Raw genomic sequence first — 113,824 nt, 5'->3', positions numbered from 1 at the left:
GAATGCTTCCCTGGACTCCTCTTGGGTTCAGCATGTGTCTGGAGTAAAGTTGACCTGCCACAGAGAAGTTTATGAAACACTGTGTTCTCCCTACCCTCTGCACCCTGACACATTGCTTAATAATATTAGCTGATGTATGAGGTCAGGCATGGGTTTCCATTCACAGAGGTCAGAGTCAAAGTCTGCTCTGACTCTGGACCTTTGAAGAAACTTCTGACTCATGTGGGACTTAATATTGTTATGCAGATTAATCAAAAACTAGGACTCAGACAATTTGAGACAATAGTGAATACTTTTTCATCAGCACACACAATGAATGACAGCATTGACTTCTTTTGAAAATGCTTTATTTATCTACTTATCACTATAAATATAACAATACCGAACAAGATTCTTTTTTTTTTTTTAACAAACCTTCAGATAGAAAACAGTCTGCATCAGTCTACAAAGGAAAAGCAAAGGGCACATCTTGGCAATAAGGCACACTAGGAAGATTTTTAAAATGGTAACACCTATGTTAAACTAGGCATAAAGCGCCACACTACTGACACCAGGGGCTGTAGTGTGGGTGAAATGCAGGTAAGAGAAAGCAAAGCAGGTGTTTTGAGTGGGAGGCAGCAGAACTCAAATGTTTTCTGCCATAAAAATTAGATGACCATTTTTAATTGAGACTTTTAGCAATTTCAACAAACAGAAATGCAAAGATGCAGCTCTCACAGCTCAAAGTGTCAAATAAAAAAGGCTGTGAGAAAGGGCCAATTTCAGATTGTGTTGTTCAACCTGATAAGCCATTTTATTCCCCACTCATAACACCAAATCCAGTTCAAAAATTGCAAACCAAATATTACACATAACAAAAACACAATAACCTTGAATTTTTAAAAACTATTGGACACTTTGGCGCAAAAACATTTTTCTCTACTTTTGTTACTCTGACTGTTATCCCTAAACAAGGTGTAAATACAGAAAAGTAATATGTTTAAGAATATATTATACCTTTTCTTCTCACTTCATAGACAACACATGTAATGCATATATTAAATATATCCTCATTGTCATCATACAAGAAAATAATAAAAGCAGTTATCAGCAGTTTATTTTCTATCTCAAATCCAGTTTCAGAGAGGAGAAAAGCAGCTGAATGTAGAACAGAGTGAGATGAGACTCAAGCAAATAGTTCCGTTTTGGGGGGGAGTGGATTTTTTTGTTTGATTTCTTGGGGCCATGATGGAGACATGACCGCATCTGCAATCTCAAAGTGTTGGTTATCCTCACTGTTGAACTTGTGTAGTTTTATGGGCAGAATGTAGTCACATATATGAGGAGATAATAGAATATGAGCAAATAATATCCCCTTTAAACAGATAGAATTTTAAAAAATTGAAAAGTTCAAAACTGCAAGCCAGCAATACAAACATTTTGCCTGCACTCGTTTAAAGATGGCTGTTGCTGCATACACTCTGTTTGTGTGTTGTGTGACAAACATGCATGGCTACTTGTATATTTCAGCTTGAGGTATTTCTCAAGTTAATTCCAGTCCAACATTACACCTGTTTCTAACACACTGCAGAGTTTAAAAAGTGCCTTCCAAACATTCATCTGGATATTTGTATGTTTTTGCCTTATCCACAAAGAAAAACATATACAGACACTGAAAGTTCACACATGAATTCATACTCAGAATGTCATATCTCTTCTTCTGAAAGTCACAATCTCTTGCCTTTTATAAATACGTTTAAGTGCACCTCGGTCAAGCACAGTTTGAAGGACGAGAAATAAAGAGGAGTGTTTTACTGCAGGAGCATTCCAGAAGAGACTACAGGAGAGAGGTAGCCTTGAGACTGAAACCTGCTTGTCTCGATACAGTAATACCACAAATCCAGATCACTGGAAACATACATGGAGCAAACTTTGATGTGCCAACCGCAGGGGCTTCACTTGGTAAGAAAAGGCACAGTGTAGAGCAAAGTTTAGCACATACTGTTTGCAGATGTAAGGCACTGTATTCAGGCACAGAAAATGGAGTGTTTGTAGCCTTAAGGTCTTTTTGGTTGCCAATGGCAGAATAAGGAGCACTTTAGGAAGCGACAGAGAGCTCTAGTCCATTTAGAAAAATGTCTCTCATTTCTGTCCATGTTTGTTCACCTTAAACAATAAAAAAAGCAATAAAGAAATACACATATGAGAAAAAAAACTAACATCTGTTCAGTCTTAGTCCCCTGTTGGTGCAGTTTCTCAGGATGGGTAGCAACTCAGTGTACTTGATGTTGCTCTCCATCAGGTTTGTACATAAGACATGTTGCTCATCATCTAAAAAGCTTTCCAGTTTTCTTTCTCTGGTATTTGTTCCCCAAAGGAATCTGTCACAATATCATTTGGCCGAAAAGTTTTTTTCTTCAAGATAAAAGCCTCTTAAGTTTAAAGAGGAGACATAAAAAACAATGCAAACTAGTTACAGGCCAATGAAAAAACACTGAAAACCTTCATTTAAAACAACCAAATAAAAACTAAAAGAACCAAAAAGTACCAAAGAGGCGTGTTTGAAGCATACACATTTAACCAGCATGGACGGACAGCATCACCTACAGCACATCGGCTAAAATACTATTTATTATTGAAAAAAAACAACTAAAAAACATTAGTTAATCCAAAGACAGTTTCAGCTTCTTCTCTTGTCAGTAGATACTTCCAGTTGCAAGGTTACTTTCTTTCAATTAAATTTTCTCTTTTTACTTTGAAGTTTTGCACATTTTTAAGACATGGTGTAAAGATCTTTCATTTGTGCAGGAGTGAAACAATACCCTCCCCATGAGAGTCAAAACTACAGAGAATAAAACCTTAAATATCTATCCTCTCTTCATAAATACTTGAGTGTACCTTCAGTGTTACTGTAGCCAGAGAACCAAGGTGGCAGGGGTCAGAGACACATTGAAAGAAAAAGATAGAGATTGGAGTTGTGACTGTCATAAATGTAGGTTATGCTTGTTGTTTAGGCACTGTCCTCTGTGTGCAGCATCACTGTTTTCAGTAAACATACAGTGCTGCTGCATGATAAAGAATGTCTCATGGTCCCCTCAGGTCCATGATACCGTGAGGCCAGGAGGAGGGACAGGTATTTGATTCAAATGACATTCCTTCAGTCTTTTGGATGCTCGTAGTTCAAGTGATGCTTCTGCATGTTACAATAAACATATGTTGCTGTGGTGGTTCAGTCACATGCAAGGGGATTTTGTTGTTTTATGTGGTCTGACCCCCATGATCAATACGTCTGGTAGACGTCGTGGATGGGCAGCTGGAAGGCCGCGGCGGGGAAAGCCTGTGGTACTGCGTAGCCTGTGTATCCCCCATATGCTGCAGCCGCAACTGCTGCATTCTTCTGCAGAGCCGCTAGAGCTGCTGTGTTGGCAGCGTAGTTTGCGATGGGGACGTATCCAGCTCCATACAGTGCGCCGGCTGTGGGGATACGCTGTACATTATGGGCCATAGCATAGACTGGAGTAATTGGACGGCCCTGGGGAAAAGAAAAGAAAGGAGAACGAGGATTATAGTGAATAAGATTATTTCTAAAGCTTGTCCTCAATGACCAGCTCAGAGTACATTCAGAACATTCATTGTACATTCATTCAATGAAAGCTTTCAGCTGTGTGTTGCTCTTACCTTGAAGAATTCATAATACAGTCCCCAGTGTACAAATACAGAATGTTTCAGACAGTATAAACACTGTAGACCATAGTATATTTAACACAGACGATCATCCCTTCATTTACTTAAAAACAAGACACTTATTTTTGTATGCTGTTTTGACTCTTAATTCGGTGTTATCATTATTCTGAAGTATATAGATATTATGACAATGCCAGACACAACTTCACAAGCCATCAGTAATGATTGAGGATCAGTGTTTAAAGGACCATTATGTGGGTTGTGTTAGCAGAGATTAAATACATTAAAGGATGTTCAATTAGAATATTTTAACTTTAAGAAGGACAATTGAAGTATTTTTATTTCCATAGATGTATTGCTTTATTTCTACAGAGAGTGCAGCACAGTGTTTCTTCTGCAGCTTTGATTGGATAATGAGGGGAATAGGTATCTGTTAGATCCAATTTCCAGTCATTTGATAATCCTACACACTGTTTCTCAAACCCTGTTGTCAAGAAAACTTATTTTAAAAATTAAATGAAATCAGCATTAATGCAGTTTTTTGGTACGGAGTATCGCTTTTGATTATAATTAAGTAATCTTCGAGCTTTCACCCCAAAAGTAGTCCGTGTGATGTTGATCTGTCATTATATCCCTGAAAATGTAGTTGGCTAGTAAAATACGTCTTAAAAACTGTCCACTGTGTGTCAGAAAATGTTCAGTAACTTTTTTTCAGTAACTCTAGGATAAAATCTGGTCAAAAAATCGTTTGACACAGTGACCATCCAACCACATGTCATGATATGGAGATGGATCCTTCCCCTCTTCAACAGAGCTGATCATATTTAAACATGTTTATGTGTCTGTGTAACATACAACAGTGTCGTTATGCACACCTGGAACGGTGGAGGGGTGGAGACTGCAGGCAACACTGTAGCAGCAGCAGAAGCGGTGGTGTGTTCAGGGTGTTGCATGGCCAGAGGGTTGATTAGGTGCTCCACTGTGTGCACCTTCCCCTCCTCCATCAGTTTAGCTGTAGGAGCTGCACTGAACACTGGGTATTGCCCACCTAAGCCCGGCAACGCCACTGCACGCAAAAAGATACAAGAGTGAGAGCTTGGATAACAAAGGGGACATTAAAAGCATCAGAGTGAGTGAAGAGATTTTTAAAAGGATAGGAAATAATAGCAGGAGACACACACATGCATGAGCCCATGCTCAGAAAGAAGGAAGCATTTTTCAATCTGAAGGTGATCTATGAAAAGAGTGATTAATGTTATTGCAGCGAGGGATAAATAGGGCAGAAGAGGTTAAAAAAAACAATTGAGGAAAGAAGGAAAAGTAAATTACTGACAAAAGTTGGCGTTTGGGTGTGATTTGGATTATGATGGTGCTCAAAAGCGGATTAACCTCAATGCTCTGACACATAAACACACACATACACACACACACACACACACACACACACACACACACACACACACACACACACACACACACACACACACACACACACACTGAACACAACGTCAGTCATTGTTTCAGATGGACAAAAGTCTTTTCAATTTGGTGGTGATCCTGTGATTCCACACAGTGGGACTAAGACTGAGGTCCAGATTGGGGTCACTTGGCCAAAAACTAGACAACACAGATGTCTGATCACCAAACACATTTCTTTTGTATAGAGGAATGTAGTTCAAAATGAGATACAATTTTAAAAAGCAAGATTGGAAGGTTTAGTAGATTTTTGTTTTACAACTTGAAGATTAAAGAATAATACCAGTGTATGCATTTCTTTCTTGAACTTGTTATATTGTGATATTGAAACTTAGAATTTGGATGTTGCACTATAAATACAATTATTCTTTTCAAATCAAACATCTCTACAACTACTTTCAGAATGTCCCTTGCTGGAACAGTAGCAGAGATTCAGTCTGTCTTACACTACAGGCTACTTCTTGAATTGCACAATAAAAGATGTTTGGATCAATAGAAAGGACACAGACCTACCTTACACTGGTATTAAACTTGTGATCAGAGCAGAGTCACCAGAACACGTTAGAAAAAAGGAAATAAGACATCCAGCTTGTACATTTAGTTTCACATTCCAGCTTTCTTCTTGACCAAAACTTTCCTCACACCACAAAGGCTGAAGCAACTGTTCTACTAACAGAAGAATAATCAATGACTTTGCCAGCAGTTTCATTTGTTGAACGATAAAAAAAACGTCAAATCTTTTGTGAGATTCGTGTTTTCATTAATTTTTACAGCAATAATTCAAAGAAATGACAAGACAGGATCAAACATTTCAGAAAAAAATTGGTATTGCTTTGCTTTGAAAGGAGGAGATTGTGGAATTGTTGCAATGTTCAGACGGACAACATGAGCTCTCAGATGTTTAAAGCTCCTGTTCTGATTGTGCCTAATTTGGCGCCCCCTGTAGACAAAGTGATATCTCTTATATCCTTGCTGATCTTATCCTGTACATACATAATTAGTGTTTTCTTCATTCTAACAGACAAATGTATCATTTGATATGATTATTTGCTGTAAAAAAAAAAGGCATCTCGTCTGGCACCTCCCCGTCACAGGGATTACAGGCATTAAAAATATCTAAATTGTCAATCTTGCAGTTGATAGTTTCATTTGCTTTTGTAGGCCATAACGAGGAAATGTTCATTTTAATCTGTTTCATAGCTAGAGAATAACTCTTCACGGAGGCTTTAATTAATCTCACCCAAGCGAAGCAAATCCACTACGTGTAAAACGTAGTTTGATCTCACAAAAAAAATACTTTTCTGCTTGACCCAGCACTCTGATATCTGGTAAAATACTAAGATGGCAAATCTAATAATTTCCTTGCTACACAGCACTGTTGGGTCTGAACATCAGGTAAGTCAAATTTGGATGAGAGAAAGAATAAGGTAAAAACATGGCTGTTTCTTTCCGGTCATGCTAGAAAGGACAGGTTTGTCGTGTCATTATTCATCACTAAAAAGTCCTTTTGCACATGACCATCCAGCAACAACCACCTTCTTGAGGTCTTCAAACCAGAGAGGAAACAAGAGAAATTATGAGCTGGTAGGTTTAGTAAAGGCTTTGGAGATGGGCAAGGACACGGATGGATAAATCTATCTCACTGACTTGTGCCAGGTTTCATGCCAACGGAGTTGACGGAGGCAGCAAGCTCCAGACTGGGCATCAGCTCATATGGCTTGTCAAGCTGCTTGGTCTTGCCCTCATGGTAACGGCTGTAGATGCCACGACCAGCAGAATAACCCCCAAGGTATGACCCCCGTGGTCCAGGGGTACGGTTACCTGCAGCGGCACGACCACGGCCTCGCACAGTACCTGCTTAAAATACAATTAAAGTAATATGATGACTGGTGGTTGGGCCGAACTGGGGCTATTTGTACTGAAAGTTGACTAGGGTAACGCAGGGCGACATTTATGATGGGTTTAGAACTTTTTTGAAGGTATCAGGACAAGATAGACTTTGTTGTCCCTAAACCTGAATTAAGGCAAAATCTACTCCTACTGGAGATTATTTAAAAGTTTCAGGTAAAGTTCATGAGTTTTTAAGTTCTTTAAGCTTTTTTTTCTGAGCACATTTCTGATTCTCGGAGATCAAGGAGCTGTAACATGGTTTTCCTACAAGTTCTCAGCTTTGTCCTGATCTCCGCAATAACCCAGCATGAAATGGGAGTTGACAGCACAGCAGGAAAAGGATGGTGTTAGAAAACGTATAGTTTGTCACATGGCAAAGAAGCTCATTGTTTATTGAAAGAATAAGTAGGAATAAGGATGTGAGAGATTACCATTGTTCTGTATCATTGGGGATCCTTTGGAGAGAAAACCAAAACACAATGATTGTTGAAAGTCAAATAGATTCTCCTGCTACCACCCAGAGACCAAATGTAATCAATCATCAAAGGTAACAGGATTAGCATTCATTGGTCCATCACCTTGTTTTGTCTTTGGCTCTTTATATCTTACTGATTTCCATTCACAAAACCATCATCAGTTAAATAATTTCAAACTTTTCAAATGAAATTGCTGTCATAAGATTTGGTCATTATCATAGTCATCATGACCATTTAAAACAATCACAGATCCTTATATATGTAGCTTTAATGTCATTGTTCATATAATAACATTGTTTGGATGCACAAACAAGATCTTTAGCAGTGCATTGGTCAAAGAATTTTAACTGTGACTGACATTTACAGAAGTAGCTGGCTGTCAGAGGAATACTTTTGAAACTGACCATTTCTGGAACTAAATGAGAGAAAAAAAGTTCTTACCTTTGACGAAGTAATCCCTGTTGGGTCCAATGAGGGTGTTGTAGGGATAACCGTAGTAGGCCAATGTGTAAGGATCACACTGGTAAACGTAGTTCTGCGGAGTAGCCTCTGGGGTGGCAGAGGCCCCCTTGGAGGCCTTCTGGCGAGAGTACTGCTCTTTATCAACTGGCTTGGCGAGCGTCACTTCGATGCAGGATCCCTCCACCTCTGTTCCATTGAGGTGGTCCATGGCCAGGACAGCATCGTCCCGGGAGGTAAAGTGGACGAAGGCATAGTCACGGATTTTCTTCACACGTTCGACACATCCAGGGTTCCACTGGCTGAACACCTGGTTGACAGGGACAAGAATTGTTGGCTACAGTATCTCTTCAAGTCCAAGAACAATTTTCACAATAAAACCTTTGAACTGAAGGCTCAATCCTACCTGTCTGATCGTCTCCTCACTGGTCTCCATCATTAGATTCCTCACATACAGGATCTTTACTGTCTCCATAACATCTTCATCCACATCGATCTCTGGTTCTGCCCAGTCCACTGCGATCTGGTGGCCCCACAGCTGGATACGTCCAGGCATCAGCTTCCTGCGAGCCATGGCAGCAGCACGGTGTGACTCATACTCAACAAAGGCAAAGCCTCGGTTCTTCATTTTGTCTGCTGCGCTGGCATAAACTATGACGTCTAGTACCCCTTCTGTCACTTTGGAGACTTCCTCAAGGATCTCCTCACGTTTTTTGGTCTTGGGAATGCCACCAATGAAAAGACGACAGTTGTCTACAGAGGAGCAGACCCCCAAAAGCCTCCCAGGTCTCACCTCATAGTTGTTGAGCTCCCGTACAGCCCGCTTGGCCTCGTGTTTTTCTGTGTACATAACAAATGCGTACCCTCGATTCTTCCCATCAAAGTCCATCATGAGCCGCATCTCGTAAATGCGGCCTACGGACTCAAACACTGGGACCAGCTCATCCTCATAAACGTCCCGTGGGATCTTGCCCACAAAGATTTCACATCCCCGTGGTGGAGATGCAGCGTTCCATCCAGGAGGAGGGCCGTATTTACGCTGACCATTTTCCTGGACCATAGTGTAACCAGTGCGCTCCATAAGAGCCACAAGAGCAGCCTCGTTGTGAGCACCTACAACCCCCTCAGGGACGTTGATCTGTCCATGAAGAGAGTGGAGGGAGGCACCGGAGGGTTTGGAGGGGGCAGCGTTATTGCTCATGGTTGAGGAAGAAGCAGGATCTTCGGCAGTCATTCTGACAAAACCATCCAATCAGATCTGGGCCTGAAGAGGAAAACAAGAGACAAGTTTATGAAACATTGCAGCATTGCATAAATCACATTTTAACACAGATTATGAAACTCAAGAAGGAAGGGGGGAAATAAAAACAGTGCACTCCTGAGAAGTTGACAAATAAATCTCTATTGTGGTTGTTCACCTGTATACACGCAATTATCACCAATTAACTGGAACAATCCCATGCCAGATTATCTGCATGACAAACTAATCAAAGTGCATTGTGTGACCTGTACAGATAGAAAATACAGCATCTATAAATCCACAGGGCACCATTCCTTATCAGTGGTTTTACAACCTTGTTTTGTTGAGCTCTTCAGATCCTCTGCTGACCTCTGACCCCTATCAGGGAGAATGAAGGGCTGTAAACCCTGAAACCTCCAGCTCAAGGTTCACTGGGTATGACTTGGTCACATGCTCATGATAAAACCTGTGTGTGTGTGTGTGTGTGTGTGTGTGTGTGTGTGTGTGTGTGTGTGTGTGTGTGTGTGTGTGTGTGTGTGTGTGTGTGTGTGTGTGTGTGTGTGTGTGTGTGTGTGCGTGTGTCTGTGTGTGTGCGTGTGAGTGCGTGTGAGTGTGTGTGTGTGTGTGTATGTGTGTGTGTGTGTGTGTGTGTGTGTGTGTTTGTTAGTGTGTGAGGAGTAAGTTTGTGTTAAGCTATAAAAGGAATTTTGAGTAAAAAATGACCCCATTGACTCCATTCTGTAACAAAAAGCTGTTCTCTATAATCTATCATATGCATGAATCTGTTACACACACACACACGCCACAAGAGGGTGTTGGATTTAAACAGCAAGTGCATTAAGCTTCTTGTTTGTGTGTGTGTTTGTGTGTGCCACTTCATTAAGAGCTGCAGCCCTATAAAAGGAACAGAGAACAATCAGAAATCGGCTTCCTGAGCATAAACCTCTTACTTTGTTATTTTCCAACACTGCCTGCATTCAGAACGGAAAAATCCACAGCGATTTAAATCCCCAAATCTCCACGCAGTGTAAAAACACTGAGGCAACCAATCAAAGCACATCCAAAGCAAAACACTTGCCGTACTGAACATCATGTAAGCAAATAGGCCGAGTGAAAAACAGCCTCTGACTTATAAAGTAGTTAGGTATGCAGTGTGTGTGTGTGTGTTTGTGAGTCACAAGATTGCCTGGACTTTGATGGATATGGGTGAAGTAGTCAACAAAGGTAGAACACTACAAAGCTGAGCAACCATGGAAAAGCACGCACTCGTTTGACTTGACCCTATATCCTACTCTCCTTGGGGGTTAGAGTTATCTGAAATGTTCCTCATAATTTTGTCACATAGGAACAAAAATGATGCAAATGCCAACTACATAGTTATTTTGAGAAAGAGGTCAGCCAATATGCAAAGTAAACTCTGTGCTACATTCCTCCCACATTTCCTTATGACTTCATAAAACTATATTAAGGTCAAAATGAGGGCATTGGGTGAACAGAAAAACCCAAACTAAGAGTATCCAAAGATAGGATGTTGTTTCCTCCTTCTATCTTTAGTAAGAGGCTGCAGCATGCTGACACAGGTCAACATGACATTACGTTAAATGAAAATATCCATTTTTGGGACATTTATCAAGGATTCACTACTGCACAAAAATAACACACAACGTTTCCCTACTAGCCTGCTCAATTAGAAGAGCCTTTTAGTCACTTCTCTGTGTTGTTTTCCTCTGCCTCCACAGCTCAACGAGCTCTCCCTCTGTTCCTTCTATTGTGTGAAGTGCTAACATGACTCCATCTCTTATCTGGCCAGCCTTATCTGGCCAGGCTGATGACAAAGGGAGGACAATATTCACTTTGGGAGTTCTACTTGGTGATAAAAAAGAAGCTGTGTGACACTGTGGGGTCAACACTTTTGCTGGCAGAGTAAGACTCAATATTTTGTCGGTGTGTGTGTGTGTGTTGAAATATGAAAAATTCACTCTTCCTTCTCGGCATGGGGCAACGTATTTCCTGCTTTTGACCACTTGGAGACATTCCAAACTTCCTCAGTGCTGATCACGGTTGTGCTGAGGTCTCCCTTTTTTGAGGGGACACTCAGGAAATCACAGTACTTAGTGAGTTAGAAGTGAAACTCAATGTTATATTCTTTCTTCCTTTGTAAAAACAAGAAAATGATAATAGGCAGTGTGCAAGTGGGATATATTTGCAGTGTATTTATCTAAAAAAGTGTTTCACAAGAAAGAAATGTGTGCAAAGAAAAAAGAAGAAAAACAATGCATCATCAGAAAGAACTGGAACATAATGAGACGGAAAACTAATTTGCTTGAAAATTGGAACCTTTTAAGATCTAGCCCTGAACATAAGGGCATGCAATTGCATGCAGTGTGTATGCGTGCGTATGTGAGAGAGCAGTAAAACTGAGGCAGCAACAGGTTGATGATTAACCAGGATGAACACAAATCACAGCCTCTACTCACAGAGGGCATAAAGATTTACAGATACAAAAGACTTCATCAAATGTGACGCTTCATGCATGATTCTTCTATCCTGACTTTACCTCTCTCCAGCAGGGAAACAGGAACAGTGAGCAGCTATTAGGTAAAACATAATCTACGCCGACGTGCAGAGCTCAGACTGAGAGTTCACCTGGTCAAAGGTTGTGAACTAAGCAGAGGAGGGAAGAACTGGCTCACTTGCACACTACAAAGGAAGTACAAATTTTATTGGTAGTAGCAGCAACCTGCCAGGTTAAAGTGTTCCAGTTATAGCTGAGGAGATTACCCATTACATTGTGTTTATGATTGATAGAAGCACCTGATTCTCTACGTATTAACAGCAGCTTATTGGAGACTGCATTGCTTTATGATCAGACACAAAAGCTTTTACAGGCTTCCTCCGGTTTATATCATGACACAGATCAACCATTGCTAGCATATTCCACCTTTACCACAAAGCAAATGAAAAGCACTAAAAGTTCCTCACAGTGAGAAAGAGGAAGAACACTTAATGCCTTTTGTCACTGAAATGACATTAAACCAACATTACTCACTTGTTCTCTTCAGTGGTTTTATTCAACAGTTTGTAAGCTGACAAACCTCTCTTTGGCTCCTTATTTATTGCAGATTAAGAAACAAAGTAAACCAAGTGTGTAGGAAACAATGCACCCCTTAGTTTGGTGTTCTATCCTGAGTGACATTGATCCAGTGCTCTGAAGAAAACAGGCCTTAGGATGCCGCCATCTTAGCTGTGTACACATACACAAACACACACACACACACACACACACACACACACGTGGACACGTGGAGGCGATTGACTCACGACTTTTACCCAGCAGCCCCTAACGACAGGGTCACAAGGCAGCAGAAGAGGATCACTGAAACAACAGTGCTTACAAACACCCAAATCCTGCCGTTCTCACACACAACTCACACACAGTATGACATCAGCTGAGTCATGCGAAAAGTATTCAACCTTGGCTTTAAAAATTAGGCAAATTCTTTGATGTAAATACTGAAACATAAGTTATAAGTTATAAAACCTTTTCATTGGAAATGGAAGAAACAGGCAGTGAGAGGGAAGTGAGAGTGAGACAAAGCAGAAATCCTGAGCAGGATATCAGAGCAGATGGGATGTTGGTGAAGAGGAGAAGAGGAAGGAGAAGCAGAGATGGGAGGATAGCTACCCCTGTTGCTTCACAGCTCTCTGCTGCTTGGCCGCCTGCTCTGGGAGTGTTACTCCACCTCCATGAGAGACAGGTACAGCAGGGCACTGAGCACAGAGGCCGGCCTCCTCTGCACCACACACACACACACACACACACACACACACACACACACACACACACACACACACACACACACACACGAACACTGAGCACACACGCACACTGAGCACACACACACTGAGCCAAGGCAGCAAGCATGAGAGGTGAAGAGGGTGGAGCTAAAACAGGTACTTAAAGTTAATGTGTGTATGTGTCCTGGGTTTGATCCTTTAAGAATTTCAGCAGGAAATAAATAAATACTACTTGACTGCTTTTACTCAAACACTCTAATAAGTACTATAATACTTGATTCTGATTGGTCATTACTTTGTACCATTTAATAGCAGCAGCATTAGCAACAGCTACAAAGTTTTTAGCCTCTCAACATGGAGCGCTAGATTTAGCCACAAAGCTAAACTGCCCCCCCCAATCCCATACTCTTGAAGACTAACTGTAATCATATCAATGTGCAGAAAAAAGTACATTTTACTTTGACGCTGGGTCGTTTCTAGTGAGAAAACCAAGAAAAGAGCCAAAGACAAAGGACAGTAACTGAAAGACTGAAAAACACTTATCCTGTCAGGGTCCCATTCCACTACAGCAACCCACTCACTATACATTATCCCTCACTAAACAAGTGTTTCCACTCCTTTTGAACTTGTGTGACCCCTTACTGAAGAGTGTGTATTCATATCAGGTTTCAAATGTTGTCAGTGTCGTCTGCACTTCCAGGAAGAGCAATCTTCTGCTTCAAGTTACCTGGATGGTGCTATTTACATTTTTTTTTGCCCATGGCGGTACAACTCTCCAGAATTGGAAAGAAATAACACAGATTAGTAAAAATAAATAAGCCCCACCCTGTCTATAAAAATGTAACAAACACACTGATGCATCTGTTATACTGTCATACAAAATATAAGTCACAAGGGCCACACATTTTTCTGCAATTTGGATACTTTACTTTTAATAATTTGGGTAAATATGGCTATTAAACTTTTACTAATAAGTACTGTTAAATTAATGATCAGAGTACCTCTTGCATTGCTGATAAATACACACAAGAGCAGGTGTAGCACAAGCCTACAAACCTTCATCCCGTGACTAATGCAGACACAGTCAGTGGGAGGAGAGAGGGCTTATGGGAAGAGTAGTTTTGTGGTTGTATGGTTTTTGTGCTTAGAGATGCAGAAATCACAGAAAAAACAACAAGTCAAGAAACGTTCAAGCTGGGGTCTGAAAAACTTCCTCATGCTGTTGTCTTTAGGAAAATCTGCCTGGGAGCCACCACAAGATTGATTTATGTCATGTCAGCACAAGACTGCAAGTGTGTCTAAGTGTGGTGTGTGTGTGTGTGTGTGTGTGTGTGTGTGTGTGTGTGTGTGTGTGTGTGTGTGTGTGTGTGTGTGTGTGTGTGGTTGTGTGTGTGTGTGTGTGTGTGTGTGTGTGTGTGTGTGTAGGTGTGTGTGTGTGTGTGTGTGTGTGTGTGTGTGTGTGTGTGTGTGTGTGTGTGGCCGAGCATGTGCGCACATTTTTTTTTTTTGTACCTAACAACGGAGGACATGTTCCCCGCTCAGCTTAACTTAAGCAAACATCACACACCTTCCTGGGCAGTCAAGAGAGCAGATAGAGAGACGGCCGAGAGAAAATACAGACAGACAAGAGAACATTATTTCCCAAGAAAGTTTCAGTCTCAAAAAGGGCCCTCAGTGCTCTGAAAGGAGGGAGAGAAGAGGGAGTGAGGGACAGAGAGAGCAGATGGGGTGAAAGGGAGAGAGATGAAAGTCACAGTGTGTGGTCAACAGTGCGTTGAGTTTCAGCTGCTATTGAAACCAGCCCCACTCCTTAACGACTGAGTAAACAGCAGAGGGAAGAGTCTTTTTAGCATAAAGACCTGAGAATGATGGAAAAGAGAAGAAAGAAGAGATTAAGAAGTATCTGTAATAGGAAGACATACAATTGTGAGTGAATGAACTGTGGCAGATTTTATTTGCTTGCAAAATCAACCAGTAATTACAAAACTTGCTAAATAATTACCCTGAATTAAGACTGATTTAATCCAATTCTTAGAACTGCAGAAAGGTGTGTCTGTAATTTGTGGGTGTTGAAATATGTACATGAAGGTGTGTGTATTTTTGTGGAACTTTGCCTAATCAAAGGCGTTTGTTCCAACGCCATGAAATGCAGATTTTTGGAGAGCAGGCTCACAGATCAGTAACATCAGGGCCTTCCACTTAGCCAGAGGGTCAATCTTATACAAAGATTAACCATCAGTCATCAGTGAGAGCCAATCAGGATTCAGATAGTCCTCAGAAGGGTCAGACGGGTCAGGTGTTCTGGTGACCGCACAGCAGCACCATCAGGTCAACGGTTAATCGTTGAGCACATCACGAAAAAACAAGATGGTGGAAAAACATTTAATGTCCGTTACCTCTTAATCATTGAACACCTTCTTTAAATCATTTGTTAGGCACTTAAAAACTTCAAACTGGATACATCCACAGCTTCAGGTTTAACCTTGATTTGTTGAAAACGGTTGTTAAAAAATACATAGGATATTGCTGGTGTTACTCTACCCTACTATTTTTCATCTTGTCAACAAATACTGTAAAAAGACAAAACCAAGAATGTACTACCACTGTCTATCATCACAAATATGTCCATTTATAATGAAAGACCAATGAAACTCCTGAAACACTTTAATATTTGACTCCAGAGAGCATTATTCTAGTAGCTTGAAATTGTGTATTTGTCAGGGACTCTTTTTTATTCTGAAAAACAATGGAGGTCTGAGGTAAGAATATGTGGAAAACTTGGCCATAACATTATAAAGATATGATGTATACAGAGATAGTATGAGTTATGTGTGACTCAGGATTGATTTGCAAACATCAAATCATACTTTACGTAGTTCTACATCATAAGTATTCAAATTGGAGAGTTCTCATTAGTTGTTGTTATTAATAGAAAAACTGGTTCCCTTCAAGGCCAGGGTCTCACACAGCTCACACACCCATTGCAAACATACACATAGGAATCTACCACACAGCCAAAATATGTACATAAGCAGAAGAAAAGTCAGTTTATAAAGCCTTGCTGACTGCCATCTGTTATTACAAGTCATCCATGTAAGTCAATGAGTAGCATGTAAAAAGATGGCAGAACCTGCTGTTAATTTAAGCTTTGCAGTACGAACTTTAGAAGTACACACTGCAGTGCTTTCAAGGAAGATGTTCTTCTCAGACTAAACTAACAAACTGCTTAAATCATATCAGAATAAAGCTTCCAGCAGTGTTTTTTACTGCAGTGTCTCAGAATATTTGGTTATTTCAGGCAATATACACACCTTTATAGTATCAAAACAATTTAATGATCAATATATTTTCAGATTGAAAGCATTTAAAGTTAGAAGTGGAAGACCTTGACTGATAATAACCCTAACAGACACACGACAACACAGATAAAAGCTTATTTCAGTGTCTTTTTGCTCACATATGCGACCAGAACACAAAGTGAAACCTCAACCTGAGAGAGGAGAAGTGAGAACTTCAGCTGACCCCTCAGCACACATGATGTCCTCACACAGCGGTTCACACAGCTCGACTGTCAGCACGCTGACTGCAGCAGGATAAAACAGGATGAAGAGTTATGTCACAATTACAAGGAACTATGTTATCCTTGTGTCCTAAGATATCTTCTTCTTTCATTTGCCTTTTAAAGAAGTGACAGTACGCTCTAGTCCCCAACTCGCAGCTCAAGTTATTTGTGCAAGACTTAAAAAATAATGGGGGCTTTAATGAAATTATGATGTGATTTTACACAAGGGTTTGCTTGTGGTGATGGACCTGCAGAGAACAAGTATCTGCAGCCCTGTGTTTGAATTTTGGATCTAAAACTTCAGCTGCATTTTCAGTTATTTTGCACAGTTTGATATGAGTGGTAGCTTTTGCAGCTGTTTCAATAAGATAATCAAAACTGTAGTAGGATAATTTACAACCATACTCATGTTCAAAGAAAAAAAAAAACGATTCACATTATAAGGATCTAATCTATTTTTTCCAAAATCTGAGACCCTGTTTTTCGCTTCTGCTCCCTCCTGCCTCCTTCTAGTAGCCCTCCTTCCCCTCCACTCTCCTTCCATCCATGTACCTGTCACCCTCATTCCTCTGGTTCACTCAAGCTCAAAGGAGAGCAGCCGGCAGGGAGGAGAACAAGGAAGGTGTGGAGAGGAGGACAAGCTGGGGAGGGGACGGGGGGGATGAAGGGAGAAAGTGTGGCGGGAGGTTAGAGGAGGAAAAGACCAGATGTAGAGGAGCAAATGAGGCTAACAAATAGGCCTCCCACAGAGCTGAAAAGTCCTTCACTGTGAAACTGGCCTGGAGAATTTCAGGTCATGAAGAGCGCGCAAGTGACCGCCTTCAACTCCACAGCAAAGGGATGATTCCAGCTCATTTACTCTGAGAGCCCCCCTGCCATCAGGACCTTCACATTTGTTCACTCAAAACACTGGCATTGGACTTAAACACTCCTAAATTATAAGCAACAAGGAGCCTCTATCTTCACATTTTCGTTTTGACTCAATAACAGCACTGATACAAACTTTAGCTTGCACTCAGAGTCTTTGAACCAGCCTTAATACAAAGCATGACAGGATAGAAAGCTCAACTTGAACCTTGCCACACATGTCCCCTCACACAGCAACAGTCACTATAATCACAAGAGCTGCTTTAGCTTTAGCTTGCTTTAGCATTGGCCAAAAGGAACTTTTTTTCCTTTGGCAAACACATTCCTCAAGCTAATCAGCTAGCCTGTTCAAGGCCATGGCGGACATTATTTCAGACAATTACTACTGACGTTGACAGTGTCACACACTCGTGATAGAGGCTTTAGTGGCCCCCTGAGTGTGTGTGTGCGTATGTGTAAGGAGAAACCAAGCGTGCCGGATACAGCCCTGGTGGGGAGGCTTTCATCAGTGTGACTGCCCCCTGGTGGCTGGCTGCAGTATAGGTCAAAAAATCCGTCAAACTTTAAAAAATAAATACACGTCGTACGAATGTTTCTCACATCCGTATGCTGTGGTTATATGTAGTTAGTATTTGACTGTTTTGTGTTCAAGGCCTCTTTTTTCTGAAAAGTTTCTTTTTCGTTAGTTATAAGAGTTTAAAAAACGGGGTTTTACTTCCGGGTTTCCTTTGATTCACAGCCGCCGTAGAACGAAACTTCACAGGACACTCAGCGTCTTGTGACGTTACGCTGTAGGGCGGAGCTTATTACAAAGGCTTCACAGGCTCTGGCTGCACAATGGCTGCGCCCAGGAGAGGGATTTTTTGGCTTCAGAACTGTACAACGGGAAGAGGCGGAGCAACGCTGTCCATTTTTATTTACAGTCTATGGGAGAAACTAGCAAGATTTAAGGCTAAGGAGTAGGTGATATTTGATACATAGAGCGGTAATGACTCAAATGTTTGGAAAAAATCTCTTCTTTTTCCAGCATCCTATAAACTGCACAGGCTTACAAAGGAGTTAACCTTCATACACACTTTTATAATCAAACAACGGCCCTCCCTGTCGGCAAACACGGTCTAGAGAGCGTGTGTCAGACTCCTACAATGGAACAATTGCAGAAACTTGTAACTGAAATAACACTTCTGTCAACACAATAGCTTTGTTTGAGTAAAACCCAGAACTGTTCCTAAATAATAATCCTTAAAAATGTCAAATCAGACTTATTTTCACTACTTATTTAGCCTTTAAACTTATGATAGCAGCTCAAACATATGATAATTAGCTCCAGATCTGTCTCTGTCACACAGGAAAGTACACACAAACACACGCATGCACACACACACACACACACACACACACACACACACACACACACACACACACACACACACACACACACAACAAACAGCTCACCTAAGAGGGGTAAAAGTCCACAGATTATATGATGAACAACCCGGAAGTCTGTAGGTTATAACATCAGCCCTACCATTTAGTCACTGAAGCATTTTTATCCCCCACCCTTAACACACACACACACTCACACTCATATGCACATACAGTGTCAGGCCACTCCACTGGTTCCACTGGTTTCATTGTAAGGATATCTTGATCTCCCTTCCAATCACTGATTGGTTTAAGTGCCTTTTGTTGTCATTTTGTCTGTGATGAAACACTGAAACAGGGAAGTGTGATAAACTCAAATGCAAAGGACTAATTTACTAGTAGCAAGAGAGGTATTCAGTAGAAGACAAGTGCTGCTTTACTAAATACTGTCTTATGTTGAGCCAAAAGAGCTGGTAAAAACTTTAAGTCATTAACAAGTCATTAACAGTGCTGAGGCAAACTTAGTGTGTTAGTTTATTTTACATAAACAAGTCCAACAAATTAAAATCTGAGAGAATCTGAATTTACACGGCTACAAGATCAAGATTTTAGGGATGCAAAACGTGATACTTCAATGACAGAGTGAAACAACAACATGAAGATATGACATGTGTTTAAAGAGACCAAACCAAGACACGTCATTAGCACAGAGACATTAAAAAAAAAAAAATACACATGCAGGTCAACATCAACACTTTACCTGTATCCCAAAGCAAGGAGCGCAGACACTGACGAGCAGCTGAGAAGATGCAACTGGTGCTTTTCTGGCCTTCTCAAGTCACTTTGTACATTCACACCTGTCTGAAACTTCACCCTCCTCTAACTGTGACACGCTGAGGCTGAAAGAGAGTCTCCTTACCTACCTGCCTGTGTGTGACTGTTTGAGTGTGGAGGTAAGCAAAGGTGGTTTAGTGTTTACTCATTCTCAATTGCCAGAGAGAGAGAGAGAGAGAGAGAGAGAGAGAGAGAGAGAGAGAGAGAGAGAGAGAGAGAGAGAGAGAGAGAAAGAGAGGTGGGGCCACTAAGGAACAGGTAACCCCCCCACCGTCTTCTTCCTCTTTCAATCTCTTTCTCCTTCAGCTGATAAGCAGTAAGACAAAAGAGAGGGTAAAGGATAAAAGATCAGAGGGTGTGACAAAAGGTGATGATTGACCACATTGAGGAAAAAGTCATGAGTCTGTGTTGAAGAAGTACAGTATTTATGGATATATGTCATGTGCACACAAGCTCACTCCTCATTGTCATCCAACTCAAGTCTGGATAATTCAAAAGACTCTCTGTTATCTATCTGTTGTGTTCACTGACAAAGACTTAAGTGCGTTTTGAGCTGAATTTTAAAACAAGCGTTTTAGTATACACACAATGAGAATCATTTAATGCCATTTGGGGGGAGCCTAGCTGTTATTGGGGTTATTGGTTCTCATAAGGAGTAAAACAACAGCCATTGGGAAGCTGGCTGACTGAAGACGGAAGTGTCATGGTGACAGTATAGGGCATAAAGTTTGTTGGACGTCAGATATGCAGGACCAACTTGTTGATATGAGGCCACATCCTGAGTGTTCAAACAACTTCTCCTATAAAACACACCACAACTCAACTGATAAGGAGTCGAGTAGAAACTGCTACCTCAGTGGATGTACCAGGTATAAGCAGATAGCAACATTTAGCTTGATAAACGCCCTGCCAACCTCCATGTTTGTTTACTTTAAAGTTAACTTTGACTGCAAGATAATTGCAAGATTTTCAGTTTAGGGAGTGGGAAATCTGTCAGTATGGACAGATCATGTGTAGGTCAATTTAGACTTGTAATAACTCAAACAATGTTGAGTAAGAAACTGCAAATCAGAAGAGATCACTTTAAGGTCCAAAGCCTTTAAGAATAAACCTAAGCTATTCTGACTATGAAGGGTTAAATTGCAATCAAGTAGGATTTTTAGATAGCTGTAAAAATGAAGATAGTATTTCATCAGCCTGGTGACAAAGTTTACTTGGTTTCTGGCTCAAGTTCAGCTGAGTTTGCCCCAGTTAAAGAGCCTATTACACATTTATGGTGTCACAATGGTGCGCTAACAAACATCTTTTGATCAAGCCAGGTGTTAACGAGGACTGACACCAAAATGATCAACGATGATGTACTTTGAGCTAAAGTGAAACCTTTTTCTTTAGGTTTTCTTAGGTATGAGTTGTGAGTCGGTCAGTGGAGATAAAGAGAACACAATCAAGACTAAAGCTGTCACATTCCAGTCATATTTGTCAGAAACACAAAGGGAGAGGAAGGAGACCATACCACACACTAACCTGTGGTGTGGAAGTGTATATAACCTTAAACAACCCTAAAAGAGAACGGGCCTATGCTCTTATCTGACAAGGTGTCATTCTACTACAGCACAAGTGTGTGTGTTTGTGCACTTTTGCTATTGTCCAAGTGACACATTAACCAATGACTCTGTTAATGACGGACATGCAATCACTGATTCTTTCTTATTTGGTAACACACTCACACACACTCACTTAGATACACACACACCTACACACCCTCACACACACACACACACACACACACACACACACACACAGTATACGTAGATAGCTAGTTCAAAGTTTACAGATGGAGATATCTCTCTTAGCAGGGTGTAAGTAGGTTGGAGTGAAGGCCGAAACAGTCATATACTTATTTAAAAGTGGAGGAGAGCGTGATTCAGGGACCAAGATTACTTTATTACCAACACACTGCAACACACACACAAACTCTCCCACACACAGGTATCAAGACAAGTGAAGACAAGCTTATTTGTATAGCTTTAAATCAAATACAGTGTCTCTCACACTTGCATCAAAGGTTCCCATCTGATTAAAAACACAGGGGGAAAATGTTCTTCGGGAAAATTCATAAAACGCATATGGAGAAAAATGGGAAGATAAAGCTGTGAAGAATGGACTCAATAACCCTTGGGGACTTGGTAAGGGAAAATGTGCGGTGAGCAAGTCGCTATTTTACCATCCAGGCCACAACTCTAATCATTCTGTGTTATTATGGCGTTACAAGGGATAACAGCTGACGCTTTAACCCACACTCCTAGTACTAATGTGTAATTACCAATGGCTGGGGAAGATCATAAGATACGTTGCCTAACAGACTTCACCCTTTTAAAAAGTTGTAAAAAGTTGATGCCATACATACAGCTCACATCTTTATTGTTACAATGTAACTACAGGGTAATAATGGTGAAGTGGTTGATTCCTTATAATTCAGTCTGCACCTTAATGTAACTCTATACATTAATTGGTAACAACAGGAGTAAAGAGGGTGATATTACTGTGTTATTACAGGGTAACAAAATGAGAAAAGTCCATATTTTTAACAAAGCACAAACTACTTAAGTTACAGTGTAAAAGAGTTTCAGGAAAGAATGGTGCTTAATATGTCCTTATAGTGAAAATAAAGTATGTAAAACTAACTAACTCACTAACTAACTAACTAGTTTAACAATCTTGTTGAAATCTCCATTAGTTTCACTCTAGTCAGCAGCAGTCTTCACAGGTCCATATTTCAAAGTTGAAAGTTTAATTAACTTGCTTTCTACCATAGAATGTATAACACATAGACGTAACCTCAGTGACGTCACCCATTGGTTTCTAAACTCAAACTTACTTCTGCTCAACTTAGACACAGAGAAAGACATGGAATTGGGGGAAGGCCTTAAGCCTCCTGGCAAACAGCTACAACACACTTGCCTGTCAGTCAAATCAACCATGCCCCAGATTATGTGAATCTATGCATAACTCTAAAACAGGTGAATAAAATAAAGAATGTATAGCGGTGTAAAACAAAAAGATTCCTGGATAGCCTTGAGTGGGCACTCCAGGAACTGCAGCCTGTTGTTCATCTACATAGGCTTCACTTCTTAACATCTGAGGTTGCTTGTTACTAAACAAATACTTACACTGTAGATAGAAAGATGAACAATTCCTCTGTGATAAAGTCACAAGTCATGCACCTGGGACAGTAAAACCTGTTGAAGATGACCATCAGCTCAATGCTCCCTGAGACAGAGACACGTGGGAACTGGTTCGACAGGTCTGAGACGAACCCAAATATGAGGTTAAATTTCTGAACACAAACAACTTTTAAATGGTCACTGAGGCAGAGAGGGGGTGTTAAAGTCTGCCTTCTGTGTGTGTGTCTGTCTGTCTGTCTGTCTGTCTGTCTGTCTGTCTGTCTGTCTGTCTGTCTGTCTGTGTGTGTGTGTGTGTGTGTGTGTGTGTGTGTGTGTGTGTGTGTGTGTGTGTGTGTGTGTGTGCGTGTGTGTGTGTGTGCGTGTGTGTGTGTGTGTGTGTGTGTGTGTGTGTGTGTGTGTGTGTGTGTGTGCACGTGTGTGCGTGTATACTTGTTGCCAACCAGACTGAGAATAACACAGTCAAAGGTAAAAGACATGCTCAAATGTATCAATCTTGTATTGGCATTTTTCCACCACTAGTTTAATAAGAGATCACTGATGTTAATGCACTAAAAACAGCAATTATGTTTGCTCTTCAAGTTGTACTAAACCTTTTCTATTACAGTGATCTTCAAATTTTTTACCATTTTTCAAATATGCATCATAAAAACTTTAATTTAATAACTTACATAAAGCCATGTTGTGTTTTTTCTTTGGTTGTTTCCATAATGGTATCAGTCAGGTTGTAGCATTCATTCTCTCATGCACACTCTAAAGCGTCAAAATCAACGTATTCAAATACTACAGTCATGTTAGTTTTCCACTTTGTATCATTAGCAAGTAAAAAGTGTTTACATTGTAAAAAAAATGATTAAGATCTCTTTTAATTCGAAAAGTATGCAGTCGTCATCAAAACTATGTTTTTTGAACCTCTAAAATGCAGGAGTGATACAATTTTAAATCTGTTGTGTTGTATACAGTCTTATATACAGTATATATGTAGTCTTTATGAAGTGTCAACGGAAACATTAACATCACAGATATGATAACGTCCTGAGATGTGTTTCCATCCTGTTGGGTATGTGAGACAGCTGAAGCGCTAAAGCAGGAAAAAGTTCTATTTTAAAAAAGGAATGAAAAGTCCAGCAGGCAGCAGATACACACCATCTTGGTCAGAAACACTTTGAATTTCTGGGTCCTTGTGTGGTTTTGACTATGAATCTGTGTCTCTGTCTGTCATTCTTTTTTAAAAACCCAAATTACTTATGTACTGTATCTTGTTCCTAATTTGTGTACTCTTTAACAGAATGATGATTAGTAATGATGATCAGTAATAAACTAAGCTTTAGGACTTAAGGACTGAAACTGCTGTAATATTATAGAAACAGCTGTTTTAGAGGTTGATCTCTTAAAAGTATTGTGTGTAGAAATAAGAATATTAAGCAGAGTCAGTCTCCGTCCATGGAACATTCCATTCTGGCAGTGCGAGGAGGGGGAGCAGTGCATTTGCCTGGGTGTGTGTGTTTGTGTTTTCATGTGTGTTTAGGGTTGGTACTTAAGATGCAGCATAAAACTGTGTCCTTCCCTCAAAACCTTACACACCTCCATATACTTCCACAAACCACTCGACACCCCTTGCATTTATTTGCCTTCCCTGCCAGGATCAAATCACACACATGCCCACCACACACACACACACACACACACACACACACACACGCGCACACACACACACACACACACACACACACACACACACACACACACACACACACACACACACACACACCTTGCCTCTTGGCCTGCTGTCCAGACAACAAGCCCATTGTGTGCAGCAACAGGTATGCATAGAAGAGCCTGTTTGATAAAAAGCAAATGGATGCTCTGTATGAAAAGTCAAGTTCACATCTCTTTAGGTCTATTTTGAAATGTTGATGTTATAGCAACATTTGCATCCATAATATAAACTTTCACGAGTCACTGTCATAGTATCTCCTGTCCATTTTCACTACCTGAAGATCCCTCCTTTCAGTCATTTAAGAATAGTGTTGTCGTTTTTGGATTAAACCCTTTATCACTTATACAAGGATTAAATAAAACATGTATGCCCAAACAGCCAGTATGGAAAACAAAGTTAATCATAACACCAGCAGTGTTCTGATAGACATAAGGGCATAACAACAAGTAATAGACAAAGTGGTAAGTAGTATAAATAGTAAGAAGTGGGTTAATTCAAGAAAATCTTTCATTTACTCTGCCTGAGCACTTTGCACACACAAAAACTGTTACTGCAGGAGGAGGAAACTAGCAGTGAAATGAAGCATAATAACAGCATTAGTGTAAAGGCAGGTTGAAGGGGAGGAGGAGAGAAGAGAGGCAGGCTAGATACAGGGAGAGGGAAGAAGAGGTGGGGGGGAATAGAGGTTAACCAGGGGTCAAAGGTTGGGCAGCAGAAGGTTGGGGGGTGGGTGGGGGGGGGGTGGAGGGAATAAGGGGAGGAGGGGGGTCTGTTGATGCAGCCTTCACAGTGAGTGGACGTCGCCTGTTTACACACTCAACAGTGAGCAACGGTCTTGCCACGAGAGAGAGAATTGCACAATGTCTCATTTTGGCTTAAATATCAGGCTTTCTTGGTTCAGTTTGCTATAGATTTGATTTAATTTGTGTGTTTCTGTTTGTTGAGATCAGGGTATTACAAATAACATTCATATTTATAAGAATGTAAATACAAGTTATTTTAACTCTGTGTCATTTATTTACATTGAAAACACACTCAAAACTGTATAATATCTTAACTTTGTGACTTGGTTAGATGCAGTAGGAAACATTTTTCACTGGACTTGATGGAGATTGCCAATAATTAAGTTTAAGCTGTATATAGGTGCAATCTTAGGGTCAAATACAGTAACAATTAAAAAAGCCCTCTCTTGTCAGTGCCAGTACATTGGATGCATTCAACCTTTTAGCTATAAATATTGAAATATGTTTTTTTATATGTAATAAGTTCACCTTACACAACATGTTTTATGATATATGTCCATGAAGGGGAAATAGCTTTAATGGGACTTTTCAAATATTTAACTAAAACTAGAATCTTTTGTTTTAACCTTAACAAAGTGCAGAGAATGATGAAACAGAACAATACAATGTTGTTAGTGAACATTAAGAATGTCAGCCGCCAAATGTAAGAAACAATGTTTTCTTTTTGATACACATTTGCTTTATAAAACTGGATTTGTATAAGCATTACTTCCATAATCCAAAACAACTTCAAGATGTCTCAAAACCTGTAGAAATTAGATGCTCTCTTCACCAGAAAGCTGCAACAGTATCGCCATCATTTCAAAACGACATATGCTTAAGGACGTCTTGTGGTCTCGTGGTGTGTAAACGATGAGGGGTGTCAGTCATGAGTAAAGGCAGCAGCAGTGTGATGTTATTATACAGACACTTAAACCTCTGATGAAGAAGGTTGAGGTTGGTGGTTTGGTCAACAAAGTGTGTGACTTTGACATGACTTTGACGCAGTAGTTTTCATCGTCATCTTTAAGACAAGGAAGTATTATTTCCTCAACCAAATCTTCAAAACAAAAGTGATATAAATGTAAGGGGTGATGTATGCTCAGCAGGTTGATTTGATGGATTAGAACCCTGACAGGGTGAGTGAGACCCTGACTCTAAGCAGAGTCCGTCTCACCTTACAATTGTCCTTTCTCTCTAAAGATGAACAAACAAGTACGGTGCTATTGGAGCGAGGGGAGATTTGGATCCATTCTCTCCAAAGAATCAAAAAATAAGAATCAAGCAGATTTAATAAAATTCACCTCAGGCATTGCTGTGGTAAAAAGTCTACAAAAACTGGACTGCCATGACCCTGACCTTTGACCTTTGACAGCAGAGATCTAATCAACTTCAAGTCAAAGTTTTGGCCAAAATTAAGAACAAGCATTTATTTAAAGAAAGTGTTTTTGAAGGACATTACGATGTCGAAGTGAAGCTACCTTTGACATTTATGGTGAAAAATCACCTCTTCATCATTTCATTCTGTTAGGCTTTTGGGTGAAATTATGTCAGAATTATTATTTGAATTCTTAGGTTGTGGCAACATATGATTTAATCGATCACAGTGGTCTTGAGTGTTCACAGCCGTGTTCTTATCAGTTCATCCTTGAGTTTTTGCCAAGTATGGGAAGATTACCTTTAGATGTCTCTGAGATATTGCATCCACAAGAAAGCTGATGTGAGGTTAAAACAAACTTTGCTCTTTCACCACCAAGTATTAATCCCTATGTTTTTGGAAAATGGACATTTGTGCCAAATTTGAAGGCAGACATTTGTAAGAAACGTTATTAAAAATGGTCAGATAGATATAACTGTTTCCCTAATGTAAGCCAAAGCTGAATCATAAAGTTTTGATGTAATAAATGTGGCTCATTTTCCAAAATTGGTTTGGGTAAAAGATAATTTCATGTTTTTTTAAAGGACTTGAAAGATAAAAAACAAACAAACATTGGATTTGAACCTTTTTTTTTTCTTTTACTACAATCCTTTCCTCTCAGATCTTTTTCATAATTCCTTTCATTTAATTTCTGATATCTACGTCTTACTTTCTACCCAAGCTGAATGCATGTCAACTCAAATAACTGCTGGTCAGACTCTGTCAGTTTTCATGATGTTATTTGGTTCATTTATCATTTCATTAGATATTTTACTGAATGGCTCTCCTTTTGTCTACCTTTTTGCCGTACCCTAGATTCTACCTGTTTCAACATCCCCCTCGCCTTGCTGCCGGTCAGCGATTCGCTCGATCAGAAGGGAGCTACAGAGATGGGTGGAGGTGGGGGTTGATAGAGAAGGAAGAATGTGGCCATTGTGCTTTCCAGGTATGTGTGTTTGTGACAAACAGAAAGAAAGAGGGAGAGAGGAGAGAGAGGCTGATCAGATCTTGTTACAGGTGTTTTATAAACAACACAATAGTGCTAACAGGTCGCCTCCTCTCCCTCTCTCTGTCAGCTTTTTTGGTCTGCAGCTTTAGATTTCTGCTGCAGTGTTGCTGGATTAGGCTTGTGGCTTATTCTCTCACACACACACACACACACACTCACACACACACACACTCAAACTACACTAAATCTTAGCTTCCCCATCATGAGCATGAGATGATCATGTGACAGTCATGTGACACAACTGACTACTACGTGTGTATAATTCCTGCTGTTTAGGCTGTTTCTCTTCTCTTTGCTGTAAATTTGCTGAATGCTAAACTTCCCCTTGGCTTCCTGCTTTCAAAAACACTCTGACCTTCAGAGTGGAAAAAAAGATCTTTTATTTTTCTTCCTGTTGCTCTCTGTTTTTTTTTATTTTATGTTTTCCTGTAACTAGATATCACTAAGGTCACACTAGAGGAAAAGACTAGATTCAAATTCCCGTCTTTTGTGTCGTTTTCGCATTTGAGGAATGTGATACAGTGGGTAGAGAGATAAGTATCATTTCGAAAAATGTTTCACCTCTTGAACTGGTTTGCACAATCAGCAATGAAGCCACAGCTTCTGTCTGACAGACAGACAGACAGACAGACAGACAGGCAGGCAGGCAGGCAGGCAGGCAGGCAGGCAGGCAGGCAGGTCTATTTAAATAATTACTGTCTTATACTAACCTATTTTACAGGCATCTATTTTTGGTTTTGTTTCTGCTTGAGCAGCTATAAGAAACTGTGTGTCATCACCTCATCAGGTCTGACCAGCACATCAACACACGCACAAACACACATACACACACACGCCTTTAACTTCCAAAAGTATTTAGAGTATTCATGAGGAAGTCAGTCATCGACATCACATATCTCCAGCTCCACAGTTGATTATCTGGAAGCAGAAAGTTAAAATAAAGAGAAAGTAACTATCACATAAGTCTAAGCTTTTCAAATAATTTGACATCATCTGAAAGTAGTCCCTCTGTAAGCCTTACACTAATTTATAGGTAATGGTGTTTTATAATTTAAAAAAAAAGCGGTTACTTTGTTGTGATTTTTTTAGAAGATTACAAATAGTTTTTTACCCTAAGTCTCAGATTATTGTTGTATTTCATGAGTAATTTAAGATCTTGTCAAAAGGGATCATTTATCACAGCTGAATGTGTTTGTAGAGACACACATGAACCTCATGACACCATTAAAGGTTCAAAAAGAGTGACAGAAAGATAAAAGATCACCCGCTCATGACCTTGCACACACAGAATGATTGTAACTATACACACATACATTCAGACACGTGCACTCATATACATATACGCTCATTCAGCTTCACCTCCTTGTACAACAGGAAACCCGAGGCTAACTGGTGCCCTGCTCAACCAGTTTCTGAAAACACACACACAACAATGGCTCAATAAGACAGCAACTGATCTCACACACACACACATATAAACACACATCCTAACACAAATAAACACTGAGTCCCCGTCCCATAACCTTGTAGTGAAGGTTAAAGCAGTCAGCTGGGTCAGTGTGAACGCTGGACCAGCTGAAGAAATGTCCTTCCAGATACCCACTGTGTGCGTGTGTGTGTGTGTGTGTGTGTGTGTGTGTGTGTGTGTGTGTGTGTGTGTGTGTGTGTGTGTGTGTGTGTGTGTGTGTGTGTTTGTTCTTCGTTGGCCAGGTGAGAAAACACAAGTCCATGAACACCAGAACTGTTTTAAGTTGAGATCAAACTAATTAAAGGGAAAGAGAAGAAAAAGAGACAGATGATGAGTTTGAAGCCAACCTGTGGGATGATGGGACGTGTAGTCTCTGTGTCGCTATCAGTACTTCTGCCACCGTTCAAAAGCAAGAATCCAGCCTGTCACTTTCTCATCTTTTCGTCCTCTTCCTCTCCTCCTTTATGCTGTCCGTCAGGTTCTCACCGGCCTCTCCTTCGCTGTCAAGGCACCTCCTGTCTTCAATGACAGGTCCCCCACGAGAGCACAATCAGAAGAGATCTCAGATCACATCTAACAAACACACTACCCACACTGAGACAGAGAACAAGTCAGAGTTTCTCTTCTCCTTTTGTGTTTTTTTGGATTCTGACTCAGATCCTCTCTGGTTTTTTGTCCTCTCCTCTGCTCCAGTCACGACAGTGCTGGTAGACGCAACAGCAGGAGACAAGAGGGAGAGGAGGGGGAGTGCACAAGGTCTCCAAGTGGAGGAGAGAGAAGAGAGAGAGAGAAAGAGAGGGAGCGCTGAAGGTGGCGGAGTTGAAGGAAAGAGGGAGGTAGGAGGAGGGAGAGATGGAGGGAGGAATGGCAGTGGTAATTAGTGAGTCTGTACCTGACTCTCACTGACATAAGCCCCACATTCCTCAGAAGAAAGGAGGGAGGGAGGGAGGAGAAAAGAAAGGGAAAAAGTTGGGAACACACACACACACACATTAACACGCTAATGATCCCAGGAAAAACATTAGAGAACATACTCCTCACCAAGAAACAAACAGAAACCGCTCTTCCTCACAGAACACCATCCTCTGTTGGATCAAATCAAGGTTGCATGATGATGAATGAAGGTGTTGCAGTCTTCCGTCACCTAAACTCCAAAAATACTTCCTCAAAAAGTTTTATTCCTCTCCCTTTTTCATTGAGGAAACTCTCCCTTGTTCTTTCTCTCTTGCCGTCCTCTCTCTGTGTCTATCACTGTGTGTTTGGTGTACACACTGCCTGCTCCTGAAACTCACCAAACCAGAATCTGACTGCCCAAATCCCCAACACACCTCCTTCCTCCCTCCCTCCTATCATTCCGGATGGGAAATGCTATCCTCCTTTGGCCCTGTCCAACCTGTGTGTGCACACACCTGTGCGTGTGTGTGTTCACAAACGGCTCATCTTGAATCATTTCAGCCACAGCAGCATTCCTGTAAAGGAGTCTCCTGCACACCTAGTTCCAAAACTTTACATGACTGCTGTCATCAACTACATAAGGCACAAGCTCATTATTTTCTCTGCTCATTCACAAAAGTACTCACCCCTGATGTCATCATGACACGCTGTCTTTATGTTTCAGCGCCCAGCTCCCTTGACGTACACAGATCCCACTGTAATGACAACTTTCAGTAATAACAACTGGCTCACACCCTCTCCGATTTCTCATGTTTATCTGTCAGCATGAAGAGGACAGGAGTGAGTGCAGGGAGGGAAACCTGAAACGCTAAATGTCCAATACAAACACTTTCTCACCTTTGTGTAAGAGGCTCGACTCTTTCCATGAACTGAAAGTAAAACAGTGAAGATATATTCTGGCTCAACTGATGTTTCTTATTCTCCTACTTCATATTTTTCTCCCCACCCCCTTTTCATTCTCTTTCATTTTGACAAAAAAAAGGGTGCTTGTTTGATCATGTAGAGCAGTGTCAACACTCCAGACCTCCAGCATTCACCCCTCATTCAACATAGGTTTAGAGAAAGCGAGAGACAGAGATAGGGAAATGTGAGAGAAAGAGAGAGAGACAGAGAGAGAGAGAGAGAGAGACAGAGAGAGAGAGGATTTTTGCTACCTGAATTCCTTGCACTTCCTTCTTCCTGGTCTCAGGTGCCTGGTAAGTGCGACGTCTTCGTGACAACCAGTTGTCAAGGAAACCAAGAGAGAGACAGAAAGAAAGAGAGAGTAAGAGAAAGAGAGGGAGCAGTTGTGATCTGTAACAGCCACGGTCAGCCAACTGAGGACAGAAGAGAGAAGTGAGGAAGCTGGATTTCTGTTTAGTATAACAACATGCTCACTGACACACACACACACGCACACACACACACATACACACACACAAACACACACATGCATATATATTCAGATAAAGTCCACACACACACTGCTCACAGTGTAGGGAACTTGCCAATGAGTGTGAGTGTATGTGTGTGTGTGTGTGTGTGTGTGTGTGTGTGTGTGTGTGTGTGTGTGTGTGTGTGTGTGTGTGTGTGTGTGTGTGTGTGTGTGTGTAGGAAACTGAGATTGAGTCAGACGCACTCACACAGAGAATAACGTTTCAACACAGCAGCTAAGCTCTGGCAGGGAGGAGGCCTGAGGAGCCGTTGGATATATTGCCTAATACATTTTCACTTTAATGCTTACTTAACAGAACTTAAAAGAAGTATTTACAATAGTGAGAAAAGTTAACTGGATAGCTACAAGGAAGCGGCAGAGTTTTGCAGAGATTCATGGAAAATGATTCACAGATTAATGCATTTTTACAGTGCATGTTTTTGCCTGTTATCTACAAAAACAACTAAATCACCACTGAGATTATACGAACTGGAAGCGTCTTAAAGAGTATGTCATCCTGTAAATACAGGGGTGGCAAAAGCTACAGTAAATTATGACTTACAAAAATATCCTTTTTAAAAAACACTCTTTAGATTACAGGCCTGCTTTCAAAACATGCTCTTTGTCTAATAATACTGTGTGAGCATTACGTTATTCTTGCAGCTGATAATATTTATGGGTACTTTGAAATTTCCCTTTAGGATCAGAAATGTTCATCTTAAAAGTTGATGTGAAGAACTATCGGTGGGTGTGAATTTTGGTGCTCACTGTGGACAGAGGTAACTCATGGCTCTCTTTTTCTGTACAATGAAATCAAGCGGCAACCTCCGGTCTCGAACTATGAAGCCCATGTGGAAGTGTTATAAACTACAATTCATCGAGAATCTGTTTGAGGCTGGCTGCAGAAACATCGGAAACCACATAGACACCAATCCAAAAAGACGATCTTTGCAGCATTAATAAACATGTTGACAGCCTGGTTCAAAAAACAACTTGGCCCTATGAAGCTAATTTCTCTATCGGCACACACTGTATGGTGGGTGAATTTTTTTCTAACACGACGGTTCAGAAGATATTAAGATTACGAGTTTTTGCCCAAATAAGGACATGACTGATTTGACTCCCAGACGGGAACACATAGCTGTTGGCTAGGAGACTCAAACTCCGCCTCTTTACGTCACACTCTGCCCGGTTGAGTTCCACATTTCCAATATGTCTGCCGCCGTCGATTGGCTTCAAACAGTGCTCAGGAACAGATGGGTGATGTCACGGATACTACGTCTATATTTTATACAGTCTATGGTTGAAATACATACTCAAAAAAAATCATCCTGCTTTCTTATAACTGTTAAATGTACCACTCATTGTTAATCTTTTAGTTATTCCTGCAGCATGCTGTTAATCGCCTTGTCCGATACCTACCCTGTGGCATCAGTTTGAGGCATTAAATAGATTATATACATATATTATCAACCAATATGATGATGATGGGGTTTGCTTTTGCAGCTCATTCAAATTGATCAATATTGATTTAAAACTTTTTTTAAGACATACCAAAATATAACAAAAAATCCTCACAGGAGCTTTAACTTTAATTATACATCACATTTTAAAGGTCTTGTGCTCTATAGAAATTTGTTTTGACAGTTTGTGCCATTTACCATACCTTATGTTCTCTATTTTTTATTACTTAATCTTATGCAGTCACTTCAGGGTTAAAAATGATCTAAGAATTTTTTTAAATACTCCCTCTGATGTTATGTGGAGAGCTAAAAATCAAAAACAGATGATGTTACCAAAGAGTACATGTAACTGAAAAATTTACTCAAAAACAGATTAGAGTAAATAGGATTGGCTACTCTTTAGCACTGGTCCCCTGCAAGTGTTGTCCTTTATGATCTGATGCAATGGCTAAATAAAAACATATAACAGTGATGTGTTTGTTCTTGTGTGTTTAGTCTGTATTATTGGTTTAGTGTAATGTATTACACTGCAGTAACTGAACAGGCCTCGACACAATTCAGAGCTTGTTTGGACTGAAAACTTTAAGATCAGATGAGGGGTTTTGTGCACTTTATATCCCATTACGTCACCTAGTCAGAACTTAAGTCACTCTCAACTGAAATAATGTATAACCTCATGAGGTAATAAAGGCGGAGGAATCATTCACATACCAGTGGTGTTTCAGAAACAGATAGAGAAAAAAATGTTTTATATGAGGGGAGGGGCTGGTAGTTTAAAACTTGATGATGCTTTTATTGGTAAGCATTTCTCCATACACCCACTGACAAAGAATGAGTTCACCAATAAAGAAAGTTGATCAGGAGGTTAAAGTTTAAAGAGTTACTGAAGATACTTTTTTGACGCACAAATATTCAAAAACATTTTGTTTTATGTGGCAAGGTAATTTATACTCTTAAAAAGATTAAACAGTAACACTTTTAAAAGGAATAAATCAGTTCAGGTTTTACATTTTTACTAATTACTTTAGCTGCCAAAAACAGTGAAAGGTGCCCTAAACAAATAAGACATGGATTTGAGCTAACTTGCAGTTAAGCCTTATACTTACTCAAATAGGGTTTAAGTAGCTTCTCCTTTGGGCTCCTCTACACTTTGCAGACATTGATGGACCAAAATGATCAATCCTAAAACCGAAACTTGTCACCTCATGGATATATTTAAGCTGAAAACATTATTTTACAAATCTTACCACTTTATTTCTCCAAACTTTGTTAAAGTGGCCCAGGAGCCCTGTTAGTAAAAAAAAAAAAAAACATGTCCAGGCAGCTTTTAAAATCTTTAGAAACTTTAGAGCTGCACTGTTATTGTTGATCTTTTCAAAAACCATATACCCAGTAAAAATGTTGAACTTATTCTTCAATATTAAAGAAATGATGAAAAAAGGTAAATCAAAATAAGCAAATTACCCATAAACTATAACTATCCTTTAATGATAGCTGTGTCAACATTTAGTTTATATACACACAGAGAGAGACGTGAACGTGCAGCTTATTCACAGGGTGTAAACAAAAGCAAACTATTCCCACAATAAGCAGCACAGACCCTGCCCTCGTTCCTACACAATAGACACGGAGACCTGAGATACACAGAGCAAAGATTCCCAGGAAAAAAACACTACTCTATAATCCAAAGGGTTGACAAAGGAACACAAAGAGACGAGGTAGCGGATCCTTTCACCTGCAACAAGTGGGCTCAATCAAGCCATCACACAGTAGCCTATGAGGAAAACTGAGAAAGGAGGAAATTGTGGATCTTATTACGATTGTATCTGCCGGTGGACTGGATTTATTATGTTAAACTGTATCAAATGATTAGGCCTTGTTATGGACATTGTTGTTTTTATTATACTAGATTGTATCATTTCTTTCCCCTGCATTTCTTCTCTCCTACGTTACACAAATAAGATCAGTCACAAGTTTGGCTGACATGTAGCAACAACGTTTCTTGTTGAGTTCTGACCTTGTCCTTTACAAAAAAAACACTATTCTCCCTCATGCCACTAAAATTAGAGGCCAATACTTCAAAAAAGATATAACTATGGTTGTTCACTATCTGCAAAATAACTTATGCTCTATATGTAACCTGCTACAGAGGGGATTTTGTTCAAGTGAACTTCTACTACACACACACACAGAATAAATACATTTGTAGTCCAAAAGTGTCTGCGTTTTCAAGTTTGTTTATGATGGAAAGTTTTTTTTTTTTGCATTCATTGATTTTAAAGACAATGCCATTTAAAAGCAATCAGTCTATGACATAATGAAGGTACACATAACCTCGTTTCGAGCAGTGCTTTTTCTTTAAACAATAGTTCCAGGTCCCTTCAACCCATAGGTGTTCCACAAGGGTCCATATTTGGTCCCCTATTAGTCTGTTTGAAAATTAACAATATAACACCTGAAATTTTCCTGGTCATAGATGTGTACACAGCTTACTGCCAACTCATGTTCAGCCTGCAGTTTATGATATGGACAACGTGAATTTGATTAAAGTATCTACTCAGTTTTACAAGGCACGACCACCTGACAAAAGTCCTCAACTCTTGCCTCACCTCAATCTCTTTCCCTTTAAAGCCAATGGGAAATTGTTTTTCCAGTTTGGAATAGAAGAACATCACTTAAATCTGAAGGATGCATCCACCTCTATCCCTTTAAATACAATGAAGTTAAGTTGGAACTCTGACTGTTAGCGAGGCGGTCTTAAGTAGCATTTGTAATGGTCTTGTGACTGAATGGGAGTGAGTCTGCAACCAGAATTTTTGTGAAACAGCTCCCTAGATTACTCTAACCACTCATTGGAGCAGTTTTATGCTCATGAATTTGTAACATGACGTTCAACAATCATATACAGTTATAATGCTAGGTTGTTCCTATAATCCTGGCCGTTTCCCATGCAGTAAACTACCTCAACGTCACTCATGTAAACAACCAACACAACAAACACAAAAGCATAAACAGTGACTGTGATTGAGTCACATTGATGTGATTCATGTTAGTGTGAAGGTATAATGATTAAAGACAGAGGACATTTTTGGTCCAGCACTGTACAGCTTCCCGTAAAGATTAGGCCTTTATTGAGAAAATTCCAGGTCGGCTTATGGCCGCACGACCCGCCATCTCCAACAGGGCTGATTATTGAATACGCTGTAACACACACAAACACATACACACACAAACACGACACATGCAGAGAAACTAGAGGCCTGTTGTGAGGCGACATTGATGACGCGTGTTGGATGGGATAATCTCTCCAGCTGGACCCTCACACCCGCAGAGAAGTGAGGCTCATTTGGCTGCAAAAACCTGCTGACTTTTTTTGTGATACACCTCCTCCTGTGTTTTCTGGCGAGTTCTGAGGCCAAAAAAGCACAATTAATCAAAAAATAAATCTTTTCTTGTTATTCTGCTAAATCTGACACTTACTTAAGCTCTGCTTGCGCATACCAATTTAGTTTGCACCATGATCAAGCTGCGCTGAGACTGAGTTTAAGCATCAACTTCATACATTATTAATATTAAAGACCTAAAATAAGAAAGAGACGTAAAAATTGCTCTGACATGAGTCACACAACAGCAGGAATACAACCGTGCAATCCAGTAAAATGTCTCCCCCTGTTGGTCTGACACAGACATTACATATTTTCAATTTTGGCATCAGCATTTGAGAAAGGGCTTTCCGAGAGCAAAGAAAAAAATCCCCAACTATGACCCTGACAAATAAAATCTTTAATCAATTTATTATCTTAATGTTATTAAGCCTAGTTTATTACCAAATAATGGAGAAACACATTTAGGGAAACGTTTTGGGCTGAAGTCTTAAACAGTTAGTTCAATAATCCAGATACCAATGTACATTACCAGGGTAAACTGCAATGCTTTTAATAAAAATATTCAGACAAGAAATTATTTTGTATTTCTAAATATTTAGAGAAGATTGAGTAGGGACAAGGGTTTTTTGTAAAGAAGGGAAACAGTATAGAACAGTAGGTACTAATTAAGATAGGATTTAGCTCTGCTTTTGTACTGCAAAGAGTCATGGGAGGGACAACACTTCTTGTTTCTGATTGGACAGAACCCAACAACTCAACATAACTTCCTGTTTCTATTATTAAATTCTAAAATTAATTGTAAAGAATGGAAGAGGAGATGGAAATAATAAAGGAATATTTCAAGAAAGGACACACATTGAATGTAGCCTAATACTCCTATACATATTAGGTCATCCTCAGGTCTCGGAGTCAGGTGTCAGACCTCAGATGAGAAAGCATCAGGTCTTTTTCACTCCGGAAGAAACTTTTTTAAATTAAAAGACCTATAAGGGCTAGCCCTGCAAAGTTGCCCCGTGGTGTGGTAGACAGGGCTGCTGCCTCTCAATGTAATTGTCCTGGGTTTGAACCCTGGCAGGAACTGTCCATGGGAGATGGAACTGAAACTGGAGTTTGAACAGTGCTATGAAGTACAATATCCAAATTGTTGAATGTAAAGACTTCCAGAAGAAGCCCTGTGCATGGTGTTGAGGTTAGGCAACATGTTGTTAAGTTTTGTTAAATGTTGTTGTGTTTTCTGTAATGTCGTCATGTTATCTGAAATTTTGTTGTGTTTGCCCTTGACTGTCCTCGACTGCGAAGGGAAAGTTATATTCTGAACTGTACACTAAGCCATTACTTAGCCAGGCGAGGTCCTGAAACATTTCATAAAAAAAATAAATAAATATAAACTCATTCAGTTTAAACTGTCATGAACATGTGACAATTTACAAAGTGAGTTTTTCCCTAAAAGTTTTAAGTTGCATCTTAACCACTGCCTGAGGTGTGAGGGATCCCAGTGACCAGAAGGGGGCAGTCTCAATCTGAACTACCTGTCTAAAACCTACCTGCTGTCACTCTGGCAGTGGTAGTGTGAAAAAAGTTTACAGTGGAACCAGTTGTTTGTACCTGGCTCTGTGTTCTGGCTGCGTCACGCGCCTCTTTGCATATCTTGAAATATATACAAACACTGTGGAGTAGTTTTTCTTTACCCCATTGATCACTTTGATCCTTTCTGTATTTTGTCTTATAGGTGGATTCGAAACATGTTGCAGCATCAACAAAAAAAAGGTTTATTAAAGGAACATTTCTTACAAAAATGTGGTTACTGAAACTATATCATGATGAGTTCTAAATGCTAAACACTTACACAGGTATGTAATGTACTCATTGTATACCTGTCACAGAGACGTAAAGTCCTCCTTCATTATCATATTGTTGCCATGGTATTTCAAACTCACGAACAACTAAGAGGTGATGAGTGTATGATGTGCTCTAACTCGCATGGACACTAATGATACCTAATGCAGAGCAGAAAAAGGCTTTCAGAGCAGGACATTTGTGGTTAATCGTTGCTCAGGTTGCATTTCTTTAAGAAGATGAGCTGTGCTGCTCCCACAAGGATGATTCTGAATGACAAAGGTAAGACCTGCCATACAATTTTAAACAGCCCGTCATCTTCTATGCAGATTACACTAAGCTGCTGTAGTCTTTTCTCTCGGTCCTGCTCCTCCAAAGTGGACTTTCTCCTGTGGAGCAGAGGAAACTGCTTCACACTCATTAAATCACTGCTGTTTGATATTCATTAATTTATTCCATTTGCTCTAACATGGTCTTATTGGTCACGTTGCACATTTCTTGTCAATTCTAACTTTGTGCTTAAAGATTGATGAGTGCTGTAAAAGCCGATTACACCCTGTCAGTGTTTCTCTCTATTAATCTAGTTTAATTAGAGGTTACTGGTCCCTGCACTTTTGCATGTTAATCCTTATGGACCAATTCTTATTGTCAAGTAAAGTGATGTCATTCAAACGCTCACATCCTTGTGAGGGGTGTTCACTGTTACTTTATAATTGTGTGTGTATGTGTGTGTGAAGCATCTGCACAGAAATGAGTGGGGCAGGTCAGTGAGAGGTGGACCTTTGTCCGGGGTCAGACCGCTGCCCATTATTTATTCATGCCAATGTATCTGACCGGTCACCTAATTGTACCAGGAGGAGCCCAATTACCCTCCGCAGTCTCACATTCACAGTAAAAGGAAGCTGTATCACATGTCGGCCATGACTAACAGCACATGTCTTATTTACATTTGCACATCTCAGATGAAACTCTTCAAGCAAAGAGATGCGTGTCTGTTTAAGGCTGCCAGGTTAGTTAAACTGAAGCAAGCAGGAGTCAAAGAAAGATATAAAAGACATAAGATTTGACGAGTAGACTGAGAACTGCTGACAAAGTGCTGCACCATAGCAGTTTGGTTTTGTTGCTGTGAGCATGGCAGACAAAGGTAAGATGATGTCTGGATATTTTGTCTGTGTATGTGAGCGTGTGTGTAACATGAGCAAACACTGTGTCCCCTTCTCTTGCAGCCGACTCCAGTGAGGATGTAAATACGAACGCAGTGACAGAGGAGATCTCCATTTCAAATCAAGTTGACGACCAACAGAACAACAGGGAACCCCTCAAATTTCTGCTTCCTTTTTCTTGTCTTCCTTCATCTTTATCTACACATGGTAAGTTGCATTTCTCCCCCTTTTTAATAAATGTTCTCATATGCTGAGAAAATTTGATCATATTCAAAGTATTAACTTTATTTTCTTGTAGAGTGTAGTCTTCTTTATACAAATGTGCCGTACAATGATCGAAGGTAAACGATGACACTTGCTGCAGTAGAAGTCTGGACAGCAGCTTTTATTCACAGTAAGATAGACAGGGCTCACAAACACCTGATGCTATACCTGTGTGGTCTCAGGTTACAGTCACTTAAAGCTGAGCTAATGGACCTAAAAAACAACATGAAGCAGCCGTTCAAAATATGTATAAGTATAAGATAAAATGTATTAGTTCAATGACAAGTATTTTAATGTATGCTACTGCTGAAAGTATAACTTCATACTGTGTGTGGAGTAGCTTTGATACAATACTTGTGTCAGTAATAACCTGTGACACTGCCGAAAGGCATTGGGTTGGTCATTGAACCAACCTGATACGATGACAAATCGGCCCTCAGATCAAACTAGCTTCAAATAACTGATCTTCTGACACTTCTGCATAACAGTGTGGTGCCAGCAGAGAATGAAATGCTAGTCAAAGCTAACAAAATGTAATCAATCACCAGTGTTTTATGTAATACTTTTTGCAGTAGAATTGGAAGTCTATTTGGTATCAATTAACACTCAGGTCATGGCATTTGAGTGGGTATCAGTATGAGATCATATCTAACTTAAACACATCACTGATGCATCCATCCATTTTTATATTCCTTGTTCTTTCAACTTTTCAAAAACCTCCTCTCTCTTCCTGTAGTCTCCGCCCCATCAGACCAAGTCTACATGCAGGCAGCAGCCATTTTCCAGCGGCTGCGAACTGAGAAAACAGTCAAACAGCAACTCCTGCATTATGAAAAGAAGACTGGCACACCACTGCCAGAGATCGGAGACAAAACCACACAGAGACAGGCCTTCCAGCTCGCCTTCAACACACTCAAATGTATGACTCCCTGAAGAAACGTATACTGTTTACAGCTGCTTGGAAATATTGCATCTGTAAACTGAATTTAGTTTTTAGAAGTAGAAGTAGAAGCCCACACCTTGCTTTGAAAAGACAGACTGATGGTTGAATATAAAGTCAGAGAGAAATTAATTTGATCTAGTATACTTCAGCTACCTCTGCAGACCTCACACACCTCCTATAAGGAGGCCTTATCTCTATAATGAACAGGAGTGGAGCTGCAGCATGTGTCAACTCCAATATTCACTTTTGAATAGCAGCCTCGACTGAAAACTGTAGATTAAGTAGTGTATATATAGTCGTACATTTCATTTCCCCATGGGACTGCAAATTACTTCAGCTGGAGGGGCAGCAGATGTCTGTAAGGGAGGTGATAAGAGGGTGCATGCAATGGACACACACACACACACACACACACACACACACACACACACACACACACACACACACACACACACACACACACACATTCCTTCGCACACACAATGTATGCACTTATGCGGGAAGCACACACAAAAAATGATACACAGAATCGAACATGTCAGGGATGGCTGCTGTCCAGCCATGCAGATCGTTTGGATTTGACTTGGCCAGGTTTAGAGATTGCACTCTCCAGTAATTTTTTCATTGAGTTTTATGTTTAAAGCTACCCTGATAAAATATAGATATTACTCACACAAGCAAGTGCCGTTGTACTGAATATCATTGATTGGTGCCTCAGGGTGAGTGCCTAAGATAATACAGCCATGCTTGTATTCCAAAAAGCAGCATGGATCTCAGTGAAATATTGCTTTTAAAATTGTTTTAAAATTGTTAATCTACAACAGATTATTATTTTTGTGATTTGGCTCTGACAACACAACTAGTTCTACAACTTGACTGGAGCTGGACTGTTTCTAAGCTACAAAAACATATTCATGAACTTGTGGCTTTGTTTACTAATACTTTTTGTTTTGTACATTGGTTTCATGTTTCAACAACCCCAATCCCATTAGAGTTACGATTATTTGTAAATTGCAGAGGAAAAAAGAATTCAATGGTTTGCAAAAATTTAAAGCCTATTTTTAATTGAAAATAGTACACGTGTAAGCTCATCATGCCATGGGCACTAATGCATCTCCATGTTGTCACAGATGCTAGCTTTTCAACTGTACAGTATGTTGATGACGAGCCAGCATTCATGACTCCAAAAAGAGTGTTAAAGTTTGATTTGTTGGACAACAGGACATTTCCCACTTTCTGGATCTTTTTTTATATATGTATCCTCTTTGCATGGTACAATTTCAATCTAGATTTGTGGATGCAGCAACAAACTGTGTTCACAGAAAATGGTTTTTAGGTTTGATTTTGAGCCCAGAGACATATCTGTTTTAATGCAGTGCCTTCAGAGGGCCTGAAGATCACAGCCATTCAGTATTATTTTTAGGCCTTGTCCTTTTTGGGGGGGGGGGGACAAGGCTTGTTGCAAATTTATGTAATTAGTTGGGAAATGTTCCTCCAGGTGGTTTTTCTTTACTATTTGAATTCTTTTACATTCATTGGTTTGGTGTGGAAACCCACAAATTCACTGTTCTGAATTATTTAGCAGCTAAAAACCCACAAGTGATTCTCAGGGGCTAGTAATAAAAAATAGTTAAAAAAACAGTGAGAGAGTTTAAACTATACTCATGACAAGCAACATGACTTTGAAGCAATGATAATGTTGCTTCAGTGTTAAAATAGGGAGCTGCTGGCTAAACTGTTCACCAAAATAACTTTATGAGATGATCAATATTGTTGATTCTTTCTTCCCCAATGCCTACAAATGTCAAGTTCTGTTTTTATTTAGCCAAAATATCTGTACACAGGATGAAAGTCTCTTCTGGGCATAGTCTTTTTATTATTTGGCAACTTATTTTTCAAAGAAAGGAAATTGTTTAAACTTCAATGTTAGCTCTAAAATTATTGGTGGAAGAAGCTAGAAGTCACAGTTTCTCTGGGTTTTGACTTACATAGGCTTATTCATCCAAGTCTAGTTGCCTTTTTGGATTAAACTTTGAAATACAAAGACTTAGTTTAGTCTACAGAAATGATAAGCTATTCTTCTCTTGGGTTTTCTCCTTACCAGTTGAGTTAAGATGAATGCAATTTTGTTTGTGGTTTTGGCAGCAAAGAAATGCTAAAATACTCATTTGGAAAAGTTCTCAGTCAACTACTAATCAGAATTTGTGTCTGATGTAAGTGAACTGAACCTTAAATGTAGTGTCTCCTGTGTGATAGTAGCTGATGTTTTGTTTTGTGTCCATTAAAAACATTGTTCTTCTTGCAGATCAAGATTTATTGGAGGACATCATCACTGACAGCTGCTTCAACACTTCCCAGCATATTGTGAGTCCCAACAAATTTGATATAAGCAGTCACAAACCGAAAAACTGATTAAAAACACTTCAGCAGTTACTCACTGACTGTTAAACTGTCTGGAAGTTATCTGTCTTGAAATAAAGTATCCGTGCTCCCTCTGTCCATATGTGCTCCATCAGAATATGGAGAAATGGAGGAGAGGGAGCAGGGGAGGCAGTTAAAGGCCATTTGTATTCAGATCTGTGCGTAGTCTGGCTGGTTATAGGTGGCAAATGATGCATACAGCAGAAAGACAGACGCACTCTCTCACACTGGGAGACTGTAAATGGGGCCATAAAACACTGTGCAGTGACACATACATGGACAAAGACACACACCTATGTATGTGAATGTGTGTGTGTGTGTGTGTGTGTGTGTGTGTGTGTGTGTGTGTGTGTGTGTGTGTGTGTGTGTGTGTGTGTGTGTGTTTAAAGGATGACTTTATTGAGGGATGGGAGAAATAGAGGGTGTCTGACAGTATGACTATAAAAAGCGGCCACATGGCTTTTTGTAATTCAGCACACCTCTTTACTGCAACACACACACATTCTACCTCCCACACACACATGAACATACACCCACCCTGAGGAAAGGAGTAGAGGGAAGGGATGGCGTGAACATAGACACAAAGGGAAGACAGGGAATTGCACTTTTAGTTTCCGTAACGCAGTAATAATCAATACTGTTTAAATAAAATAGGGATCACATGACTTCACTTTATAGAAATGTGAAAGATGATGCTCGATTGAAAAGCCCACTGGGGAAGGTTTTCAAATACAGTCATTGAAAAATCCTCTGTGACAAACAGAAGACAGACAAGGTAGATAATTTAGCTGCTCAAGGTGCAAATACTTCCACCGGGAGGTGGTGGAGACCCAAACAAAACTAAAAGGAGAGTGGATATGAAAACAGCCAAAAATACAGAAACAAAACTCCATATAAACTACAGTATTGCTCTGTAAATGTTAGATGCGTACATTGGCCACTGCTTGGAAGTTTGCCATTTTAACTTAATGGTGAGATTAATGATTCTGGAGAGAATTTTTTATTATGATATAATGCTCCAGCTTTCAGCACTCTTTCAGATGCTGCGTTTGCTGCCTGAAAGTTAGTTAGCCTAAGTAAGGGAAGCAATATTTACTACTATTATGGTGTAACTCTAAAGAAATACATGGAGAAAATACTGCTAATAGATTAAAGAAATCTTAATTTAACCAAAAGTATAGCGGATTGGGGTCGAATGCTTCACTTTAAAAAAAAATTTGGAGGTGTCTACCTAATGTGGTTTGTGTTTATGGCTTGTTTCTGCAGCCCACATGCATTAAAAGTAGGAAGAGAACTGCCCTCTGACTTAAAAAATGACTGGCTTTCAATATCCATCCGTAACTGTGCTTTAAAAGGTGATTTATCTGTGTTTGTTTACTTTGACAAGTCACAGTGTCTTTTACAAAAAGGTGTATGTGATGATACAGAAGAGATCATGATAAGAATAACCAATGCAAAAATGTAACGACTAATGAAATTTGTTGTACTTTGCAGTCCAGGGACTTGTTACCATTGGCAATGGTGATGCTGTGTGACTTCCAAGACAGGAGGTTTTCGTTGCATGAACGATTGACTAAAGAAAGGGAGGAGCCTCTGCATGAAGTCAGGGACATGGAGAGCAGTCTGCTGAGGTTTGTGTGGGTTAGCATTAAATGTTAATGTCAGGTATTACAAGTCTTATTTCTCATGCAACTTTGATATGTTTTTACCTGTATCAAATCAGATAAGAATTGACACAATGGTGGCTGTTGTGTGATGTGTGTTTTTTTCGTACAGGTGTAAGACAAAGCTGGCTGCATCCCTGGCTCGCTGTAGAGTGAAACAAAGCCTGCAGAGCGTCTCCTGTTTTTTGTCGGATCCTGTGAGAACCAAACAGCACAGAGCCAAACGTTTGCCACTTTACGCATGGGTCAACACTTTAAAAACCAGGTACGCTCACACATGCGTTCACTCAAAGAGAGGGACATGCAATAGCTTTTTCATTTAAATCCAAAGGCACATAATGGCAAGATAGGGAGCAGAAAATATGTTTCTGCATCCAGTGGCTCCTTACACATAGCCTACTGTGTGTAAACCAGCTGGTGTGAGTCAAACACCAGAGAGCACATGATGCCAGAGTGAAAAAAGTGTTCAACTTTAACAGAGAGGCTGTGAGTGTAAATTGAATGCTTCTATTTGGGCTTGGAGATACTGTTTGGGATTAATGGTGAGTGAAGTTCATTGGAGCGTATCTGAGACACGAGGCTTCAGAATTTTCACAGCTTGAGGGTAAGAAGTGCTTCTGTGGTTGGTGATGTAAAGCTAAACACTGCAGCTCTGTTCTCTGCTCAGTTCAGCAGTCAGTCTTTGTTTTGGCCACTGATGCATTTGAGTCCCAAGTTTTGTCTGTAAATGCTATTCACTGCATGTTTGTGAGAACACTGCCTTCGATATATTTCTGCTTTGAATAAAAAATGTAGCCACTGAGTAATTTCATGCCCTCTCTTTTTTGTAGTGTCGAGGAGGTGTGTGAAGCCTTGAAAAACGCTGGATTGCGTGAAGTAAAAAACTTGTCTGAACTCGAGGAGTCAGCGTTTTGCAGAGACCCTCTCTGTCCTGACACACTGGTTTTCTCTCCGCAGCTTCATGCTCTGCTCCTGCACAGCACAGTTACACATGCACTTAACACACAGGCAAGTATCATTTTGTGTTTTGATGGAAGTGTGTGATTGGGCGACAAGGTATGTCAAGTTAAGGCAACATATTTGATAGTAGATGATTTCCAACTACTGAGAAACACTACTCTCAAAAACAAACAACCTCTCCATCCTCATCGAAAACTCCTCCGTCTCCCTCTCCCCCCATGTTAAGAGTCTGGGTGTCATCCTCAACAGCACACTGACATTCCAGTCCCAAATCACTAATGTCAGCTGGTCAGCATACTTCCATCTCCGTAACATCTCTCCCCTGCGTCCATCTCTCTCCCCCAACAGTACATCTATTCTGGTTCACACCCTGGTCACCTCCTGCCTAGATTACTGCAACTTCCTTCTTTTTGGTTAACCTGACAAATCCATCCATAAACTTCAACTGGTTCAAAACTCCCCTGCCGGCATCATCACCAGAACCCTTTCCACCAGCCACATCATATCTGTCCTGCAACAACTCCACTGGCTTCCCAATAAATACTGCATCACTGCAAGATTCTGTTCCTCACCTACAAGGCCATCAACAACTTAGCTCCTCAGTACCCTATTGACCTCCTACATACAAAAATACCCACCCATGGTCTCAGGTCCTCCTCTTCCCACCATGGGGTCGAGAGCCTTCAGCCGCTCAGCCCCCCGCCTCTTGAACTCTCTCCCCCTGGACGTACAAAATTCCACCTCTCCCACCACCTTCAAATCCTGCCAAAAAACTCATCTTCCATCAAGCATTACTCACTCTAATCCGTCTCTTGGGACTGGAATGACTTCCCCTCCCCATCATTTTTCTAGTTTTGTATCTTCATTCTAATGTATGTATTTATTTCCTGTTGAGTGTTGCTTTTATTATTGCTATGTTGTAAGGTAACCTTGGGTGTCCAGAAAGGCGCCTAAAAATAAAATGTATTATTATTATTATTATTATTATTATTATTATTATTATTATTATTATTAAACAGTCAATTTTGAAGAAATACAGCCGTTAGTTTACTAGCATGGCTGTAAGGTAGGAATTCAGGCCATGGCTTACTTGTCATGTAACAATATTCAGGTAGGAAGTGGTGGATCGCTCACATTAACTGTTGTCTAATTTGCTAACAATACTGTTCGCCAAAAATTGATGCCCTTCCTACTCTCATAACTTTTTCAAACTGTAACATTAGCTAGAAAGTTGTTGAATGCTACCACTAATTGTTGTCCTACAGTAGCAAGTAGCTCATGAAATGTATGGATTCACCTTGAAATTGTCCCAAACTTCCTCTGGTTCACCAGCATGTGTAATCTCTTTGCAGGACAGGAGTGTGTGTGTGGCTGTAAGCACATTACGCCCCCTGTTATTTGAAAACAGTGACGTGCTGGTAGTGGGGTCTTTCTCTGCTGTGACAGTAGCTCACATTGCAGTCGTGGCCGCTGCCCGCTCCGGACGGGTGTTGGTGTGTGGTGCTGATCACACACCTTCACACATAGAGGAGACACAAGGGCTGCTCACCCAAATGGACATAAAAAGTGAGAATACATTCAAAGATTTTTGTTCACACACACCTACTGGACAATTACAAAACTTCTTTGTTGTGAATCTATGGCTCGTGCAGATGTCAAAGTCCTGTCAGAAGTGTTCTGTAATCTAGATGAGTGGGACGCCCGCATCCAGCGTTTAAAGGTCATCATAGTGCTGCCTCAGTGCTCGTCCTCCGCCCTCAATGACCCCGTGCCCACCATGCACAGTGAACATGGAGGTACGTCACAACAGGGAGGAAGGTAAAGAACATGAAAGAGGGGAAATCACCCTTCAGCTTTCACTTTCAAAAACAAGGATAAAATGGTCATTAAAAAGGGGGACAGAGCAAACTGGGAGAGAATTGGATAGTTATGAGAGAGAAGAGGGAATTCAAAAATCAATTTACAGAAAATAAAATACAACAGCTATATTCATGGTACAATAAAAAGGCATTGTCTTTTCATTACCTCAGATAATAACAGTTTCATTCTGTTTACAGACTGGGATCTATTGCCAGACTTGTGTCGTAGTTCTGTGTCTCAGAACAAAAAACACGCCATGGCCACACAGCAGGCACGGCTGCTGGCACACGCTCTCTCCTGTAAGTACATTTAGAAATCATAGACAACACATTAAGAACTCGATAGAGAACTTTTCTCTGTACCTTGAATTCTCTCCTTTTCTCTTTCTGTCAGTCCCAAAGGTTCAGACAGTTGTCTACTGCACACGCTCAGTGTATCCAGAGGAAAATGAACAGCTGGTGAAGAGAGTGTTGGAGAAAACACACACTCCCTCCAAACTGCTACCTTTCAGGTAAGCAATAAAAGGATGAAAAATAATACCTACACAAAGAATGAGAAGGTATCATTTCTCCTTGTTAAGCTTTTAATTTGGCAATCAGAATTTTCATTACTTGTCCACAGGTTCAAAACAACAGAACATCGGAAACTCAAATCAGTCCTGATCCATTTCTGTTACAGGCCATACATACAAAGCAGTCATGTTTTCAAGAAAGATAGGCGCAGATAAATCAAATCAAGAACCTGAGGGCCTTTTATAGAGTGGATTTTTTTATATAAACTGGTCATTAATCTGCAAGTTTATTCATTGGCCTTTCTCCACTACTGAGATCCTGTGAGCTAATGGTACCCATAATCAGCCTATGCATGCCTCCAAGTAGAGTGTCTCCTGTAGGCCAAGCTTACAAGTTCCTGCTCGCTCATAGGCTTCATATTCCTTTGATAGATTTTGAAATCACTTTTTGGCCCCAAGAACAGTTTCAAGATATATGTATAGTTTTCCATGGAAAGAGGAGGCATCATTTACCTTGTGAACAGTTCAAGGTGTTCTTTTGATAGTTTTACAGACTTTTCTGTAATAATAGTAGCCTATAAAGCTTTGGCTGGGGAAAAGGCTATTTTGGCCACAGGGGATTTTATGCTGCCAGCGAGCACCAGGAAGAATTGAAGGAACCGAGAGAGACATCATAACCCCTCCACAGTAACACTTTTAACATGCTTATTTTAAGGAGGTATTGTTATTTACTGTGTTCACATTTTGCTATTACCAAGTATCACTGACAGGGCTGGCTCTTGTTGACATCCAGGAACAAAATTGATTTTGGTCTCATTTATTTTTTTCCTGACGACTGTATGTGAAAGTTGAATGTTTCTATGACTCATCTGTTTTGATTATAGTAAGGCACATAATTAGGCGTATTTGTAGTTGACGCTGCTTTCCAGGTGGCACAGTCATGGCCTCAGCTCCACCAAGTTCGGTTGAGTCAGCATTTCAAATACAGCGTCGCCGAGCTTCATAACACCTGTTTAGAAACTAATGTGTGATGTCACTGAGATCAGATCCCCAATTTCATGGCATTGCATCCATTCGTTCTTGAGTTATTTGACCAAAACCCAAATAAGGCAGCATTCTTATGGTGCAAGGGAAAATGTAGAGGGTCCCAAAGGCTTAGTGAGGTCTATCCTCTAGGGGCCATATGTTTTTACATGATAAACCACAAACTGACAAACTGATGTAAGTTGAAGGTAAAAAGAAACGCCCCTAGCATAGCTTGAAAACTCAGTGCAGCACTTATCACATATACACTGTATTAAGAATGGGTACCGTATTTTGGCAATTTGCCAAGGTCTCATAATGCATGCTGCTTAAATAAGTCTTCACACAGAAGTATAATATGGCTAAATTGACAATTAAAGATTAGCAGAGAGTATGTGAGCTCAGTTTACTGTCTCATAAACAAATAAGTCTGCTCAACAGCTGCTCATTCAACATCTGAATATGTTTCTGACTGCAGAATTGTTTATAGTGAGCACTGAGGTTCATCTGTGAGTTTCACAGACTGCTGGAGAGACTGTAAGAGAGAGAAAGGGAGAGAGAGACTGAGAGAGAGAGAGACTGTGAGAGAGAGAGAGAGAGAGAGAGAGAGAGAGAGAGAGAGAGAGAGGGAGAGGGAGAGAGAGAGAGAGAGAGAGAGAGAGAGAGAGAGAGAGAGAGAGAGAGAGTAATGTCTGTGTCTGCTTTTTCTATGACAGGGCATCTCTTATATCTCTACACTGAGTGTATAGATGTCAAGGGCTGGACTTTAAATCAACTTGGGCTGTGTTGGGACAGGATGCAAGTTCCTTTAATTTACCTTCTGTTTTGTTGAAACTTTAATTTAACTTTTGACTTTGTAACAAATCATTTTGAATTATTTTAGAACATTTTAAGCCTATAAGATCTATATGTTGTTATTTGGCTGTGTTTCTTTTTTAATCCAAAAATATGTAGAAGAGTGCAATTTTCAAATTCTTTCTTGTTTTTTTATCCAGCTGCAGTCGAATAGTCACCCTGCTTATAATGCGAGTGCAAATGAACACTCTTTCCAAGCTTCCTATTCAATTTTAATGGGAATGAAGGTCATCATATTCATGCTTAAATAGAATTTAGTCACTGTTTAGTCCACAGAGAATTGTAAATGAACGTTTACTAACTTCTCCATGGTTGTGGGCATTCACAGCAGATGTTCAATTAACAGCGACCAGCAGGGACAGCTGGCTGTGAAGGACCCATAAACATGCATGTCCTCAGGCTTTGAGCTGAACAATGTGTGACCAACTCCCCAAATCACTTACAATAACAGTAGTTTTGCATTTAAACCAAGGGTGTGTCCAGAGGGGCAGAAAGGAGTGACATGCCCCCCCCCCCCCGGAAATTTGATTGGCCTCCCTAGGTGAAACATAACAATTCCTTAACTATCATCGGCTATTTGACTGTTTTTTAAGGCAGAGCTGAACTGCAATAGACTATTGTGTGAGATTTGAGTGTTGCCGCTCTGTTGTATCACTATTTTAAAATAACATTTCTAATCAGGATTATAAAATCTAAGTTGTCAAGAAAGCATGAACACACCCCTGATTTACACCATTAAATTTGACTATTAGTTACATTGTACTGCTGCATATTAAAATATTGTTATAAATGAGAGATAAATGCTCTATCTTTACTGAGTAAAAATTATTTGTTTGTCTAATTTTTGAACAACTACGCATCAGTGAATTAGTCTAAAAAGTTCTCCTGCCTGCTAGATAAAAACCTGATTGAAATATATTAAAGGCACCACAAACAACAGCATAAAATAACGTTCCCTTTAATTGGTTGTCAAAGTTATTTATGGTGTCTTACCTGAAAGTGACAATTCTTGTGTGTTACATTTCCTTTGTTTACCGTGACTTCTCTGAATTAATGTGACAATGATGAATTTGTGTACCGTTTCACAACTCTTCCATCTGCTGCTGTGTCTTCTCTCGAAGGGTGAACGGTCCAATTTTCCCTGATGAGTTGAAATCAGTAGATGCAACAGACACCAAGTTCTTCAGGCTTGAATCATCTCAGTTCACAAATGGCTGCTTCATCGCTCGGCTGTCCAGACAGGTGAGAGAAAGAGGATGAAAATGTATGAGGAGACTGAAAGGGAAAAAAGTGAGGGACATTTGGAGGGCAGTGTTGTGTTTGGAGATTGAGGAGTAACAGAGATTGAATGGTATGTGTGTGTATGTTCGTGTGTGTGTTTGTGTTTGTGTGTGATTGCTCTGCGGCGAGACCTTCCAGTTGTGCTGAGGCTGCACTTTTTAACTGTCTGTCTGCAGGGAGGTCAGTTGGCACTGCTTGTCTGCACCATGCACACAAACACACACACACACACACACACACACACACACACACACACACACACACACACACACACACACACACACACACACACACACACACACTTAGACTATCACTCTGAAACACTGCAGCACTATTCCAAAACTCCATAAAAAACAGGCATGTTTTGGATGAAATACGTCTCGACTCGTGAAATATTTCTGTATTTTACAGCCAAGATGAATGGATAATTCTCTCTATCTTTTCCTCCTTCCCTTCAGTCTTATTGCATCACCTCCTTGCTCTATCTGCCCCCTCCTCTTTCTCCCTTGCTCCACTCATAAAAAGAAGAAAAATACATCATAAGGAAATGAGAAGCTGCTCCTTGATTCCCTGCAGCTCAAAAATGGTGCAGGGAGGGGACTGTGGCTAAATGTGTTTATTTCAATATACACACACACACACACACACACACACACACACATACACACTCACGGGCATTCACATTAATTAAAATCTAACGATCATCAAGTCTAATTAGATCAGCTTTCACTATTGCAGTGATTTAAGTCACATCAGGGCTGTGGCTGTAGATTTAGCTACACTGACATATTTGTGGACTCCACACCCGTCAAAACTGTGCTGGAGGACGATTGAAGCGATCTTAGATAGACACATGGCATCATAAGGTGACAGAGTGAAAGCAGAGGAAGACAGAGAGAAGAGATGGGGCAATAGGGAAACTCTTGGAAAATAACAGAGACTCAAAAAAACAGACATCTTTATGATGCAAGCGATGTTTCAAAAATCTGTTGTCTGTCAAGTGGAGAGCACATCTGAAAGACTGCACTTGTTCTTGATTCTGTTGAAAATAGTGTGGTCTCACCCATTTTATCACTTACCCAAACTTTTGCTGCTATATGTTTTCATCCTCACAAATGGCTCAAGTAAATAAGACTAAGAACCATGGTAGCAGCTCTGCAGTGCTAATAGTGTAAGCAAAATATCATTGCAAATATCAGAATGTTAGGGCCTGTGTCCACCGGCTGCATTTTTATTTTTGCTGACAGTTCCCTGGATGACACAGCTACTGTTGCTATGTTATAAAAGCTATCTCACAGCACTTCCTCCACCCATTAAACCTGTTTTCAGTTTGTCTGTATGCTTAATATTTGCTTCCACTCACTGAAATTTTACAAAGAAAACACAATGGAAAGCACCTCTCTAGCATTAGCAGCAGCTCTACACCTGAAAAAAACTATTCCTGTCAAAGTACAAGTCTGATTAGTTTCTCATCAGACATAGTTGTTGACAACCATGATATTAGTCCACCCCCTTCTTCATTTTGGTCATTGAGAGAGAAGTGGTATTGAAGAGTGCTGTGGTTTTCCAAAAGTGCACCATTGCATCAGTTTTGTATGGATAATGGGAGCTACAAGCCCCTCCCAAAATGCTGTTAGTGGTATTAACATGCTCACAAAACCTTTTATCCACTGCATGGCTCATGCTTCTCTCCCTAGTATACAGCAATCAACTCTATTTTATTACAAACTCTCTTCTGTGGCTGCATAATTAAAGTGTGGGAGCTTAAAATGACTGATAGCACATAGTTGAGAACGTGAAAAACAGTATAAAGGAAGATTAAACTTTGAGAGTGAATAAAAGATGCATGCAGTTTTTTGAGCTATGCACTGAACATCATTTAACTTTAATAGGAGAACAGATTATATAAAGTGTGAACATTCAGATAGAGAGGGAGGACAAAGAAGAAAAATACGTACTGGAGATTAAAAAGGATTTTTACTCTATTAAGATTTGGGTGGTTGTTCTGGTGTTAAAGAACCTGCTGGCTACATATCGCTTGGGTCCACTCATTGTCTGCAATGCTGAGGGAGACTCTTTGTTAAAACACATCAGCAAGTGGTCTGTATGCTACTCTGCCCAGATTAAGAAACATTAAAGAACATTTAGTGTACTGAGTATTCCACTTTATCGTCTTTGAGTGTTCATGCACCTGAAGGGAGTTAAATATGTAAGTGTGTTCCATTTTATAAAGACATCCTTGTGAAAAATGTAAGTATTTATTAACCATGCAAGCGTAGCTTTGTATGACACAAGCTCTGTTTTTCAGTCCACTGCTTCCATCCAGATGGAAATATTGAGGTTGTTCATGCATACATTAACTTATTAACAAGCCTATAAAGTAGCTACACAAGCTGCATGACTAAAAGGATGGCAGTGGTAGTCCATTGAAGGTTAGTTTGTCCATTACAATGGCTGGCCTACAGTTTCTTGAACTGCTATCAGATGTTTAACGTAAAAATTTTGGACAAATATGCATGATCCCCGCAGGATGAACCCTCGTATTTGGGTGATCCATTTACACCTCCATGAGGTAGACAATTTTTTATTTTACATAATGGTCTTAATGGATCAGTTTCCTTAAAATGTTGGCCCACATATCCAAGTTACCCTCAGAACAATTTGTAATGACTCAGGTTCCCCTGATGATTATTCCCTGATGATTATCTTGCACTGTCATTAGTTCAAGATATCAATGTCCAGTACTTTTAATGCCCAAATACAGGCAAATCCCCTCAGCCTTTGTTGCATTTAGTTCAATAGCGTAACAATAGCATGCTGACAATGCAATTGGAAATCTGGTAAAAGTGGTTTGTGCCTTTTCAAAATATTCCTCACATTGGATGAAAAGGCACCAAGCCCCCTGAAAACTCTTCTTCTCTCCTCATACTCTATTTTTCTCTGCAGTTCCCTTTATGGCTAGTGGCACATTTTTCCGGTTGTTGCATAGATCTCCTTGGTGCGATGATACCCTGGAGGCCTGTTGTTTTTAATGTGTTGTATCTTCACATCAAATCTCAAACTGTCCTTGCTTTTTTTTTTCTTTCAGGCAGATCCCACTAAAGTAGAAACAGTCCAGGACGTGCTGGCAAGGGCAGCAGCAAAGGGCCTCCTGGGTGGAATAATTCCTGAACAATCAAAAACTGGTAAAAAGGGGAAAAGCAAGAAGAATCGTGTAGCTTCAGCAGACAGCAGACCTCCTTCACCCCAGAGCCAGGGAAGGCAGACAGGAGGGGAGCTTGAGAGTGGAAAAGATCAAGTCGCATATTCAGAAGAGGAAGAGCAGAGAGGTGAATGTAACGAGGAAAAGGAGGTTAAGGGAGGGAAGAAGAAGAGAGGGCTAAAAGGGCATAAGAGAAAGGCCAAACAGCAATCAAAGCAAAACAGCAGGACTACAGCTGGCTCAAAAAATCCCTCTCAAAGTCACAAGAAGAAACCGAAAAAGAGAGAAACAAAGCGGCGTCTCACAAAAACTAAACCAAGGAGAATACCTCGTCTCACACTGACATTAATATCCTCCGCAAAACCTCCCAAACATTTGTCTCCCATCACAGCTCTTGCTCACAAGCTGATCGATGCTCCAGCAGTTAAACCACAGCTGACTGTGTTTAGCACCCCTACCCCTGCCAATCCTGTTCGTCCTGCTCCACCTGCGGCGTCCAAGCAGGTGCAGAGGAAAATCACAGAGACAGTTAAAGCGGAAAGAACAATAAAGGATGCAGCTAAACCAGACAGTCTGGGAAAGATGAGAGGAAAGACAGAAACACTGAAAACAGAGAAGGTTACACAGGTTATATCAAAGCTTTCAGATTTTGTCTTGCCGCCCATCTCCTTCCAATCTTCCAGCTCTCTGAGCGGCAAGAGTGTTAGTTCCCCCTCTCAGCGCCCATCTCGGGCCTCCCACTCTGAACTCACCCAAATATCTGCATCCTCCTCTTGCATCTCTCTGCCTGGGTTATAGACATGTGGGGATCAGACTCACTGATGGGGTAAATTAAATTATGAGCATGCTTTACCACTGCAGTGATAAGATCACAGAGGAGCAGACCTCCGAGTACCTTATTTTAAAGCATTAATTTTTAATTACACTGAGGAATGTTTTACCAATATGAACAGCTTTAGTTTGCTCTGTATTTTCACTGTTTTTATGTCCTAAAATGGCAGCTTTTCAAAACGACTGAATTAAATCTGAGTGAAAATAAAAATGTTTGAACTTGAATTACAATATTTAACTTGTATATTTAAATCAGGCCCCACAACCCAGAAGATTACCTCAGTATACACTTTGCACACGTGCACATACACATCTGAAAAATGTTTGATGACCAGTCATACTCTTTTTTTTTGGTAATTAAGTTAACATAGGAAGTCATGCCTTTAAACCACCATCACATATTTACTTCATAGGGACTGTATGTTAAAATTAGGGTAATATTATGATGGCAGGCTGAAAAAATAAAAGGATGATGACATTTGTATTTTTTTTTTTAAGAAGAGGGCTTGGGGCTTTTCCATTTCAGATTTTAACAGAAGGTCAGATTTGTAAGAATTACAATCTTTGACCTTCGAGCCACCAACAGCGAATAAAAATGTTTATCCATTCACTGATAGATGCATTATTGTGATATGTTTGGAGGAATAGTTTCTTCTTCCTTTAGCCCAAAGAACAATATATATTAGCTTCATCTAGGCATGGCTTTTAACAAATATATTTTCCTACTAGTTTTATTACAGTAGACCAGTAAACCAGAGCATTGAACTTGAATTGAATGATTTGTATCTTTGGAGGCCTGTGATAGGGATTTTTTGTTATATTATGTTATATTTTATGTAAAAAAAATATATATATATAGATAAAATTCAGTACTGTAAATTTCAGAAATTAAGTTATTTTAGGGTTTTTTTATATTATATTTTGCCTCTTTAGTTGAAAAACACACTTTCTTTTTTTTAGACATCTGAATACTGCTTCAAAACAAATTCTGGGCAGTCTGAGAGCTCATGGTCATAGGGAATAAAAAATAAAAAAATAAAAAAATAAAAAAATAAAAACTAGATTCAGCCTCGATGCGCACACACATGGGCGCACCCACACACACATATACATAAAAGCCAGATACATTATAATGCTGTTTATTCTCACAACTGGTTACATTGATAAAGTGTACAAATCAGTGAGCAGCAAACGGAAGCCAACACATCCACCTGTGGGAAATGTGTGTGTGTGTTTCGTTTAAGAGTGTTAGATTGACAGATATGCTGGGAGTCCACTGCTGTTACATCATCATCATCTTCTTCTTCCTCATCCCTCCTGAACCAGCAGTGGACTCTGAGCTCTTAGTGCACTGTACAGGGTGAAGATATAGTTCCTTTTTCTGACTGTTTCTGCGAAGCGGAGCGTGTTGTAGCATCGTGAGTTAACCAGAGGCTGAGACAATGACACCAAGTCCAGAGACTTTACTCGCCCCAACTAATAAAATCAGTATATACCTTTATAAAATAGAATAAATAAAATAAAAAATATTTCTGTTCAGTACATACAGTCGATCTTTCAACCATCCATGGGCATGCAAGGACTTTCACGACTTTCATCTCTGGAGATCAAAAGAATGCATAGATAATTGCTCAGTTAGATTCAGCATCAACTAAATTGACAACTGTGAGAATTTTCCAATCACTTCTCTTTTCATTATTTGCTCTTGCATTTTTCATATCTACAACAATGTATATCACTATTTTACACTTTGGCCATTTGGTGTGTTTTTAAAAAAAGGCATTTCTTACAAGAAAATAATGGAAAACTACAGACATTCAAAATGGGAAAAAAACAACATAGCTTATAACGATGATTAATGCCAAATGTTACATTAATATGGATAATATGTACACACAAATGTTGTTTTCATTCACATTTCATTGTGACAAAAGAAGGTGATGTGGCTTCTGTTCCTCATCTAAATCTCAATAACACTTATACTTCCTGAAACCTTTCTGGCTACCTGTGGCGATCAAACAACGGACATTGAGACATTTATCCGGAAAATTGTAAAAACATATCCATGTTTCAGTTTGCTAAGCTCCGCCCACTTTGGCAACTGTTGCTGCACCTGTCAGATTCTCACCTTCAACCTTCTCACACAGCACTAGGGTATTTTACAAACAGCAGCAGATTTACAGCTTGAAATTTGTAGCTATTCAAGTAGTTTTTTTTAATCTCATGCAGAAGTAAACAAAGCAGACTCTCAGTCAAGCAGGTATTATTAGCTTGCTAGCTAGCTGTTTCAGCTAATGTTCGCTACAGAAAGTGACAGTTTCTGGCTGACTCTTCTTATACAAAGGCAGCATCTTGCACAGCTAGTCTTGCTATCATTTTGGCAGACTAAGACTTCACATGCACCATCAATAAGTTGGCCTCTTCAAGTGTTGGTGATTATTGTTGATATTTGAAAGAGTTGGTGTCTTTTGGCTTTTTAGGCAGCCAATGTGAAGATCATAATGCTTGGCTGGGGATGTTGTGCTCAAACTTTCCCAAAACCTGTAAAAGGACAGTGCTGTTAATATTACCTTTTACTATGATATGCTATCAAAAAAGGTAGCCAGTTAGCTTGACATGCCATGTTTCAGAAAAACCCACAAGGTACATTATGTCCTTTCTGTTAGTTTTAGAACGACAGCAAAAAAAAACCAAATCCTCTTAACTTTTCACACACTGATAACTGGACTTCCTACAGTCACAGGATAAAACACTTGGAGCCAATTAACAGCTTGACAGGGCAGCAACGTCTGCTTACAGTTCTTTAACTGGGATGGAGGGATCTAGCAAACGGCTCACCAGAGAGGTTCAGCAGTAATCTGCTGTAATGTAGAGATAATTTTAAAGGACTTCATTAGATATGTGATAATAGAAGCTAGCAGTGCTGAATTGAGATTCATGTGATACAAACAGGAACAGACAAAAGCGAGTGATCTTGTGGCACTGATGAAAACAGTCATACAAAAAGGAAGTAGGCAATGAAAACACGGTGAAGGCGCATTCAAGTGAACAGAACCCTGGAGACAGATAACAGCCCAGGATCGTCCTGTTTGATTGAGTCAACATGTCTCTGTGTTGGCTTTCCTCTGGAAAAACAACTGAGGCTGGAGGTGAACCTGTCTCTCCACCTCTCACCTCCTTAAAGTTCAGCCCAGCTGTGGTCAAAACCAGCGCCACCACACCCAGAAACACAAACACATTCCTCCAGTCGTCTTCATTGCATGATTCCTCGAGCCTTTCCTGTTTCCAATCCTCTTATAAAGTCTCTGGTGAGGTGGGATCTAAAGGAATGAAATGTCAAATTTCCTCCAGCATGTGTACTAAACAGCAGCAGCAGCAGCATGCTGATGTCTCCTGTCTGTGGAGCAGCAGTCACATAATCTTTATAGCAGGTAGGAGCAAAACTCTTTCCATTACTGCATCTCTTCCCTCCGTTATGGCTATTGTCTGTTATCTTCCAAGGTGAAAGAAAGAACAACACTGCAAGAATAGGAGCGATGTATTCTGGTGAAAGGTCACCACTCGTTCAGACCTTCCAGGCTGTGTCTTGCACAATTGAAAAAACAAAAGAAACAAAAGAAGAAAAAGACAGCGTGGCTTTGATTTCTCATCCCGTCAGTCTCTGAAAGCAGCAGCGGATTGTTGATATCTCTAAAGGTTTTTTAGAAAAAGTTCATGCAGGATAAGTTAGACAGGTTAGACTGAGAGAGTGTGGACCGACGGTCAAATCTATTGAGTCTGTAGCAGCTTCCTTCTTTTCTCTATTACATACTACATTTCAGAAATGATGGCTTCATTTTTCCCACCTTCTATTTATGTTACATGAAAGTCTACTGAAGGTTATGAGAAAGAGGGACAAAGGGAGACAAGGCAGCCACTACAGACTACACACTGTACAGAAAGCTGGACGACACAACAGCTCCCTAAAAGTGAAGCCAGAATATTTGGAGCTCCCTTTATTGACTGGCTGGAGTATAGGTAATGAAGCCTGCCTTTTCCATATTTGGAACACACATCTTAACATTTTGCTCTGTGAACCAGATGAGCAGTGTAGCTGAAGAACTGCAAGAGAACAACACTAACAAAAGAGTCATTCAGCTTCCACAAAAGTGAATACCTACATCAGACCAACACAAAGACCTTTCAAGCTGTGCCAACTGAGTGAGTTTTTACTGTCTCATCTGTAAGTTAAATGTGTTTTCTGGGTGGCAATAAAGGCAGGACAATGATACCTTGGCTCCACTAGCTGATCCCTACTGCTGCTGGCTTCACACGTCATCACCAGTGCTAGATGTCAGGGCCTGTCAGGGGGAGTATTCTGGTTTCAGTTTTATACAACAGGATCAGTAAGGAGCTGTAAACATGTCGTCCATCTTTCTGTACAGTCGATTCTACAGACTATCACGTCAACCAGGTGAATGATGGGGTTGTGGCCAGGTGTGTAAGGTCATGCTGGCAGCACAGACACAAATACGATGAGAGCATGAAGAGATCAGCGGTTTGGGCGTCACACGTGCCCAGCTTGAAGAAGAAGAACTTTCTACATCTTCAGTTTTTACTTTGTCGTCCTCACCCCTGTTACTGCTATGTACACGGTCACCTTCACAATCCTTGTTCAGGTGCTTCTCTGTGGTTTTCCTTCTTGACGTAGTATCACAGTCATTCTTCATCCCACTTGTTTTCAAAGGAAGCAGATTCGAGTTTCAGGAGCTCCTCAATACTTAAAGTAAAACTCAAATTGTAACCAAAGGAAGCGAAAGAACAGTAAAGGGGTTTCTGAAACCCTGGGGCTTTGCTGTTTCCATGGTGGTGACAGGTTTTGGCAGAGATATGACTGGTTACCATGGTGACAAGGGGTTGTGGCAGGGAGTCAGTTTGTTCAACCACGGTTACTGCGGCAACTCAGTGACAGGTCTCTTCTGTTTGAGGGTGTCGATGAGCGACAGGACGCCTCTCTTTACACTGGTGGAGACCCGACGGGACACAGAGTCGCCAGGGGGAGATGAGCCGCAGGCTTTCTGGGAGGGGGGTCGAGCCACCAAACACTTCTGGTACCGCAGCTGAAAGTGAAGGAGCAAGAAAGAGAGAGGGAGAGGGGAGGTAGAGGAAGAGAGAGAGAGAGAGAGAGAGAGAGAGAGAGAGAGAGAGAGAGAAGGACGCTTAGTAAATAAAAGAGAATTACATCTGCTGAGTATACGACTGTGGAGGTGTCTGCCTGTGTGTACGAGGGGAGAGGTAGAGAGTGGTGCAGGCTGTTCACTGTGATCAATAGTAATGACTGATGTTTCTTGTCACCATGAATCAGTTTTGGTGTATGTGTGTGTGCATCTCTGTGTGTGTGTGTGTGTGTGTGCTTGTGTGCTTGTGTCCATATATCCAAAGTTCTGATGTGTGATCAATAGCCCAGCCTGCAGTCCACTAATCTTATGACTCACACCAAGCAGAGAGGACAGAGGAGAGTGAGGGACTGCAGAGGGCATCCTGGGTTGTGATTACGGAGAGTACAATGATTAAATTAAAATTATTATTACATGTGTTTGTGCGACACAGGGGACACTGAGTCACTGTCCATGTGTCTTTTTAAAAAATGTGTAACAGAGGGCGCTAGCTGCCTTACTGCTTAAAATTAAACAAGTACAATAAGAACATTCCAGACATATGTATAAAATGTACTGAATCTAAAGGAACATTAGTACACTGTATGTGGGAATGCAGGAAAATAAAAATATTTTGGGAAGAGGTTAGAAATATCATTGAGAAGATCATTTCCAAACAGATCATACTAGATCCCAAATTGTTTCTGTTAGCAATATATCCAAAAAAAACATTGTTACACTAAAAATGAATGCAAATTTATTGACCATAGTCAAATGTATTGCACAAAACTGGAAAGGCATTAACGGACCCAGTACCGCCCATTGGTTAAATCAGATGTTGCCAACCCTCCCATTAGAAAAAATAACATAAATCCAGAGCCAAAGAACATGTTTTTGAAAAAATGTGGAAACCTTTCATTGATCATGTTAAAAAACAATCCAACACTGCAGTCCCAAAATCCATGTAGAAATGCAGATTCTTTCATTTTGTCTTAATATATGCCAACTGACCTTGATTTCTTTCAAATTGAATAGCCTTGTTTAATTTAGAGAAGCTTTGTTCATTCTCTTTTTTTATTATTATTATTATTATTTTTCTTTCACTGTTTGTTTAGTTGTTATTGTCTTGTTTGTCCGTTTGTTAAATCTTGAGATACAGCCATACAGCTGGGAAAGTGGAAAAAGATTAATGATAAATCTGTATCTTTATGGTTAGAAACTTCAATAAAAACACTATGGCAAAAAAAAACACAGGGCGCTAGCTGCCTTACTGCATAAGCTTGAACCTCATATGCAGAGGCTACAATCCTCATTGCAGCAGTTGCTGGTTTGACTCCTGCCCACTACCCTTTGCTGCACGTCTTCCACTACTAGTCTCTACTATATTTTCTGTCTCTCTCCAGCTGTCCAATTAAATAAAAAAATGCCCTAAGACCTAACTTTAACGGAAAATCTTTACCAGATAACTTTCAACAATACTTTCTGTCAGATATGACTGATGCAGAGCACACGCTGCATTTTCACTTTGGGTGGCTTCTCTGGATTTGAACGGGTGTTTTCACCTACAGTAGTTTGACAGAGGGGACTATTACAACCTGAATAGAGCTTAAGGGTTGAACTGTAAATCATGAATATGTCAGGGCTAAAACCCAACTCAAACTAGAGTACAGATATTAACTTTCAGAGAGAAAGGTTTTAAATGTGATGGTGCTGATTGACCGGGTGCACGCATTTTCATTTTTCTACCCTGACAAATTCAGCTAATATCAGGAACTGATCCTGTACAAGTGTTTGTTGAAGGGACTAGAATCATTTGAGGTAACATCTGGATCTACCGAAACATGCTTTCCTAACTTTGAAAACAAAATGAAATAGCTGGTCAGATTTTGCAAGCAGCCATATAATTTGCTGGCAAAGCAAATGGGAACTACCACAGCCAACACTTCACCTCCCTCCAAACAGGTAGATTAGTTCTCATTCTTCAACCTTTAAACTAAATGGCTGCCCGCTATCCTGCTGATAAAGAACATAGAACACACATAAGCATAAAGTAGGATTTAACCTGCATAGATTGACTCAACACTGGTTCCATTATCACAGTATCCATATCAGCTGTATGTGTGAGTAGTAATTGACCAATATCAGATCCCAGTGTAGTATTGTTGATTCCCTTTGTCATCTTGGGTTTGTAAATATTAAATGTAGCATTTCTGAAGTTTAACTGGAGAAAATTCTTCTTACCAAGAGAAAAACTTTCACTGTCTTTATTTATTGAAGTTTTTAATCTGTTCATGAACTCCCCTTTAAGTCTAGAGTCCAAGGTGACTTGGTAACTTCAGATAACATTCATGGTTATGTTATATTTACACTCAGTCCTTTTGTCACAGTCTACACAGTTGGCTCAGTGTTTTGGAATCTGGTTGTCAGCTCTGTGTTGATGCGCAGTGACTTACCATGCAAGCTGCCTGAACAGCCTCCGACACACTCCCAGCGTTGGGATCACACCACAAGATGTGACAGTCAAAGCGATGTCCGCCAGCGTCCATGATGAAGGCAAACGTATGAATGTCTCGCCCGACTCCCATGAAAGACAGGAAACGAACACGGCACTCCACCAGCACTTCCTCTTCGTCCTGGTCAGAGATATTCAAGCGTGAGATGAATTGTGGAAGCAAAAAAGCGCTTTGACATTCAGAGTCTATGTTAATATCTTCCAGAATTTACAGCCTTTCTTCAACAAGGAGACCTCACAAATTCACAGAAGGAGTTTACAACAATCAACAATTTGGTGCACTTGTAAGCTTTGATTCATGGTAATTCACACAAAAGGAGCTGCCCTGTTAAACTGCAGCCTCATATAAAACAGGCCTACTGAAACATTTAACCTTTAAAAGCTATCATGCTACAACAGAAACTTTGGAGTCTCATGAATGAAGGCTAGATTATCAATCTCACAACACTTTTTTGAGACTGGTGGGGTTAAAAAAAGAGGTAGAGTGAAGAAAACTAAAGATGGCAGGGTTAATAGTTCAGTAATGGTGGATGTGTGTCTGACCTTTTCTTTGCTGATGGTGACAGTAGCATCTGCCACATTGAGGGCAACAGGAGTCCAGTCCTCTCTGTTGGAAGAATTAACTAAAGTGTCTATAGCTCCATTCAGGATGTCCATACCTGGAGCAGAGGAAATTCAAACAAACACAAACATCTAAATATCCCAAAAGTAAAACGACCAACATCAATAACCACTGTGCACTCTGCTTTTGATTAGTTTCATGAATATTCTGTTTGTGTTGAATGTGTCAGACTGACCTATTGGTCTGACCACAGACAGCATCCCAAGGTAGAGCACTTGGAACTTCTGCACCAGCTCAGTCTTTGGTGTGGGGAACTCTGCTGGGGAGAACCACACACACATTTAACATGCGCTCATCACAATGAGTGTTAAACAGTGGATAAACAACCAACAATGCATATTTATGGAACAGTGGGTCCTTAAGTGAAGTCTGCCAGGTAAATATTTTGATAACGCCGAAGATCTTTCGCTGAATCCCGACACTCTTTTACTTTGTATTCCGTTTTAATGTCTCTCCACACGATGCAGAAAAAGTTAAAGGACTTATTTTAAGTTCTGCTTTTGAAACGCCACAAGATTTCCCTCTTTTCTACCTATTTATTAATGAATGACTGCTGTCATTTAATAATACGACACTGCTTGATGGGTAAAGTTGGTTTGAATTCCCTACATCTCACACTGCACTTCTGATTCCCCATGTTTGAAGCGTTCAATTATTTTTTTATTTTATTTTTTTATGCAGATACAGACACTGCAGCTGTGTAATGTGACGAGCTGTCAGCAGCAAGCTGGGCTGTGTGACAATATGAAGGTGAGGTGATGATGAGCACTGGCACATTAAGCTCACACAATGGACCATCAACCCCTCAGTTTTTCTTCACTGTAAACAACCATTAAAGGTGCCATGTGGATATTTTATACCACTAGAGCGTTGAGCTTTTTCTTTCATGAATAGGTCTCTTTTTATTTTCCCTCTGCAAGCAAAGAAGCACCTGAGTGTGCTCGAGGATACACAAACCTGCCAGAGTCTCACACTTCTCAGTGATTGACAGCTGGTAGCAGTAAAACACAATGAAGCATAGCAATGAGCCGACGCTAAGGATCAAATAGGCTGCAAACTGGTAAATAGCGATGTAAACAGTGCGTATTTAAAATCCTCTTCATTAATGTTTAATGAGGGATGGAATACATTCAGCTATGTATTTTTGAGGGGGGTAGGACACATGGAATGGGTTCTTGTGCATGAAATGAAATGTTAACATGAATTTATCTGTCTATAAGTACCACAATACTGTTTAAAGACCAAATATACTCAAAGTGGATCTTTTACAATACTCTAACTCATAAAAAAAAAGATGAATGAAAAACCTAACTGCCGTGGTGCATTCATGTTCATGATTATGACAACTCTGTCCTTAGAAATGAGCTGTTAAAAGGCATGCAGTGTGCCATTGATAAATGCACTGTGACTATATGTGTCATCTAGCACGTTTACTACCCCACACATACACTCAGCAAGGTATGACGCCTACCTTGTAATGGGAGATCCAGTCCTGCCTGCATCCTGTCCTGCAGAGAGCCTCCTGCCATCGCTTTGGCATTCTTTCTCTCAGTCATTATCTGGAGGAGCAAAGTAGAGGCAGGGAGAATCAGACATTGAGAGAGAGAGAGAGAGAGAGAGAGAGAGAGAGAGAGAGAGAGAGAGAGAGAGAGAGAGAGAGAGACAGAGAGAGGCAAAGAAGATACACAAGTATGAAGTATGAAGAAATGGTGTGTACAAAAAACTGAGCAGTGTTGGTAAACTGAGGCAGAGACACAATGGGGAGGAGGGTGAGAAGAGAAGAGACAAAGACAAAAAATGTGAGAAGAGAAAAAGGATGAGGGAGGGGAGAAGAAAAAGATGAAAGACTCAACAAGAAAGAGCTCAGGAAAACCTGGAGCAGTTTCACCCCTGATACTGTCATGCTTTCACCCGGGAGCGCGCACACACACACACACACACACACACACACACACACACACACACACACACACACACACACACACACACACACACACACACACACACACACACACACACACACACACACACACACACACACACACACACAAAAACACAAAAACACAAACACAAACACCCACACATTTACCAGGCTGAATCCCTCTTTTAAGAGGGGGGTAAAGCTTTTCCTGCAGTGCAACTCGCTAGAAGAAACATATGTGCAAACGCAGAGCCAGAGAGATGAAAACAGTAAAGTAACACACAAACACACTCACACACTATCACACTGAGACATACACTCCCAGAAACACAACCCATAATTTATACATGCTCTTAATCAGGGAGTTTGTCATAATAAGTCGGCATCTCAGAACCCCCCTGCTGTGACAAACTCTCTACTTTTCCTCATTTGCCCTCATCTGCCCTCATCTGTGTGAAAAATCTGCAATAAACAGAGTTCCTCCTCTGACATATTAAAGGTGAGTGTAAAATATGGGTCAGGGTGATGAGGAGAAGTGACTCCGTCACCTTTTTCTTCTGACACATTACATTTCAGAACCACACTTTGTTTGAGTCACTGATCATAAAGAGGTATCTGTGGGTGTGAGGTTATAAAACACACCATTTAAAATGATGTATAGACTGGAGTTCAGTACCAAATTATGATCTGCATAAATAACCAAAGAGAATAAAAAGATCTTTCCTAAAATCGAGTTTAAGCTGAGCAGCTATGAATGTGTTTTACAGGGACAGAGACCAAGGTAAGTGCACATGTTCTACGTGAGTTCAGTGAATTTAGCAGAAAACAATGAAATGGTTAAATACTTTCCTCTAATACTGTTAGCATTCATCTGTATTCAGCTAAGAGTGGACATGCAGTTCAGAGAAAGGTAGATAACTCTGTTTTTAGAGAAGATAAATATGTAGATCCAGAAGTTGAGATGAGTTTAATCTAGTTTTGGGATTTTTGATGAACTGCAGAGACTCTGCGAAGACTCAAATGTGTGCGTAGCTTCTGAATGAGCAAATATTATTTTAGAAATACAAGTATTCTTGCATTCTTTGCATTTCAGTGTGTTGCAGTTGTTCTAAACAGCTTGTGCTAGTGTAAATGCTGTGAATAAATGTGTTGTTTCTGCTCTGGAACCAATGTGTCAAGAGGGGTTTCATTTCAGTAGGTGGAATTAAATGTGCTAATGATCGTCAGCCTCCCTGTGATGTGAAACATTCATCCAACAAGTCAATTTGCCAAATCTAAACTCGTTCATGTGTCTCTGGAGCCTCCTCCCTCCATCCTGAAGCACTCACCCGGGAGCAGATCTCATGCAGGCTGGTGGCGATGGCTTTTGCTGGTGTGTCACAGCGGAACACATGACATTTCAGGATCCTGGTGTTTTTGTCCCGTGCAACATATGCGAAATCCCTGGGAGAGAGGAAAACACAAAATCAAACAAGGGACACATGAAAGTAGGAAAAAAAACACAGAAGGATGAAAATGAAGGGATGATTTGTTTCACTAGTTGTGGAACATTGGGGTAGAATTGTGTAGTCATGTTTCAGATATGATGGTAGGTTCAAGTTTGAAACTTGAAACTAAGACATGAAGACAGATGAATTGACCTTTATCAGTCTCATTAACACAGGACACACATAAAAACACACAACACACACACACACACGCACAAGTCGATGGACCTGAGAGATCAATAGAGCAGCATGAACCAAGAGGGAGTTGAATGAGTGACGGCAGAGAAGAACTTTTCCCTGGACCCAGTGGAGCCCAAAATAATTTAAGTCTGCAGAGATTGGATGAAATGAAAGGAGATGGATGGAGGAAGAGAGAAAATGAAGACATGGAAGAAGAGGAAATATAAAAGTTGATTCACGTCATTGTGAAATGCACACAGAACCCATCTAAATAACTTTCTTCAAGTTGTTTTCTTCAATATCCAGCACACAGGCCGGAGGGTTAACAAGATTTTTGTGGCCAAGCCCCTCAGGGGAAACTGTGTGTGTGTGTGTGTGTGTGTGTGTGTGTGTACATGCTTTAAGAAATGCTTGTAGACAGGGAAGGATAGAGGAGGTCACCTTCACGTTCTGACCCTGTGTGTGTGTGTGTGTGTGTGTGTGTGTGTGTGTGTGTGTGTGTGTGTGTGTGTGTGTGTGTGTGTGTGTGTGTGTGTGTGTGTGTGTGTGAGTGAGAGAGAGTGTGTCTACTCAATCCTACAGTACATCAAGGGCTACTTTGAAGAAAAAAAAGAGAGACACAGAGGAAATTAAACAATAAGGAACGACGGAGATGGAGGAGGGATACCGTAGAAGGGTGGAGGAATGAAGGAAAGGAATGTGTTTACCTCTCTCTGAGTCCAAGGAAGCAAGGGAGGAGAGACAGACTGTTAGTAGAAGAAAATTCATCATCTTAGCGACCCCCTGCTTGGGTACAAGAGGCACAGAGGTGGAACACAGGCACTTTTACACATGCTAACACACCTCGCTACATACACTGTCTTCGTCTCGGCTCTGCTAGAACCACTACATATTAAACTGCTTCATAAGCAGTGCAGAATATGCATATGTGTGTGTGTGTGTGTGTGTGTGTGTGTGTGTGTGTGTGTGTGTGTGTGTGTGTGTGTGTGTGTGTGTGTGTGTGTGTGTGTGTGTGTGTGTACAAATGTGAGTTAAAAGGGTGTAGTGCAGGTCCCAGCAGCTATTCAGGTCATTTTTCTGCACACTCAACCTTGAGGTGAAATTAAAAGATTGACAGACATTGAGTAATTTATGAGAGAACCTGAGGTCTCAGGAGAAGGACAGAGAGGATCTCGCTGGGTGAAATGAGTTTGAATTGGTTTTCAATTTTTTGTGTTTCCTTGAAGAAATAAAAGGATATAGGCTGAGACATTAAAAAAAAAAAAAAAAGAAGTAACATAAAAGGGAGTCCGATGAGTAAAGAGGACAGGTGAAATAGCGGGAGAGGAAATTGGAAGTGAACTGCAACAATGTACAGGATGAAGATAAAAGAGTACAGACGACAGAAGAATACAGCAGTAGATGAGGAGAAAAGATAAAAGTCAGAGGAAAGAGAGGGAGAAAGGAGGACAGAAAACAGAGTGATATCTCATTTCCAATATCATCTTATCATCATGTGGACGTCCCTGAAAATGTCAAGGTTGCTGTGGGAATCTGTAATCTCTAAGGCGATAATGAGTTTCATGGCACATCGGGAGAAGGGAAGGCACCGGGGTGCCGCTCTTAGACTGACACAAGCACTCCAGTCTATCACAAGGAGTGTAAGTGTGACAAAGGTTCAACGATAGAGGGAAAATCTTTGTTACAACCAGATTTATAAATTGCATGGAGTCATATCTTTTAAAGAACCACCTAAACGATTCACACATAGAAAATAAAATGTATCATGGGTTGATATTTGCAGCGGTTACTACACAAATCTTCAGTTAGACTTACTCCTTACAAGAACATCTTAGGTTTAAAAGAACAAAATATGGTTTCACACTTCTGTTCAGTTCTTAAAACTGCTGCACATTTAATTATTTAGAGCCTGTTAACATTGTACAGGAACACTTTTTCTTTCTTCACACATCAGATTCAGATCAACATGACTCCGCCATCAGCTACTCTTTTTGATTTAACCTTTCCCACTCTCATTCAACCACCAAACGAACACCCTGTCTGTTTTTTACACTCCACCTGAGTTCCCACAAACCTCTGACAGGCTTTAAAAATCAACCTTTAAACTCCCAGCTCAGCATCATTACCTGGAGACTGAGGCCTGATTTTACAAATCTGTAGCTCATCTTTCTTACTCTTCAGGCAAATATAGTGGGATAGACATCTTAAAATAAACATTTAAATATACTCACAGGTGTTTGTTTTCCTGTTTTGGCAGGTTATCCTGTGTACAATAGCGTCTCGGGCACTCACATCATCTATTCCTGGTGATACTGCAGGCGCGACACACTCCTCACCCTGTCTGCTCCACAGCTAGTGAGCACTAACCATACCTCCCCCTCTGGCAGCTTCATCGCCCTCTCTCCCTCTCTCCTGCCAAAACCCCACTCTCCTCCTTCTCCTCCTCCTCCTCCTCCTCTGCCTGCCTCTAACCATCTTCTCCTCCTCCTCCTCCACTTCCCTTTAATGCAGTTGAGGTATTCCCACTGCTCATCCTCTCCTGTTATATGTAGATGTGGATGGTGGAAATTAAGGCTAAGAACTCAGGAAAAACACAGGGGTTTTATCTGAGAGGGGGATCTAATGATATAGATACACATAGAATATAGTACCACAAATATATGTGTGTGCGTGTGTGTGTGTGTGTGTGTGTGTGTGTGAGAAAGAGAGAAAGGAGAAAGCCCTCAGGCAACAAAATTCTGCAGTTCTGAAAATGCCAAGAGCTTTTAGGCTTGCCTCTTCTCCTGAACGCATTCATATTTATGTGTGTGTGTGTGTGTGTGTGTGTGTGTGTGTGTGTGTGTGTGTGTGTGTGTGTGTGTGTGTGTGTGTGCGTGTGTGTGTATACACATATGTGGAGGCTTGTTCTATTTCAAATTATACAGCAGGACCCCGATAGTTCCCATCACCTTGTACTGCTTCTTAACCTACATCCAGTTTGTCCTTATGCATTCAGAAGCAGTGCAGAGTGCCCCCTACTGGTCACTCAGTGCTCCTACCTCACTGTGTTTGTTAAAGGTTTTATATTAACCTCTATATATGCAGTGAACAGCTGTGCTTGCAGCTTGCTTTTACTTCCGCATATAACAAGAGAAATATCAAACCGGGGAGCCGCTCTGCTGCTGTGAGAGAATTTGTTTTTCATGACACCCGCTGTGCCGAGCTCCCCGCGGCGAAAGCGAGGGACTGACAGACAGGTGGAGAAAGAGAATAAAGGCTGCTCTCTCTCTCATCCCCTCCTTTGTACTCATGAATTAATCTTTCATTAGTATCCCTTCATCATCAATCATTAACTCCTCTGCTCTGCCTGTCACCACGCCAACCGTCTGCTGCCCTCAATTGATACACTGACCTTTACTGAGTGTGTGTATGTGTGTATGTGTGTGTGTGATGCATCGTTCACACTGGTGACTAATCGATCGATTGAAAGTATTTAATAACTTTGACCAGAACAACAGAGGCCTCAGTGAGTCACAGCTCACATAACACTGGAATAGTGACATTTCAGAAATGTTAAAGATATTTTGAACACGGAAAACACATGACATCACACACAGGCATGATTAATTATGAAGTCAATCAAGAGGGGATTAATCTGTTTGAAGGAAAACAAGAGGTACTGTGGTTGCACTGAATACTAACCTGCCATTGTCCCGGCCGACGCCCCACACTCGGATGCTCGCGATTGGCTGAGAGTGAAGCACACTGCGGTCCATGGGGTCAACCAGGTTTAACATATTGTTCTCCAGCAGCAGGTACATGTCCTTCCCCTAAGCACACATACACCCATGAATTCTTCAGATGTCATTTCAGAAACATGCAGTCCTCATTTCCTGCAGCTTGTTGCAAAAACGTAGTTTTAAAAAGGTCAGGGGCTTTCTGTTACTGGCCGATAAAGCGTGTTGGACTGTGTATGTGTGTACGGTGTGCACGTACGTGCGTGTGTGTGAATCTAAATAAATGATCAAAACCTTTTTAAAGAGGGGGTGGGAGATAAAAGGTTATTGAAAAAGGGATGAATCTCTCTCTCCCTCTCTTCCTCTATTCCTCTCTTCCTCTCTCCCTCTCTCTCTCTCTCTCTCTGTCGCTTCACATTAAACACAACCAGTGCATAAAGAGGGAGAGACTTCATACCACTGCTCCACTTTCTTCTCTTCTTTCTCCCTTTCTCACTCCATCCTTTGACATTCATGTAAGGAGACTTTTACCCTGGCTAACATCTGCTGCACTTTTCTTTGCTCCATCTTCACCTTTTGATCTTAAATTTTAATGACAGTTCCTGCTTTCTACAAGCACTCACTCTCCCCAGTTTCCTCATTTTCAGGAACTACAAACCTGTCAGCCTTTATTTTACACCCCAAACACACGAACAGAGTCTATTCCTCACCTCTCCCCAGATGCCGACAGTGTCTCGGATGTCATTCTTGCAGTAGGACAGCTGACGGATGCAGTTGTTTACAGCGACACTGCTCTTTCCAGGAGCCAAGTCCTCCTCAGCCATCTCCACCCAACCCAGGGAGCGCACTGCAAAACACTGACACACACCAAGAACATGATACTGTTAAATATACAGTAATGTACTTACACACATACTTGACATTTTTGACATTTTGCTAAGTGTTTTGAGCTATGAAAGGACCTCAAATAACTTTTTTTGCCTCCATCAGAAATGGCAAACTCTGAGTTTTGATTTCACATGATTCAAAGGCTGGTAAAAACATGGTTAACAAGACGATGGCAGCCCAACATGTTGGTAGAAAAGAGACCCAGAGAGGGAGGAGAGATATCCTAGTGTCCTCATCAAGTATTCATTTGATGTCAGCCGTCCATTCAGAAATTACTCTGCAGACCACAGAGAGCAGTGATAAAAGAGGTCAAACACAAACTGTGGAGACAGATAGCGAGCTGTAAAAAACATCAAAGTATAACGCATGCACTGTTAGGGTACTTTTATCTTGGTGTGAGCAGGAGTAGAATAATGAGTTGTTTGAAGGAATAGGTTTTCACCTACTGTTTGACAAACACACAAAAACAATGAACTTAAGTGTTTCACTGTACCACTGAGAGTGACATGATGTCTACAGTGACAGGATGTTTGCACTGCCGACTTGAAGCTCAGTGGGGTTGACAGGTGTCTGGCTTACTTATTACACTCACTCTCTCTCAACACACACATACAGACAAACAGCCGGGACTCACACACATGTGCAGACATGCATACACACAGTCACTCCCACAGGGCCGCCTGTCATGATGTCAGAAGTCTGGTAAAGGCTGTGTCACAGTCTTAGACCAGCAGGTGGTAGCAGCAGCAAGACATACATACCATCAGGTTTATACACTGTTGTGTTCTCTACATTAATATTTCATCTTGTGTTTATCTGAATGCCTGCTGTGTCTCCACTGCAGTTATCTGGTCAGTTTTTAACAAGTTGATTGTATCAAACTTTATGAACTCGGTAAAACTAGTTGTTATACTCTTCAAATCAATCAATCAGACTCTATTTATAAAGCGCTTTTCATACAATGGCATTGTAACACAAAGTGCTGTACATAAAAACAACTTAAAATAGAATAAATTAAGAAAAAGATCCCACCCCCAGCCCCGACTCCAAACCCACCCCACAATCTTACGGGTAAGAATACAATATATGCAACAATAGTAATAAAAAAGATAAAAATAAAATAAATAAATAAGTTGCTGAACGAACTGAGGTAACGCTCATGATATCTTAATCAGGAAACACTGGAGGTAAAATAAGATGTTAAAACTCAACACAGGAAATTAAAATCAACAAAATAAAATACATTTCTAAGATAATAAGACACTAAAATATTAAACCATTAAAAGAAAATAAGATTATATACTTAAAACACAAATAAATAAAGAAGAATAAAAGTGACTAAAATAACTAGATAATAAATAAATAAATAAAACTGTTAAAAATAAAACTCAGTTAAAAGCGAGACATAAAAAAGTCTTGATATTGCAGTGAGATTATTTGCTGTGTGTGTGTGTGTGTGTGTGCGTGTGTGTGTGTGTGTGTGTGTGTGTGTGTGTGTGTGTGTGTGTGTGTGTGTGTGTGTGTGTGAGCATGCTATCAGACCAGATGCCCTCACTGTAGGTCTGTGTTTGCATCTGTTATTCATCCAAGTGTCACTGTTGCTAAGGATTGTGAATTTGTGCCAGACAACACACACACACAGAAACAGACAGTAGACAGCCAAATCAGCAGCACGTCATCAAGCTGATTGTTGGCTTTCAACTCTAATCTGTGATGACTTTGCTCCAATGAGCCTATGTCTGGGGGAACATCACACACACACCTTGGTGTATAGTTTAACCTTTCTGTAATGGGCTGCAGTTTGTGGCAGACGTTGCATCTGATCAGATACATAATTCATCAACTCTTCTTCTTAACCAGTTTCATATTGTAATCAATTGATAACTTGTACTGACATTTACGTGCAAAAGAGTGTCATGAGAATGAGTGATCTTTCATTGATCATTCATTAAGAACTTTAAATGTCTCATTTGAATCTTATAATGTTTAGGAGGTCTTTTTATTTCAAAATAAAGCTGCACTTCCCAGGTCTCACCACTTGGAGGCAGTATTGTTTTGATAACACTCAAATGAGAGCACAAGCAGCCACTGTGATGAACATAAACAACACCATAAACAAACAGGCTTTAACCATAAACAGACTGAAACACGCACACACACGCACGCACACACACACAACACCATTTCAGACCAAGAAGTCATTTGTGCTGGGAATGTTGATTCTATAAGATTCTGTGTTTCAAAGCAGGATCAGATAACACATAAATCAAAGTGACTTTGGATTATGCAGAGGATAAAAGTATACAAGGGCTTTACTGCTCGCCAATCCTACTTTCTTGAGTTGCAAAAGCCTGTTTCTGTTGGATAAATATTCCATTTAAAAAGTTCACCTTTAAGCTATTTGGAAATGTAAAGGCCTACATATTCCTAAATTCATTAAATCAGCTGCAGGACCACAGACCACAGCTTGCAAAGACAGACATGCATGATGCAGACTTTGACTTGAAGTCAAACTTCAGAAAAGGATCCTTACTTTTGCCTCTGGGTCATTGTTAACGCAGCTCGACTCCTCTTCTTCCACAGCTGGACGGTTCCTGAAAGAAAATGAAAAAAAAACAGTAAAAAATGATGCAGTTTTAAAATAAGAATTGTTCTTGCACTGCATTTGAAAGCAACAGGCAGTCATTACACTAATCAGGAACATGGAGGCATTTCCTGAGTACAAGAAGTAACTTCCTGCTTTGACTGACCTCATTCTGTTCTGACACTGATTTAACTCAAAATTACTAACTCAGCAAAACATGAGGAGAAGGAAAGTAGGAGACATAGCTGGCAGAGATTTTGCACAGAAGTAGTTTGCTTATTCTTGTGAGTCTGTCCGGGTATTTCACCTTAGCTTGAGTGATGCATAGCGGAGCGTAGCACCCTCAAACTCCTTCAGGCTGGGGTCAGGGTTCACGGTAGCCGCCTGCAGGTCCTGGTGCACAAAGTGACATCATGAGATGGAGAAAAGTAAAAGTCAAGCATACACATTTGTTGGGCCAAATGATGAGCACTGTGAAAAACTCCTTTCACACATGTAACCTGTAATGTTGTTAGGGTTTGGCAGTGCTCTTTCATTAGCTGATATCCTGTATGATGTCAGCTCATGAGGATTTAACCAACAGCACAATACCCCAGATCTGGATAAAATGTGATAACCTTCTTATCTTTAGAGGAGTATCTATGTTGGCTTGTTGTGTGCCTCTTAATTCAAATTTTCCAAAAACATAGCTTGTGAATGTAGAGCATACTACTGTTACATAAAACTCCACACTCTGTTAATGATTGAATCAATTACTCTGTGAAAGATCACCAGAAAATACATTTTGTCGCTGTCCGGTAGAAACCTTGTATCTCCATGTTTAGTCATTTTAATTTTTCTCCATTAATTAATGCTGTGATCTTCATTTATGTCTGTCAGTAAGCTTTCTAAAATATTACAATTAAAGTATTTTAAAAAAAGCTTGTGGTTGACTCTCATGCAGTGTTTAGTTATGTGAAAATCATTGTGTTTTGCTTCGTGGAAAGTCATGGTTTTGGAGATCCAAGGTTTCTGCCAGACAGTGACGATGTGTGACTCTAAGAAGAATTTTTATCTTTTTCCAGGGAAGTTCATGCCTTTTCCAGCTAAAGCTGTGGCAGACAGCCAGGACCTCACCCTCTCACTGGCTGAGCATCAACAAAAAAACTCCTTTGCTGACATGGACATAAATAACTGCCATTACATTCACTGGTTACATGATATGTGGGAGAGGGGCTGAGACAGGGACACAAACCTGGCAGACACCAAATGTAAATATTTTGACCCTGCACAATATGAACCAGCATGCATCCAAGTGTGGGAGGAATAACTTTGCTGGATGGAGAGATGGCGTATGTGTGTTATGGGTTATGGGACATGCTGCATCAAGGAGAGAAAGTTAACATGTAGTATTTCTGTGTGCAAACACAATCAGGTTTGTGCCAGCAGGGAGTGAGGAACGCATATTTGAGCTGTGAAAGAAAAAACCAAACATCCTGTGTGTCTGCAGACAAATAATAATAAGTTTTATGTATAAGGCATGACAAAATGCTGAGGTTGGTGAAGTTACATTGATGTTGAAGCATCTTCAACACATGCTTTTGCCAGGCAGTGAATTTGTAGCACATTATGCATAAATGCACACACTCAAGAGGGTGGTCGAGTATATTGACCAAAAACAAGACTCATTGGCGTTGAGTGCATTATACTTGCCTTCCACACTTCACTATCAATCTTTCCGCCAAAATCACTCCACACCTGTTTCTACATACAGCATTAAAACACACACATGGTGGTGGGGCAAAGATTGGGGGTTAAAGTGGGAGAGAAGCAAAAGGGAGAAAGACAGAATAATGCTGTTAGCTACCTAGCTCACTCCACACAGTGTCTGTTGCAATAAGGAGCGACTCAGCAAAACATTTCTGAAATGAAAACTTGTCAATAAGACTTCAAAATGTTTTCTCAAATGTTTCTTGCTCCTATTGAACATTCACTTCAATACAGGGAATCTGTTGATTCTTCATTAGTACAATATGAACAGTGCAGACATGGGGTACAGTCAGTGTGTGATTGTAGAGTCAAGCTTTTGCTTTTGTTTTCCTTACATGTGGATCTGAAAAAGATCTAATGTTCATCTCTCATTTCTATGACCAAATTCTGTTTGTGCAATAATGTAGAAAAAAAAGAGGGATATTCTTCAAAACAGGAAGAAACTGGCTGATCAGTGAAGCGAACTTATCAACCAAGGGTGAATGAGGAAATCTTTCTAAAAAACAGTTAAAATTCAGGATTAATATGTCAGCAATTAAAACACAATGTTTGTTTTGTTACTTATCTTAGCACAAAATTCTCCTTCATCCATAAATTAATATTATATCAAATCAGCTGGCTAGAGTGTGCAGCAAAAGCAAATATAAAAAACACAACACTGTTCAATGACTCACTGACTGCACTGTGTGTCATATGAGTAGAAATAAATACAGATGCTGAAATTCATATTCTTTTTCTTTCTGTGCGACACACACATTCACACACAACACAAAGATATAAGCAAAACTTGATGCTATCAAGCCCAAAGAGAAGAAGAATAAAGTGGTGGGTGAGAAAGGACACAGAGTGTGGAGAAGTTAGAAAACATCCTACCTTGTCCTCATCCTCCTGATGCTGAGAGTGACAGTCCTGATCAGGCATCCCCTGTAGAGATGTGGAACGAGGCTAAAGAGAGAAAGAGAGAAAACATCAGAATTGAGAGGAATGGGTCTCTCCACATTATTTTTTTCTGTCTGCCATTTTAGCTCTTGTGTCGCAGGCTCACGCTCCACTATTCTGCAGATAGATGTGCCAGGATTTCAATTTGGCACATCTATCTATCTCCATCAGTCCATTCTCTCTGGATCAATGTTTTATCTACACAGCGTTCCTCTCTATCAATCCACTCCCACTCTCAATTTCCCTCCATCATTCTGGCTGATTGATTGATTGACTGACAGACTCTCTACACTCTCTCTCCTGTATTGTGCCGCAAGACTGGAGTACTTATGGTTCTTTCTCGGTCTCAGCTGTATTGCTGCATATTTCTGCCAGCTCTTCACTAATCAGCCCAACAGAAACACACTCGCTCTCAGAAATAACAAAACAGAACTCTGACTGAATGTGTAGAGCACCCCAGACAGTGATTACAACGAAACAAATAAAACTTTTTTGTTGGGCACTTACAAAGTAGCAGCTGTTGACGAATCCACATGTGGTGAGGGTGGGCTCGTGAGAAGGAAGAGGCTCCACTGAGCTGTCAGACGTTGTGCTGCCTGAACGAGTTGATACCCTGTAGAAGATCTCTGCCTGGCACGACTACATGCACCCCCATACACACACCACAGCAGTTATTAAGAGCTTGAATATTTTGAATAAATCATTTTAGCAATGACTAAACAGGGGATTCACAAATTGGCTGCCCTTCATTGTAAAATGTAGAGCAAAATATAGTCTCAAAGAAAGTTCTTTAATAACAATACATTTATTTTTCAATGGCTTTTCAGAAACTCAAAGTCACTGAACATTAGCTTTAATTAAACAATAATAAAAAAATAATCAGAATTTATTAGAATAAAAAGAATACAAAAATCAAAACCTATATTAAAATTTTAAATAAAAAGTATCAATTATTTAATACAACAGAATATTAAGAGTAATAAGCAAATCAGATTATGGAGATAATATTGTCAGAAGAAAACATTAAGCTGCATGATTTATTGCTAGAGTAATGAGTATTCAATATAACAACCATATTACATTTTGCTGTGTGCTGTGTTCCATTTTACCAGCACGTCAAATTCCTGCTATAATAAATCAGACAGCAAAAACTAATAGTTAAAAAAACTAGATATGGACACGTCACGTCTCCAGACATTACCACAGTTTGAGCTTGACCACAAATAGTAGTAGTAGGAGCAGATAGAGTTAATTATTGCGTCTCTCACCTCATGGTCAGGAGTGGGTGAGGGGCTGAGGGAGCCCAGGGAGTGTTTTCGTGGTGTGGAGGCTGTGTGGTCATCCAGGGTCTGGGTCTCCTGCTGTCCGGGGGGTGTTGGGCGGGTCGCAGGCCTCTCCCACTGGGTGGTGCCTGTAGGAATGTGCCAGTAGTAGATACCGGCCATGTCTGTGATCTTCTTCCATCCTGGAGGCAGGTTAGGGTCTGTCTGGAACGACTGTTCACTCCAGATATCTGACAGAAAAACACACACATTGGGATTGTTAACAAAAAGTGCAAAATCATTCAACTGACAGACATCTTACCAAACAGAGCTGCAAATATGTGCACAAACAAACCTCTGGGAATGCACAAAACATCAAATATAAACATTTCTTTTGCATGATTGAATGTCTTTGTTGATGGAAGTTAACCTTCCTGAACAGAAATCAACAGCTGAGTGGGATTAACCAGCATCTGCTGCAGCTGTCATATAACAGCCGTGTCTTTCCTCAGACAACAACTGAGTCAAACTTGTTGAGCACTTCTGTTTCACTTGTGAGACCGTAACTTAAAAACACACAAACACGCACAAACATTAGCATTCCTCTCAGGTTCAGAAGAGTTCAACAGATTTTAGAGGCAGGCACAATCAGCTTAATCACAGAAGAATTTAAATATTTAGCAGTTTTTGACGTGACCCAAATGAGGAATTATTACTGTATTATTCTTTTGCCTCTCAGAAATGTATCAGCTTCCTCTCAGGGGTCAGTTTCAAACAAATCTTATTTCCATGAGTGTATGATCCATGATGATCCACGATGACTTCTTTCACTTTTTGTTTCACAACAGCTCATAAATCTGTGGATTTGTTCTAAATACATGAATCTAGAAATGGCTGAATTACTAGCTGCCTGCAATGTTTCCTCAGGCCAGATTTTCCTTAATGTTCATGCTAAAATGGGAAAAAATCCACCGCTGCAGCCAAAATAACATAAAATGTTTTCTATGCTTAGTTTTCAATCCTGAGAGACTTTTTGTTGTAAAACTGCCAGTGAGGATCCAAGTTATTTTAAGACGCAACAAAACAACATCTAGAAAAGTCAGCCTACCCTCTGAACATGACTGAAACTTTTGATTCCTGCATCTCTTCATGGCTAGTCATGTTTTATTTATAGAGTTGGTTTGCTTAAATGTACTGGTTGAGTTTGCATTATATTCAATCAGCAGTATTAAGTGTTTGGCAGATAGCTTTTCCAGTTATTTATTTGGCAGTGAAACATGTTGAGGAAATACACAAGTTACCTTCCAAAGCCACACACAAATACACAACCACACAATACTCTAGTCACTGGTTCTTCACTCATCCTCACGTCATCAACTCCAAAAGTTCCAACACACACACACAGAAACAAAACAACTATTGGCGTCTTTTTCAGTGAGACGTTGTTGAGTTGCAGAGGTAGTAAAGTGAGTCCAACACTGCATTAGGTGGTGTAGCAACTCATAAAGGTGATATAAGCTCTGAGGAACTGGTCAGCTGGTGCAGTGTGTATTTTGTGCAGCTGTGTGTGTCTCTGTGTGTGTGTGTGCAAGCCACTGCACAAAGATTTCTCAAACTGCTGACCATGCTAATGAAACACAGCTCAAGGGCCTGTCGCCACGACGGCAGGCCGTATGTCATCATGACGATTGGGTCGGTCCAGATTGAGATGGAATTCACACACACACACACACACACACACACACACACACACACACACACACACACACACACACACACACACACACACACACACACACACACACACACACACACACACACACACACACACACACACACACTGGCTGTTTTCAAAACCGCCTACTATACTATACTATACCTACTGCCTATACTACATTAGACACAGGCACAGTAAGAGAAGTTATGAAGACTTTGGTTTATTTAATGAATTTACAATCGGTCTTAAAGCTTGGCAAATTGTACTCCCACGTTCCTCACAGAAGCAGACATCCCTTTGGGGTTAAGACTGTGCTTTAGAGCAATGAGCTGTGTAGCAGTGCCTTCTGGGAGTTGCGGTCTTTTATGTGCAAAAAAATAGGTCAGAGCCAATAACACTACAGCACAGAGAATCAGAGTGTCTTTACTATATGAGAGAGGGGAGATGATAACTCAGAGAATGGGAATCAGTATCAAATGAACAGACCCCTTGATGTGGATTGAAGTATATGTGCATACAAAATGAGGGAGAGAGAGAAAACAGCTCTGGCTTAAGTGATATATAATGCCAGTATTGCCCTCTGCAAGCACAGTGTGTAATTGGAAAGAAAGGCTTAAGCATGCAAACACTGAGTCTAGCAACTTGCATGCCTCTGGAAATGTGCCACTGTTCAGCTACGTAGCAGTTAGCCTCGGTTAGCATGCAGCTCCATGCCAGAGCAGAGTTAAGCAGAGGGGGAGGGGAGAGCAGTTTTCTCCTGGAGCAAAACACACACATGCACTCTAAAAAAACAACAACACCGTACACATCATTCAGTTGATACACACTCCCAAATACACACATACTGTGTGCAGCATGCATAGATCTTAGACTCCAGCAGATTTTGAGAGAACGACAGCAGAGACAAACTTCATCCCTGTGCATGGAAGACACACTGACATAAACCCATACCTGTGCGCACACAAACACACACACACACACACACACACACACACACACACACAAACACGCACGCACACGCACACACACACACACACACGCAAACACGCACGCACACGCACACACGCACCAACTCTAACCCCACAGTGCAGTCTCCATCCGAACCGACAGACGCACCTACCCTCGTAATTGACAATCACAATAGCCAGCATGTAGTCTTTCCCCAGCATCATAGTTAGCTAGCTGCCTCTCATACAGCCAGTGCTGTTACCAAAGAGAACCCCAGACAAGAGGAGGGAGAGAGAGAGAAAGAAGAGAGGGGGAGACACAGCAAGTGAGGAGGTGAGGAAATAAAGGGTGAGGAAAGAGGAGAGAGAGGAAGGGGGAGACACGTTGAGGCAGCAAGGCAGGGAGAGTATGACGTAAAATGAGGGGGAGAGTGAGGGAGAGAGTGAGATTGTGTCTCCCAGCTATGTTTGCGGTTGTTGTCTCCCTTTCCTCTATCTGGAGCATCAACTACATCAACACTCAAATAACCCTGCCTTGTCTTTCCTGTCCTTAAACAAACATACATGAAAAACAAAAAACTGGCACACTCATCCTTATCAAATGTTGACCACCTCCCAAAGAGCTGCTCTAGACTGTCCTGGTAACCCCAAGCTAATTTTTCAGCATCATATCAAAGGAGCAGTAGGAAGAACAGTGTGTAAGGAAGACATGCGGTAGAGTTAAAAAAGGAAGGAAAATGTGAAAACAGAGGATGTTGATGTACTATAGGTGAAAAAGGTTTTGCTAAGTGAATGTTCCTTTGTTTCAGAAACTCCAGCTTCTTATTATCTTTAACATCAATATCTTTCAAATATGTGTTTTTTTTTGTATAAAATACAACGTGATGGGAATTTCCCTGATCCCTTCAAGGCTTAATTCAAATTAAATCAACAGGTCTACTCTTACTCAACTCATCAAACTTTATTTCTTCATCCTCCTAAATGTTTTACCTGTAGAATTCAATTCTCAATACGTTTCAGGGGCACCAAACTCGGGAATATTTATACCAATGTGGCAAAAAAAAAACTGTTTATCTTTAAATGTTATAAAGGATGCTTGAAAAAACTTTTAACCACTGTTACTTAATCATACTCATCATGCTCAACCACATATTCATAAACAGGTGTCCACACATCATATTCGTATTTTGTACTTTTGAATTCTGTTGATGTAATAACTGTATTTATATTATTTGTTAATTTTTATGTATTCTTATGTTATTTTATTTTTAGTATCAACTATTGTCTTTATATGTGTCAATTTAGTATATTTTAATTAATTTTTGATATTAGAACACTATTTGGGTGGAGGCTTTAAATAAGCTCTCTGAGTTTTCTGCCTCTTCCTGCACAGTATATTATTTATCTTTGCTCTTTTTTTGTGTGTATTTTCTTTTAATTGCGCAAATAAATACTCAATAAACAATAAACAATGACCGAGAGAAAAATCCGCTCGACATCAGCCTGACAAAAAAAAACTCCACATTCTACTCATGTTTCCCTGCATGTGTTACAATGCATGTTGCCGTGTGAGAATGCAAGGCACCCTTTTAAACTGCCATCCTAAAACAAGCATACGTGCCTGCCTGCGTGTGTGTGTGTGTGTGTGTGTGTGTGTGTGTGTGTGTGTGTGTGTGTGTGTGTGTGTGTGTGTGTGTGTGTGTGTGTGTGTGTGTGTGTGTGTGTGTTTCCTCCTCTGTGTGAAAGCAGTGTAGTATTGGTCCTCTAACCCACAAAATCAACAGTGGAATCTGACACACACCTGGGAAAACAACAGGGTTTAGTCAATAAGGGAGCAAGAGAGTGAGGTAGACAGGAGGACACACAGAGACATATAAATGACTTTGCATTAGATTTTGATCAATTTGACGTGAATGATGCCAGGAGCATGATTATCGACTCTCCAGAAATTCTCGATGGACTCTTTGTCTGAACTGCAGACTACAGTTCTACTGGTGTCTATTTTTCTAATCCCCTTTCCTTGGCTAACATACTGATCAACAGAAAACATGGAAACCTATACACTGCTTAGAAAAATAATGTCATTCTATCAGATGATTTTTACTTTAAAACAGAAACAAGCAAGATGACAGTCGAACAAAAGAACATTTGGAAAGTTAATTCCCCTAGAACAGCTTCGTTTCAGAGGCTGCAGCTACAACAGTGCAACATTCAGGAGGACAGGCTGCTGGTAATCATACTTGTAGAGAGATGAAATACACAGATGCTCAAAGCCTTCAACTCTAAAGGGATGGTGAGTCATCACAGAGATAGAAGAGAAGCATTCTGGGAGGGGGGGGCAGAGAGGCTCAGAGCACTGCAACTCTTACAGACAGAGAGGATGGTTAACAGCTGAAGCTCCTGTCAGAGGTCAGGGCTGCTGCTTAGATGAGATAGATGTGTTTCATATGTGTTACAGCACAAGGAAAATAGTTTTAAGAGCTTGGTTTAACCAAACAGCAAGATTTTTGCACAACACTGACAAAGAAATACAATGGTTTTTACAGACCTTCTGCAGAAGTATGCAAGTGGGGATTTGAGAAGGGAGAGGCCAACAGCAGAGGTACTTAAGTTTGAACTAACAGTTGTGCAACTAAAAACAGAGCGCCAAAGGAAAGTAGTGAAGATATCCAAAAATTTAGCATTTAAACCGAAACTTATTAAGACTATTAAATTGAAATGCTTTTTATGTGTAGGATTTTTTTTTAATGGCTAAAGTGTGTTTCCTGTGGCCCTATGAACATTGTACAGATGTACATAGCTTAGCTTGCAACTCCAGCAAATAGGCCATGATGACTGTTGTCTACTGTAAGTCGAACACTGCCTCTCAATAAGTAACTCATACAACCCTGCTTCCAAAATCCCTTGTATATCCCTATAAACTCCTTATTAAAACTACTAATTTCATGGAGAGTATAACTGTGAGATTACAGTTAAAAATTGATCTTTTCCAGATAATGTGGGCACCTGTTGTTTCTTTTCTTTTTTGGCTAACTCTCTATTATGTTTTATTATACATTATTATTATTATTATTATTATTATTATTATTATTATTATTATTATTATTATCCTAATTACTATTTATAAAATTATTTATATTAATTGTTGTTATTGTTATTATTATCATTACTATTTTTTATTTTTGTGTTAATCATTACAACCTTAATATTATTATTATTTTGTACGTTTGTATTTACTTATTTTTAAGTGTGTACTATCTATCTATTTATTCATTTATCTTTACTTTCGGACCATGGACTAGGTGTTTTAAAACATTTTGTTTGTTTCTTTGTCTCTGAGTCTGATGGCTGCATTGATGTTTTGTGATGTTGGCTGAGTCTAATAAAAACGTAAAAAAAACAACTGCTAATTTCCATCCATCCATCCATCCATCCATCCATCCATCCATCCATCCATCCATCCATCCATCCATCTGTAATGGCAAAATGATCTACATAATATTGAACCGCGGCAGCATTATGAGAAAAATATTGTGAGGGGGGTGTTCGCATCTTACTAGCTTCAATGCATCATATTTCCCCCTGAATTGGCTCTGTCTATATAAGAGTGGGTGAATATCCAATCACTGTGCACTTAAGGCTGCACATCATGTGCAATTCATTATTTTCATGTGACTTCACACTGTAATGGAACTGCCCCCCTAGCGGGCACAATAGGCTTCCAAATGCTAACGCTATGGGGAAATTACTGACTCTGCTGCCTGCTAGTTATTTAAAAATCGTTTTAAATGCCTGACAGTTGTTGTTCAATTGAATGCATGAGCTGATGAGGATAAATTGTGCGGGGCATAACAAAAATCTGGATTTATAGCCCTATTTCTTAAATATAATTAGAAAGACAGTCTTTCCAGCTGTGCATACACATTGCATAAAAGATATTATATAAACTGACATAAACATCTAAATCTGAACGAGAGGAACAACTAAAGTTCTCAGGACGTCAACAGATTTATGAAACAAAGTGGGATGAAAAGCTTTTCTGGCAGCTACAAGCACATATGGAAAGGCTCAGCTGAATAAATGGAGGGTCACAATCTTCCATATGTCTGTATATATGTGTGTCCAAACATCTTCCTGTCCTACTCTCAGAAATAGAATGAAGAAAACTACCAGAGGGAAGGAACAACACAGAAGATTATACAGACCTTAAGCAGCTTCTCTCTCTCTCTCTCTCTCTCTCTCTCTCTCTCTCTCTCTCTCTCTCTCTCTCTCTCTCTCTCTCTCTCTCTCTCTCTCTCTCTCTCTCTCTCTCTCTCTCTCTCTCTCTCTCTCTCTCTCTCTCTCTCTCTCTCTCTCTCTCTCTCTCTCTCTCTCTCTCTCTCTCTCTCTCTCTCTCTCTCTCTCTCTCTCTCTCTCTCTCAGCTACAGAGGGAACATTTGAGAATTAGGGAGAGAAAGTGAGATAATGGCAGCTACAGATTTGGTGTTAACTCGTGACTAGTCTTCAAGTCTTGTTAACACACACATACACGCAGAATGAAACAGGACACAGCTGATCTAGCTAGCTGAAGCAACCCATGAGGTCACAAGGGCACTTCCTGTCCCAGAGGGATTCTGGGAGATTTGCGGCAGGCTGGAGTGTTTGTTATTCTGTTCCAGCAATGCCTGAGCTCTGCATATTCACACACAGGCACAAACACACACTTGGTAATCCCGAAATGGAAACATGTCATCAGCAGAGGGAAGACTGAAACCACTAAATACCCCAGAATAGCAGACACACACTCACAGGACAACTATGCAGCGCATCAGTCAATAACAGTAACTGTCAGTGTTGATGTAATAAACATTTTGCAGCATGTTGTGTTTTAAGTTAATGTGTACCTGTCTCCTCTGGGGAATTGCTCTCCTGGGACAGCGTGGTCCAACTCAACTCCTCGTCACTTGGGTTCAGATTCTGGATGCGGTTCAGAGCACAGTCTGTCTTTGCGCCAGTCCTTCTGTCCTTCTTGGTCTCAGGGGAAGAGGAGGAAGAGGAGGAACAGGAAGCCACAGAAAGCAGCGGCGTGTCCTCAGGGCTGGCCTGCTTAGGAGGGGAGGGGGGAGGAGGCACAGGAGAGTCCTTGCCTGATTTGAGGAGCTTTAAGTTGGAGTGGAGGTCAGAGATGAGCTCCAGACCTGATGAAACTTTGAGGTTCTTCACAGGAGACTCACTTCTTATCATCAGTAGAGGCTTCTTCTCCTCCTCCCCCTCCTGCTGCTCCTCAACCACCACTTCATCTCCATCTTCCTCAATCTTCATCCTTGACATGATTTCCTTCTCTGACAGAATGCTGATGTCATCGTTCTCCTCTGCATCGATGTTCAAGTCTAAGCCTGAATCTGTTGTGTTTCCGTTCAGTTTGAGTTCCACAGTTGTGATAATGTCACAGTCTATGTCAGATTCAGTTTTCTGCTCGGGCTCAGTGTCACTGCTTGTGTCTGGATTCAGTTCAACATCCAATTTACTCATATCACCCTCTCGGTCGTTGTTGGTAAGAGTGTGACTGTCATGCTCCTCAGCTGTGTTGACATTGGGGTCATCTGCTGTGGTATCTAAATTACACTCCGAGTCTGTCAGGTCAGGACCGGTTGTGTTTTTGTTGTGATCGTGACCAGCCTTGCGAAGCTGGTTGACTCCATTCTTGGCTAGTTTAGGATTATTAGGAGTTGAAGTTGGGGATGATGATGGGGATGATGACGATGGCGTCGCTTCACCGAGGCCCATGGCAGCCTGGATACTGGTGAGTGCATACTTTTTGCGACACTTGGGAGGCGTGCCAGCGTCCTGTTTGATGACATCACTGCTGAGTAGCTGGTTGTGTGAGGAGCGGAGGCTGAGTGAGGTGGGAGGTGTGGCAGCTGGGCCGTTATGATTGGTTACGTCTACTGACATCATTGTGGCACAAAATGGATCACCTGAAAGAGGAAGAGAAGGGGAACAGGGGGTGAATTTATTTAAACCTGCACATTCTTAAAAATGAACATAACACAACAGGATATGACTGTATATATAATAACTGCTGCCATCTTTCATGATAACAGCTGATTCTGCATTGCATTACAAAAGTGAGTAAATGCTCATTATTGCGTCCTCACATGAATTACAGAGCCGATATGAAAGTTTATGACGACAATAAGGTCCACAAGCCAGAGAAGAGAAAATGGGCCAGGGTTACAAAACAGAGAGAGCTTTATATGGATATTTAAATGTAACTGGTAGATCAGTGGAAGAGAATAAACAATGATGCAGCCTTGGGTTCTTTTCTATTTTGATTTGCACTGTCCATTTTTCAAGGGAATTATACAAATCCCTTTAGTGCAACTTAAAAAAGATAGAAGTCTACGAAAACATCATTAAAGGTCTGATGACATCCTTTGGGTTTCTTAATTTCAACATATTTTATTAAGAGACCATAAGTGCTATTGTAATTAAAAACAAATGAATACAAATTAAAGAGCCAGACACTTGCACCTACCTGACACCTTCTTTGTAAACTGTGGAAACTAGTGTATTTAGAGTAGATTTTCCCACACTTTCCTATAGCTGTAAAAACCTGCTAGCACTCCAAACCCACTGCTGAAAATATGGTACCAAATAAAAACACTCCCCAACTCAGTTTGAGTCAAGTTTGATCAAATTACAGTGTCAAGCTTTTTGAAGAAACCACACATAGGGTACAGAGAAGGACTAACCAAGGCTTGGTCTTGGCTATTAGATGGGATTTGTTGACTGTGAAAAAATATAAGCAAAACCGTCCAGGCTCATATGTCACATTCCTGAGATAATGTTGTGGTTTGCTGACTTCAAAGGCCAAGCCAACTCAGAGCAGGAATAAGGAACAGCTCAGCAAGAAGAGGTGTTAGTATGGAGCTTCTCAGTTCAACTGAACCCTAAACACAAACGCAGCATGTGTGAGAGCATGTGAGAGAGCGTGTGTGCATGTGTGCATGTGTGCATGTGTGCGAGTGTGCGTCTGCGCGTGTGTGTGTGTGCATGCGTGTGTGCATGTGTGTGTGCGTGTGTGTTGTACCTGACGGGAGGTCAGTTACAGACCAGTGCAGGTCACGGTTTAGGGTTCGGTGGACACAGCTGCAGATCTGAACACCACAGAGGGAGAAAAAAAGTGAAAGAATGATGAGGAGAAGAATGCTAAGAATCCTGCGCACATCTTGGGTCGCCATCGGAGACCACAATCACCCATGTGGAACCCAACTACAGCTGGTTTCTATGGAGACAATATAACACTGAAGGGCAGTGAAGGGACTCAACAGAGGCGGTCCAAATCATATGAATGCTTGAGTACAAATAGCACACAGGGACTTGTGTTTGTTAGTTCCTTGTGTAATCAAATTGACTTCTAATAAGAAACTGAAAGCACAGAAGACTAAAGTAATCTTTAGTCGTTTATGACTTCATGTTTCATGACTTCATGACTTTCATGACTTCATGTGACTCTTCCTTTAATACAGCCCACAGACAGATTTTGTTATCTTTATTATGACCTTATGTGTTATGGAAGTTTTATAGGATAAATGAGCTCACTTAGATTTTAAATATTTAGTGAAAACTCTGTTAAACGCAACAAATGCAAAGACAACACATCAAATGCTGAACTGAAAAGAAATTCCTGTTTTATTGAACATGTAGGCTCATTTTAAATAAGATGACAGTAACACATTTCAAAGACTCAAAAATATCAGCTTAACGTTCCTCAGCGTAAAATTCCAATTCATTTTGTGATTTTTTCGACAGTACATAATATCATTAAAAGATTCAGAGAATCTGGAGAAATCACTGTGCAAGAGGGACAAGGCCAAATAACAGATACTAGATGGTTGTGATCTTCAGGGCCTTAAGGCTGATTTATTCTTCTGCGTCACCCCTACACAGCAGGGGCTGACGCGGGCATGACCACTACATACTGGTGCGCCCATGTGTCCGTGTCACGCAGCAATTCTCCGCCGAAATGCTTGAGGGCAGTGTGGTCTCTCTGATAGTCGGTCGCCTGCTTCTGGCCCCGCTACGATCTCTGTTTACTTTTCCACATCGATTCAGAGCGTGTTATGTTAATCTAAAGCTGATACATGTTGCTGTTTATCATACAGACATGATTACATGAAGAATAGAGAGGAGGAGATGAAATACATGGCTGATGTGCAGGCCGATGAGCAGGAATCCCGGAAGCGCTGTAAATGCGTGAAATAAAAGCCGACGAGCGGACCAATCACATGGCTTGGTTACGCGTGGTTACATTTTGGAGGAGGTGCACGTCAGCTACGTGCATAGGCCTCTGCGTAGGTACGGGAGCTATGCGGACCTCCAGCGTAGGCTACACTGTCGATTTGACGCAGAAGTATAAATCAGCCTTTAGGTGCCACTGCACCAAAAACAGACACGCCTCTGCAGTGGAAATCACTGCATGGGCTGAAAATCCCTTCCAAAAACCATTGTCAGTGCACTTTCTGGGTCTTTGCATCCACAAAAGCTTTTTAAGAACAAACATGATCCAGAAACGTTGGTAAAGTCTCTTGGCCTGAGACCATTTAAGACGGAATGACGCAAAGATGAAAACTGTCCTGTGGTCTGATAAGACAAAATATTATATTGGGTTTGGAAATGATTGATGCTTTATCCTCTGCTTTAAATAGGAGGGAGATGACTCAGCAGAGCACAGTTCAAAAGCTGTGATGACTGTGCGGCATGAACATGGGATAGGTTTCTTACACACCTGGGAAGACACCATTAAGCCTGAACAATATAATCAGATTTTGGAGCAACATATGCCACAATAGAGATGGTGCCTTTTCCAGGGGAGACCTTACATGTTTAAGCAAGACAATGCCAAACTACATTCTGCATATATTTCAACAGCATGGCTCTGTAGTAGAAGAGTCTGGGTGCTAAAGTGGCCTGCCAGTAGTTCCGACTTGTCTCCCCATGAAAATATTTGGCACACCATGAAACAAAAAATATGACAAAAGAGACCCTGAACTGTTGAACAGCTAGAATCTTGTATCATGCAAGAAAAGGATAATATTCAAAAGTCCAGAAACTGGTCTCCTTGGTTCCCAAACATTTACAGAGTGATGTTAAAAGAAGAGATGATGCAACACAATGCCAATATGCCCCTGTCAAAACTTTTTGGGACGTGTTGCTGGCATCAGATTTGAAATGAGCATATATTTTAATAAACCACAGAGTCCTAACCCTTTTCCAAACTGGGGTTGTACTTAAACTAAAAGCATACTGCCTTTCAATTTATAGTTCACTACTTACCAAAGAACTATGGGTTGTGGGTAACTCCAGGATGGAGCGGGTCCATACTGGTTCTCAAAAGTTCTCTATTCATCCAATCACGAGGGCCCCAGTGAAGCAGCAGCACTGTCCTGAGGGAGAGACAAACATAAAACAGGATTAATGAGAGTGAGAAAGAGGGAGGGCTGAAGAGAGAGAGACACAGGACTGCAGGACACCAGAGGGACAAATAATACAGAAACATCAATTATTCACAAACACGTTCAAACATTAATACACAAGGTGAGCGTAGGTTTGTATATGTGCGAGTGTGTGAGGCCCATTTTGTATAGAGCTCATATTTCTTTCTTTGGTGCAGCCTTGCCAACCCTTCGCTGACTGGAGCCGTCATAAACTTAATACCACGGGAGACTTGTAAACTGCCCCTATTCTGCTTTCTACAAGTAACACACACACACACACACACACACACACACACACACACACACACACACACACACACACACACCACACACACACACACACACACACACACACACACACACACACACACACACACACACACACACACACACAACAAACACACACACAAACACACACTACTGCATAATGCAGTCGAGACTTGTGGACAGTTCTCACCAACACACATACTCAGGGAGTAGTGGAGAGAACGATCATAAGCAGAGTTAGAATGAACAATAAAATTCCACTTATCCCCGAGTGAAGGGCTGAAAAAACCCAGCAATGATTTTAGTGAAAGTGTGTTGCAAGAAAATAATGAAATGTTAGCAAATCACACTACTGATGAATTTATTAACTGCACATTTTGCAGAAGTCCTAAATTCCCATGTAATGATCCGAACCATGGCATTGTTTTCCCCATTGTTCTTTCTTTGTAAGAAAAAAGAATGAGAGATTAAAGCAAGTGCAAGCATAAAGTATGGAGCTGTATTTAGTGGGCGGTTCATTTTGCAAAGAGAAAATCATTTAAAGTCTTAATCTATCAAGCTAACTGTTTTTCTTTGTGTGAGCTGTCACTTTCCTGGCTGTCTGAAGAAGATTTGTTGTGTCACCTTTAATAAATAAGGGCACAATAAAGCTGCTATGTAATTAGCAATGCTCTATATTTTTAATCCCATTTTAGAATGCATTTCAGCTGCACTTAATCAACCTGATGATTATTTCATAACTAAGCCATGCAGGTACAGAATAAGCCACTAAACGCCAGCACTGTAAGATTAGAATGTGGAACAACAGAAATAAAATGCCCTGTGCTTTTCGAAACAGAGGGAACTGGCAAAAATGTAAACCCAAGATATAATAAATGACGACGACTCCCAAAGCTTACATAACAGTCTGTATTCTTACGGATTATGTAACTACTCATAGTTTGGAAAAATGCACATTTATATGAATGTTGAATTACTTGACTGGTGCGGGTTAATCTATCCAGCAGACTGAAGAACTGTAGATCTGCCACGATCTCTAACTGGGCATACGGTTTCCTGATATAACAGACAAACAACATCTGCTTTGTCTGGCAACACTAGGTGTTACTTTGACTGTAGTGAAAAAAAAAACGACATCTGAGGAGCAGCTGTATAATTTCCATCCCAAACCAGCTGTGTCTGTTTGCTAAAGGTTTAAGAAAAGGCAAAATCAAAAGTTAAAGTTGAAAATGCAGAGGACTGTACTGTGGAAGTTACACACTCAACTCGTAGAGAAACAAAAAAAGGAACAAATAAAAGCATGAAGAACTGCAGTATTTTTTTTAAATGGCAAAGACAGAAAAAAGGAAAGGAGGATGTTAAAAGAGAGTGAATCATAAAATTGCAATAAAAATGTTGCATTCTGAGATTAAAATTACAAGGCATGCCAAGTTTATGAATCCTGCTACAACAGGCCTGCATACCTGGGAACATGTGTGTGCCTCTGTGTGCAAGACTGTATTTGTTAGCGTTGTTTACACTAAAGAATATGAATCATTTCCCATGAAAAGCCTCGCTCACCTGGCTTTACATGTAGGGTGTGTTATCATTAACAGAGGTGCACTCAGCAGCTGAATCAAACCTGTCCAGTGTTAGCTCAAGTGACTCACTGAATTTGAGATTTATTAATACAAAGAGAAACATATTCCCACACTTAGACAGAAAGCTCTGGAGCACCCTCGCGCCTTGGGGTCAGGTCATGGGTGGTGCCATATTGATTATTCATTTGTTGTGGGTTTTTGTTTTTGAACATTCTACCACGTTAATGGTCGTTGTCAAGATAAATTACAGGAAACTAGATGTGTGTTAAGTACATTAATATATATATATATTTTCTCTTCATGATTCTTTAATCATTACTTTGAATATACATTTATTTTCATATTTGTATTACTATTATTACTCTTAATTGAATTATCATTGTTATATTAATTGCTTTATTGTTTACTTATTTATCTGTTTACTTATTAGAAGTACATCAAAATTATTTTATTTAATATTATCTTTTATATTAATTTTATTTGTATGTGTCTGCATGTATGTATGTATGTATATTCAGTATATATTTATTATTTCAATTTATGTATGTATGTATGTATGTATATATTATTATTATTATTATGTATTTTTATTTTTTGTATGTATATGCATACATATGACTATGTTTAAAACATGAAAAGATGTTTGAAATAATGGACCTGTATTGTAAAGTTTATGTTTTGCCAATAAAAAACAAATCTTGAAAAAACAAAGAAGTGAAGGTAATACAATTAGAAGAAACATTGTTAGTTGTCTGTAATTTAAAAAAAATATCAAGTAAAAACAAATAAAGAAAATTTTAGGATCAGCTAAAAAACTGTTTTATACTCAGTTATACAATCGCTAATCACAACAACTCACCTGTTATTAAGGATAATACAAGATATACAAGGTATGTGGAGCAAAACAAAAATAACTTCATTTGAAGGAGTTCTGTGGTTTAAATAGTCTGGAAAACTACTGCATTAATACTTAAGGCAAAATATAAAAAAGTGGACAATTGTCTAGTTCAATAACAAAGCATGGATGTAACATCTAAAGTCGCACTTATTAAGATTACTCTACATTAATCTTTTTCAAACCGTAAGATTCAGGTTGGACACAACTAAATCGATGCAGCAGAACACAAGATTGTATCTTTTATATCCCAAGAACTCCTCCTCCTTGTTGTGATATGGTGCGATTGTTACCCACAACTGCCATAAGATGGGTTAAGGTTATGAATCCTTAATCATGAAGCTTAAAATGAGATGAGGAGCAGGACACAGAGATCTGGAAAACTCCCTTCTTTTTCCTGACAGATATCCAGATTTTTTTTTCATTTCCAAACTTGTAATCTTCAACCTCAACCCGCACTGAGTTCATCAAACTCTATACAGCTCCCTCTGTAGTAACAAACACATACAGTACTACTCCCTGAGACCTACAAAACACACTTTGATGTGTAAAATCTTTAAAGTTACCACTTTAACCGCAGTGATTGTTTCATAGCGAGCCCAGTTTGCTGGAGTGGAGCCAAAACAACACACTGTGTCACTGTCCACACTCTAACTACAGACTGCACTGAAGCTGCCACATCAAGTCTTTTGCCTGCAGACACATGTGTAATTCATAATGTAAAGTTCTTTTCGCACTTGGGTGGAGCTACAGTTCAACAGCATTTATGCAGCAAAACTGTAACTTTCAATCAATATTACAACTGGATATGGCTTCAGATTAGGTGGAATAACGGTGATCTGAGGGCCTGTTTTGAGCCTCAGTAGCCATGAAGGGCTCCCTGCAGTCCTCTCGTGTGGAAAAGGGGGTCTACTATACATAATTACAGGGCCCCTCTGTGGGCAGGGCTGTAATGACAACACACACAAACACTCATTCACAAACACACACATAAATAGCAAATATGAAGGTGAAGCTTCCACATGGCGTCCCTTGTAAACAGTTAAATGCATGTGAAAAACTAAGACAGACAGACTGGCAGGCCCTCTGTGCGAATACACACTTAAAGCTACATATTCGCACAGACAGACAAAAACACACAGGGGAGGGGAGGTAATATGATCTAGGATGTGTCACAGCATGACAGTGACCTTTGACTTCTGACCCACTGGCCAACCCACTGAATGTGTGCCATTGCGTTTATGTAAGTGTTATCACTATGTTGGGAGGTCTGGCTCCACCAAGAATGAAGGGAGCAGCTGCAAACGCTCCACCTCTCTCTCTGTTTCTTTTTTAACGTGTGTGCATAGTGTAACCACCAGAATTCACCAGACTCAGGACCGTGTGCAGCAGAGACAGATTGCTTTTAAATCTATATGCCAAGTGGATGCGTGCCAACAGTTTGATAGGCCTCTCTCTTCCCTCCTTCCTACCCTTCCCTCTCAAGGTTTTTTCTTGCCATTCCAGTTCCTCTGCTAATCCCACTTGACTTTTACGTCTTTCCTTTTCCCATTTTCTTGCCCATTTCCTCTTTCCCCTCCTTTCCTCCAAACATATTCATCTTTCACCTCCAACCCCCCCCCCACCGCTCCCTCGTTCCTTTGTTTAGGAGAGAATTGCTGTCTTTTCTCATTAAAAGTGAAGAAGGTCTGTAAACTCTCATATAACCACCCGTTTCTCTCTACAACCCTGATTTACTGCCACTTTTCCCCCCACTTCTCATTCTCCCCCTCTGCTCGTGAGAAAGCCCATCTGTTACCAAAAAAGAGTGACAAGAAAGCAGAACAGTAAGAGGCCAGGCCATAGAAAACAAAATGGATGGACTCCTGTCAACATAGCAAGGCGTGCAGAATAGAAAACGCAACTGGGTGTTTTTCTAACTTTTTGGATCAGGACGTGAACGTGTAAGCCAGCTGTACAATACAGGGCAATCTTCCCAGATCTTTCTTGGCTTTGTTTTCATTGGCTGTGGAGAAGGCCGGACCCAGCTGCAAACTACTTCAACTACAAGGATGGAAAGTTAGCAACAATGCTAATCAAGAACACATATCCTTAAAGCTGGAAAACCACTGTGTCATGCTCAATCATTTAATTGGAACATATAATCCATAGCATTGCACTTTGAGAGGCTTTTTTCAGAATTCTCCTGCAAGACTCCTGAACAAAACAAAAAAAAGGTTGAGCATATTTAGCTGATCTACATTCACCCTCTGTATTAATCACAATTGATTCTTCTGCATTTTGAATGTGCACAAATTTCTAAAGGCTTGGGACCAGCCTGCATTGCAGACTCTTGGTTGTTTTATGTGCCTCTTTGTTCACTCAGAGCCAGGTCCCCTGACTGCACAGTTATTCGAGGGTCTGAACCACCCTCATAAGAAAAGTGGCTATGCAGCATTTTCAATTATACTTCCAATCTAGAGAATAAAAAGTTTTAACAGGATATTTAAAAGAATATTCAGGCCCTAAAACATGCAGGCTGCTCTAGATCTGATCCTTGCCGGTGCTAAACCGTTTTTTTGTTTCTAGTTTTCATTTCTGCTCAAGCCCCTTATTTTGAGCAAAGTTCAATCTGAGGTGCAAATAGAGCTGGGCGATATTGGAAATTATGTTTTCATGATAAAATATTTCATATCAGTTGATATCGCAAACCTGTCTGACCTCAACAACAGAGCCATCATACGCAGAGCATGCACAATAACACTGGACCCCCAACACCCCCTACTCAGTCTTCACACTACTCCCATCTGGTCGCAGATACAGATCCCCATACAGTAGGCAAGCCCGGTTTGGCAGAAGCTTTGTCCCGTCGGCCATAGCACTGCTAAATCAAATGCCAATGTAATGTGTCCGGTGTGCATATATGTGTCCTACGTGTTGGTATGTGTCCAATGTGTTTATATGTGTCCTACGTGTTCATATGTGGGATGATGTGCACCACTGTTGTGAGGCTGGGTGGATGTTATTGTTTTTATTTGTGTTTTATACATGTATTCTTGTACAGACAGTGACAACAAATCTCCTTATTAAGGACAAATAAAGATCTATCTATCTATCGATAATTACCACGATAAATATCAAATCAGTATTTCATTTAAATTCAAAGGCAGATTTTTGGTCCCTACTGAAAGTTGGAGAAACTGGACAGTTTGTTAGCTTGTACCTGGATTTAGTTCTCTGATAAACTTCTTGAATCCATAATTTCTGACTGTGCTAAGTAAGTAAGATGTGTACGTTTTATTCCATGTCATTGTCACTCGTTTCAGCTGTTTACATTGCAATCCAAGCGGCTTTAAGCCCCGCCTACCTCTCACCCTGCGACTTTTGTCGTATTTATATTGAGAAAAATTATATTGTGATAATTATCGTTACCAAATTATCGCCCAGCCCTAGGTACAGATATAGAGGGTTGTATCAAGGTTATTCTTGGTGATTGGAATCAGTTAGCCAACGCTAAATAGATTTCAGCTGGTATTAGATCCATGTTGGATAAAGGGCTATATGCAGTGGAATAACACACACAAAAATAACATACACATAAGTCAATCCTTCACAAAGCGTACAGATGTCCTCTGACTGGCCCAGTCTAGTGGCCTAAAGATTGAATGATATAATTCCTCAGAGCTCAGAGTGTGTTGTGTGTGTCCATGCTAAGAAGCAGAGGGGAAAACAGCAGCCATCTACAGGATCTGGTTCAGGAATTATAGCGGAAGGGGGGAGAGCAGCAAGGAGGCCTAATGTGTGTGTTTCTATGCCTGTGTGTGCATCCTTGTATTGTCAATAACGGGAAACAACAGAGACAAAGTAACACCATGACTGGGACTGCAGCCTAAACAAACAGTCTTGTGTACTGACAAACAAACACAGTCAGATGCACACGCTCATGCGCATGCACGCACACACTCAGACAGAGAGCTGTGTGGTTTGAGCGCAATCCCACGGCCATACATCGTCCTTGCAGCAGCAGCGCACAGCAAGTGCGAAGGACAGACAGAAATAGCTCCACTATAATTCCACTTGTACAGTTTGAAGCACAGTCCGACACTTACGAGCTCTGTGTTTGTGTGTGTGAGAGTTTTTATGAACATTTCAATGTTGTACATATGGCAGAAGGTATCATTTTTCGCTGGCGTGGCTTACATGTGAGGCAAAGTGAGAGGCCAAAATGACCACAAAAGAAAGGAAAACAGAGAGGAATTTTCAGGGTGTGCCAAAGAATCTAAGGCATGTCTCTATTTAGGTGGGTGGGTCGGGGCGACTGGGGGCAAACAACCTTTAATTGGTCAACAAAAGGAGCAGACAGCAACACACATTCACATACCTTTGGAATTTAGGTTAGAGATATGTGACATGTGTGTACACGTTGCATTCACTGACCCTGTGCAAACAAAGGTCCACAATAATAAGTGTGTGAATATGCAGACAAAGGCGAGAGTGGACTCAAATATACTTATTACATTGAAATAATTATGCAATGTGTCATAGACCAAGCATAAAGTTATATATTGCACTGAAATAATGGACTTCACGGTGAAAGGGTAAGGCAGCTTCACCTCGCACTGATTTTTCCTGTTCATTTTACACCAGATAACACAGCCAAAACACTGCTGGGGGTTCAAGGGTTTTGTAACTGACTCAGAAATCTGACCCCAAACACACTCAGACAATGAAACCCTTACGCTGAATTGCTACATCTCAGTACCATAAGCCAAGAGACAACTTCCTGGATTTGGGAAACTTGGGAGTGAATGTGCTGCAACCCCTCCCCCCTCTTCCAAATCTCCCCCCTCCTTCTTTCAAGCTTCACACAGCCCCTCTTTCCTGTGGGTGAGGGTGGAGGTTGAGGGAGGGGGAGAAAGAGCACAGCGGGAACACACCGACACCAAGCAAAACATACAGAGAGGAGGGAAGTCCCATTTCAGCCCTTAAAGCCTGCTCCCTGTGTGGAACACACATGAGCCAGCAGAGCAGCCACTGCGACTTTGCTGTAATGAGACCGCAGCTCTTTCCTGGACGGGATGTTGAAGGCAACAAGCAGAGCCAGGAGCACAGACAGAGAACAACAAGTAGAGCCACGTCTGTACTTTTATTTGTCATGTGCTTATGGTCATCCTTTTGTGAAAGCCAATAAAAACTTCAGTATTTAGAAATATTCAAGGCTCTAGTTTAAGTTGAGTGCAGCACACTTTGATAAAAGGGTAACCAACTTAGCCTTACTAAACTCCATTACTTTAACGGTATTCATGAGTCTTCAGTTTCTCAAAGATTCACATTTCGAGACGAAGTAAAGCGTGTAAAGTCCTATTGTGTTACAGAGCGCAATATGTTAACTTGATAAAAGGGAGAGCATCTTTGAAGTGTGTGGTACACAAGTAGTTTGGTAGACTAAACATTTAGCAACCAAACTTAAGCACAACAAAGATATGCTTCCTATAATTTTGAGTGCTATCACTTTTTCCATTGTAGTGATAAACAGAGACAAACTTAGGGGTTCACAGTCACCCTGCCATGTGATTTGAATCATCTATCAATTCATCAGAGCAGCCACAGTGAAAATTCTGGAAAACATTACTGGTATCGAGGAACTTCTCAATAACATCTAAATGATAAGGACATTTTCAATAAATGGACTCGTACAGTGCCTTGCAAAAGAAAGTTAAAGATTTTTTACAAATTAAAAACTGAAAAGTGTGGTGTGCATATGTATTTAGTCCCCCTGAGTCAATACTTTGTTGAACCACCTTTTCACTTCAGTTACAGCTGCAAGTCTTTTGGGGTTTGTCTCTCCCAGCTTTGCACATCTAGAGACAGATTTTTTTTCCACTCTTCTGAGCAAAACAGCTCCAGTTCAGTCCGATTGGATAGAGAACAGCAATTTTTTCAAGTCTTGCCACATATTCTCAATAAGATTCAGGTCTGGACTTTGAATGGACCATTCAAACACATGAATATGCTTTGATCTGAACCATTTCATTTCAGCTCTGGTTGTATGTTAAGGTTTGTTGTCCTGCTGGAAGGTGAACCTCCGCCCCAGTCTCAAGTCTTGCAGCCTCCAACAGGTTTTCTTCCAGGATGGCCCAGTATTTAGCTCCATCCATCTTCCCATCAACTCTGAGCAGCTTCCCTGTCCCTGCTGAAGAAAAGCCTCCCCACAGCATGATGCTGCCACCACCATGTTTCTTGGTGGAGATGTGTGTTCAGGTTGATGCGCAGTGTTAGGTTTCTGCCACACAACGTTTTGGATGTAGACCAAAAAGTTCAGTTATGGTCTCATCTGACCAGAGCACCTTCTTCCACATGTTTGCTGTGTCCCCTACATGGCTTGTGGCAAGCTTTAAACGTGACTTCTTATTGCTTTCTTTCAATAATGACACTTTCCATAATAGCCAGATTTTTGGAGTGCACAACTTATAGTTGTCCTGTGGACAGATTCTCCCACCTGAGCTGTGGATCTCTCCTCCAGAGTTACCGTTGGCCTCTTGGCTGCTTCTCTGATCAATGCTATCCTTGCCTGGTCAGTTTAGGAGGACACCCATGTCTTTGTAGGTTTGCAGTCATGCCATATGCTTTCCATTTTCAGATGATGGATTGAAGAGTGCTTCGTGAGATGTTGAAAGCTTGGGATATGTTTTCATAACCTAACCCTGCTTTAAATTTCTCCACAACTTTATCCCTGACCTGTCCAGTGTGTTCCTAAGTCTCCATGATGCTGTTTGTTCACTGATGTTCTCTTACAAACTTCTGAGTCCTTCACAGAACAGCAATATTTAAACTAAGATTGAAGTACACACAGGTAGATTTTATGTACTAATGAGGTGAATTCTGAAGGCAGTTGGTTGCACTGGATTTAATTTATGGGTATCAGAATAAAGGGGGATGAATACATGTGCACGCCACACTGTTCAGTTTTTAATTTGTAAAACATCTTTAATACCATGCATCATTTTCCTTCCACTTCACAATTCTGCCCTACTGTGTTGGTCTATCACATAAAATCCCCCAAAAATAATTTAAGTTTGTGCTTGAAAAAATGTGTAAAAGTTCAAGGGGTATGAATACTTTTGCAAGGCACTGTGTGTAGGCTTTCACTTTTGACTGACAACATAAAATTATACTATTGTATTATCTCATCAAGCTTTGTCATTGTCATGTAACAGTTAATCTTACAAAGCAACAAATCATTACATTTCCTCATCTCTACCTCCTGCAAAAAGTTGGCTTGAACTTAGAAAAGTAGCTTGAAAATGAAAATCTGTTTTACATTTATTTGCTTCCACAGCCAATGCACACTTTGGCCAGAGCCACATCTTTAAAACAGTCAAACACGTCATCCCAGAAAAACACTGCCGATTTCATCCTGACGGGTCACGAGAATCAACACAACATGAAAACCCCTCACAGTGCCTTTAAGTATTGCACACTGGCCGGAAGAAAAAGAGTCACATTTTGGTCAATGAAACATTAACCTCTAGTTTGGAAAATGTGTTCGAATATTTAAGTTGCAGCAGCTGCAGGTGGAGAATTTAAATCAGTTCAACATGTTTGATGTACTTGCATGATTTTTGCCATTTTAGTTTACATCAGTGTGGTTTTATGAACTTATTGTTGGATGCACTGGGTTTAGGTACCTCTAAAATGAAAGTAATGTGGATAAAAAAAGTGTGTTTACCTCAAAGTACACACACACTCATCTCTCACAATCAACTCTATCTATTGGATGACAGATAACCATTTCCTCACTGTTATTGGATGTGATCAGCCTCATGACATGAATAAACAAAATCAGAGATGCACTGAAATGAAAATCCTTGGCCGAAACGGAAAACCAAAAATGAGGAAACCAAGGCCGAAAACCAATAACCGAAAGACCGAAAGAAACTGTTATGCCAATTATTAGTACCATTGCATTTATGGCTATGACTGTGTACTAGGGATGTCAACAATTAATCGACTATTGATTAATTGATTGTTAAGAACTTACTCGAACACATTTTTTTGTTTCAATTTTATATCATGTGGAACAAACATCATGTGGTCTTATGTTTCGTTCAGCTATCAGAGAGGTGTTAAAAGCATGTTTCAATGTGAATCAGCTGACTAAAGGTGTTGTATACAGCTGAGACGCTCAGCTGGGGGCTGCGGCTGAGGGACAGGTCTCCACGTTCGCTTTTTTTCTCCGCCTGCGGGCTGATTATGACCCAGTTGCGCTCCCAGCCGACACCTGACCGCATTCACATGCTTATTTTTCTCAATAAGAACAAGTAGACAGAAAACTGGACACTGTGAGTCTGAAATATGTTTCTGTTCAGTTCCCTTGTTGAAGTCTGAGCCTTCACTTTTATGACTGTATGTCCTCGGAGATCATAAACCTGCTCCACATGTTAATATTCAGCTTGTTTAACATTTTGTACGCCTCAATACAATCCGTAGCTATTCAATACTGTCAGTTATATACATTGTGTCGTGAAAGAAAATTTGATTCAGGAAAAAAAAAGACGCATTTGGAATTGTTTTTGACATGGAAAAACTTTTACGTTTTTGTAAAATGATTAATCGATAAAGATCGTTAACATTTCCAAAGATTCATCACGGAAAATACTTTGCATCCCTACTGTGTACTAACCTCAGTAAAATCAAGGCAAGCGGGTTCTCCGCAACCATCGCGGCCTGGATCATTTCTTGTATGTGCTGCTTTATTCCCACATCCAAGTAATGATCTTTCTAATGCGGATCAAGTACAGTCGCGATGAATTGCAGAGGATCCGAATAGATCTCAGTGAAACGTCTGCTGACAGACTCTAAGAGTGTACTTTTTATTGTTTTCACTCCGTGGTCCGTCTCAACCTCTTTGCTTAGAACACGCTTTAATGCTGCAATTAAAGGAATAAAGGAATAATGGATGCAGACACGTTGGCCCTTATCCAGACAAGCGCGTACTGGCAGCGTTTTTTTCTTGCGTCATCACAACATTCTGTTTCTGCCGTGTTGTTTTGGTGATAAAAGCCTTTCGGCCCGAAAACCGAAAATGCATTTTTGGGCCATTTTCAGAGGAAAGTTTTCAGGGGCCGAATTTTCGGTGCATCCCTAATCTTTATGTATTGTGTTACTTCTACAGTAGTTGCTTTCAGTAAGAGATATAGCTCACATAAAATGTATTCCTAGTGACTCTTTGTGAGTGTTTTGACTCACAAAAACTTAGTACTTAAGTGCTCTTTTGATTTTTCTGCATCAGGGGCAGCCCCCCCATGTATGAACCATCTTCTTTGTTCAGGTGAAAACTCACAGAGAGGCAGATAGACGGGCACATGCACAAAAGGCCTGTCAGACCCAACCCAAGAGCAAGAAGCAGTAGAGAGAGACAGGGAGAGAGACTGTGTGCACCCTATATATAGCCGAGCTGTGACAGGACATCCGAGAGGACAGGGAAGTCTAGACACAAACGACACAGCTCTTACTCAGGCTGTGTGTGTGTGTTTGTTTGTGTGTGCATCTTGTGTGTGTGAGAGAGTTCATCATGGCCTTGTTATCTCTGATTTCATTGGAAGGACTTTGACAAGCTGTTCCATGATAATGTCACTAGATTGTATTGCTATCACAGCCTGGTGTGATCTGATGAACTTGAAGTTCTGACTTTAGAAGCTGCAAACAGCAACGTCAAAGGGAGGAAGACGGTAAGAAGAGGAGACAGCCTGAAAACAAGAAGGGAGGGGGGAAGGGTACCAGCTTAAGAACGAGAGATGTGAGGAAAGAAAAGGAATCAGAGAGAGTGACTCATCAGAAAAGGAATGTCCCATCTCTGCCAAAGGAACCACAGACACCACTGTAATGATTGCTCCCTCTCCAACACTTTAAATCATCCCCCATTCTCACTCGCTTTCTCTTGTCCACTCTCCCTCACTCACAATCCCTGCTTTTTTACTCCCTCTCTGTCTCTCTCTCTTTGACTTCCTTCCAGCTAAAAATCTCTGTATACGCCAAACATTAGCAGTGAATTCTTCTTGGTTTTGGATGGGGATGATACAGCAAGCTGACCACAGCTGGTGGACCAGCATTGCACCACCACTGTTAGGAGCAGACACACACACAAAGGGCCAAGACTGCCTCTCCACTCTGTTTGCCAAGCAGTGCAAAAAAAAAAGCCAAGAGGCAAATTCCATCACAGTGCGGTTTATCAAAGTAACACTACTAAATTACACAAAACCCTAATCAAATTCTTACTGCAGTTTTATGAATCACAGTAAAAAGATTGGCACTCCATCACACCCTTCCCACATTGTTAACTTATTATTACTCCCACCACCACAGGATATGATGTAAGCACAGGGAACTTTTTTGGTGAGGAACCAAAATCACCACAATGACTGCGATCGTGATTCAACATTCCTATCACCTGTCATCCTGTGCACTCACAAAGGAATGGGTTAAATCGTTTTTACAGGCTCAGGGCCTGTGAGGGAAAATGATACGACAGAAAGAAGAGAAGGAAGCTCCTGCTAACAAAGACACATGTAAGAAACAACAGTAAAGGCTTGACAGTTTCTACAAAAAAAATCTGGAAAAGCTCATAACTAGGGATGGGAATTTACAGTAATCCTTGTACTCGATTACTCAAATTACCTAATGAACAACTACTCGAGTACTTGTAATTATTACTATTTTTTAACCGTAAACAAAAATGAATAAATAAAAGTCATTTTTGGTTATTAGCAGGCTAATCTTCCAGCTCTGGTTTCATCACAACGACGTGTGCTAACAGGGCTAACAAAAGACGTGATACAAGACTGCCTGTTATCTGTCTCCGCTGTTTTCTCATCTGTCCAGACAGTTCTATATTTGTTGTGTTTTTGCTTTTGGTGGAATAATATGTTCCTAGAGAGTTGCTGTAGCTGCCGTAGAACTGTTTTTTTTGCTGAAATCTGGCTCAGCGTGTTTAAAGCTGAAGCCGTGGCCAGAGAAGTCATACGTTTATATCCCGTTAATTATTTTCCTACCTAGTATATTCAGTTAGGCAAAAAACAAAAAGCACATGGTCACACATGTTACGCTGTATGATTTAAAGTTATGTTGCCAAATGCGCGAGTAACAAAATGCTACTCGAATAATGGGGTCAATGGCGAGTACCCGAGTACTAGAGTATTCGTACCGATCCCTACTCAGAACCCCCAATGACAAGTGTTTGGTGATAGAACTACCAAATGACGCAGACAGATTATCGCACAATTATAATGCTAACAACACTGTAGGCTATAAGGGGATTTGATGAGTTGAAATTGTGTTATTCTTTGCGGAGTTTCAAAAAAGTCTTAGAATACAAGTCAATTCATGAATACAATATAAAATTAATAATATAGCTCAATAGCTCAATCTGATATAATTAGCTCCTTGCACCAGTTGGTGCTCCAGCCCTAATAATAATTGAGGAGTGTAATTAGGGGTGTAATGATTCATCATTGCCCAACCAGTCCACATGTGCTTTGTGGACCTGGAGAAGGCTTACGACCGTGTCCCCCGAGGTATCCTTTGGAGGGTGCTCCGGGAATATGGGGTGGATGGCTTGTTGCTACGGGCCATTCAGTCTCTGTATTGTCGGAGCCAGAGTCTGGTTCGCATTGCCGGCAGTAAGTCGAATTCGTTCCCGGTGGGGGTTGGACTCCGCCAGGGCTGCCCTTTGTCACCGGTTCTGTTCATAACTTTTATGGACAGAATTTCTAGGCGCAGCCAAGTGGGGGAGGGTTTCCGGTTCGGTGGCCTTGGGATTCCGTCTCTGCTCTTTGCAGATGATGTCGTCCTTTTGGCTCCATCGAGCGGTGACCTCCAGCTCGCGCTGGGACGGTTTGCAGCTGAGTGTGAAGCAGCGGGGATGGGGATCAGCACCTCCAAGTCCGAGGCCATGGTGCTCAGTCGGAAAAGGGTGGCCTGCCCTCTCCGGGTCGGAGGGGAGTCTTTGCCCCAGGCGGAGGAGTTCAAGTATCTCGGGGTCTTGTTCACGAGTGAGGGGAAAAGGGAGCGGGAGATTGACAGACGGATCGGGGCGGCGTCTGCAGTGATGCGGGCGCTGTACCGGTCTGTCGTGGTGAAGAGAGAGCTGAGTCAGAAGGCAAAGCTCTCAATTTACCGGTCAATCTACGTTCCGACCCTCACCTATGGTCACGAGCTGTGGGTAGTGACCGAAAGAACGAGATCGCGAATACAAGCGGCCGAAATGAGCTTTCTCCGCAGGGTGGCTGGGCTCAGCCTTAGAGATAGGGTCAGGAGCTCAGACATCCGGGAGAGGCTCAAAGTAGAGCCGCTGCTCCCCCGGATCGAGAGGAGCCAGATGAGGTGGTTCGGGCATCTGGTTAGGATGCCTCCTGGGCGTCTCCCTGGGGAGGTGTTTCGGGCATGTCCGACTGGGAGGAGGCCACGGGGAAGGCCCAGGACACGCTGGCGAGACTATGTCTCTCAGCTGGCCTGGGAGCGCCTCGGTATCCTCCCAGAAGAGCTGGTGGAAGTGGCCGGGGAGAGGAGTGTCTGGGCTTCCCTGCTGAGACTGCTGCCCCCGCGACCCGGACCCGGATAAGCGGAAGAAGATGGATGGATGGATGGATGGATGATTCATCTACATCGATGTATTGATTTATATTCCTATGATCCGACAACATCGATCTGTGTTTGACAAGTTGGCCTTCCGGACGACATATATCGATCTAACATCGTTTTAAAAGGTAATAAATCGATTGGATCGATACTAGGAAATAACGCATTGGATTAATCACGGCAGACTTTATATGGATGTGTTTTTATTGCACTTACAATGATAAAGACGTTAAACGTTACTCAATTCAGGCTGCCTGTCTGTGACGTCATCGCCACGCGCCAGCAGACAACAAAACATAGCATGGCGGATGGTAGAGGAGTAAACAGCAAGCAAGAAATGATCAAACCACCATTGCAGTCCAGTGAGTGGAAACACTTTGGCTTTTGCAAAGACGAAGATGTTCTACAGCAGGTAAACCTACTGTTGAAATGTTGGTTGCACTTATTGTACTTATATTGAAAATGAGAGCAGAAAAGGTTAACCTCCTGTTAATTCAACCTGAAGTGGTGGTTGCACGTTATTCAAATAAAATGTGAATGCATTTGCCATTAATTGTTGTTTACTTGTTTGTTTATATCCATAATTGATTTATACCTGATTCACCCGTACAAGAAACAACAGGAATCTAGGACTGTCCAGTATCAGGGTTTTTATTTCACAGTCACACTGGTTGAATTTTTGGCTAAAAAGTTACTAAATCGATTTTAAGTCACTGAATCGTTTCAGATCGTATCGCTCTAAATGAACCAATATTGTCCTTTAATCGTATCTGCAACCACGAATCATGATACTAATCGAATTGTCGTTCTTCCTAGTATTGATACAATCGTTTTATTACCTTTTAAAACGATGTTAGATCGATATATGTCGTCCGAAAGGCCAACTTGCCGAGCAAAGATTGATGTAGTCGGACTTGGATCGTAGGAATATTAATCGATGTAGTAGATGAATCGTTACACCCCTACTTACAATGCATCTCAATAAATGTCAAACAGAGATGCACCAATTGTAAAGATCGGGACTGATACCAGGCTGGAACCCCCTCGAAAAAGAGATGATACATCTCAAGGGGTTGATCAATCTATCTTATTATCAGTGTGCTGCAAACACTTGACTTGGCACACCTTACAACCATGGGCTCTCTACTACTGCGTATGTTATGTGAACATCTACATGTTTAAAGAGTTCCTGGGGAATACAGCCAGGATGGAAGATAAGAGTGAAGCACAGACTACCAAGTCTAAGTCGATGCTTGTTTTGAGACAGCGCAGCAGAAATCCTTGAACTCGCTGTAGTAGGCCCATTTACAGCGGCACCTGGGGCTCTGGCTTTTACAGCCTCTTTCATCACATGCTGGCTTTCAAAGCGTATGTGTTTGAAAATCTGTGCTATAGAGAGAGAAAGAGAGAGAAAGGGAGACTCAGAAAGCCCTTATGCAGCTAAAATGGGAGTGATGGGGGTCTAAATGTGAAGGTGCAGCGATGTGGAAAAGACAACATCAGAAACAGAAACATATAAACAATGGAGTCGGAAAGTGTGTGTTTTTCTGTGCAGGAAGTGTGTGAGCATTAAGTATATGTAGGTATGAGAGTGTGTGCGTCCTCTTTCAGAGTGGAAAACTTGTTGGCCCTCGCCCTGCTTCCACAGGTAATTTGTAGGCAGCATAACATGCATACTGACGACGCAACAACCACAAGGCAGACCTGACAGGAAGACGGCAGCTGATCAGGGAGGGCTGCCAGGAGCTGACATGTTACACACTCAAACACACACCCACAAAGAAAGAAAGAAAACAAAGATGCCAAGTAAGACTGAGCTAAAGGGGACGAGCATGCGGGTGAAATCAGAGAGTGTCAGAGAGACAGACAGACAGAGCGACAGATGGAAACAGAGAAACGAGGCCCAATCATTTAGTTTCACACCCTGCAGGATGAACAGGGCCTCTGTGCTCCTTCTCTGTTCAAACACACCTCACGGCTGTCTGCTCCCTGCAACAACAATGCACAGATACACACACACACACACACACACACACACACACACACACACACACACACACACACACACACACACACACACACACACACACACACACACACACACACACACACACACACACACACACACACACACACACACACACACACACACACACACACACACACACACACACACACAGCAGCCTGCCTGACAGTGGGCACAATAACCCTATTGAGAGGCATCGATAGGGGGCTGAAAGTGAATTGAATAAGATCAAGGAAAAGATTGACAACATGCACACACATACACACACACAACATTCAGACTCCACAATTACCACAATTACCACAAATACACACACTGCAGTCTTAATTCATCATTCATCTGTCCAATCTGATCAGACTCTACACACACAAACACACACATAAACACACATGCATGCACACTTGTTTGGTCAAGGGCGGACCAGTGGTATTGTTTCACAGGGGAAGCAGGATGGTGATAACAGATCTCAGCATTCTTTATCTGATTGCTTATACACACACACACACGCACACACACGCACACACACACACACACACACAGACACAGACACAGACACAGACACACAGACAAGCATGTACCCACATGCACACTCTCACCACCCTTTCCCATCAGCTGTTGTTCATGACCTCTACCACACGCAGACTAACAGGTTGGTGCCGCAGGGCAAGAAAGTCCCAACACCAAACACATGCACATTTATAGTCTGGGTAAGATAAACTCATCCACACTCAGGCAAGCTGAGTATTTTGGGGTGTGTGACATGCTCACAACTTCAGGAGGTGACAGCTTACATCACTGAAGTACTTTTTATGACTATTATATACTATATAACATGTGCACTCAGTGTGTACAGTACGCTTAAATGCACGTGTCTCCTTTATTTTGCCTCTGATAAAAGCTGGCTCAGCAGAATTGGGGCTATCTTGAAACAGAGGCACTTTCATAATGCCAAGGCTTAACAAACACAACCACGCAAGAACAGTCTGCAGTGTTTGGCCCAAAGCTCAGTCCTTAAATGTCCGAGTCACTTTTTCCATACTTAGCATCTCCTGGTGTATAGAAATGCCAGCGAGGGAGGACGGTGAGGGTACATGGAAAGAGGGGGAGAGTAACGAAGTGAAAAAGAGAGCAGAAAAAGGGAGAGGGGCAGAATATAAAACAACTTAACAGCCCAAAGGCCCTACGCAATTAGCAGTGACATCATGTAACTTCTCACACACTCACTCACTCACTCACTCACTAACACACACACAATGCAGACAAGAGCCAAGTTCAGATGAAGAGGAAGGCAGAAGGGCAAGGAGGCTGGAGGGATAGACAGAGGCAGGATGACAGTGCACCATTTCTACTCTGGTGGTACATTCAGTGACACACTCATGTGTGGATTGCACTAATAGACGTACCAAACCGTTCCCACAGCTCAAACCTCAGAAAATCACCACAACCGCAGTCCAAAATAGTACTGTCTGTTTACCATGAATGAGTGCACCGTAAAAGAGTTCTCAGACTGACAACATGGTACTGCCTTACATCACTATGTCTCTTTTGACGCAAAATGTAAATGTACGTTGAGATGAACAAGCAACAGTGCAAATTTGATGCAAAACAAAGCAAGAGACAGGGTAAAGGGAAGAAGAGAAGCCTCAGTGGTGCACTCCATAAAAAGCACAGGTCCACTGGTAACTTTCTTACCAACAGACACTATGCTACATTTCACAACTTTGCACACCTCTGCCAAAAAACAACAGATCTACCCCTTGAGAAGGTTAATCTGTAATCTGTTGAAGTGAGTGCTTTGAGAGAAAAGTCAACAACACTACTTGTTTGTGTCTTAATGTACAGACACAACATATCTAAACCCTCTCTCTGTCCTCCATACCTTCCTGAAACTAAATAATAGCAACATTTTGGCATCATTCTCTAGATTCCTTAAATCACAGGACCTAAACAAGCCATTAAATGGCTCCATGTTTTTTATAAAACAAACAGGCTTATTATCTCAAGGGCCTGGCAGAAATTACCAGAGCAAGGCTGGAAACGATTAGCTAGCTGCGTCCAGCCAGCACCATGCACCAATACAAGCCTCAGCCATCACCCCCCAGGGGCCTGCCTGGCCCACAGCTTCAGACTATTCTCCGTAATGTGACCATGTAAAGAGAATACCCTTCTTTATGCTTGTTTGTCTCACAAAGAACCTCTTTATCACTTAAATTGTTGCCCTGCAGCACAGAAACCTGCATGGGACGATACATAGAATACAGCCTGGAGTCTGGAGCTGGTGCATCTCTGAGAGGGAGCCAGACAATCGGATAAACTGACCTGTCAGGGTTGTGGTTCTGAAACCATTAGTCTATTGACAAAAAGTAACAGGACAACAATTAAAGAAACAGATTCATTATTAAAGTAATTAACTAAGAAAATAAAGACATTATGATAGTACAGATTATATCATAGTGAGAAAGATTTGTTACACAATTAAGTATACATGTATAACATTACTCTTCATCTGGTGGTTGGTTAACTTTTAATTGAATGACTGCAAGTCAATTTACCAACCACACAATGTGAAGTTGCATATAACTACAGATTGAGTTTTTTTTTCAAGTACTAGTGCAGGGGTGTCAAACATACGGCCTGCGGGGCAAAACCGGCCCCCCAGAGGCTCTAATCCGGCCCACGGGATGACTCTGCAAAGTGAACAAATTACAGAGAAGACTTTAACTGCAATTTTTCAATAAAAGTAACTACCGTTTCAAATCGATCCTCTGGGGGTCGCATACAATCATAGTGCTGATGGAGCGCACATGAACAGTGCTCGGGGACTTTTTTTCTTTAAAGTGAGGAAAAAGAATACTTGTTTGCATAATCCGGTTGAAATTCATAAAGACATTTTAGAGCACTTCATGATCCAATTAGCATCCAATTAGCAATTCATCAATACTCAATTAATTGTCGACATCCCTACCTTCTTCATTATTATAATCTATCTGCTTTTCATTTCACTCTGTGTCAGGTGAATGGGAAACCTGTGTGTTTGGTGTGTTCACAGCAGGTTGCAGAGCTTAAAGAATATCATATTCAGCCCAGCTATGAGACTCATCATGACAAAAAATACAGCAGCTGTTTATGTAAATAATATAGTTCATTAAGTGTGAACATTTACAGAATGTACTTGTACTTTTTAGAGATATTGAGACTTTCAACCATAAACTAAAAACGTATTTATTCAGTCTGGCTTTTATGTAGGGTTTAACAATTTTATTACTTACCTTTTACTATAATATTGATTTAAATGTTGCTTTATTATTTTAGTAATTTTAACTGTTATCTTATTCTATTTTTATGTATTTATTCATCAATTTATTTAATTTGTATTTATCTACTCAGTTTTATTGATATTTTTAGCCTTAGTTATATTGTTCAACTCTTATCCTTACCTTTTTAAATCTATGTATTTTAACTATTTTTATTCTTAATTTTGATGCTTTAACTTATTTTAAAGGCACTATGAGGAGTTTTTCACCAGCTGAGAAACAGACTGAAACCAACACTGATGCCTCTTTATGACCTTCAAAAGAAAACAAAACCATAAACAACAACACTGATACCTTCTCTTTTGTCATTTGTAATGCCTTAAACCACTGAGAGGGGGTAGGTGTCAGACCACATGATTGACATTTGTTTTTAAAAACACCCTTTTTCGGCTGTTTTCATGGCAAATAATCACATTGAGTGATAAATCTGGCTGTTGAAAGACAGCAGGGTGAGGTTTTTGTTGAAAACACAACTTTTGCGTACAGAACAAGAGATAAGAGGTATCACTTTGTCCACAGTGGGGTGCCAAAATTGATATAAATCAAAAGTTCCTCAAAGCAGCTTTAATTACACATATTTTATTTTTGGTATTGGTCTCTATTTTATTTAATGTTATTCTTATTTTTAATTTGTATTCTTATTCTTATTATTCTTCTTCTTCTTCTTCTTCTATTATTATTATTATTATTATTATTATTATTATTATTATTATTATTATCTTCCCCTAATATGTCTTGACATTGTTTCATTTCTGATTCTTTCTTGTTTTTCAATCGCTGTAAAGAACTTTGGGTTGCATTTGATTTGTATGAAAGGTGCAATAAAAATAAAGCTTGATTGTTTGATTGATTGATTGATTGATTGATTGATTGATTGATTGATTTTTTTGCACTAAAACAAAAGGGAAACATTTGGAGTTTTCATTATTTATAGGTTATTATGTTAAAATTTTACTGGTCCGGCACACTTCAGATCAACTTGGGGAGTATGTGGCCCAAGAACTGAAATGAGTTTGACACCCCTGTACTAGTGTAAGAGTTTGGAGGTTTCAGAAAAGACTTCTATGCTATATTGCTCTCTTGTATCCACATCCAGGCGTCCCCTTCATTAAATCCCTCACCTCGTAGCTAGCAGTGGAGTTGTAGTAGTGAGCTAACCTCAAAGCGCAGCAGCGGTGGTCAACCTTGTATGTTACATTCTCTGACACTCTACGTGAGGAGTCATTGAAGGATCCTCTCGGTCAACACACAAGCTTTCACAATCAAGTCAAAAAGGAGCACACGCTGGGTCCTGTAAATGCCCCCATCTGCCGCCGCAGCCTCCCAGTCTGCTCTCCCCCACCTTCCCGACTTGTTTGCAACACAGCGGGGCCCTCGGATGCCAAGTCAATGCGACGCCCAGAAGAATATGGAAAGTTACTCACGTTTCTACTCAATTCAACGCCGAGGAGGGACTGCAGTGGTACCGTGACGGGCACAACTCTCCGTATTCAAGCCGAAAATTCTCAACATACCACATCACTCACCTCCTCTCTCTCTCTCTCTCTCTCTCTCTCTCTCTCTCTCTCTCTCTCTCTCTCTCTCTCTCTCTCTCTCTCTCTCCAGTGTGCTCACGTCCTCTTCGCTGCTGCGCTCCTGTCTTTTCTCTCCTCCCCTCCGTTTTCTGTCGCCGTTTTCCTTTTCTCCTCCCTCTCAGATGCCGCTGTTCTCCAACAGGGGGAACCGGGGGACGCTGCTCCGGAAGCAAACGCTCCTCTGTGATTTTTTTGTCAACACCCTCTTTACTGCATACTGATTTATGGCATTCTTTATCACTCTGTGGTGCCATAATAAAGGAGTGGTTTAGGAAGACTTGTGTCGCTGTTAATCAAAAATTAAATCAACTTTGTCCTGAATTGGGAAGTTTTCAATTACCCCCCCCCGCCACACACACACGCACGCACACACACACACACACACACACACACACACACACACACCAGTAATTCAGTTGTTATATATAAGGGCAGGGGGACCTAATGATTTTGAAAACCAGATAGAAATAGTTGGCTTATACCCCTGCCAGATGGTGCCAGTTGGAAAAAATAATGACTATACTTATCTTACAAAATTTGTGATGCTGATATCCAGAGGCACAGTTAAAGCTGCTGTTGGTAGGAATGGTGTAAAAAGCATTGCTTTTTCTGCTGGGTTTGGAGAAGGTCATAATGCCCATCGGTACTCATCGGTAAGTGAAGTAATATGAGACTATTGCGAAATCTCTGTTTTCCAATGCCTTTGTATCAAGCAATGTTGTTATTCCCCTCGTTCCCATTATGACGGACCAATCTTAGCTAATCTCCAATCCTCTGTCCTGATTGGTTAAGGGGCGGCCCCTACTACCTTCTCTGATTTGTTATGAGTCTGGCACTATCATGACTGCACACGTCGATCTGTATTGGGGGGCTAAGAGGCAATCTATTTGGGAGGGATAGTGTTGACATTCCAAGTCGCTTTCTCTGAACGTTAACTCTGTGACTACCAACAGCAGCTGTTAGTTATATAAAGTTTGCATTTCGTGGTTAGGGCTCGTTTAATTTCTTCAGACTTCCCATCCTAAAGATAAATAAAAGGTGAACAAATCCAACATATGAGATGTAAAGGGACTTCTTTGAAAGCACTGAATTATCATAGAATAAGAATACCCTGTTTGGGGTCTGTTGGAATATCAGTACCTCCTTTGCATTATGAGGCACCTGAAGCCAATCCT

General features: G+C 40.7%; 3 protein-coding genes across 16 annotated transcripts; 1 reads left to right on the top strand and 2 right to left on the bottom strand.

The window, feature by feature from the left end:
• Positions 1 to 330: 330 nt before the first annotated feature.
• Positions 331 to 31,499, bottom strand: rbm47 (RNA binding motif protein 47). Of its 11 annotated transcripts, none has more exons than XM_034688090.1 (9): positions 31,317 to 31,483; positions 31,000 to 31,031; positions 30,789 to 30,857; positions 29,556 to 29,727; positions 8,371 to 9,228; positions 7,947 to 8,274; positions 6,787 to 6,996; positions 4,539 to 4,729; positions 331 to 3,511 (listed from the first exon to the last, which is right to left on the bottom strand). In XM_034688090.1, the coding sequence occupies exons 5-9, from the start codon at positions 9,196 to 9,198 to the stop codon at positions 3,260 to 3,262; spliced, it is 1,809 nt and encodes a 602-aa protein (XP_034543981.1). In that variant the 5' UTR covers positions 9,199 to 9,228; positions 29,556 to 29,727; positions 30,789 to 30,857; positions 31,000 to 31,031; positions 31,317 to 31,483; the 3' UTR covers positions 331 to 3,259. The 11 variants fall into 11 exon arrangements, with proteins under 11 accessions (XP_034543981.1, XP_034543975.1, XP_034543974.1 ...); XM_034688084.1 differs by lacking the exon at positions 31,000 to 31,031 and adding an exon at positions 7,461 to 7,484; XM_034688083.1 differs by lacking the exon at positions 31,317 to 31,483 and adding an exon at positions 7,461 to 7,484 and having other exon boundaries at positions 31,000 to 31,270.
• A 6,978-nt stretch (positions 31,500 to 38,477) lies between these two features.
• Positions 38,478 to 55,646, top strand: LOC117816293 (putative methyltransferase NSUN7). The gene is made up of 13 exons (XM_034688496.1): positions 38,478 to 38,543; positions 39,488 to 39,631; positions 40,425 to 40,607; positions 42,937 to 42,995; positions 44,547 to 44,683; positions 44,829 to 44,981; positions 45,547 to 45,724; positions 47,029 to 47,242; positions 47,329 to 47,472; positions 47,734 to 47,835; positions 47,930 to 48,047; positions 51,047 to 51,167; positions 54,295 to 55,646. The coding sequence occupies exons 1-13, from the start codon at positions 38,501 to 38,503 to the stop codon at positions 55,204 to 55,206; spliced, it is 2,508 nt and encodes an 835-aa protein (XP_034544387.1). The 5' UTR covers positions 38,478 to 38,500; the 3' UTR covers positions 55,207 to 55,646.
• Positions 55,647 to 56,362: 716 nt separating this feature from the next.
• On the bottom strand, positions 56,363 to 112,788 carry apbb2b (amyloid beta (A4) precursor protein-binding, family B, member 2b). 4 transcript variants are annotated; one of them, XM_034688103.1, is made up of 18 exons: positions 112,500 to 112,684; positions 90,218 to 90,327; positions 87,972 to 88,038; positions 85,783 to 86,856; positions 78,241 to 78,485; positions 77,480 to 77,611; positions 76,907 to 76,978; positions 75,977 to 76,027; positions 74,592 to 74,677; positions 74,234 to 74,294; positions 71,523 to 71,669; positions 70,778 to 70,905; positions 66,758 to 66,872; positions 64,980 to 65,067; positions 63,684 to 63,764; positions 63,430 to 63,545; positions 62,828 to 63,007; positions 56,363 to 60,338 (listed from the first exon to the last, which is right to left on the bottom strand). In XM_034688103.1, the coding sequence occupies exons 4-18, from the start codon at positions 86,834 to 86,836 to the stop codon at positions 60,168 to 60,170; spliced, it is 2,727 nt and encodes a 908-aa protein (XP_034543994.1). In that variant the 5' UTR covers positions 86,837 to 86,856; positions 87,972 to 88,038; positions 90,218 to 90,327; positions 112,500 to 112,684; the 3' UTR covers positions 56,363 to 60,167. The 4 variants fall into 4 exon arrangements, with proteins under 4 accessions (XP_034543994.1, XP_034543993.1, XP_034543995.1 ...); XM_034688102.1 differs by having other exon boundaries at positions 63,684 to 63,767; positions 112,500 to 112,672; XM_034688104.1 differs by lacking the exon at positions 75,977 to 76,027 and having other exon boundaries at positions 63,684 to 63,767; positions 112,500 to 112,672.
• Between the last annotated feature and the right edge of the window lie 1,036 nt (positions 112,789 to 113,824).

The sequence above is a fragment of the Notolabrus celidotus genome, chromosome 7 (genome assembly GCF_009762535.1).
Source record: "Notolabrus celidotus isolate fNotCel1 chromosome 7, fNotCel1.pri, whole genome shotgun sequence".
In the NCBI taxonomy this organism is placed as follows: Eukaryota; Metazoa; Chordata; class Actinopteri; order Labriformes; family Labridae; genus Notolabrus; species Notolabrus celidotus.
The sequence above is the reverse complement of the archived record's forward strand: the minus strand, read 5'-3'. Positions and strand labels throughout refer to the sequence as shown.

Excerpts from the sequence above, each read along its gene's own strand:
- rbm47 (XM_034688082.1), bottom strand. The coding sequence starts at position 9,198 with ATGACTGCCGAAGATCCTGCTTCTTCCTCAACCATGAGCAATAACGCT. Across the intron at positions 8,275-8,370 it reads GTGAGGAGACGATCAGACAG|GTGTTCAGCCAGTGGAACCC; the intron begins GTAGGATTGAGC and ends CCTGTCAACCAG. Across the intron at positions 6,997-7,460 it reads CCCAATGATACAGAACAATG|CAGGTACTGTGCGAGGCCGT; the intron begins GTAATCTCTCAC and ends TTGTATTTTAAG.
- LOC117816293 (XM_034688496.1), top strand. The coding sequence starts at position 38,501 with ATGAGCTGTGCTGCTCCCACAAGGATGATTCTGAATGACAAAG. Across the intron at positions 44,982-45,546 it reads GTCAACACTTTAAAAACCAG|TGTCGAGGAGGTGTGTGAAG; the intron begins GTACGCTCACAC and ends TCTTTTTTGTAG. Across the intron at positions 47,243-47,328 it reads CACCCAAATGGACATAAAAA|ATGTCAAAGTCCTGTCAGAA; the intron begins GTGAGAATACAT and ends TGGCTCGTGCAG.
- apbb2b (XM_034688102.1), bottom strand. The coding sequence starts at position 86,836 with ATGATGTCAGTAGACGTAACCAATCATAACGGCCCAGCTGCCACACCT. Across the intron at positions 71,670-74,233 it reads ACAATGACCCAGAGGCAAAA|TGTTTTGCAGTGCGCTCCCT; the intron begins GTAAGGATCCTT and ends GGTGTGTGTCAG. Across the intron at positions 63,768-64,979 it reads ACTGGATCTCCCATTACAAG|CAGAGTTCCCCACACCAAAG; the intron begins GTAGGCGTCATA and ends GGTTCTCCCCAG.